Source organism: Zosterops lateralis (genome assembly GCF_965231275.1).
Source record: "Zosterops lateralis genome assembly, chromosome: 2".
NCBI classification, from domain to species: Eukaryota; Metazoa; Chordata; class Aves; order Passeriformes; family Zosteropidae; genus Zosterops; species Zosterops lateralis.
In genome coordinates this window covers 112804504-112948682 of record NC_139763.1, presented here as the reverse complement: position 1 = coordinate 112948682, position 144179 = coordinate 112804504, and the positions used below count along the sequence as shown (strand labels likewise).

General features: G+C 40.2%; 1 protein-coding gene across 7 annotated transcripts; it reads left to right on the top strand.

Moving 5' to 3' along the window:
- Nucleotides 1-26926: 26926 nt before the first annotated feature.
- NRIP1 (nuclear receptor interacting protein 1) lies at nt 26927-122740 on the top strand. 7 transcript variants are annotated; one of them, XM_083854784.1, is made up of 5 exons: nt 26927-27132; nt 27283-27405; nt 55484-55567; nt 99894-99942; nt 114373-122740. In XM_083854784.1, the coding sequence occupies exon 5, from the start codon at nt 114731-114733 to the stop codon at nt 118208-118210; it is 3480 nt and encodes a 1159-aa protein (XP_083710910.1). In that variant the 5' UTR covers nt 26927-27132; nt 27283-27405; nt 55484-55567; nt 99894-99942; nt 114373-114730; the 3' UTR covers nt 118211-122740. The 7 variants fall into 7 exon arrangements, with proteins under 7 accessions (XP_083710910.1, XP_083710913.1, XP_083710911.1 ...); XM_083854787.1 differs by having other exon boundaries at nt 27280-27405; XM_083854785.1 differs by having other exon boundaries at nt 26927-27405.
- The last annotated feature ends 21439 nt before the right edge of the window (nt 122741-144179 follow it).

Sequence of the window (144179 nt, the reverse complement as noted above, 5' to 3'; positions counted from 1 at the left end):
GGAAGCTTCTACAGGAAGTTTCTTAAAAGAGCTCAGGAGAAATCTACTCAGTATTCGGGTTCTGAGAACACTGGAAAAAAACCCACACGAAAATGAATTGAACTTTAGTGTCTTCTGGCCTTAAACTCTAGAGGACTTTCTTTTACACTTTTATCTTTCAACTGTGGACAGATGAGAGCAGACAGCTAATTAGCAATGGTGCATATCTGCTGACTAGACATCATGGGACAAAGCTACACCTGGTTTAAAATGGAATAATTCCACTGCCTGCCCTGGGTTTTCCTCTGCTCTGGACAGGGATCTTGCCTAGTTAGTGCATGCTGTAAGTGTGGGCATAATTACACGTAGGTCTCCTGTAGGAAAAACAAGGCAACCTCAGGAGTGGAAACCTCACTGCCTGTAGACAGCAATTCTGTAAGAGTTGGGAATCTTTGCCAGAGCTGTTGTGAAATAACATTGGGGATGATGGTATAGCTGAATGTTATTTCTTTCTTGTTGTGTGAGAGGCATTCCAGCTGAGCCTTCTCTTCCCTATATACTCTGCAAGGCAACTGTCTCAAAAGAGCAGCTTATAAATTTGGAAAGAAGGTAAATCTGTGAAGTAAGTCCCACTGGATGTTTCAACTGTTCCAATTTATTTGTTTATTTATTAACTCTTCATGCACACAGGTGAGGACCACAGAACGATTTATCTAATTTTTGCACAACGAGCTCCATCCCCATTTCAATGCAAGCATCAGATGATTTTAGCCATAAATTTCCCCTGAAATCAGTATATTTAAACAAAACTATGAAAATAGTGAAATAATATAATTGACTAGCAGATGTTTAAAGGCTTCTGCTTTCCAGCATTTCTCTGTTGATCAATAAGTCAAAATAACAAAGGGAATTGCTTGAGTGGAAGACTAATTACAATCATGCACTTAATTTACATCTTACTGCATTGTTGTTGTTTTTCCTGTTCAAGTAAACTACTTCTTAGAATGCACCTGTATAATGAATTTCCATGGGAATAGGCTTGTATGAATTTTTCCTTGCTATGTTTAGGGGGCCTTCCAGAGATCAGGTTAAGATTTAAACAAATGTTGTCTTGAACACCAGGAATGAAGTGAAATTTTAACATAGAATTAGGAGTTTAGGTGTCAGGCTTCCCTTTTTATAGGTGTATCTGTCACCCTCCTTCTTCTACCTGTAACTGGGAGCTGCAGCAGCAACATACAGGCTTTGCCATGGTCTTAGGACTGGGCCAAATATTGCCTGCAGCTCTTGATCCACCAGTAAAACACATGCCAGCCATAGCATACCACACCTAAAATCTCCCAACCTGACTGGTCTCTGCTAAGTTTGTGAAGTTCTAGGAGAAAATAGGTGAATTTATTTTAAGTATATGAACGGTGATGACCTTTTTGACTAACACTGGCTGCGGGTCTAATTGACCTTGGCAGCATGAAAGGATCATTTCTTGACATGGCTGAACTGTTCTAGAACAATTTATCCAGTGTGCTGGGTACAAAGAGTCCTTTCTTCAGTATCAGGCATGCATGTCTTATCTTTCTACCTATTCTTTTTTTTAAAGAATCTTAGCTATTGTGAAGCAGGCAAGGAAAAATGTGTTCTCTATTTATTTTGTTTGTTCTCCTCAGCCTCTACTATTCTATCTTGGACAATAACATTTCATGAATACCTAGTTTTGCACTTTTTTCTTTTTTCTGGATGACTTTAAAGGAGCCTCTTTTTCATCTCCAGCACTGCAGGACAGGGTCTCAGGGCCTCTTTTTGTGATGCTGACATTTGTGGACCCTTTCAAGTTGATTGACTGGTTTTAATCAGCAGCTAATATTGTCTCGTGAATATAAGGAAAGAAAAAAATCTCAACTTGGTTGTCTTAAAACAGCAGTTCTTGAAATACAGTGCAAACATGTGATAACACCTAGTAAGAACGTTCACTTCTGCTTCATTTTTCAAGGAAAATTTCACCTTAATACTGGGAAGAGAACAGATTTTTGGATGTCCAGAATGAAGAATCTAGCTCAGCTCTGCTTTCTCTCTGTGTGGGGGTCTGCAATTACCATGGTGGGTTGTTTGAGTTGGGATTTGAGGAGGGTTGTGTTGGGGTTTCTTCCAATAGGAGGGACAAAAAGTCATGTCAGGCTTTGGTTCAAGATGAAAATCAGTGTTTTCTTCTCTGTGGATTATCAGTGATAGCCTCTAGAACAGGTTTACTGAATTAGCTGTGTCCTGGTGAAGGCAGTGACAAATGCAGGTGGGTTTACATGCACGACTTTCTTTTTTCAAAGGAAATGTTGTGAAGCCACTGCACATGAAGAATATGTCTGGGGAAGGAAAACATCGTTACGAATTTGAAGGGAGAGAATTAAATTCATATCCTTTCTCTCCCAGCCATTCTCCATTGCTCTTGCAATTCTGTTATTGTTTGTTTGGGTTTTGTTTTCCCTCCCATTTTACTGTTTCACTGATGGTTTGGGGTAACTCAGAAGCATATATTTATTTTTTTATTTTATTTCATTTAGCAACAATCAAACATTACAGTACAAGAGCTTTTAGATCTGTATTGCTTCTTGTTTTCCTAAGAAATATTTTTGTCCTTGTCATTAGTTTAAAGTCTTGCATTATCCTCTGTGTTTCCCTTAGATAAACAGAAGATGTAAGTGTTGTAGACAACATTTTAACCATGACATTTTAGGCCCCAATCTAAGGCCGTGTAGTGCTAATTTTAATAACAGTTTTGGTGGAGGACATCTAATTCCAGTGTAGATCATGAATTTTAGAAGAAATATACCTGTTTAGTCCTATTAGGATGTCCTTGTTTGAAAATCTGGAAAGTAAAGCATAATGCAATTGAAATCAGTTATGTTATGAATAATGTAGACTACCCATTATCCTCTGTAAAAAGCTGCACGTGCTTCTCAAACCTACCTGGACACATCCCTGTTATGTGACCCCCATAGCAATGAGAGCCATGGGATACCAAGGAGACCACAGAGGATTATGTTTTCCTGGAGTGTTAAGCCAAAAGTGCACCTAAATTACACCAGTGTGCTTCTGTGTCCTCACAGTGAGGAGCTTCTCCATGGACTGTAGCTCTTCCCTCTGCAGGTAGAGGGGCACAGGGCTCATCTCTGTCTCTGCCTCACTTCCCAGGGCTGGGTGTTTGGACCCTATACCACCAAAGAGGAATCAACCTGTTTCTGAGGACAGGGTTTGGCTCACAGAGTTACCACAAGCCTGCATCCCTTTATTGTTTCCCAATAAAACAGCATCTTTGGCTGAGGTCCTGCAAAGATTTATGCACAGGCTTGGTTCTCTGCTCTGAGGCTGATCTCACTGGTTTCAGAGGGACCACAGGCAGTGTGTACATGTAAATTATTATGACACTCACTTCTGAAAATCAGTATGAGTAGAAAATACATTTAAATGTGCATCTGGTTATTCAGCCTTCTTATTTAAGGGGAGAAGGGACACGAAACATTTTCTCTTGATGACAGAGCTTGAAAATCCTGCAGTCAGGCATTATTGCAAAACTAGTATTGGAGGCTGGTTTTAAACAAATTTTGCTCAAAATAAAGTTGATCATAAAAGGTTTGTAGGTCTTATCTTCTCAGTGACTAGTGGTAGACACTCAACAAGAAATTTATTTTGGTTTACTTTCTCACTGAGCCTGTTCTAATTTTACTGTGCCCTTGTATCTTATCATGTAAGATTAGATCTTCAGATTCTTGAGAGAAAGTCATCTTTCCAATAATCAAAGATCCAAGAGGGTAATGAGGGATTAGGGGAAATATGGCATGGCACTTCTTTCTGCAGTATGTGCTTTCTTGACTAGGATACTTTCTCATGGTGGTCTCTGCAGATTGGGATGCTGTCTAAACACTTCGGCCACTTAAAAAGATACATTGACTTTTTTTTTTTAAAATTTATTTTGTGTTAATATTTTAATTCTTTGCACAAGAAAAATTTTTCCCTCCCTTGACTAAGGTTCTGTATCTTGCAAAGAGCTAGAGACTGAATTTTATCAAAGAGCAGACACATCAGGCTTCAGCAGGTCAGCCAACCTTTGTGAGAGCCTCCTTGTAGGGAAAGAGAATGATCTCAGGAGGGGAAAGACAAACTGACCCAAGCAGCCTGTGTCTGGGAGGCTACACAGGAGTTTGGACTACACCTGAGGATGCTGGGATCAGGCTTCAGTGGGGACATAAATGTGGTTGTTTTCTAATTATTTGGGGAGAGGAGGCAAATGGGGATCTTCATGGTGCTAGTGGGGTGGGTAATAAAACTAGGATAAGGAGAACTAAAAACCAAACGCCCCATGTTCCTCTGGACTGCATCCCTGCTTTTCTCAGCATCACTTCACAGTTTGTCTTTAAATCCTCTTATTCAGGACTAGCAGAGAAGAAGATAAAGGGAGGGAGTTAACTAGTAGAGGAAAGAGGGGCGTTGACCTCAGTGTTGGGTACTGAAGGGCTTCTGCTGCTGTGTGTAATCCTGTGCTAGAATGAGCCAAACTCTGTTACTTAATTGGGCAAAGCTCCTGTTGACTTGTACTTGATTAGCAATCTTGGGATCTGGCTCTGTGCAGTTGTGATGAGAGATGCCTCAGCATTTTAACTCAGCCCTCTAGTGCTCATCCCCCCAGCTGCTGCTTCCCAGGACTCCCCAGCTACTGTTGGTGTGCACTGTTTGAGGAGAGAAGCTTCTCTTTGAGCAGCTGCAAAACCTTGCAGTATGCATGCTGAAAGGCAAAGCCATCAGCTGGCAAGAGAGAATGAGGGAATGAGGGTTAGGCAAATGGCAGAGCAGAAATCTCTCACCTTTTTTTTCCTTTCCAGCCCATCTGCAGTGCCAATGCCAAGAAAGTTTTGGAGTTGGCTTCTTTCTTTCCTTTTGCAGTTGCCTTTGGGGTTGGGATTTGTGCAGTGCAAAGGCCATTGGTATTTGGCATTAATTAAGACCTTCTATGGGTCTATCTTGATGGTACCAGAAGATACTGAGTGTTAGGGGGTTGTTTGTTTGTTTGAATGGAACCAGCAGACCTGATGGCAAGCAGCTTTTAGCACCTTGAGAAGTTGGAGACCACCCATGGTGCCTCTAACAGGTTTGTGGTAAAGTCTCTTCTAAGTAACAGCAGGATTAGAAAAAGCACTGGGATGACTGCACACATATGGGGCTGCCTAAAACTTCCTTCTTCAGACAGATTGTGAGGTTTCACTGGATGCTTGTCGTCTGTGGCTTTCTAATGAGCGCACTCAGTATGAAAATCTGCATGTCAGGCGTGTGCAGCCATACTGTACTGCTGCAGTGCTGCTACCATGTGCTTTTACCATGTGCAGGAGACACTTTATGTAGAAAATAGTCTGGTCAGGACTGTCTTTTAAAACCAAATATTTGGCTTTACTTGTCTCAGGAGCACTGGTCATGTTTTATTGTACATGAACCCAAAGAATGCCATTCATCCCCTAAAAAAAATAGACAGTCAAGCTGTATAGACTGGAAAAATTAGATTGTGCACAGGGCTGTTATTAAAGCACCTCAGATGCCCCACCAGTCTCTGAATTAAAAACAAACAAATAGGAGGCCTGCAGGCTACCTGGTGTTTAACAAAAGAGGGGCAATTAATGAATTAGGTGTGAAGCTGCATTGTGGTTTTTATGAAAGATTTGGGAACGGGTGTTAAACGGATGAAATCCATAACATTTGGCACAGGGTTTACTGATTTTAATTTCACATTCTTTGTACATTCTTAACTGTCTCATGGACATCTAATGAACAGAAGAAACTTTCTGTGTAGCATTTTCACAGTATCTTCACTTTATTGTATAAATATGAAATGGTTAAGCACAGAAATGTTAACTATATATATAATTTGGTTTCTATTACAGAATTATTAATGATATAGCAGATGTAGTGTTTGCATATTCTACTTTGTCATTAAAACCTTGCTGTGTATCTCCTTGATGGTAACTCCTTTTAAGCTGAGCAGTAACGTGGCTTGAATGAGGACTTTAGGGTTTAGGAAATGAGGAATACACAGGCTTGGGATTCAGAGGAGCTGATGCTCTGTCAGCTCTTCTGTGTTGATGGTGACGTGCTCCTGTCATGTTCACTCTCTGTGCTTGAGAATTGCCTTTTGAGAAGCAACAGCATCACGCTGGCTGAAATTGCTCTGGGGTCAATATCTTTATCCTTCTTCAGGGAAGGAACATGGATCCTGCCATCCTCTCTACGGACCACAATATATTTCCATTCCTTTTGTTTTAAGACTGTAATCCCTATTGTTTGTTCAGATCCTTTCCAGTCCAGAAAGTGGTAATGATATGCCATGAAATGAGCTGTATAAAAAGCTGGACACTAATTCATTGGACAGAAGCAGGTATAAACAACTGGATTTCTAAGTGCACTTAACTAGTTGGTTTTCTTGGTTGAGGGGGGGAAATATCTCCAGGGAAATAATGCTGATATGTTTTGTTATGAAAAAAAAAAAAAAAAAAAAAAAAAAAAAAAAAAAAAAAAAAAACAACCAAAAAAACAAAAACCTGATATTGTGGCCTAATTATCTGAATTTCTGGAGCTGTATACCATCTGAAGAGTGATTTATAAGAAAATAAAACTTCTCCTTTGTTTTAAATTGTGTCCCTATATATGCAGCTGTTGTACACACAGAGCCAAGAAAAACAGATGTGGCTAGAAGAAATTGGAGAACATAAGAGCATACAATAAAATAGATTATCCCATTCCCAGAAACCCACATTTCTCCTATATATGATGGATATATAGCTTGCACCAATGTATAAAGACAGTATAAAGAGAAAGGGAGGGACAAGTGAATTACAGCAGTGCAGTCCCTGATACTCTGTAGCTTTTATTGGGCTGCTATGCCTGGCTGCAGAGGGAGTTTTACAGCATCCACCTCGTGCTCCCCTTTCCTGCTGAATTTTCAGGAGGGTTACTTTGTTATTGATGTTGTAGGTGAGTTGTGGTTTTAATTGTTGGAGACCATACCTGGGGGAAAGAGCTTCTGGTGCATCTTTGTGTCATTGTCACAGCTCTTTCTCGGTGCCTTTCTGCAGTAAATCTACCCTCACACTTCTGAAAGTGCAGCTGTAGCAACCCAGCTGATTGATTACATGTAGGTTCACACCAGTCTTTCAGAAAGCAAATCCATTTACATTTCTCAGGGAATGCAGTTTTTAATTTATTTTTAAGAAAAAACCTTTACCAGTCGCTGAAATGACTCTAAGCTTTAATGATATTAATACTATTTTACACATTATATCTAGTCTTTGATAAACAGGACACCTCTAACAACTAATGGATTCAAGATCTGTCCCTATGTAATTAATTCCTCTCTATATGTTTTTAGGCTGGTGGAATAATGGAAAAGCATTTAATTAAAGGTATATTTGTGAATCTTCCCTGAGGATGATTCATGCATAAAACTTAGAAATGATGTGCTGCTCAGCTGGTAACTTTTCAACAGGATCCCTTCCTTTCAGCAAAGAGACCTCTTGTTTTGAGGCAGTAATTGTCTCTTCCAGATATTTGGCCAAATCAATGCTGGTGCAGATCAGCCCTGCTTTGTTGCCTGTAGCAGATTAATGCCCATTCCCAAAGCCTTAGGCTTAAATTGACTGTTTGCATAAAAGAAACCTTGTCACAAATTACCAGGAAAGTTCTACTTGATTTTGTGTGACTGGCACTGGTTTGTTGTTTGGTTGGTTGTTTTCCAGAATTTAAACCAGTTGACAAAATGTTAAAATGGGCGTGGCACTGTTTTTTGTTGGGTGTGGGGTTTTCTTACATTAAATTCTATTAAATCTTGTTGATATCTGTGTTGGGAGACTTATTACAGTGGCATGCTGGAAGAGAGGTAAACTCAAAACTCTATGTCATTTCCAAAACTTAAAATAAAATAATGGCTTTACCTGATTTACCCTGTTGGTACATGTGGCTTTGCTTAAGAGAAAAAACCTAACCCAAACAAGAAAAACATACAAACACACACCAAGCCCCCAAAGCAGAGTACAGGGAAAATATTATAACTCAGTGGGAGGCAAAATACAAATTTACTTCATGTAGTAATGCCTTTGATTTCTCTCTCTTTCATGTGTGGTGCTATCATTTAAAATGCTGGATTTTGTTTGCACGTCTCTAACTATGGTGTTTACTCCCAGGAATTGTTTTGTGATGGCTGATTGTCCCAAATAAAGGATGGTTAGATAACCTCATCGTTAGCTAAAAGAGCTTGGGTTTTCTTCAACAGAAAAAATACAATTATTGTTAGAATACAAAAATCAAATACAGTTCTTCATCCAGTAACCTGCAAAAGGAATAAAAAGAAATGCTACTTTCTGTAATAATTTGTAGCCCAATATTCACAATTTTGTTGAGAATTGTGATTTTTTTTTTTTTAATTGAACTGCAAACTAAAAATACATATACTTCTGCTTGGTTTTTCCTGCTTGCAATATATTCAGAGTCCCAGTAAAACAGTGTTATTTAGAAGCTAAAGACCTAACGAAAGATATGGTTTCCATTTTACACACCAAAATCTTCACTCAGAATAAAAATTTGGACAGGATTAAGGAAACATGTTGGTAAGTGAAAAGTGACACCTGCCAGAGATGTGATTACTGTCATCATTTTGATGTATATTCCACAATCATTCCCTCTGATATCCTATATGTACAGCAAAGATTGTTCTAAGCCAAATCCTTGATAAAAACATAGCAACAATTGGAGGAAAAAAACAAGTGGAGATTTTGTTGTTGGACCCTTCTCTAATTTCATCAGTGTTTTCCCTGCAGATTTGTTAAATTACTGTGTCACCCCAGTTACTTTAATATTCCAAAGCTGGTATTGTATATAAAAAATCACTGCTGATACAATGCCTGAGATTCTGTAATCTTTTGGGATCTCACAACTGTAGGAAAAAGAGTAGTGCCATAATGAGCAGAAGTTATAAAATCTGATTTCCTGTAGCCTTGTGCTAAGTGTGTGACTCTCTTCTTGTATCCAATAGATTAACATAGTAAATTTCCCTCTGTAGGAACATTATCTTTCCTCTGCCCTACCAGAACTTGACCAGATAGTATTTTTATAGCTGCTGCCATTCTGTCAAAACCTCATCAAAATTGCCCTGGAAAACCGTAAGTTATTTTGAAAGGTAGAAAAACGGGTAGAATCACCTCTGCAAGCAGTTGTATAGAGTGACTTCCCTCGGGAAGGTGGACTGATAATAAAAACTGACTTGCTTAATTCCAGCTGCTCTGACTATGCTGGAGCAGATAACCTGTGCCTCCGTTTGTCACGGAGGGAGGAAGTGAGAGCAGCCCCTTTATCACCAGATTTGATTTGCTGCAGCTCAGAAGTGTTGTTCTGCTTCCAGGAGATCTCTGAATGGATTTCATTCTGCAGTGGTATCAGCTGGAGGGTGATTGATTTGGTTGTGCTCTTTTTCTTCCCTATTGTGCAAGAGTTGTGGAGATTTCAAAAAAATGTTTCTTTTGCAGCATTAGTTGAAAGGCCAGTGGAAAAAAATAAAAAATCAACACCATGTCCCCTCTCAATCCTTTTCATCCACCCACAGGTAAAATCCAGGGGAGCTGATTTGCTGTGCTTCGATTTTGACAATGTATTTTTTTTTCAAATTGCTAAGTGTTGTTGATACTGCTTTAGAAATAGGAAATGTAGTGTTACATTTTGAAACCTCAAAATATACATACAGTGGGAAATTTGTGAATTTAAAAATATTCCATAGCTTCAAGGATGGTCAAAATGCTACCTTCCAGGGTAGATGTGTTGTTCCTTTGGATCCATATTTTCTGATGTCTGGTAAGGTTCTATATCTCATCAGGTCAGAGCCTGGTGCTAATAATGCCAAAGTCATGAATCTGATCCCTGTATGGGCCATTCACTTAAGAGTTGGGTTTGATGATCATTTTGGGTCACTTCCAGTCAGAATATTCTGTAATCCTAATTATAACTAAATGCATATATATAAATGCTTGGCTGTTCCAGTGTTCAGGCTTGGCCAGCCCCTCTGAGGAGGATCTGTTGGGAAGTCTAGAGAAAAGTGTGTATCAGGATGGATTTCCCTTCCTCTCCTTTTCCCCTCTTTGTTTTCATTCCTCCTCCTGTAAGGGAAGATCTGAGTCTCACAGGTCTGGGGATATTTGAATAAATGAGAGAGGCTGACATCACTATCTTTTATATTGACTACCTACCCAAACCTAAACTTCTAGAGTACTTAATGATCAGAAACCTAAACAGATTGCCCAAGGTAGCTGTAGGTTGTTTGAAACAGCTTTTTATCCAACATTTATACACTTGAGCAAATATTTTAAGTGGAGTTGGCACTGCAAAAGTCAGTTTAAATTAAAAACAAACAACAAGTAACAAAACATCAGCCTCACAGTAAATAATTTCATCCCCTATATGTACAATGTGTATTTCTTCTCCCTACATATCACCCTGGGTACAAAGAGGAGTGCCAGGAGGGTAAAGTTTCAAAACCTTGGCACTTGATGACATTGCCCAAGTGGGATCTTCTGAGATGAAAAGCATTTGTGTGTGAGATCTGATCTATTTGCTCTGGCTGGTTATTCAGCATTTAGACTTAGGGAAGGTGTGCACAGTCTAAAAGAAGCTGTTGACAAAAAAAAAAAAAAAAAAAAAAAAAAAAGAAAGAGAGAGTTATCCTTGGTCTTTCCTCTGGGGCTAGAGCTCTGCGTGTGTCCTACAGGACTCCTAAAGCTGAGATTTCCATGGCAATAAACAAGTGCTGATGGGCCCCTTCAGAGCCAGCCTGGGTATTCCCACTGCCACCACCCCTTTTCCCCTCCACTGCTGTGGAGGAGGGAGATGCCCACCCAGCAGTCTCTTCATCTCTCTTTAATGCTATCCTGCTGGTTTGGTCAGCTGACTTGTCTCCCTGCTTGAATTAATTTCTGCTATAAAACTGAAAACTGGTCATGAAATCTTTTAGGGTTTAACTTTTGTCTTTCCTGTTTAGAGCAGCCTCTCAGGTAGCTCTTTCTCCTGGTGGTTCTGACTCATGGCACCTCTAGGTCTGCCCCTGTCTCTACTCCACAGGGGAACAGCCAACAACAACCCTTCAGAGACAGACAAGGACTCTCTGAGTCTTCTCATGATGAATAATCTGTGTCTGATGCCTGTGATGGCCTCAGGCAACTCTGGTTGCTTCTGGGTCTTAGAGCTGCTTAAAGATCTTTGCTGAAGTCTCTGGGCCCTGCATTAGACAACAGCTGATCCCCTAAGAAGTTGCCATTTATTCAGACCTGTGGATCTATGATGGACTTAGGCAGACCTGTCTTGCTCTTGGCTATGGAGATTGGTGTTGTCTGACCAGCACACACCTTGCATGAATGCAACTTTTTACTAGAGCAACTTTTTGGGAATCGTTCATTGACAGTGGCAACTGCCTCTGACTAATTGCACCATTGAGTGAAAAGTGCTGGTGTGGTAGAAGAGCATTCCTATGTCAGTGAGGGACTCTACTGGAACTGTTTCAGACTCTGTAGATGGCTTGCTGGAAGGAGTTGGGTGAGGAGCAGTTGTCCCAAGCTGACTGTGACAGCCATAGCTGTCCTGATGGATGCTTTGTGCAGCACTGCATCCATGGGGCTGAGCCTGGTCACCTCCTCTGCCTGCCATGTGCAGGGCCAGGAGGACACCACCACGCCACCAGAGATTTTAGAGATTTAAGCAGCATCAGTAAGCTCTGGAGGAGGAAGTACCATCAAGGTTCTTATCTGGTTGGTTTTGTTTACTTCTAATTATCAAGTACTAGAGAATCACCAGGAACTACCCGGTGATCTCCTATAATAACTTTTTTACTGGATCTAAACCTTGCAAAAATTTTCCACTTCATTCCTGTGTTGTCTTCAGTCCTGTAAGAGCTTTATGCTTCATCCAATTAAAACCTTTCTGAGTCTCATGTGTGGTAAGAGTCCTCAACCAAAAACACGCTTGAGACTCACAGGCTGTAAGTACTTGTGTGTCACCTTCAGCCACACGTGTGCCTTTCCCTTTAGGTCATCCCAGGCAGCTGGGGAAGGTTCCCTAAAATGGGATCTTGATGATAAAAGGATTTTAAAATAACCAACCAAACAAAACCAAACCAAACCAACAAACAAAAACAAGGAAAAAAACCCAGAAAATTTGCATGAAGAGTACAGTACTCCAGCTGTCCTAGTTAATGACCTCTCTGAGAAGCTTATCAAGCAAACACTGAAGAGTCTTTGAACTTGCTCTTAACACAGGCATTGATATTGGGCTCATCAGTGTTGCAGAATTACAGTATACTTCAGGGAATTGTTTATCAGTGCAATCCTCAAAAACAGGATGACTGGAATGGTTAGAGGCAAACACCAGCCATTTTGTCCTGGCATGGGCTGGGCTTTCAGGCACTTGAGATGATGAAAGCTGTACTCTGTCTTGCGTTATGGATGTTATCCTTCCTGCTATCACCTTTAAGAATCTGGGAAAGCATTGCATTTAGATGGACTAAGTTGGGATTTCCAAATAAAATAAAAAGGATTTCCTTGCATTTTTTTCTGAATTTTAAAATTTTTTATTTCCTCTCAGAATTTGTGGTTGCACATGTGAAGTACATCCAAACTGATGCACCTTATATCTTGGTTTCTACTACCTTAGGGCCTCTTTGGCTCTAGGCTTTTGTGATTCCTTTAATGAAGTGATCATTTCAATAGACAATGCACTGAACTTTGGGTTGGGCTTGGCTTATTAGAACTTAACATCACTCTATTTTCCTCTGTAACTGAAATATAGTAGGAAGAATGCTTATAAACTGCCCTTATAAATTGCTTTTGTTTTCAGAACTTTCTGAAATTAATTCACTGATCACTGGTCCTGCCACATCCGAAATGCAGCACTGATGACAATGTTTTTAAAGCAAAACACTGTCACACTTGATGTCCACGCTTAGGTGCATGAGATGTTGTTACTGTAAACACTGTGGCTGTTCTATTACAACATGGACCTGGAAAGACAAAGAGAAACTCATTACAAGAGGTGACATCAAGAGGAGCAGTACCCTCCTCTATGAAAATGGAGAATTTTATGATCTCCCTCCTCCTGTGTGATTAGTCATTGGGAGAGCAGCTGTTCACCACGTACTGGGCAGCTTTCCAGCAGTGTGACATTAGTGACATGCCCCAATCATCACCCATTTCTGCCTACACTTCTGGCTTACATGTTTGAAATGTTCCTTTCATCAGCTTTTGGGTGGACAGGAGGCTTGAGCCTGTGTGAAAGTGAGATGAGGGTACCTCTACAACAAACAAGGCTCTTCGTTTCACGCGTCCTTACTGCAGTTCTCTTCTTTCACTGGGATTACACTTGAGTTAGTAAAGCCAACTAGGGGCTCCCTCAGTCTGGGGATCAAGTTGCCATGTAAAAGTTTTTCAGTTCAGCAATTCTGGGTTAAATAATCTTCAGCAATTAAAATAAAACTCATATTTATTTTTTTTTTCAAGAAGGTGGGTTTCTAAGTGCTTGGATGCTGCTGAGTGACCGAAGGAGGGATTCCACAGATAATCTTAACCTTTGTGAATGGTCTCCTGGAATTATATGTCACCCCTTCCCCCTCCAAGGGGGACATCATTTCATCTTGGTGGAAGGGTTTTTGGAAGGGTTATAAAAATATGTCTTACATTCACTGAAATGTGACTGACTTGCTTGGAAATAAAACCTATGCTAGGGAGCCATAAGAAACAGATGAACTATGGCTGTCCCAGATTTTGGATATGCTCTTTGGTCTCTCTTTGCACTTCAAAAACATTATGTAATTTTCAGAATTAATCAATGAGTTACACTTATATGGAGAAAACTAAAACAGAAAGGTTAGTTGCATGGGAGCAAAACCAAAAAAAAAAAAAAAAAAAAAAAAAAAAAAAAAAAAAAAAAGAAGCAATAATCCTTTTCCTTTTTGTCCCACAGCAGTGATAGTTTGTGGCTTGTTCTCTTCCTTCTTATTCCAAAGGAGGAGGATGTCTCTTCATCCCTGGTGCTGCACTCCCACAGACATGAGTGGGGCTGGCTCTCTTTGAGCAGGGTAGCTGTAGTCAGAGCCTGAATGACCCCCAGGGGCCTTGAACCCTTGGCAGGGGAGGAGCAGCTTATGGCCTTGCGGGGTAAAAATGGTGATAAACATTATACTCCAGCCACTGCTTGTTCTTCCATTGCTGCCTCGAAAAACAAAGATTAATAAAACAGCAGCAGAGTGGCATATTTAGGGTTTGGGTTACCTTGTTTTTCAGCATCCCGGCAGCTCAGCAGCTGCTCCTGGGAGCTCTGGTATCGACTGGACAATCAGTGTTCAGGGAAAGGAGCTTTATGTTTCCTTCAGTGTTAAAGGACAAGAACTACCTGCCTCGCTGGCGAATGTGATTAATTGTCACTTGTCTGGAGGAGTTATGGCCTGCTGGCTTCTCAGACTGCCTTGTCTGCCTTGCCTCTCCTACAAGGCCACGGAAAGGAGCGGAGGGGAGGATACTGTAGAATTTGTCACTGTGATGCTGATATACAGTGAAGCGCATGAGTATAAATATACTTCTCCTCTTTGAACTGATCTGCATCCACAAATAAGCAGATTACAATAAAGCATGGGGTAAATCTCTTAATTTTTTTTCCACAGAGAAGAGCAGTCATGAAAAGCAGATCAGCTTCCAAAACTGCTCCTTTGCCAAATGCAGCATTTCTATATATACACCAGTGTGGTCCAGCACTGACATCCTAATAGCAACAGAATAAAATTGTCTTTTATTGCCCGTGCTTATTTCTTGTTCCCTCAAGACATGACTCTTCTGATAAGCATTCATAAGGTTTTGTCTAGAAGAATTGTTTTCTATTTTGTCCCTGCAAGAGAGTCTGGGGAGAGAGGTTCTCAAATGGTAGGGCTTCCATTTTACTGAACATCTCAACTTTTTCCTTTTTTTTTTTTTTTTTTTTTTTTTAATACATTTTGTTTAAAACTCCTGTAAAATTGCTGTATTTAACAAAAGAAAAGAAAGTAGTGAGGTTTTGTTACTTATTTGAAAAATGGAAAGAAGACCTGTTGAAAGATTCTCATCCTCCTCAACCTTTGAAATTCTTATTTTTGCTGCTTATTTCAGCACAGAAAAGTCACAATTTTGTAATTAGTAGTATCTGGAGTATGCCCCAAGAAGTCAAAACTATAGTCCTAGCTGTTATAAGCCTATGTCCAGATAATGATGATGATCATAGCCACGTTTTAGTTTGGGGGGTTGTGGAAGACAGGACTGTAGTGAGGCATTGTAAAACCAGAGTTGGGTTTCCTATCAGGTCTTCCCCACCCCAAACTTTTCTCCTGGTCTTCATCTTTACATTATGATTGTTTTCCTTTTCTGTGTGTCCTTCTTAGCCTGCTCTCCTGACAGCCCAGCTGGTACTGTTCATAATTGGCAGGCCATTCAGGGCTTAGACAAAAATAGCTGTAAATTAAAACACGATTGACTGACCACTCTCTCCCCTGCCTTGCACCTTCTGTAGATACTTCTATGTGTGGAAAATGAGTGGGAAATTATATCACTTTGTTCTAGGAAGATTTTATGCATGCTTTGTAGGGATGTAAAGCAGTACAGACTGGTATTGTATAGACACAGAGCCAATAATTAACATTAAGGCTTGTATGCTAGTTCTCCTTTGGTTCACACTTTCCTCTTTCCATGCATTTCATTAATTTTAATTATTTATAATATTAATAATAAATCAGTCTTCCTTCTACTCTGTCTCAGGGGAACCCTATCATGAAAGTTAAAAATTAGCTATGTTATTACTGTATCTGCTAAGCATTAGGAGCCAGATAATTCTAGATAGTGATATCTGGAGAGTATGCTCATAATTTTAGATAGTCATTCACCTAGATAGTGAATTGAAATTGAAAGAGGGGTGGAGGGTGTCAAGCTATTACAAAATCTGTAACAGCACCTCTGGAAACCTCAATGGTGATTTAATAATGAAAAAAAGACTCTAAAAGCATTTTAAAAAAATAAAAATCGAGAGCTTACAATGGTCCGTACCTGTGACAAGACAGATTAATAAAATACTTTTGAAATGCTGATTATTAAGATGAAAGACTAATAATTAGTCTGTGTAATTATTAACCAATGTTCAGAACTGACCTGGCAGCTGTTTCCTGTGTTTTGGAAAGGATGATGGGCAGAGGGAGAAGGCCTGCACAGTGACCCACCCATCCTTACTGACAAACACATCCAGGGACGTGCAAAGCCCACAGCTGGTCCTCCAGCTCAGCTAGAAGGGAAGGCAGGCAGGTGACTGGGTTCATGGAGAGTGAATGGGAGACATGCTTAGGTTTGACTTAATCTAAATCACCTCCTCCTCTGAAAAACCCAAAAGCTCTGGTAAGTTTTTGGCATGGTTTTGGCATCTGTTTCATTGGCTGCATAGGGTTTAGAGTCTGTACCTTGCTCAAGAGGCAATTCTTCTTGTAGCAGGTTTACAAAGGAGTCCATGCCTAATGTTTTGGTCTAGCATCCTTAAATGGGGTCACAGCTCTCCTAAGTCTGCAGGTTGGTAGAACTTTTGCAGTAATGGCTTTCCTTAGAGCAGGCATCCAATTTCTTTTAAGTCCTTTTAGGTCCAGTTGACCCAGGAGAAGAAATTCTTAGCGGGAGTTTTCTGTTCCTCCCCCATCCAGTCATTGTACAAACAAGAACTCAGCCTCCATGAGTAAATTACTGTTTGATTTAAATGTCTTCAGATTTCAGCAAGTTCAAGATGTGCAGCCAGACTTGTTTTAATTCTCCCTTCACCTCTCCCACAAACTTTTGCTCAGAGAAGAGTTTCTGGGATGAGTTTTGACTAGCTTTTGACTTTGCATATACTTTTTTTCCTACGTGCTTTCTGGCATATTCGTAATTGCTGTTCTGTACCACATGGAGACCTTGATCTGCCACTGAAGCAAATATAGTTCCTGTGTTGAAGGCAGAAGCTTCCTTTTGAAAGTTGTCACAAAGCTCCAACTCTTGCAGAAGATAATAGGTTTCAAAGGCATCAGGAAAGCTGTCGGAGGGATCAGGCTGAGTATTGCCTTAAGGCACATGAATATCTGTTTAATTTTTTTCCTTTTTTAATTAATTAATACAGAGCTTCTCAGGACTTGGAACGTTAGGAGTATCTTCGAAGTGGATTTGTTGGCAGCGGCTGGAATGCAGGATCAAAGATGCATAATAGATTCTTTACTGCATGCCCCAGCCTCAAAGAACTGGGTCTCATCTCACAAGTGTGGAAGTCAATGGTGAGATTTTTTTTTTTTTTTGTGTAATCTATTGTGAACACCTGCCAGAGCTCTGCTGTGACTGGTTTCATTGAACAGTGTTCAATGCCTAGTTGACTGACTTATCCTAATGTTAAAGGTATATATGCTATGTTTGATTTATTTTGAGCCAAAAGCCCATTTTAGGATGTAGTTAGCTTCACACACTTTCCTTGTTGCAGAAGAGGATAGAATTTGAAAATGTGTGCATTTTAAATGGAAAAAGAGTGTTAATGTGTTGGAAAGTAACTGTTTTCATGTTGAGAGTGCATGAGAGTGCAGAATATGAGTGTGTTGTGGGGCCAAAACAAAGGGTAGAGAAGGAATTAGTGTTTTGCAGGGTGCTGTAGTAAAGCTGATGGCTGACTTACTTTGCAGCTTTTCTTCCTTTCACAGTTTCTGATCCTGAGGAACCCAACCTAGGCTCTCCATAGGGTAAACTTGAACAGAACCTGAAGAGCTGTCCCAGAGAAATGGGGGGAGGGATGTGTGAAAACGGATGGGCAGAGGAACTGGAGGAAAATTACTCCTATGAGTTCCTCATTACCACTCTTCTGACTTCTATATGTATTTTAATGGGTTGCTCTTAGTCCTGGTGAGCCTATGTTGGCTCCTGTGGTTTTGCCTTTCCCTGCATAGTAGGATGCTTGCTGAAACAAGGATGAGAAATAGGGAAAATATGTTCATGTCGTTTGGTAGTGGGTGAATACCTGAAGTGATTCCAGGTGAACCACCTTCTAGACTGCTGCCACACCTGAACTAATTATCTTCACAGAGATATTTTTTTTTTACTGTGAGGAAGTCCCCAGAATTTGTGCTGTTTGTGTAGGAAGAAGAGTTTAAATCGTTCCTGTAACTCCTTTCTCACACTCATTTTCTGTTAAAATTTTTGTTGTCTGTATTTGACGGGTAGTATTGAGAATAAACTGATAGTTGTAGCTTTGGTAAGCTGTTGGTACAATCACTTTTTTCTAGGTTAAATGATTTATGATGCTTTACCACAGCCTTACAAACAGGAAAAGCCAGCCTGAAGACAGAAGAGAGATACTAATTAGAGAACGATAGAAATACAAATTTAAAGCAGCCACAGTAAGGCAGAGAATTTAAACAAAAGAGCGTCCCTTGTATTACAACCTAAGCCTTAATTACATATCCTAAGTCCTCTATTATATCCTAAGTTTAATTGCAGAAAACAGGGGATGGGAAAACTAAGCCTTCACAGCCATATTTGGCAGGAGCTCCAGAATAAGATTTGCCATTAGAGGTGAAAGTAGGAAGTGAGCCCTCATGAGGAGCACCTGAGATGCTCTAACCTGGATAAGAGGAGATGAGGAGAACCTGAAGATTCTGCCACCACAGAATGGGACAGAAGTAAGTTGGTGAGTGCAGGCTGGATGCCCCCTGAAGTACTTAAGGGAGAAGGTGATGATCAAATATGACCTGGTGATGTACTTCACTGTTCTGTAATTTTTTTAAAAAAATGTTTAACTCTACATTGGTGGTATGAATTTGTCACAGGATGGCTTAACAGGCTCCCAAATTGTTTATCAGCCACCACGAATGGTGTTTTCTCAAGCAAATGTTCAAAGAATTGTTATTTTGGGGGATTGATGGTGTCAGATGTTGATCTTGCAGAAAGAAAGTATTTAGTAAATCATGGAAGTATTCAGAATGCAGCTCCTTTACCTCTCAGTATTTAATGACAGCAAGGTTTCTCTACTATGTGTGTGGACCCTCTCCTTGCTTTGTTTCATTTCTTCCCATCCTCCTCAAAGTGGTCACTGAGGAGAGACATGTCCTGCTGCAGTTGGTGTACAGGGCTTTGATCAGCCCTGCAAGCTGGTCAGGGAATCCAGGACTTCATATGTTTTCATAGTTTAGTTTTCTTTGTTTCTAAATATACTGAATTGTCTAGCTAGTCTAAATTGAGTGTGTTCATTAAGTCTGAATAATGAAATCATCCCTTTTTTCCTCTCGGCTTACTACAGACAATACAAAGAAAGCCATAACCTAGATAATCATGGAGGCTTAACCCCCTCCCCCCCCCACCCCCCCACCCCCCCCCCCAGTTTATTTACTAAGAGTAGATTCCTCAAAGTTTCAAGAGTTAGGATGGGGTTTTTTTTGTTTGAGTTCTTGTTTGCATGTGTGGCCTCTGAGACAGAGTTGCCTTTTAATTAAAAATAGCTAGAATTTTTTCCTAACAAAGAAAAATGTGCTTATTTAGACACCTTTGGTTTATATTTTGAAGTCCTGCTTCAAATAATGGGAGTCTTATAGAATTTCATAATAAAATATTAAGTATTTTGCATAAGAGTATTTTCTAATTACATTCTGTACCCTGAAGTAAACACCCAGAAAGATTATAGATACTAGTGGACAGTCTATATTAAAGACTTAATATGTGTCCAGAGTATCTTAATATTTCAGAGCTTAGTGTTATCTACCTATATTATCTCTATAGGCAGAAAATTGTCATCTGTTTTCCCTTTTCCACAGATGAAGTGACACACAGACACAATTAGATATCTCTCTTCCCACTTGTTTTTAAAAACATCGTGGCCCAAGTTCATGCAAAAATAATGTGGCAGTGTCAGGAGCTAAACTTCATTTTGAGTCTTAGATCACATTCTTCTTCCCTCAGCTGAAGCACCTCTAAAGGGGATTTTGAAAGCTTGATACCATGAGCACAGCCTCCTGTGGATGTTTTCCCTCTGTTGCTTCCAATGTAATTTTGGTGTTTATGGTCTCCTTTAGTAGCAGCTTATGTGAAGCATGGAATTCCTCAGGGAATGAACAGCTAGTGAGAGACTCACAAAAACAGTGTGTGTGGAAATGGAAGAATGTCTCTACCTCCATTTTAAGTTCTGTGGGTTGTCCTGGGCTCCATTCCCAACTGACAGAGGCACTAGATAAGTCTCCATGCAACTCCATTCCCAATTTAATTTGTGATCTTTTTTCCCAGCATCTGACCAGGAAAACAGTTGGTTTCCATTGCTGGTATCTATTCATGGACATTTAGAGGGTACAACTGGATTTTTTACCCACACAGAACTAGTTAGGACTTGGGATTATTGTAGACAAAGAAAATGTATTCTTCTGTGCTTGTACACTTTTCACATCTGCAGTGTAAAATACATTGGCAGCTGTGACACTGCAAAACTGGGGCTGTTTTCTTCTTCTGCCTTTTTATTTTTTTAATGCATAGTTTTGCCCTCACTATGGGATTTCTTTGTCAAAAACACTGGGGTGAAGACCCATGCAGCCTTCACCTTGTAAAAGAGCTTTAGAGTAAGCTGCTGCCTTGTTCTCTTGGCTGGGGGACACAAAGCTCTCTGGCTGACACCTTTGAGAAACGAGAGTGGGTCTCCACATCTCTATCTCCTTTGCATAATCTGTGATATCTGAATTAAGTTTCATGACATATTAACACTGAAGCTGAGTTAATATACTGTGTTGTATATAATACATTATGTATGACTTGGGCATCAGTTGTGCTGGAGCATCAGCAGCCACAGACTTGAAAATGTCTCATTCTGTGACAGAAATCCTAAATAATACTGAAGCCAAGTTTTGTTGGCATGATTTTATTTTGTATTCCTTGTCCCATTACAGGGTCTCTTGCTTGCAAAACCACTCATGTTCAGGCCATCCAGCTTCCTCTTCTCTCCTCCATGTACTTGTCACAAAGTCCCCGTTCCACATCTTTCATATTACAAATATTCCCATGGTGTTGCATGGTTAATTTTAATTTGTAACATCAGAAGTGCTAGGATTATGTTAGCTTTGCTGAGCCTGGGCACTGTGATGTGAAGAAGAACAATGATAAGCATTAACATTTATAATAACGATGTGTTGCAAGGAAGAGTAAGAAACAGAAAGATGACAAACCTCACTGTGTTTTTTTTTCTTCTTGCATATTTGCATATCATGCTCCCAAATTGAGCTGAGATAGAGCTTGTTTTGTAGAAGCTATCTTTTGAACTATACATTGGTCTGACATTGGATACAGTGTGTGTATATATATATATATAGGCAAATATGCAGTCACAGGTTTATTGTTCTTAATATAACTCATCTTAAGCCTGATTATTTTTGTTTCAAAATTAGACTCTTAGAACATATTAATTATGGACCTATCCCCAGACAACATGACTGTCCTTGGGGAATTTCTGCCCTTAACTCTGATTAGTGTTAATAGGAGCTACCATGTAAACTCCTAGAGGACCAGAAGAGAAATAATGTTCAGCTAGCTGTGGTTTTTTGTTTACGGTATAGAACAATGCTAAAATGTTCCAGGAGGGAATTGGTAGAGTGCCTGATAGTGCCAGTCTGAAACCTTTCCTCTCTTTACATAAATACTCTAAATATTCTTATATTTAGGGATGTAGGGACAGAGCCAGGGGGAATGGGTTCAAATTGAAAGAGAGCAGGTTTAGAATGGACTACATATTAGGAAAAAAGTCTTTACTGTGAAGGTGCTGAGGCACTGGAACAGATTTCCCAGAGAAGGTCGGGATTCCCCATCCCTGGAAGTGTTCAAGATTAGGCTGGATGGAGCTCTGAGCAAATCTGATCCCGTGGGAAGCATCCCTGTCCATGGCAGGGGGGCTGGAATGAGATAATTTTTAAGGACTCTTCCAATACAGGTCGTTCTGTGTTTCTCTATGGTCAATTCTGGAACTGATAAAAGCACATCACGATACTATATATGATATTGTGTGTTTTAAAGTTTATAAATTACGTGATAGTCCTTTTTTTGTTTGGTTGGGGTTTTGTTGTTGTTGTTTTGGTTTTCTAACCTGAATTAGACATTAGGGAATACCTTTAATTTTTTCCCTGGAAGCACTGGACTGAAGAATGTTACTATTATATAAATAATGTCTACGTGACCTGACATTGTATGCCCTAATTATCCACTTGTCATAATTCTCCCACCTGGGATTTCTTGGGGAAAAAATAATCTCATTGGAATTAGCAACAGGAACAATTTTCAGACAGAGGGGGTGGCTTGTGCTAGATGTTAGATAAACTTAGAGATTGTTGGGCCTGTGTTGTCTGAGACTTCTGGGCTCTAATGGAAACTAAGCATATAATAATTAAAATAGCTTCTTAATGATGAAGAATTTACTACATCTTTTGACAATTCATCTCACTATCTAATTATACTTAAAACGTGCTTTTTATCTTCAGATTGAACTTGCAAATATTTGTTTCTGTTGTGTGTTTGCCCACTAATTTAGAGTCTTATGAAATATCTTCTTCTTGTCTAGTCCCTTAAAGATTATAATCTTTTCTTTGAAGCAAAATAAATTTAGTTCAGTGTCTCACTGGAAGAAGTTTGTTTGTTTTTTTTTTTTTTCTTCCGAAACAAAATCATTTTTATTGCTCTTCTCAGCTCTCTTTCCAGGCTTATTTATTTTTATTTATTTATTTAGATTAAAGGTAAGTCGTTTCCCAGAGGCTTTCCAGCTTTGTTGCCAGAGACATTATGGCTTCCTGTGCATGTCTGCAGCTGTCCCCAACTAAGCAAATGGCACAGACCTCGGTCCCTGCCTGCCCTCGTGGAGACAGCTCTGACACCCCTGAGCTGATGGAAAGAGCAGGCAGGTGCCATCCAGAATCCAGCCTAAAGGGTTATGTTGTCTAATGCCATTCAGGAGATGCACCCAGGAATAAAGCAGGATCTCTTCCAAACGATGGTGCCTATTCTTAGCAGCAGCTAAACCTCCCAATCACGATGGGGGCCCGTGTGACTGCAGGGCCATGTTCCAGGGTGGAGGTGATGAGGAATTCATAATTCCTGCCTGGTCATGGGAGGGCTACTTGAGGAGGAGAAAGTCACTGCCTGCTGGATGTACAGAGGGAAACCATCAGGTGTAACACAGTTATGGCTGTGCCAGCTGCTCTGCAGGTCGTGGCAAGGGCAAAAGTGCTCTTACCCAAAAGTTAGTAACAGAGGAAAGGTGATTGTGTCGTTTTGTGTCAGCCCCGCTCTATGCAAAGAGTCAAATTCTGGGATTAGATGGATGATGGTACTGACAAAGTAGTGCCCTGAAGGTGTATGTGGGGGGGTAAACAAATACATCCAGATGAGAAAAGTCACGGGCTTCTCTTAAGGAACAGTGGGAGCTGACCATCCTCATCTGATCACTTGAGCCCAGCTAGCCCAGCCTCATGCAAGGGAGTGCTTTGATATTGCTTAACTTGGTTTGTTCTTTACCCACCTGACCTGCTAGACTAGTTGGAAATTTCCTTTTTTGTCTCATACTGTTAATGAAAATGAAGGAAATCTGGGTCAGGTGTGTGTAAGGGTGTCTCCCCCACCACATGGAAGAGAAACAAAAAAGGGAGAGAAAAAAATCTCACCAGAGAGGCATGGAAGGAAATTCATGTTGAAAAGATGGTAGTGGTGAAAAATAGGAAGAGTGTGACTGTAATCCCTCTGTCTGTGGATAATTTATGCCTAACAGGCTGTAAAAAATATTATACTTCCAAGTATTTGTTCTATTCTAGTTGTAGATGGAAAATTGTTCAGTACACCTCTACTTTCTTAAGCTTCTTTTGCTGCTCCATATTTTTGTGACAACACAGGTATAATGGAGCATTATCAGGATCTTCCAGTACTTTTCTGTCACTTGGTTTTGTTACAGTAAATGCATTCAGGCATCTTGAGCTTTTGCTGTTGATACAGAAATTATTAAAGCATCTTAGGTGGCCTCTTTCTTGAGATTTTTATTTGATGTTTAGGTAGGTTTCTGTTCCTGATCAAAGATTTATTTTAGTGGAGAACAGGGCATAAATGTCTTCCCTCCCAGTTTGCTGGGCTGTGTGTGTTAGCATATTTTATGATGAAATACACAGAAGCCAAGCACTGACACTGCTCCAAAGGAAAACTGGTAGCAAAAAGCTGTGCAACTATAAAACTCATGACACTGTCATAAAGTATGCCTTTTTCATGTGGATGGGCTGACACTTTTCTACTATTTCATCTTTTTAGCTGATTTATGAAGTAAGGTTGAATGTTGCTCTGGGCTGAATTACTCTAGGTATCATCTTGAAAAGTGGTCTCTGCAAAGACAGGCCTCAGAACATTGCCTGATTTCTGTATTTTTCTCTGGTTATTAGAACCGATCACTCAGAAGAGAGCACATAGCAAATATCCAAGCAGCAAGTATTCAGAAGGTGCGTAAAGTCTTAAAATTGATTTTTTTTTTCCTTTTTGTACTCTTTAACATTTAATGTAATCCTATCAAGCTGAGTGGTGAGTTTTATTTTCTGGGCATAGGAAGGTGGGGAAAAAACCCTCTCACCACGCTTTAAACCCTCATTAACAAAGAACTTTACTCAAGGAGGAGACGTTAATAAGTAATGAAACAAAGGCTCTTTTATGGAGATTAAATGTCCATGTGTCGAAGTACAAAGTTCATGTTGCAAAGTGCAGCTGTTCCCCTGCTCACAGCCCCAAAGCCTGGGTTCAGAGTCTGCCAGTTTTCCTGTCACGGAGCTGACCGGGGCAAGGTCCTGCCAAGGTTCAGAGGTCAGTGGCTGAAGCCTTGCTGGCCCCATGGCCCTGCTGTCTGGCATGCTCGGGATGAACAACTTAAGATTATAAGTACAACCAACAAAAACTTCCCGTTCCCTCCTCTGATGTGTCAGGTTTCATTAAAGAGGGGAACGTTTTGGAAGGAGTCACTGAAGTGTTTAAAAATAATGTGCTGCATAATGGAGTGACCTCACCAAACCCCTCTGAGGGAGCAGAGTAGGAAAATGATGCATGTGGGAAGTAGTGCCTGTGTGTGTTTTCCTTCCTCCTGAGATGTATTTAAATGAGGAAAAATGAACAGCTAATTCCATATATCCAAAGAGATGAAACAACTCCTTTAAAAAAGGAAGCAAGAAAGAAAAAAAAAAAAAGCAAGCCAGTCCCTCTGTTCCACACCATGGGGGTGAAGAGAACTTAGTAAGTCTGGATATCCTGCTTTCAAATCCTCCTTTTTCACCTCCTTCAGAGGTTTTTTCCAAGCTAACCCCAACTTTCTTATTCATAAGGGCTGAAAACCCCACCTGTGCAGCTTTTTTGATTAGCTGTGGTCATATCAAAGGCTACTGTACCCAAGCACAGACCCTGAGTGAGAATGGAGACTGACAGCTGAGAGCAAAGGCTGGTACAAAAACCCTTGAAGGAATTTATATTTCAGGCAATGCTGTAGCTGTGTTACAGATAGAGAAAAGTTTCCTATCTGTTGCCACATCCTTTATCACGGAAAGAATGATAAACCATGGGTGGTAAACCAAGTCATCAGTGCTCAGTGCCCACAGCATGCTGCAGGTCTGAGCAGACTGCTGTCATCTCACCTCACCCAAAGGAACATGCATGTTCAGAAAACTTTCTCAGACAGCAGAAGTCTGCCCCCATTGCATCATGGCTGCTATGTGTCTGGGTTCAATACATTTAATTATTGAGAGCCACAATTAAAACCAGGATGCACAGAAGGACTGTAGTAGCCAAAACCATGAGGTCTGGACTAAAAGGTTTGTGTATTTAGAAATTATGATTTTTTTCTTTCCTGCAAATTTTTATGAGTCCACCAAACACCAGAGGAGCCTTCCTCTAATGAGTTAGTCCTGTGCTTTTGTTATTACTTCAGATCTGACCTTCCCCTTCTAAGCAATATATTTAAGAAACTGACAAAGACCTTACAGTGAACACTCCAAATCACAGCTTGTGAGGACTTGGAAGAGAGCATGAGCTACTCAGTGCTTAAAAAGAAATGGGGGGAAGAAAACAGTCTGCCAAGGTCCACAGATCCAAAATAATAAGTTATAATGGCTGAGTCCTTCCTGAGGGAATGCTGAGAAACAGAAATAACAGGAACTGCACCTGTGATGTTTCATTCCTGTCCTGGACTGTTGGAAACTCAGGAATATTAGGGAAGTTTTTCTCTGCTACTCTTTGCTGTCTGCGCGCATCTTCTGCAGTGAACAGACCAAGTCATTGAGACATTGTTGGAAATAGTGGCTGTGGCAGAGCATATCTGTAATCAGTTCATTTGGTCTGCACTGATGCAAATCCCTGGCATAGCAGCAGTGGTAACATTTTATGTTGCTTCCACTGCTGAAGTTCCACCCCAGTCTCTGGCCTCTCTTTGCTAGGCTGATTATACCTGGCCTTGGAATCTTTGTTTCCTAAGAAACTCTGTCTGTCACTACCCTCCCCAGCACTTCTAGCAACTGAAAATACACAAAAGGTGGGGAGAGGATGATAAAGTTAACAGCTATAAAATATGTACATTGCTTGCAGCACTGATAAAAGTCCTTCAGGTGATAGAGCTCTTCTGGGTGGTGACTACAGATCCGAGCCTTGGCTTGCCTCATCTGAAAAGATGAACCCTGCCAGGCCATTGCAATTGTATGGAGTGGGATTCCTTCATTCTTTTCAGTTGGCATTGACCACATATTAATAACAATATATTTGCAGGGGAAGGAAGGAAGGGAAGGAAGGAGAGTGCCTATAGCCCCCTGGTTAGTGAGGCTTCATGGGCCAGGGTAGTAGGCTGAAGTTCAGGTACATAGTCCAAATCAAGCAAAACAGGAACTGGGATTGGGTTTGCAAGGTAGCAACTATGCTGGTTATTGGCTCCACTGAAGTAGATAGGCAAATGTTTGCATCTCCCTCTTCCCTTCCCCTCACCCCATTTTTATCATAGCCTTGTGTGCCTGTGTCACCTGGCTTTAGTTAGAAATACAAGAATAAACAGGAAAACTACTTGCAGGTCAATTTTTGATTTTAGTTTTCTGCTTCTTTACTTTTTCTCTCTCTCTCTCTTTTTTTTTTTTTCCCTCTCCCCTTTTTGTTTAATTTTAAATTTTTGGCCTAGATGTACCTGCTTTTGTTTAAAGCTGCCTATATTATGTCTCAGCAGATAGTTTGAGAGCCATTCCACCTGTTGCCTGCCTGAACGAAGAACCAGACCCTAGAGAAGGACTGTGCCATACTAGTTGGTTGCAGATCTACTGGGATCCTAATATTGAGAGAGATCTAACAGGTAAGTCAAAGTTGAAATTTATTCAAGATGCTGAGACTCTTAAAAGAGAAAACTGTTGTTGCTCCTTCTGAAAAAAAAAGCATCCAGAAAACAGTGTATGCATGCAAATATGACTTTTTTTAATAGGATAAAAAAGGATATTTTTAGGATATTTTTTAATCTGGGCACTAGTATCTTTCCACTAAGAATCTGTGCCTGTGAAACGTTTTATTCTCAGTTTACACACTCCCTAGTCCCTGTGTCACACCCCTCCAGGTAAGGCTATCAGAAAAGCCCTTCCATCTAGCTTCCTCCTTCTCATGCAAATACAGGTGTCAGTGTCCTAAGAAAATGCAGGGGGATTTCCTGTGGCAGGAATACTGAGAAAAGGATAGCCCCAAAGGAATTTTATATTTGTTTCTCATTATTGTTTTGGTTTTGCTCTCCTCTTCAGAACTTTTTTTTCTGCGTGTCTTCTTCATTCAGTCTTGACCACACTGGCTAGGTAAAGTAAGAGGCCTGTCTGCAGCTACAGTTTTACAGCTTTATTCTCCTGGGGTATTTAAAGCAAACTTTCCATTACCATTGCTTCTTCCTAATGTAGGTTGTGTTATATCAGCAAAAAGGTGCTTGTAGAGATACTTAGAGTGCTCTCCAAAGCAAATTTACATTGATGATTTGGTGTCATATTCAGTAAAACTATTTGCACACTAAGACTTGGCCAATTTTTTTAAAAAAATCATATTTCAAAAAAAGTGCAAAGTACCCTGGGTAAATGTTAAAATTAAGAGGATCCTGAGTAGCGCACTACTTTATATGTTGATAATAATGAAAATGTTAGATGAGTTGCACACATTGTTACAAAATGAGAAGGAAAGAGCGGACAAAAATGAAGTTATTTTTATAGGTCTACATATATTTATTATATAAGGACTTTGACAAACTCCTTCAAAAGAGTTGTTCAAACAATAATGTTTGTTTCCTCATATTCAGATTTAAGTCTTTCCCTGGCAAGAAGCTCAGGTTTTTGCACTTCAGTCACAGAGCATGGCCTGCACTGTCTAAAATATTGATTGAAAATAAACTTTTCAAAGAAAAGAAAAAAGAGTAAAATAACCAAATTTGTTTACAACATGTGAATTACGATGGACGTTATATAAGATATGGGATACGAGAAAGGTTTGAGTCTTTATTATGGAAAGACTTTGTTGTTTCTGGTCTTCCTGTCTGACATGAGATTTTATATGAAAATCCAGATTTGTTTTCTTCTTTGTTAAGTGGAGGGTTCTGCCTGATCTCTCTGTTTTGTGTCTGGCTGCTGGTTTGCCATAGTTAAGGGTGACGATCGGTGGTTTATTGTGAAGATGCTAGTTTTAAATTCAGAGTTGAGATTGTGATGGAAGCTTTTGGTTTACTGAACTCTCAGTTCTCAAAAACAAATCTCAATAAGCTGCCACCTATGGTGGAAGTGATTTAAATATTTAATAATATTTTGACTGGAAAATTAATGAATGTAGAAGGATCTTCTAGAGTTAGCATTGAATTAATTTCTCACCAGTGTTACTTTGAGCTTGTTCTCCCTTTCTCTAAGTCACTCTCCACTCTGGGAGTGATCCTTTGTTCCTGCTCTTGTTCCCCAAAGTGCTCCTTGCCTGACTATCAGCACGGATACGTCGTTTTCATCTGTGGAGACTCTTCTAACTTTTTAGCCATAACTGAGAATTTATGTGCTCAGTTGAGCCTGATGAATTGCATGACAGATCTGCAGTGAGGCAGACGCCATCGGGGAGACAGAGAGGCTGCCTGTCTGCCTTGCCAAGTATCTCAGCAATCCTGGGACAGCAGCAGCTCCCTAATGCGACAATGAGCCGTGTTGACTTTTTGATATATTCGGGTACAAAGTTCCCAGTGAAGATTTTGCTTCCCCCAGCCATATTCTGACGCAGGCGGATATCTCCACCGTGCTCCCATATCTGCTGGGGAGGGACAGGGAGAGGGAGAGGAAAACATCAGGGCATTGCAGTGCCTTATGATCAGCCTCCAGTGCTGGTGGGTGCTGTGGGGACCAAAAGAGGAGCAAGTGTGCTCCTCACAGACTTCAAGGTGTGTGCCTGCATGTGTACGTGTTTTCCAGAATGCAGCAGAAATGCTCACTAATTAGCTTTTGGTTGTTTACATTAATTGAACTTATACACATAGGCTGTTTTGAGATATTTATTTTTTATTTCAAAACTCTGTGCTGTTTTTTATGATGGGTATGTAGCATCACCATGCATTTATTTTCCGTGCTGACAAGCAGCCTTGTTTCCTTATGAGCAGATGAATTGTTTACTTTTCAGACAAAACATGAACACACTCTTTGGAATTATATTATAGCATGAACTGGTCTGTCTGAGAGACTGGTAGGTGCACATTACACAAACAACAGGTGTTCAAATTTATTGCTACAGCTAAAATAGCATTTGCTGAAATATATATTAAAAATTCTGAGAATGCATGAAGGACTTGAAAATGTGTCCACTTTTTTTATTCACATCCAATTCTAATAGCTCAGATACTTAGATTTTTAAGTAACAGTGAAATTATTTGGACTTACTTGGTTTCAAAAGAAGTGGAGACAAGATAAAATAATTGGTTATCTTCAGTTAGGTGTTAAGATGTACTTTTTTCTTTTTCTGTGAAAGATCCTTGAATTAAAAACAAGCAAGCTGATTTTCTATGGATTTCATCTGAGCTTTAGGTCAATGAGACTTTTATTTCTTTTTCAAAATACCAAATCAATTTATGTGAGGGGTAGAATTTAAGTTTTCATTTCAGTCTCAAATTTTCTACTTTTAATGTGTTCTCAGAAGGGACTCCTGTAGTCTGGAATATTGGTGATGCAGGGCTTGCTTACCTTGACTAGGACTAATAGTCAGTCACTGCTTGTGCATGTAATGAAATGAAGCCATGGAAGAGAGGAAAAAGGTTGGAACAACAGCTTATGAAATTGGTCACCCAACTTCCTTGTAATATAATGGTGATGGCAGAGAGAGTCTTGAATCTTACAATGCTTCCCATCTCTGTGGCATTTAGCAGGTGCCCATGGATACAGTCATTAAACCTCTTTAAAGTGGTGTTGCTGTTTTCACAAAACTAAGCAGATATCAGCCCCTGAAACACTAACTGTGTGGAAAAGGGATAGATGGATTTAGTCTCATTCCTCCCCTTTGAACGTCCTAACAGAGATTTCACACATGGAGGATAAAACAGTGTTGCAGTTTAAGCAGCTTGTCTCCAATTGTTGGGGTTTACTTTTCTGCCCCCCTTTTTTTCCCTTCTTTGCCATTGACTTTTATGGCAAGGAGCTAATATAAAGATGGTTTTGATAAATTCATCCTGTATATCTTAAGCATCAGCTCAGTGAATCTTCCTTTGAGCAGCAAATCCATTCCAATATTGAGGATTTTAGCCAGGGCCAAAGGGCAAAACTCTTATGTTGCACAAAAAATTATATATAAAAAAAGCCAAGGGACTTTTAATGATCCAGCAGAGATGATAGGACCTTGGCATATGAAAAACCTTGATGCAGTAAATCAAAGCAGGCTGTCTTGAGTGTAGTAATATTTCTATGCTAATAAATTAGTGTCATAAGTGATTTGTCAATAAGATGTAGAATAGGCTATGAGGGAAGTCAGACAATATTTTTCTTTTCCATAGAAAAATAGAGTGAGGTAATAGCAAAATCCTCAACATGATTTTTTCCTGAAAATTATGTGGTTGCTCTGACCCACTGCACAATATTTGCATATTTAAATTCTTATGTTCCTACGATATCTTTATATATATAAGCAAGGTAGATGAAAATGGGCTGAAAGAATTGTGGCCTCTGGAGAAGAGAGGACTCTAGGGAGACCATCAGTGCCTTTTAGCCCTAAAAGTTGGCTTAAAAGGAAGGTGATTTAGACTTTTTAGCAGGGCTTGTTGTGATAGGACAAGATTTTAAACTTTTAAACTTTTAAACTGAAAGAGGGTAGGTTGAAACTAGAGATAAGAGAGAGATTCTGTATTATGAAGGTGGTGAAACACTGTTACAGATTGCCCAAGGAGGTGGGAGATGCCCCATCTCTGGAAGCTGATCAAGGATGGAGCTTGGATGGAGCTCTGAGCAACCTGGTCAAGTTGAAGATGTCTCTGCTCACTGCAGCAGGTTGGACTAGATGACCTCCAACCCAAACCATTCTACTTGTCTTTTGATCTGATTTGTCACACCTGTCCCTGTTGCGTACAACCTTCCTCCACTGCTGCTACCTACACAATTACAGGTAGAAGTCCAGTCTGACCATTTGGCACCCCTTTCTCCAGTGATACCACAGAAAACCCTTAGGAAGGTCACAGGATTATCAAAACTCTAAGGAGCCATACTCTGATATCTCTGTTTTAATTCATTCCTGCTTTTAACAGATTTGGAAGTTGCATCTTAGTACAAAATTTACAAGTGTTAAGTGGATGTAATCCCTCTGGAACTTGCTGGGTTGGCTGCAGCAGAGCTGTAAGCCTTCTATGATCTACCAAAACAAGTGTGATACTGAGAAGAGTTTCCATCTTCCTCAACATCCAGAGAGTTTTGGAGGGTAGAAGGCTGGTTTATTTGCCATGCTTTTCAGGTAAAATTTGCTAATCTGTGATAGGACCTTCTTCTGTAGTAGTAAATCAGGGTCTCTGCAGTTTGGACCAAGGTACATATGCCATGGCTCCGGAGAAGGTCTCCAAGGTGGAACCCTGGCACATCTTCTCACACATCACAGTGTATGTTTTCAGAACCATCTCTGCACTGTGCCCAGTGGTTGCAGTTTCTTCTTGTGGGTTTCTGATTTCAGGTCGTGATTCCTGGGCAGATGCTTATTCCTATCTCTGGCTGCTGACCCTTGGTTTGACTTTCTAGTTCCTGGTTTTTGGCCACGGGTGTTTGGCTGATTTCCCAGTTCTGGACACAGGCCCTAACCTTTGGGCTGGATAGCCCATGCTCCAGTTTGCAATCCTAGACAGCCACCAGGTTATCTGTAGTAGAGAGTATTCTAATTTACTCAATAACAAATGAAATCTAGCAGGTAAATTTGGGTGTTTCGTTTGGTTTTTTTTTTGTTTGTTTTTTTTTTTTTTTTTTTTTTTTTTTAATATGACAACTGCAGCTATTTATTTGTAAACTGGTTTTCTATTGTATTTTGCTAGATTGTGAAATATGAGCTTCTACTTTCCATCAGTTATCATATTGTGCCTAATGGCCATTCTTTCTTAGGGAGAAAATTGTCATGTCTGAGCCAGTGGAGTGGGTGAACGGAACAGTTAGCATGTATAAACATTTCAAATTGTTGGCCACAAGTTCAATAAATTAGACTGGAAAAGGAAACAGTGTCAGAACTTCCATTTCAGTTCTATGTAACATGTTATAAACATTATTGATATACTGTATGTGTGGTCTGCCTTTTTTATGGGAGTTCATAATGTCATTCTAGCACACATGACATAAGGGTGTAAACACACTCAAAATGCGGTCACTCAGACCCATAAGAGTGTCGTGACTGAAACTTGATGAAAATATGAGTTACAAAGTTCACAAAGTATGAAGATAAATTTCCACAAAGAGGAAGAATTGAAACTTATAATGTGTGTTAATGTTCAGGTGGAAGAAGGGTCAGGTTGCTTTGGCAGGAGAATAAATGGATTAGGAGTACGAAGCTGAGTTGTAAAATGAACTGGAGTTGATACTTAACCAGTTGCAAGTCATATGGTATAGACAATAATGTGAATCTGAGTGAAAAGAAAACTGCTTTTATATATGTTATATTTTGCAACATATTTTACACTGGTTTTTACATTGTTTATACGCAAAATGGTGTCGCATAGGAATTTATATATATTATATATGTGTGTGTGTGTTCAACAGAAAATAAGTCACAAGATCTGGGTGAATTTTATTTAATTTTGCCCATCAAAAATTCAGGGATAAAAAGTTCCATGCTGATGCAATATTTTTGCTTTGTATTATTTTGATGGAATTAGGTATCTGAAATCAAAGTAATAAGTAATCCATCTGTCCTGTTTCTATGTAAAAATGTATGACAGTTGCAAATCAAGGAAAAATGTGCTGTTTTGCTTTAGCTTAAAGGTAAGTTATATTCTGCTGTTCATGGTTTTTTCATAGAAATGTGAACATGCCTTAATTTTAGAGCTTAAATCAAAACTCATCAATATGGAAACACTTAGATTAACTTTTTTATTAAATTATACAAACTTCCTTGCTAAACCCATTTCCTTCTGCCCTTTGACTAGAGGAACTGTCCTTTACTGGAGTAGTTTTCCAGTAGATGGGGTTTTTTTTACCCTGAAGGATAGCAAGATGTTCATAGGATTTAACTAAGAGTAAATTTAGACTCTTTTGCTTAGTAGAAGTGGAGAGGATGGTGGAAGCAGCAGGTTTAGTGCATTACTTTGGTGTGTTTCTTCCAAATTGAGCCCGTGCATTAATATGATTTTACATACTTTTGTTAAGCTGTCAGCTCAGAAAATGAAATAAAACAAATACCTCCTTCAATCTGTTGTTCAGTTAAAATCTGTTAGTATAAAAAGCTACAGCAGAATAGTAGCACATCCAAACTAACTAAACTTTTTACTTCGTTTAAAGCTCTTTAATGGAACTACCTGTGAACTTATATGATATTCACCATGTATAATGATTTTTTTTTTTTTTTTCTTTTCAATGAATTAAAAATGGAAAGTACTTCCAGTACTTCTTGGTAAGTACAAAGAAGTCAGATCCCTTGGTAGCACAGAGGTCCTTTCTTCATTAGAGGCAGGTGGTTTCCATTATTCATATTCGGTACCATTTCATTTAAAGTCCCACCCTAACTTAAAAAGCAAGATATTAATGAGAGATATTACCGGAGTGCTGCCTTTTAATTTGATATTGTTCAATCCAGCTGTTTTAAAATTTCTAAGAATAAAGCTTCCATTACCTTATATTAGAGAAGATTTTTATAGGCAAGAACATCTAATTCTTATGTGGTTTCCCTTGATAGCCAATTGCCTTTCTTAAATCTTCACCATTTGCTTCAAGGATAATCCTTTTGCTTTGTTTTAAATAATTTCTCTGATTCCTTGATATACATGCATTGCATTTAGTTATATATAGATATTTTTCATACCACCCCCATCCACTTAGCTGTAATACATACTTAGCACTTTAAATTTTACCTCATAAATCAATCATTGTAGCTCCAAAATCAGTTACATTTTTTCCAAAACCTTCATTCAATACAAAGAGTCCATTATGTGTGTCTGTGAATAATAGATTAATTGTGTGGTCTAAATTCATAAACAGTGTTACACAATTAACTTCATAAAATTGCTCACTTTCAAAATTGTGTAACTACAATTTCTATAACAGTAGCTAAAAGACAACAGCACTAAGCCAGGCATTGTGACTTTGAATTGCCACTGGTAAAGCAGAGGCCTCTTAAATGTGCAGTTATGACAGAGAGAAAGTGTATTCCTTGTTACAGATTCATTCCTTTAAGTTCTTCCTCAAAAGTTTTTATCTTGTTTTGTATTGCTGTGCAATAATGGTGCAAGACATGATTACTTCAGGCAATGACTTTATTAATATAAAGAAATATTACCAAAGATTTTTTAACTGGATTTTTAAAAGAAATATCTTTTTCATTATGTTTTATTCTCTATCAGGTTGTTAAAAAAAGATTTTGCTCTTTTGCCTTTGGCAAACACTTTTTTTCTTGGGACAGCATGAAGAGCAGAATCTACAAGAAAAAGTGGAGACAATCCAAAACCAAAAGGAGGAAGCATATTTGTATGTTGATAATTGTTTGTTCCAAGTCTGAAGACTAGACTGAGATTCAGATTCCATAAGCTAGACAGCAGTGAAGGTATTTCTGTTGTGTTATGGCATTTAGATAAAGTAGAGAAAGAGCTGAACAAGGCATGTCACATCTGGGAAATTGAGGTGGGGAAAGTGGTGAAGGAATCCGCCCCGTATTGCGGAATTCGGCAGGAGAACCAGGATTGTGATTGTGAGCTCCTGCTTTCCTTCTGAACTGATCTACAAGAGTGCATTTATTCTATAATCTGCTTTTATGCTCTTACCTATTTTATCTTCTCCTCACACCAATTTTTAGTAGGATGTCTCCACAGAGAGCCCCGGCGTAAGGAATGTTTTTGCCGATGAACCCTGAAATTTTATAGCAACACCGCATAATCATTACACGGGAGGTACCCGGCCTTAAAAGGCGCAAATTACCATTGGAAGTAACTGATTCCAGCGCCAGGAAGGAGAGTTTGCGGTCTTCTATTGCCGCCCTGCCATGGCTCAACGACGGCAGCAGCCGCTCCTTACATAATGTCACATATGTCACATATGTCCCGCCAGATTGCCTGGCCCTGCCGGGGGCAGGGGAGGCTCCGCGCACGGCAGCCCCTCGCCCCCCTGCTGCTCCCACGGGGAGGAAAACCCTGCCCAGTCCCGCTTGGGATTTTCCCATCGGGCTTTGGGGAACGGGAGCCTCGGGCCCTCTGTGCATCCCTGCCAAGCGCAAGGGAGGGAGAGATGCTGTCAACCCATCGCCCACCTCCTTCCCCACGCCTGGCTCCCGGAGCCGGGCACTGCTGGCTCTGCTCCTCTTTTTCACATCCTCTCCTGCCCATTTCTCCCCATCATTCCTCTCTGACTGATAGGGAAGTCAGCACTGCCCTTCCCACACCTGGATATTGGCACACAAGGGCTGCGTGCTCAAAATCACTGTCTCAGCCATTCTTAACCTCTGCTGCATAAAAATAAATTGTGGGGGAAGTTATCCCATGGCCTGTAGCTGTGTTAGGGAAATACACTCAAATGAAAGCCCAGGCTTGGAATGAAAAGATTTGGTACCCTACTATTCAAAGCAAAACACAGCTAGTAGCTCTTTAGCATGGGGTGCCAGTTACTGCAAAGGTTATTTATTTAAATTGAAGATTCCACCACTCCTGAACTGCACCATGCGTGAAACTCCAAATCTGCTACAGGTCCACATTTATAAAACAGTATTATGGGGAATATAGGCCTATTAATTTTACAGTCTAATTTCTGATTAGATTTTACAGCACCTCTGACGATCTGCATAGGTTTTACCCATTAAAAATGATGACAATCCAGTTCTGTCATTTTAAGTAGAATTAAAGCCAGTATTGCCAAGTATAATATCTTATAAAAAAATAACCAATTCTCTCTCTCCCACACACACACACACACACATATATAAATATAAATTAAAATAACCCAGAAGCATGTTATTTCTCTGTAGGAAAAGGGCCTTTGTCAAGACATTGGGACTGTTACCTGTGATCCTGTGAGTCTGACAGCTGACATCAACAGAAATTTTCCATCCAAGCTGAGCAGGTTAAGTAATGTTTCCTAGCACAGCTGTGTTATGTGTCTGTTGGTAATTTAAAGAGTCTGCTAGAGCTGGTTAAAGAAAAGCATAAAGTGAAGCATTTTCTATCAGAAAATAGTTTTTGTAAAGAATTAAAATTTGTACAATGCGTATGCCTCGTATTAGAGAAAACTTATTGTTTTTTTAAAGAGGAAAAAGAAATCCAACACTGAAACAGTCTGTTCTTGGCTTATTTTAGATGCAAACTTAAATAAACATCCCCAACACCAAAAATGGAAGTGTTGCAATATGAAAATAAAATTTCCCTCTTCTATAATGTAAATTTTAAATTTGAGGAAGGGACTTATTCTGATTTGACACACCGCCAGATTCTGAAACCAGACATAAAATGGCATTCTCACCTGGGACATGACTTTTCATTTGTATTTGTAGATGCAAGGTACATTTTTTTTAGCCCTGATTTTTTACACTAATCCTGTTGACTTCGCTTGAAAAGAATGGCACGTTTCCCACTAACTTTATTAGTGGCAGGATTGGGCCTTGATGCAATACCTCATGTCACAGCAACAAACTTGTTGCCAATAGTCTGTCTCAAGGGAGGAGATTTCCAGTAACTGCTCTCTGAGAACTATTCTAAAAATGCAGCTTTTTTTTCTGTCCAGCCATGAGGATAATGATGTACTCCATCCCTGAAGAGAGGGGCATTGATGGAGCTGCATTGATGGCACCAGAGGTCCCTGCTGGCTTGTTCACTAAACAGAACTGGCAACTGACTCTGAAGATAAAAGTTCTTGACGTTTTTCCAAGCTGGTGGAATGGAGCTGAGTGACACTTAGAAATAAATAGAGGAGGGAATAGCATGATCTTGAATGACAGGGGAGCTTTCATGAATGGTTTTCATGGGGGAAACGTGGGATGTAATGTTCCAGGCTTGAGTCTAGGGGATTTGTTGACAGTTGGATAATGTACGTGCTTGCTACCACTTGTATGGAATGTAGAGGGAAACAAATGGAAAAGTTCCAAATAAATTTTTTATTCCCACTCAAACAGTTAAACCCAAATACAGTATATATCTATTCCTTGCCAATAATTGACTCTACAAATTGCCAATCTCTTTGGAAATCTCTTAGAAGAACATTCTCTCTCCCAACAAGGAAAAGTACTTCATGCAAAACATTTGTCACTTGTCTGTTATCATAATTCATGATCTTATCCTTCATTCTCTTGCTTTCTTAAGCACACAGAAATAGTACTTTTAACCTGAGACTTCAAAGGTAAAAATATTGTGAAGAGGTCTCAATTTTTTTTTCTTCTCATCTCTGATCTCAGCCTTTGAACATCAAAGTGGCTCAAAGTTTGGGGTAAGTTCTTAAGGATCCAGTTACTAGAAAGAAATAAATTGATTTTCCATATTCATATTCATGATAGACCAGAATAAATAATAATGTTCAAGATGAGTTTAATTTAATAATTTGCAACAATTAAAACAAGTTGCTGCTTAATCTTTTTCTCAGTACAATGAAGCTCACTCATTCCATTGTATTGATATGAAAAATCCTCGACTTCTGTCAGTTAGAAGTTGCCAGAAAAAGAAATCATAAACTAGGAATTGCAAAACAATTAAGAACATAAAATAAATTCCCCAAACAAAGAATGGTGCCATTTTAATTGCTGCATCACACTGTCATGAAAAAGGTTAACAGTTAAAAAATGAGTCTTGTACCCTCAATCTATTACCTCTAAGCAATTCTCGTTTTCACATTAATTTTGGTAGGCTTCTATCTAAATTAAATACTTTTCAGCCCTGTTAGTTTATCTCTACATGTATTCTCATTACAGCAGACACTAGAGCCAAAATATTTTAATCTTCAGTGTAATCCCTATAGGTCCATATTCTTAGCTACAACTTTAGGGGTTCTCCAACTGATCTCCTCCTTTTAAATGGTGGTACTCCTGTGTGCAGAAATTCTTGCTCTTGTGAGGACTTCCTATAAAAATGTAAGTTCTGCAGTCTGTTGTGAAATTACCTTTGTTGTCTGTGCTAGAGAGTTATAAATCCTCTCACTCTCCACCACTCACTCTTGAAGTTCTCAGGAAAGGTTCTAATGACACTATCCTGATAGGTTTAATTTCTGGTCATCTAAAAGCCAAGTCCTGGGAACAAAACTCTTAACATTTTCTTTTTCACAGGAAAAACCAAAATAAAATTAAACAGCTTAGACATTAAACACTTATTAAGCATTGTGTGGCAGCTGACAGGCATAGTTGAAGCCAGAACCCCTCAGAAAACAATGCAAATTGTGAGCAGACTCAGATCACCACCAGGCAGAGCAGCTCAGACTGTCTCTGTCAGTCCTAGTGCTCTGATCAACCTGGCAGGAGGGTAATGACACATGAGAAGTCTTCCTTTAGAAGAAAATCAGACTTTGCAAAGAAACAGTGCCTATATATAGTTTTATTTCAATACTTAGGGTACTGCCATAGTGTACAAAGCACCAGGATCCAGAAGATGAAAAGTGCTACTGAATCTGCCAGTTGGGATACACCAACACTTTCTGAAATATATATGGGATACAAGCAGAAATCCACCACCCATGCAGTGCCCATGCAATAGCTTTATGATCATAAGTACATAATATGTGCGTTTATATCTCTTTTTATTTTTTGTCTGTGATAAAGAACCTTTATCACTGTGAAGTCAGTGATAAAGGTTCTGTTACCTTAACCTGGTAGAATCAGCCCCCTGATAAATATCTCTTAAAATAAGTCAAAGTTCATGAAAAAACTCAGTAGTACAATAGCAATAATAGCTTAAATAGATTTTGTGGTGTATTAGTAGCCACCATGAGAGAACAGCAGGTATGAAACATGCATTAGTCTGAACAAAACTTGCTCTGGAAACAGCACTTACTACACAAGATGAAATTTGATAATCGGCCTCCTCGGCAGATCAACAAGCTGGGCATTAAAATAACCTAGCCTGGGGAACACAAATGCATGAGTGAGCAAGAAGTAAAGTACATTTAGTTCAACTAATAAAAGGAAGCCTTAATCTTTTGACTGCAACACTGAAAGAAGGGTTTGCAATCATAAAACATACAGCATTTTTAGCCAATGAACCCACGCTGAATTTTAAAGCTGGGTTAGGAGTTCAAGTGGGTGTGGGTTGACGGCAAGAGCCAGCCATGAACAGCTCAGGGCTTTTCTCTGATTTTAACTGAAGAAAATTGATGCTTGTAGAGGCTTTTATGCTTACCAGGCTGTCAATATGGTAATAGCATCGTCTGAAATTGCTGGTTTGGTTGACAATATCTGTGTCTTGTCAGGATGGAAATGAAATCCAGAAGCATGCCAATGACCAGCACTGCTCACAGGCAGCTTCAGATTGCTGAATAAGAACAGGGCCAAAGTGGAACCCTACAGAGCACAAAAAATAAATGCTCTGGGAGAAGGACACAAATTACCCTTGAAATATAATGCAGGTTAATGTTGGATAAATATGATTTAAGCCAATTTAGAACTGTGCCAAACAGGAAGATAAAGCTCTTCAAGCATTCAAGAAGAACATTAAGATATAGCAAAATGAGAGTAGCTGGTGTATGAGAGCCTGTCTTTAGGAGAAGGTTACATCTCTACTGTCCTGCTGAAAATTTTAAGAAGGGGAAACCCCACCCAAAATATAGAACCCGTTTCCATACTCACTGAAGTCAAAAGCAAATCCTTGATGTCTTTTAGTGATGCTGGTTTCTGGGGGTGTAAAATAACACAGAAATTCTTGGAGGGATTTTATGCTTCGTGTTTGTGTATCAACTTATAACAAACAGAATTATTGCATGGTGTGGCACTTCTTGCTTTCTTCTGGATTCAAGGAACTGAATAATGCTTATTGCTACTCTTTTTTCATTTAAGCCCAGAAGGGACGATAAAAAGACAATTAAACCTAATAATGGGATGACAGGTTCTGCAAATCTTGATTTTTTAATCAATTTTCAAGAATTTAGGAAAAAAATGGTTGATTACTTTTTATTTTCTGGTTTATAGATTTTCTTTCTACCAGAAGCATTCTAGCAGGATCAGAAAATGTCAATGAAAATGTTCAGTGATATTTCAACTCTCAGAGAAGAGACAGGAGAAAGAAAGAATGAAAACTCAGAAGACAACAGCTGTGCAATCAGAGGAAAAATATTCTCATTTGGAGTGTCTGGGCCATACAATTTATTCCTCCCTCCAAAAAAAAAAAAAAAAGGTGGAATTTTTGGATATCAAGGTGGGAACTGGAAAAAAAGCTGATGAGTCATAGAAAACAAAATTACATGTCTTCATGCCATGATTTACACTGTGTTTTGCTCATAAATCCAAGTACAGCTTATTACTGGAATTGAAGTACATCTCTGATACTGGGAAGGAGATTTTCTATAGAGAATAGTGAGAATCATAACACAGCAAATTGTTTATACTTTTTCTTTTTTTAATAGAAAGGACATGAACAAAATCTATTTACAATTGAAGTAATAACTCTGGAAAGCACATGACACTTGTTTCAAAAATTCAAGAATGTATCTGATTTGTTGTGTCATTTGTTAGCTTTCTTTAAACATCCATACGAGCAACATTAATCAGACAGCATGAGTGGAAAATTACAAATAACTGGTACATAAAGCGGCTTGGAGAGGTGTAAAAATGTTTATGGTTTTAATTTTTTTTTGTTGTCTCAACCTGGCCAACTTAACTGCTTCATAATTATTTGTTAAATAATTGTGACTAGTGATCATCTTTTCAAGAGTTTAAATCTGCTCTAGGCAAGCCATACAGACAATTTTATTTTTTTTTAACACATTTTTTTCAAGCAACTCTTTTTGTGTGTTTCTGCTGGTATAGAAAAATGGCCAGGCCATTGAAATATTTAAGAGTTATCAGGGATGTAGAACATATTTTAGGAGCTGCCTGTAATGAGCAAAGTGAGTCCTTACCCTTACATTAAGAAAGTTAACAACACTATGATGTACCAAGGGTTTCAGTTTACATTAAAGAAGAGATTTTAGGAGAATGGAATAATTTTGAAGGGAGTTTTCCAGAAAAACATGGATCCATTTGCATTCTATGTAAGATGGCAGCATTCTGCTTAAATAAAATAACAAAACAAAGCAAAAAGTGGGCACAGCAGGTGTAGCAGTTTCACGTTCACCAATTTCTGTTTCCCAAAATTAGTGTAATGGTCTGAGTGCCCATTGGAATTGTTTACTCTTTTTCTGCTGTGAGATAGGATTAGGAGAAAAAGAAGAGCAGGGTCAAAACTTAAAAGGTATAAAAACAGGTTTATTAACAAAACTACAAGAAAGAAAAAAAATAGTAAGAATCAGAATGAAACCTTCAAAACACTTCCCCTCTCCCCTACAACTGTTCACTTTCCCACTAACAACATAAAGAGAAAAAATTCAGCATGTTAAACTTAAAATGTTATTTCCAAACCTAATAAACACGAAACAAAACTTTCAAATCATTAACAAAATGCAATTATTTTCTTTACTCAGGCTTTAACTTTAAAGTAGTTGTTTTGGCCACTGTAGTGCAGCAAAATGGATGTTGTTCAAATTAAGAATGTAACCCAGATATTCTCTGTGCTAAGTCATCAAAACCCAGAATGAATTTTCTTCTCCACAGAAAATACTTCCACACTTTTTTTTTTTTAAATCATATATCAAAAAGAAAAAAAGAGATGCAATCATTCCAAAATTAGAATTACATATATAGAAACAGGGCATGGTATCTGCTGTTTATATATGGCAGTATCCTCACGTTCCCAGTCCTTTTAAAGCAAGGGCAGTCTTGGCTAGGCAGCTCTCTAAAATATATGCAAAAAGTGGCAAGGGAAATTTCCCAGCTCTGCCAGGGGATGTAACTTATGTGAACATAAGTTTTGCTTTGTGGTTTATGGTGACTTGAGTCACCTCTATGCCTCTGACAGTTTTATGTCAGATGTAAACTGCTGGTGTGATGATCAACAGCATCAAAGCTGGATTTGTTATATACCTAACGTTTAGTGGAGCTAATGCCTCCTAATAAAACCTCAATATTTGTATGCTAATAAAAATATGCAAAGATATATAGTTGGATCAGTTATAAAAGCACAGCTAATATGATTCTGATAAACTCTTCATGTAAAATACCATCAAACAGAAACTTATCTAACTTTACAGGGTCCAGTGATTTGAGTTCTTTAAGTTTTTCAATACACGATTTAAATGGATTTTCTCATTAGGCATCTGTATGTAAACAGAAACGCTAATTAATCACTTGTGACTGAATTTGTGATGTTAGGTAGGCAAGCAACAAATTTTTTGAGAGTATTTCATCCTCAGAACAGGAACCACGTTTTCAAAAGAGTCTCCTTTTAGACACCTAGACAAAGAAGCCAGATTTCCTTCAGAATTTCTTAGTTGTACATAAGCTAATATGTGGGAAGGGAAATAGATTTAATAAAAATACATGAGATGCACAGTTTAGCTTAACACAGCAGTTTCCTGCACTTGAGTCAGAGCACTTAGTATCATTTGTACTAAAGAATATTATTGAAATTTTAATACGTAATTAAAGCATTCATGTATTTTAAAATATTTGTCCAGCACCTGTGTTATTTTGGAGGACAAACACAGGACACTTAAGCTTTGCTTTTTTAGGTACTTCCTAATGGTCCTCTCCAGAACTTTATTCATTTGCAGTATGGTATTGGCTGCCAGGTCGTGTGTATATAATTTGTACATACTGTTCATTTCATTTTAGAACATGCTGTTTCAACAACATGGCTTGTGTCATCATGAGAACCACGACAAAGGGTTACCCAGAGCTCGTGTTAGCCAGCCAGAAAAACGGGGCTGTGAAACAGAATTGTTACTGAGAGTAACTTCTGAAAGCAGACTGTGAGAGAGGGCATGATTCTTCAGTCCTCTTTCAATCTGTTACTGCTGACATGGGGAACCCCTTCATCAGAGAAAAGAGGCAAATGCAAATTCTGGAAGGAAAATTAATGTTCTGGACAGTTTCAGCTACATGCCTAAAACCTTCTCAAGCGTTATCTTTGCATGGCCATCAACCCACATGTAGGAGCAGTGCCTATATAGTGTAATACCTGCTCTACTGGTACTTTCTCATGCTACTTTATAAACAGGGACTCCAGCATGGTTTTCTGGATGTGCTTTCACACGTCACCAGGAACGTGACTCATCAGAACAATGTTCTCAGAAATATATTTTTTCGTGTTTGTGCAAGTGGGATGAAATTGCAGAAAATTCACAAGTACAGGATGCTCTCTTCTGGATAAAAATCCTGGTATTTTATTATGGTAAAATAAGTAATGTAAGGCAGTCATATCAATTTAGCACCAGCCTCTTTGACTCTTCTATTAAAGGGGTTACAGGGGCTGAAAGTAGTGTTTATTTCCTGCCAATGTACATAAGGCTTGAAGTGTTGATTCTCGTTTAGGGTCAAAAAACTGCACACCCCTAACCCAAAACCACACATGGTGAAGTAAGCCTCACCCTAGCTTGTGCCTCAGAACAGATACAGCGTGCTGAAGGCATGGCCAAAACTCACCAGATGCTGCAAGCATATGATTCCTCCATGAAAGTTTATATGGTACAGCTGTCTTTAAATGTTTCTGTAATTGAAAAGGCTCTAGCATCTGGTCCTTTGCTTATTACTTACTCTTAGAACAAATAGTCACGATCAGAAGACTACTTTTAAATAATGCAGGGGGAAAAAAAAAATTTGTGCTGATAAAGGTACATTCCTCTCAGATGACCTGCTTGGAAGTACTTGTAAAAATGGAAGTAGACGCCGTAATTAAAAAAAAAAAACCCAAGGAAAAGAAAGTGGGAAAGAGCTGCAGCAGGAAATGATATATGTATACATACAAATACCTTTATAATTTTAAATGTGGGTAGATGAAAAAGCAGTGGTGTTAAGTTTTTATAACTTTCAGCAATAGAATGCATTACTCCTCCTTTTACGTGTTACTGTGTAATTCAACTCCACCACCAACAGTTGCAGACTTGCGGTTGTCATGAGGAAAACAGGATATGCCCTACAGGATATTCCCCTACAGGAGCCCTTCCCTGGACCAGTTCTTCCTGGGGTAACACTTGTAGGGTTCCCACTGATCTCAGGTACTCCCAGATAGTACTCCTGAAGAACAGCAGACTTTTGTAGCTTACTACTTCACATTTATGGATTAACTCCGTTACTCCCTTATATGATGATCATTAATTTAAGCAAACCTCCTTTGATGTCCTTTATTGAATAAATAGGGTTCATAGTAAATTTTTTTTTTAATTTTTTTTTTTTTCTATTTCTTGGTCTGTGTGTTGTCTCCCTAAATTCTGGAACAACTACATGATTTAATCCTCTGTGAAGGCACCTTTGAAATGGTGGCTAATCTGACATATTATGTGAATTGAACTAGGCTGAGTCAAGGACAGAATTTCATTATTTGTCTATGTTAGGCTGACAAACTCTTTTAGAGGAAGATTTAGTCTGGAAATGCATTTCTGTAAAGCTAGCTTCTAGCTTCTCAACCACATCCTGAGCCTCTCATGTCATGATTGGATGCCATAAAGCAAGGCCTTAATTATTCTGATTGAAAAAGGTAGTTTCAGAGTGGCAAGCTTTTTGAGAGGCTGAGATAACCTTAAAGAAAAATCAAAATAAAAGCAACTGTAGTTCTCCCAAGCTCTCCAAATCACCTTATGTGATTTAAAAATAAGCTAGCATTAGTGTAAAAAAAGTTTGGGAATAATAACATAGCATTTGCATTTACTTTTTGATAATAATATGTGTCTTTTTACCATGTGGCACAGACCAATGTGTTTTGCTTCAGCAAGTTAAAGACAAAATTTGTTACTGAAGATGCAGCTTTGCTTATCATTTTTAAACGCAGTGTTGTAATCATCAAAATTACCGAAGAAAAGTTGTAGATATATCAACTATTTATTTAACCATTTTTAAATGGTCATACAGATTCATTTTATTCTTTAGGAATGTCAGATTCATAGTTATGCATTATTATATACTTTTTTAACTATAAAAAAGTAGTGATTTGCTGATATTAGTGGTTCACTGATTATATAATGTATGACACCAATAGCTCTCCACTAAGTACTTGCAATTCTGTAGTGCTAATATAAGCACTAAAAATATGATTTTCCCTTCCAAGACTGATGTAAAGGTAGTTTATGCTTCCCTGCCACAACTGGTCTTCCATTTAACAGCATCTTATAGTGATGAATTCCCTTTGAAAAAAAATATAACAAGTGTCCTGTTCTTTGATGTCTGTAAGAAAGTGAAGGTATAGACACCACCCACAGAGGGTAGATAGGTGCAGCCATGGATGCTCACCTTTTATGGTTGGGGTTGAGTGTATGTTTAGGTTTGGTTGAAGAATGCTCAGGAAGGACCAACAAATGCACATCAATACTTTCATACTTCCTGAGAGATAGATTTCACTGTGTGATGGAATTCTTCCTTTACTTGTACAGGGTATTTATTTAGTATATTGTTTGAATTCTCATAGTTTAGTGAACATGAACTAGTGGCACAACTCACTGTGATACAACTATTAAGTCATGGAAATAACCAACTAAATCTATATGCTTTATTATTTAACACAGTCTCAATTGATTGTATCTTCCTGAAACTTGTGTTCTCAAGCAACTATTTGTTACCTAACAACAATCATTTTAACAAATATTCCACATACAAGTTTTTTTTCTGTTGCTTGTCCAAGATTCCTCATTTTGTAGGTCTCTCATCTACGCAATACGTTCCCTAAGGTTAAGAATGAAAGACGTCTCTACTACAGACACTCTTGATTGAAATAGCAGATAAATTGCTGCAGTAATGAGAAAATTTCCTTTTCCCTAGATAACTCAGCTGCTTAGCATTGAAAAAAATTTGAGATGAAGATTCTTCGTGAAATAAAAAAAATGCAGGATAATTTCTTTACGATCAAAATTTGCTAATGAGCCTATTATGGAAATGAAGAGCAAACCCATTCTTTTAATGGAAGTACGATCAGGCTATATTACGAGACTCATGCTCTCAAGAAAAGAGACTTGTATAAACACTGTGACATGCAGTGGCTTTAGAAAATGCTGCTGCACGTCTGGAAGAAAGTGGTTAAAAACACATGATGAAGTTAACCTAAATCTTTCATTGGCTTAAAAAAATAGGTCAAGTAATACATTACTAGCTGCAGTCTAAGCCTGTACACAATCTGTACATTCCAAAGTGAAAGAGGTTTTGCTGAACATTCCTACATCTACTTTCATTCATGGTATCTCTTGGTTAAAATAGTTGGCTTTCCATAAATGTGACTCCCCCTCGCTTTCTTTAAAGTAGAATTTCCTGTACTCTTTAACCACGTTAGTCTCTGACTAAAAAGACCCTTGAACAGATCATTTATTTTACCTGCGTTTTAAAACTAAAACGCTGGCATGTGTAAATGCAGTAATTACCACGCCATTTATATGTGACTTGCAAACAAATTTGCTCCTCTTTCATCAGTCTTTGGGCTTGCAGAAGTAAAGTATCATGAAATATTCTGTAAAGCGTCAGGCAGACAGTGCGCGACACGCCGAGACGTTTGTTAAAGAGGCACACAGAAGGTGCGATGAAGGTCGCATGCACTTTGTAGATTCCTTTATACAGCCAAGTGCAGCCTGCGTACTCTCTTCTTTGGTGGCAGCAAAGTCTGAAGAACAACTTGACATTTAGTGCAATTTCTGACAGCAGAGGTTTGGGGGGATGTCGCCTGCCAAAATGGAGGGCTGACTCTTCTTGGGAAGCGCTGCCCAAATCCGGGTTGGTTTTTGTTTTTTGTTTTTGTTTTTTTTTTTTTTTTTTTTTTTCCTCCCAAACTGTATTTATTTGTCCCGTGGGCAGACAGTACGGCTTTGATCGGCTCTGCCCCCGATCATGGAAGAGCGCTTCTTTCCCCGCCTGCCCTCCTTCCCCCGCGGCACAGGGAGCGCCTGGCAGAGCCGGCAGGGATCTCCCCGCTCCCGGTGGCCTGGGACCGAGGATAAGGAGACGTGCCAGGAGCCGGCAGGGATGCTCCTCACTCCCGGTGGCCTGGGAGGCTGGGACCGAGGATAAGGAGCCGGCAGGGCCGCGGCCGGGGGCGGGCGGGGGCAGCGCCACCCGGGAGCAGCCGCAGGTGCCCGGGCCGCTGCCCTCCCGTGCCGCCGACCGCTGCTCGGAGCATCCCGGCTTTTCCTCCTCCAAAATAGCAGTGGTGATTAATAATAATAATAATAATAATAATGACGTAGTATTGAAGTTTCTAGCGCGTGTTTTTTTTGGTTTTTTTTTTTTTTTTTCCGGAGGAAAGGTTGAAAACATAAGCTCTAAACCGACAAGTACTGCTAACACTAGAAGTGCCCTTCCCCGCCAATTATTCCAAAGCAGCCGAAGGGGGAAAGGAAAAAGAAAAAAACACAAAAACAACAACAACAAAAAAGTGTTATTTTTAATCCACTGCCGTTTTCATTAGATACGGGTCCTCCGGTGCTGTCGCTCGTAAGTTTGTTTCCCGGGGGCTCTCCGACTTGAGTCAGACGAATTGGGGAGGGCAGGAGGCGATGGATGGATGGATCCGCCTGCCCTGCCCTCTCCACGCCGGGCGGGGCGGGGCGGGGCGCATCCCCGAACGCCCGCATCCCGCCCTGCCTCCTGCCGGGAGGCCACCAAAGGGTTAAGAAACTTGGCTGGAGAGATGAATGGCACGGCGCGGGGAGGGGCCGGGCTGTGCCGCGGCGGGCGAGGTGGAAGGCGGAGAGGGAGGATCGCGGCTGCGGGTTAGGCTTTGAAAGTCAGCCTCGCAGGCATTGCAGCAGAGCCCCGAGCCGCGGGGAGCAGCGCAGCGGAGCTCGGCTCGTCCTGTATGTGCCGCGGGGGATGCGCGGGGCGGGGGGGGCGCGCGGACTCGGGCGTGGCGGGAGGCGGCGCGTCCTGCCCTGTCCAGCCCCGTCCTGTCCTCCGCCCGCGGGGACCCCTCCGCTCGCCTCGGCTCCGGCAGCCGCCGCTTCCCCGGAGCTCGGCGTCGGGACCGGCCGCGGCACCGGGGCGGCCGGAGCGGCTCCGGGGGCCTCGGGCAGCCCGCCCGGGAAGAGCCGCGGCGGCTGCGGGGTGAGTGCGGCGCTGTTCCGCCGGGGAAATGGCCGAGCGGGGCGGGCCGGGGCCGCGCTGCCGGGCGGCGGCACCGGGGAACAATGCCGGGGGTGAGCTCGGCGAGTCGGCGATCTCCCCGCGGCTCCCCCGGCGCGGGCGGAAAGTTTGCCCGGCCGCGGTGGCTTCGGGGGAGCCGCCGGAACGGAAAAGTTACTAGTCCGTCCCCCCCAGGATCCGCGAGTGTTCCGCCGAGCGCCGGCCTCACGCCCGGGCCCCCCCCCTTTTCGCAGGGACCCCGCGCTGCCCCTCCCGGTGCGAGCGATCCCCGCGGCCGCTCTCTCGGTGCGCAGCGGCTGCGGCGGCGCCGGGGCCCGGCCTCGCTCCCGGGGCTGCGGGCAAGGCCACGCCGCCCCCGCCGCCTCCTCCCGGCCCTGGCGCTGCCCGCCCGCCGCCACCTGCGGGCCCTCGGCCAGCCCGGGGCTGCCGCCGCCGTCCCCGCTCGGCCGCGGCTCGGGCTCGGCTCCCTGCGCCCCCCAAAGATGCCTTCTCATCGCTTCGGGCTCCTCAGGGACGTCGCTGTTTCCCTTCTAGACTAAAGGTTACTTTTCCAGACGCGGTGTTTGGTTGTGGGTTTTTTCTTATGTGTGTGTCCGCGAAGCCCTCTAAAGGTGAATTTTAAAATTTTTTCTCTTCCCCCCCCAATTCCACCCTCCGTTTCTCCCTACGGAACACCTTGTTTGAGGCCCTTCTTTTTCAGTGTCAGCGGGTGATTAAGTTGGAAGGTTGTGAAACCTAAGGAAACGTAGTGCGGGCAAAACGGGGGGGGCAGCGTTGTAGCGAGCAGCTAGCCTTGTGTCTGTGCTGTAGCCTTCTTCTTCTGTCCTGTGTATCCCGGTGATTTACTGAGCTTTGAATTTAAAGAAGGATTCAGATAAAATGCTTGACACGTGTTGAAAGTGTCGGAAAAAAAACCCAGTGGGATTTCTGGCTTGGGATTATGTTGTTGTTAAGAAGGCTGAAGTGGAAGTTGTCCTTTTTTGCCTCATCTCTCTGGAATCTGGAGACTGTATTATTCCTTGTTTTATTTTGAGGGGACCTGCTGCGGTGTCAGACAGCTCACAGGCTGATTAGAATTTAACTGAGTCATGGCACTATAAATGTTCGGAGATATCGTAAAGCTTTATTTAACAAAGAGTGCGAATCCAGTCTGCAAAGAGCTGTGGGGGGGAAGCAGTCACTTGTGGAAAGGGGGATGGTGTATTCCTGAGTGGGTAGGAAACATTTTCTTTAATACACAAATGCAATTTACTGCTTCTAGGGCTGACTGAATACCTGAGAGAGTGACATATTAAGATGCCAGATGACAAAAGCACTCTGAGCTGAGGATATCTTGTGGTTGGGATCAGATTTAATGGCATCTGAGTAATTCTACTCTATGGGCATTAGTAGCTAACATCTTGGAAGGCAAAAGTTCTCGTCGAGAATAGTGTTGAGGCAGCTTTGGGGTTTTTGCTGTCTGAGGCAGCAACTGCTTTCCCAAACTTGTGGTCGAGAAGTTTGACTTGTTGTTCTGTCAGTGGTCTCCTGAGATAGAGTTGACGTGGACTCCAGAGGAAGAACAGCAAGTTAGTCATGAGTGAAATGCTTGTGTGAGGGTATTTGTGTTCTGTGAGTGCGATGGGAGAGGTAAGGAGCAGTGCCTGCACCTTTTGGGCAGGGGTGAAATCTGACCTGCTGCTAGACTGGCCTGTGGTTCTGGGTTATCTAATGAGTGAGAGCTGTCAGTGGCTTTCAGGTTTTTGTAGGCCGTGCATGCACAGAATACAACATGCAGTCAAATAATGCTGGATTGAGGTTTTTGGGGGTTTTTTTTCCTTTTAGTCTTTTGGCAGAAGATTGCAGATAAAAACATGTGCTTTTTCTCTGATCCCCATATTTGTTTCTTTTTCTGAAGTGAAAGATGTGCTAATCCAAATTTATTATAGTCATAAAAACTATGTTGATAAAGAAGTAAAAGTAAATAATGTTTTTATATTGTAAACTTTAAAGGGTGATCTAATCACTGGCTGTATCACCTGCAGTGTTTGATAGTTGTGTTTGGGGTAAATCTGTTCTGTAAAAGGCATCAAGAAAAATTTTAAGTGATTCAGTAAAGGTTGTAGAACTCAACCATGAATTAACTTTATGGTGCTCAGATTTGCCTGTAGTTTTGCTTATTGTGGAATTTGCTTAAAAGAATTGACAGTGTCTTGCTTGTTTAAAGCTTATTTTGTCTCTTCAGAGCTAACTTTATTTTTCAGGCTTTGAACATCAGCAAAAAGTTTATATAACGCCAGCTTTATTATCATTAGCAGTGAGAGCACTGTTAATTTTACCAGTGACAGTGCAGGACGTGACTATAATAAAAGATAAACCCTGTTTTGTGTTGTGCCAAGCACATGTGCAAACTTGCCCAAGGCAAAGCCAGGGAATTGCATTTCCCCCAGTCAGCCGTCCTGCTCTAGGGCTGTGCTGGACACCTCCTGGCAAGAGCTATCAGAGAACACAGTAAGACCATAAAGTTTTTGTGAATTATCATTTTAGAATAGCTCTTCAGAGCTTGCCTGTGTCTCAAACCCCAAAAGTCTTGTGGTTCTGTTTCTTTTTTCTGTATGTGAATGTGCAGGGAGTGGAGGGGATCCAGAAGAGAGTGTGGGGTTTCCAGCTGGGTCACTGGTTTGGGGGCACAACCCCCTTTTCCAGGGAGGGCTTTGGTGGCCGCCCCCCCGTGCATGGGGTCCGCAGGCCGGGCAGGGCTCATCTCCCAAGTGCTGAGTGATGGGTTGGGTGATGAGCAGGAGGCAGGGTTAATAGGATAGCTGTCCTATGGATTAAAAAGGATAAATACCCTTTTGGGACAAGAAGTGGAAATTTTGGAGTATAAACCATTGCTGCTCAGGGAGGCAGGCAGAGACAAACAAGCAGAAAGGTATGTAGGTAGGGAATGAGGCCTGAACAAGGGGGAAAGGTGTGAATATGCATAAATGTACAAAAAAAATAGAAAGCATAAATTTGACAGTCTGTCTAAACACTCTTGAACTAAATACAGAAAGGTTAATGGTAACAGCATTTGTGGTTTGCTCTTTCTTCCTGCCACCAGGCCAAAACGATAAGAACAGTAACTGAGAGCTGTGCTGGCCTGCCTGCAGCAAAGAGGGGGAGAGCTGGGGGAAAGTGTTTAACAGGGCTGTGGCATTGCTTTTGGACTTTTTGGTGTTAGGGATTCACTAGTTGCCTTGGAAAACACTGAATTAGAAAACAGCATAGCAGGGTTGGCAGCCAGTACTTCTAGGTGAACGTCTGAAGACTCGCATGTTTCCCAGTGGGAAGATACTCCTTGGGAAAAGTGGGCAGAGGGACTCTTGGTGAAGATGAATGCCTGCGCTTTAGGGTTTCTGGATTATTTATTTCAAATACTTCGAAATGCTAGCAAGACCTATTTAGCACTTGAAAGAATTAATTTGATAATTTATTTGGCTGTCTGTTGCAGGTCACTTGGCTTGATGGTTGAAGAAGGAGAATAGAAACTAAAACTCATGTAAATAAGTATTCATGTGTAGAAAGGGGAAGAAGCAGTTGCTAGACATATTAGCTTGGGTCAAAACCCTCCTGGCATAGTCTTCTCATACTTAAATTGTTATTGGAGCTCATTGCTCTTGTTTAATTGCCTGTCTTGAGTGAAATTTTGTTTTCATACCACTTATTTCTAAATACCATTGCCTTCAGCAGAGGAAAACCAATTTTGCTTGTAGACAAAAGCAGAAGCTACAGATCTTCTGTTTTAGTCACTGGTTTCTAAGACCAGGAAAGATACTTGATGTTGGGAAAGACTTCTGCGGGGATGATCCTCCTCTTCCACAAAAAAGGAAATTGTGAGGCTGTTGTTGTGAAGAGATCAGGTGCTAGATGTAAAATGTTTCATCCAGTCTTGGATGAAACTATTACTTGAAAACAAATAAAAGAGCATTTAATTTGCCCCAAAAATTAGTCCATGAAGTTCTGTGTTGAAATGTATCCAAGCAGTAAGTCTTGCTCACAGGTGAACAGTGGTTTTTTTTGTTCTCAGTCATCCTAAAGTTGGTATTGTTGTTTTGGTTTTTTTTCATAGCAAACTTAAAGATTCATAGCTATCTGCTTTCTGCTGCTTCTCTGTGCCCTGTACCACTGGGAAAAGAGAGAAGGAAGGAGAACTGAAAAGGCCTTTTCAGTGGTGTCAAAAGCAGGGCTTGCCTCAAATGTAGAGAGAAATGGTGGTTCTTGTCCCAGGAGATGGCCTTGGTGGTGGTGTATGTGTTACCACCTTTCCTGCATTTGGTAGTCCATAAAGGAACACAAATCAACATTCCAAAAAACTATAAGATGTGTAAAGCAAGTGGTTCAGATGCGAAGTGCTGGGGAATAAAATACTATTCTAGAAAAGTTACTATTTTTCTACCTCATTTTTTAAAACATATTGAAGGAATATGGAATTTTTTCCAGAAATAACAAATTATGTTGGTGTCTTTTCAGTGAACTCTCATAAACCTTTTGTAGTCACTTGGAACAATACAGAAAAGATTGTTGAATGCTGGCCTAAAGGAAATGCCATCTGTACATTGAACCTTGATGGCAATACTGTATGGAGTGGGGTTTTGTGTCTTGTTTTGTGTTTTTCCCTACTATGTAGCAGTCTCTCTTCTCTTGGAAGTAGGAATGACTACATTCACCCACTTGTCAGTGGTGAAAAACATTTTGTCTATATCTGTAGTATAGAGCAGTAATACTGGAATTAACTGTTTTTCTCAAATGCAGGTGGCTTGAAAAGATTATTTTTTTTTTAATAGCGCTGCCTACTGCTGTTTGGGACTTCTTGTCCTGTTTTTCATTGTCCACAAAAGATTCTGCATTCAGCTTGTTTACCTTTTCAGTAAAATGGAGTTGAAAAGGCTTTGAACTATGTTTATTAGAACCTTTGTCACTGTACCAGTCATTTCTCTGTTAATTTTTATTGTGATGGTAGATCTTTTTTTTTTTCCCCAAATTGAATACAAATTTTGAGGATTGCACCCCTTCTGTGGTACAATGTAGCTTTCCATTTTGTGATGCACATGAAGAAGGATTTAAAATAGCTTCTGCATGTAGTATTCCAGGGTATTTACTTATTTTTCAGCTTAATTAGCTCTATTGTTGGGCATCTTTTGTTGGGTCTTGGTGCTGGCAGTAGTCCAGTGTGCTGCTGCTATTTCATGTACCTGAAAGCTTTGAATAGGTGTTTTTTTGGATGATGACCCATTGATCAACACCTGTATCTTTTTTTCCCAGTTAGCAAGCACATTGCAGGGGTCAGAGTTAGATGTTTTATCTAATCTGGTTTGGACCCAAGTGGTTTCGTGGAGGGAGAAATGCTCAGGTGTGCCCCCAGCACACACACTTCCCACTCTTCCCCCTCCATCCTCTACCCACCTGTGGGGTCCTCAGTGCTAGAGGAATTCTGTTTTTAAAAAGCTTTTGTATGGATGTGTTGTTTTTTTTTTTTTTTTTTTTTTTTTTTTTTTTTTTTTTTTTTTTTTTTTTGTTGTGAGAACAGAGGCCAAAGGTGTTGAAATAAGGAGAGGAACTCTCTCATTGCCAAGCAGAAGGAGGGAGGGGAAAGTTCAGCTAAGTGGTGGAGCAAGTATATTCCTTTTCATTTTTAAAGTGTATTTTATTGTATTTAAAATTGACTCTGAAGCTTGGTGCTTGAGTGGTAGGTAACTTGAAGACCTTAAATAATGAGGCTTGTCACAGCCGCAAGGCTGAAATAGTAGAAATAAGAATGATCTGGGCTAGCTGTAATTAGCAAAATCCCACTTAAGAATAATAGACAAATGCTGAGAAGTTTCAACGTTGTGATTGTAAAATAGATAATATTTTCTAACTAAAGTAAAATAGTGTTATATACTATCCTTAAATCTCTCAAAAGCAAATATTACAATTTCTATTGGTTTATTTTTTATCAAACTAATTTTCTTGTGTTTAGTGTTACACTTTTCTGTTATACTCCTGTCTTTTCCTTATGCATATGGAAATTAATAGAGGCTCTTAAAAAACTGATTTTGATGTTCATGGGTGCAAGTTTGAGTTATTAAGCAGTAACCACTACATAGGAAGGAGGGCTTTCATGTCACAGCTGTTCTTAGAATGAAAGGAGGGAAAAGAAGACTCTGGCTTTGACTTGAATGTGGATTTTGTTCTTGCAGAATGTCCCTTAGTACAAGTTTAGACAACATGAGTTGTTTCTGCTCGTTCTACTCATGGTTCTGTCTGGAAGGTTTTTGATTTTTGAAGTTTGGAACTACATTTTTCTTCTGATATAAAAATGTTTCTTGCAGTTTGTACTAACCAAAATAAAGCAAAGCTTTCTGTTACACCAACAGTAAGAAAGTAGATCAAGGCATATTAGGTAGGAAAGAATGATATGCAGAATTTCATAGGGGGATTTCTGCTGTTCTTTTCAGATCAAGCATGAAATTTTGAGGAAGAAAATTAATGCATCCTTGGACTCCTGAAGGAAGAGCTTTCCTAATGGAACCACATTCAAGGTAAATAATTTGTTTGGGTTGTTTACCTTGTCTCTTTGGTTTGGGGTTTGTTCTTTGTCTTGCCAAAGCTGTCAGACAACTGTGTGCCATGTATAGTTTTAGGATTATAATACGTTTTGAAGTGATAAATATTCAAGCTAATCCTCTTTTTTTACTGTGAGAGTTGGGGTATTTTTACTATGTGTGCTGATTAAAGAAAAATAAGTGTTTTTGTTACTTCTGTACTTTTTGTGCGTAATTTGCTTTTAAGTTCTGAAGATTTAGTCCACTTGTTTGGGAGGTAGCTAAATAGTGAAGAACTTGATTTATGTGTAATTTCAGAGTGAAAGAGGAGATTAAATAACACTTTCTATGTTACCATCTCACTTATTTTTTAAAATAAAACAGATCCAAATTGAGCTTGTGTGGCAAGGGACCGTCACAGTAAAATCATTATTAGATATTACCTTGCAATGGCTTGTAGACATTTAGCATTGCTGTCGTTTTGTTCGGATCTGCTCCCTTGGTTCCCATTTCCTAAATCCTATTTTTCTGTGATACCAGGGAATAATTCCCCAAGTGTTGTCCAGTGATTGTTTGTGTACATGCTCTTTGGTTTGTGAGTCATTTTATTCACTTGAGTAGCCCCGCTGTCCTCGGTGGGCCTGTGTGCATGCCTAAGAACTTGAGAATGCTGATTAGCATAAAGAATACAATTTGGGCATGTAATGGTCGACAAGCAGTTGTTGTTTTGTTTCTGGTTTCTCTTAGGACTCATTTGCATTGCCTCCAGTGGCAACTTCTGTGAGCATTAGTAGAGAAGGTCTAGAAGCTGGAGGCAGTCATACCAAATCCCAGCCTGCAGAACTTCTCATATCCATTGTAATGGCACAGATTGCAGATGCAAGGCTACATTTTTCTCTTTTTTATTTTAAATAAATCCATGCATTGCTTGACTTTACTCAAATACAACATTGGTCTGTGTAGTGCTATTTGAGCATCTCCAACACAATAGAATATCGCCAAGTGAAATCATTAGAAGATATATGCACTTTTTAAATTGTAGGGATTTGGATTTAACCAGAATCAGTGCTTTGGAAATAACCAAATTGATACTAGAGATCCATTTTTTCCCCAAAATGTTTTTTCTATTTGACTTTTCAAAAAAAGGAGGTGAATGTTGCTGTAGTGCATCTTATAGTTGGCTGAGCAGTTGTATTTACAGAAAAGTTAATGGTATTACTTGCTGGTCTCAAAATCAGTAAGACAAGCACTTTGGAATTAAAGCATAATTAATTAGCAATTTAAAACTGGAGAATTGTTGTGATCAGCAGCAGATGGTCTCTTATACAGCTTTAATAGAACTTAGTAGACAGTGGCTTTTGTGGCAACAAGCCTTTTGAAATCTTTCACATCCTCAAAAACAGTTAAAGCAATTCAAAGCTTTGGTTCAAGATTTTTTCCTCTTCTTTTAAAAGGAGTTCTATTTAGTCAGAGTTACAGAAGCATAAGCTGTAAAGAAGGATATTGTACCAAGTTCAGCTAGTCAGGTGGTTAAGCTAAAGGTTTGAGAACATGTTTATTGGTATACATGGCTGGTAACCCCCACACAGTTTATATTCTGGTTTTTTTTTTTTTTTTTTGTTTCTAACCTGTATTCTAAAGCAGTTATGGGCAGTCATCCTTGTTTTTTTAGAGTGGGGGTCAGGCTTGTTTACTAGTTATGAGCACTAATTGTGGAATACCTCTGTTGGTATACCAAGCCTGCTTGCATACATAAATAGCTTTATTGTGGAGAGCGGTAGTGTCTTGATCAGGGGCTTGTTATTGTCACTGGAGTTGGAGTTCTTGTTCAAGTCAGAGTTCTGGACCCTTAAGGGAGACTTCCCCCAACAGAGTACTGTTTTAGGAACATATCTGCTGGTCTTGCTGGTGCTGTGTAACCTTTGTAAATTAAGGGATGGAGGAGCAGAAGGCAGCCATGCTTTAGTTGAGCTTGCATGAAAGGAAAAGTATGTAGCTAGAATGAATAAATTATGTCTTTGTTTGAGTCTGTGTGGGTCTGAGAAACTTCAAAGGATGCAACTCACCTGGAGATGCACATGAGAATTACAGGCTAATAGTAAGTGTAACTATCTTTTCAAAAGAACAAGATGGTGACTCAGTGTGAAGAGGGTTGGCAGAGGCAGCCTTTAATTGAGGAGAAATTGGTCACTGTAAACCAGTTATGTCTTATTTTTAATGATGGGTTTCGGAGAACAGCAAATGAGTGCAGTATGATCTTGGCTGATAGCATGTGCTTTTCTTGTTGGATAAAAACCCAAAAGCCTGAGGATATGAAGTTACTAGCAGAAGTTTCACTTTTTTTTTTTTTCCTCACTCTCCTCTTTCCTCTGAAGAGGAAAAAGTAGGCTATGCCACTGGAAGAAACTCCACTTTTTTTTTTTGTTGCTAAACTGATTAGTGTTTGGGCATATTTTGTCTTTGGGGACTAACACAGGGGTTGGTAACTTGCAGGGTAGAGAAGCATCCCTCACTCTTTCTGTAGCTTGGCATTTAATATTAAAAGCAAACTTTTAGGTTTAACATATCTGAACTTGTACTAGATAGGGTTAATAGGCTAGAACAAAAGGTCAAAGCATAAGGCATTAGGCTTAATTAAGGGAGAGCAAGAGTGGCGGGAGTATGTGACAGTTAAATGGGTTTCCCACAGACTAATGTCTGTTACAGTGCAACCATGCCTCAACTTAAGTGGGTTATTTTGTGCAAAGGGCAGACGTGATTAGCAGTTTGACATGCCAAACGTTTCTGGCCAATCCCATCTGTTTTGGAGGTTAAAAAGCATACCTTTATGAGCTGATAGATTGATTTGTGTGCCCGTCTGGTAAAGATTAGGAGTCCAAGGCCGATGCTGTAAATGCCAGTTATAGAATATTGTGCTTTCTTAGCTGCTCTTTGTTTAAATTGTGGTGCAACGGGGCCAGCAGCCCTAGAAGTGACTGCACGGCAGGGCTGCAATGGTGAGTGTTGGGAACCCAGAAGCACTCTGGGGGGAACATTTCCTCCTTCCTCAAGGGGTTTGTTTTGAATGTGAGCCTGTAGGCTTTGGGCATTCTGCAGGGCTTTGCTTGGAAGGGGGATCTGGCTTAGCTCACGCCTCTTCCTGACTGCAGCCGCTGCTCGTGTGCTGTCCACAGGTTACCTGTCCCAGCATGAGCACTTCTCCACTTCCAGGCACAGTTGGCTGCAGGACAGTTTTGAGACTTGAAAGGTTTCAGCATCTGTCTGAACTCATTATGCTGTCTGTATCTTTTCTGCTCTGCTGTTGAACTGGGATGATGCATGCGTATTCTGTTGTTTTTCCTTTGTAGCTCTTACTTTCAGGATAGTTTTTCTGATTGTGTCATGAGGTTGCCTTAGAAGCCTAAAATAAAATAGGTAGCACAATAAGTCTTGACTGTGTTTCTCGTCATCTTTATGACTTTGTAAAGTCAAAGTTACATTACTATTAATATAAGACTATTAATAAATCATTGATGCAATAAAACTGTTTTTGATAATGTTCAAGGTTCATACACAGTTGAAGGTGATTATCCTATTTTAAAATCAAGTAGAGGTCAGACTGTATTGTAAGATATTTGACTGTGGCCCAAATGGTATGTGATAGCTTCAAGTCAAATGACAGTCTCCCTCACTTTAAATATGTATATGATTTAGAAATAAATTGTTAACTTAAATTGCATTTTGTGTAACATGCTGATTAACTTCTGGTGCATTTTGTGAAAAGCAGGGAGATACATGCATTCACCTAAAAGTCATGCATAAAGCTCTCATTTTTTTAGGCACTGTTTAAGTTTCTGCTGTTCTGTCTCTTTTCCATTCAAGCAGTGACACTTGTAGCTAAATATAACTGAGACATATTAGAGACAAATTAGCATTTGGCACCTTGCATTTAGCATTTCTACATTAACTTTTAGAATTAGTCACCTGCCTAAAGTTTCATGGTTTTCTCCTTGCAAACGTGATTATCTTTCCCTTCTCCATTTAAAAGAAAATGAAATTGGATGATAGCAATGATTTGCTCTTCATACTGTAAAGATTCTGTGTACCTGAGCTGTATTTTTTCTGTGGCAGCTGTGACCTACTACTGAAGAGATTTCTTAATTTGCCAGTAACTTGTCTTCACTTCAGGAAGCTCTGTAAAAGCCACCCTAGTTTTCTTTTCTTCTTGTGAAAGTCTCTCCTTTTACCTGTGTTTGAAATGCCTAGAAATATTTTCAGTGTCCTTTAGGATGAGCAAGGCAACATCATTATCTTGCAGTTTATTTAGTAACATGCAGCTGAAATGGGCATATGCAACATCATGTTCTCTATGGAATAATATCTATTTAAATGATTTGGATCTAATACATATTTACATGAAAAAATGTCTTGCCCTTCTCTGTGGGGAGAGAAGGTGAACAAGCATAAATTTTATAATACTCATTGCTTCTCTTGCACTAAATCATACTTAAATTGCAGAAGGTTGTTGGCTTGCGAGTTGTATAAAAAGTGCTTGGCTAGTAAAGTAGGGTGCAGGGAGATTTATCTAATTTAATACTAAGAAAATGTTGTCAGCTGCAGTGTATTGATATGGGACTGCCTAAATCCAAAAGCTGTACTTCAGATGTTTGTATATGTATATTTGTAATAATTTCATGGTTATAATACACAAAATGTAATCCTGAGATGATCCATCAGTGCAGTGTGCATGTGTGCTCCATTTTGGCTAATTTGATTGCTATTGATCACAGCTGAGCCATTATCTAATATCTTGGGAATGGATGGACTGTGTCCACTTTTCTGCTGTTTCAGGGCATGTCATACTTTATGAAGTCTCTTGCAACAGTCATTGTTAAAAGTTTCTTGTAATTGCTGTTGGAGCATTATTAGCATTTCCCGCTCTAAGTGTAGCATTCTAAAAGTTGTAAATTTGTCAGTTTAGCATTCCCAAGTATAAAGGCACTATACCAAATATTTGTTAGTTCTTAGTGGTATGGATGTATTTTTTTAAAAGTATATTTCATGTTGTGGCTGTCATTTGGAATATTATAAAACATTTGCTTAAGGTATTCATACAGTTTGGTTGCCCATTAGGCATTAAAAACAATTCTAAAGTGTCCTTTCAACTTTGAATATTAAGAAAAAAAAAACCACAAAAAAACCCCCCCAAAAAAACCCCACAAAAACGAGGGATGGACTTGGTCTTTGGTGTTTTAGAGGATTTGCTTTTTTAATCTAATTGATGAAAAGTTGAGTACTTGGTTGGGATCTGTGACCCTTTGCAAACTGGCTTAGAAAGGATGCTGCACAATCCTTATGAACTGGCCGACTATGGATTTCTCCTTATTTTAGATTTCCATACTCTTTGACCTTGTAGTTGTTGACTTTGGTCTGGAACAATTTCAAAGTCATGTAAATGAATGTAATTAAGGTATTGCTTATCATCTCAGAGAGTTCACAATGATGCTTATTGGCTAGAAAGGTTTGTTTACTTAATATGGAAGGTTAATAGAAGGTTAAATTTTACTGTGTAAAATGGCTTCATAATGTTTTTATTTAGCAGCTGAAGAAAATAGTGTTTGAAAAGGCAAATAATAGTTTTATTTGACCTCCATGTGTTTCCTGTAGCTTGCATTATTGGGAAAATTTATCTTCATTGCATAGTCTTATTACAGTTTTCCTTTCTCCTTGTTTTACAAAGGGAACCTCTCAGAACTATTTGGAGTCCTTTGTGTACAAAAAGAGCTACATTAAGGAAGGAAGTGCAAAAATGTTTGACAATAATTGCTATAAGTAGTCCATCCACTTCCACTCTGTCCTTTGTTCCCCCTCCCTGTTTTTGCCAGAATGAGATTCAGGCTTTGTTCTTTGATGCTTCTTTTGTCTTCATTCCCACTGCTACAGAAATACAGTAAGAAAGCAGCATGAAACAGCAGGGAAGAACATTAAGACACTGGTTTCTGCCTTCATTTCTCAGGCAATAAAAAGAACTGGGCCTAGGCCTCTATTTTCTTTCCAGTAGCCTTCAACTTTGTTTGACTGTAGTTGTTTTGCTTATCATTTGTGGAAAAAATCGCTTGCCCGAGTGGGTTGTTTTGTGTTTTTTTCCCTTCCACGCAGGAGTTTTTTGGCAAAGAGATGAGTACGTGACAAGTGTCATGCTTAACAGAACAAAAAGACCACCCCCCCCCCCACCCCCCCCCCCCCAAAGAACTTTTTCTACAACTCTTTGGTGTTTTTCTAGAATTGCAGCTTCCAGATGGAGAAGCAGACATCCCTGCTGGGTTGGGGGATCCAAACAAGGGTGCTCTGCCAGTCCTATACTGGACTGAGTTTGATGGGGAAGGATGAAGTTATGTAAAATGTGAACACAACTTTCTGCACAGATTTCTGGATCCATTTGGGCTGGCTGTGTTTTACCTTATTTTGCAGAATACTTGGTTTTTCCAATAGCTCTCATCTAACAAGAGAAGCATGTGGACTCCTCACTGTTGAGGTAGCTAACCTTCTTCTGGTTGCTTGAATTTTATGTGCTAAAGTAATTGCAAAACAATGAGAATATCTTTCAAACGCTCATTAATTCAATACGTAGTCTTATTTGACTGTTTCTAGATTGTGGAGTTACTCTGTAACTCAAACCTAAGAATTCTCCTTGCCCTCCCGTTTTTGCTAGAGCTGAAGGTTTCAGGTTCTATTCTCTTCTTCCTAAGTGTTGAACATAGGACAATAGCTTGTTTTTTCTTGAATTTAGAATAACAACCATAACTTGAAACGATCTAAAGGTGCTTTCACATGGTGGATGGCAAAATCTCTTTGGGTGAGATGTGAGAAGGATAAGAAGCTGAAGTTCAAAACCAGAATATAATAGTCCAAAAAGATTGGGGAAGTTGGGGAAGGTGGAACACCACAGATAAGTCTGAAATCCTTCACTTTGGAAATCAGGAGTGGTGCTGTTGAGTTCAAGATCATATGTTAACATCCTAGAAGTCCCAGTAATGGATCTCTAGAGGTGTCTGGCTATGGGGAGGAAAGGCAAAGCCAGCAGAAAAATCCCCATAATCTGTTACTTCGGGTCCTGCTTATAGAAAATAAGGGAAGAATCTATGCACCTTTGCCATTCACTTTCGCTTAGCTAACATACTACAGTTTTGCAAAACTGCTCCAGTCTGGTAAATGTTGGCCAGATCAGAGTGCAGAATTTATTGAAGAAAAATTTCCTCTTGCCTCTGGAGGTCCAAAGGATTTTTCCAGAATCCATCCTAGTCCTCTGACTTACCAATGTGTAAGTCTCTGCCACCTTAAATTTTATCCTCCTACAAAATAAATGCAAAAAGACCATTTAATAAACTGTGCTGATAGTATTTTGTAACCTCTTTGCACTCCCTCACATAGGTTTAACTGTTAAGATGAAAAGATAACAAGGTTGTGCAGAATCACATTTACTGTTTACTGAACTCTGGCTCATCTTCAGGTTACAATATCAAACATGAAAGTTTCAGCAGGTCTTGTGGATATAGCTTTTGAGCACAGCTGTCTGGAGTGCTTGCTCACAAGTTGTTTTTTTTTTAAGCTTGTTTGTCCTATGCCCACAGCTATCTGAGCATGCGTATGACCCAACTGGTTTTTGATCTGAAATGCAGAAAAGGTCACTTTGCTGAACTTTATCTTCTGGACCTCAAGTTTTACCATTAGTGATATTCTGCTGTGAAATTCCTAAGTGGAAAAAAGGATCTGTTCAGTGTGCCCTTCAGGCTTTCCAAGCAATTTCGCTTTTGCCTTACCCTGCTCTAGTTTTGTTTTCAAAGTATTCTAACACTTGATATTGAGGAAGTGAACAGTATTTGGGCACTATTTTTCAGGTAAAGCTGAGTATTTTGGGTTGCAGTGCTGTATGGTTCCTCTGGCTCTGTCTTGTTCAGGCAAAAGTCAGCTGTATTCTGTCTCTGCAAAACTGAACTTGAGCATTAAAGCAGGTTTTAAAAAAAACCTCTTTGTGCTGATGATCATACTGCTTCTGTGTCTTCTACCTTATGACTTTGTTGTTACTTTTTGAGAAAAATTGTGCATGCTTCACAAGAAACCAGGAGCACAAAACCAATCAAATTTCCTCTGTTCTGGCCTTCTGGGGATATCATAGGCCACTGCTGTTCTGCTTCTTAAGTAGATTTGGAGCCTCTGATACCAGTTACTCTTTTGGATAATGGATTGTAGGAATTTCCCATATAAGCATGCTTCCCTCCTTTTCCTGTCCTCCCTAAAGGTCACTGTACAGGAGGGAAAGTTGAGTCATGGGCTATAAACACTTGGAGATCTGCTATCTGATATCATTTTTGTTAGCTTATTGCTCGCTGCTGTGGCAGGTGGACTTTGTCAGGTTTATCCGTGGCGGTGCTGCTGACCCTGGTGACCTGCTCCATTCCTGTGCAGAAGGTCCCATCCCTGCAGGGAGATGGCATAAGTCAGGATGTGTTGTCTCCTCACTCGCTGCTCTACCTTGCTGAGCAAAGAGAGTTTGCTGTCATACATGTGGGGTTTTTTTGGTGTGGTTGTTTTGGGGGGTTTTTTTGGTTGTGGTGTTTGTTTTTGGTGTGGGTGTTTTTTTTTTTTTTTTTTTTTTTTTTTTTTTTTTTTTTTTTTGTAAATCTGAACCTTTCCCATCTTCAGGATTCAGAAAACTCTGGCAGGATGTCCTGCATTGTAGAAATAGCAGTTGTTTAAATAATTTAGGAAAGTCACTTAAGATACTGCAATATTTCTGAGTGTTGCAGATGCCACGTTGACAAGAGATAGACTATGTGAAAGGGCATGTAAGAACAGGTGTAGTAGAGCTGATGATACTGGGAACAGGAAATACTTTTGAGAGGGAAGTAATGGAAGGGAACCATTTTTACAGTTCCTGAACCCCTTCCATCTGTCTGAGATGAAGCATCTACTGTGATCAGCCTTTTTAGATGTTGTCAGTTTTGGGGTTGTGTTTTCTTGGTTGGTTTTCAATCCCAGTTTAGATTCTGTAGTTAAGATATCAATCAAGTGACCTCATACATTCTTGTTTGGAAGAATTTGGGCAAAAAGTCACTTTATGATATAATTAAACTTGTAGTGATGAGATTTACTAGTAGAAATTTTAGGAGGAAAAATGTATTGATAGAAGTTTGGGAAAGGAATTGTGTTTATTTTGTGTGCTTTTGAATCTTTCTGGTAAGTGAGATCTTTATTCTTTCTGGGTAAAACAGGTCTTGCTTGGATGGATGAGATGTGAAATTTTTAAGTATAATTTCTGCAAAAATCGTTTGGAGGCTTCTTACAATTTCAAGAGTTCAAATGATGCCATGCTCTTCAGTAATACATAAAAATGAGATGGAGAAATAAACACATGCTTACCTTTCAGCCTGCATAAACAGCCTTGCTAATTAAGATAAGGGCAAATATCTGTAGTATTTTCCTTTTTGATTTAATCATTAGACTATATTAAAAATGTGTAAACAAAATTTGTAAACTCACTTTCCTGAGTTCTGACACCATGTATGTGTGCTGGTGTGTTCCAGCACTATGTTCCTGTATTTGTTATTTACAAATGAGTCTCTTAAGGTATGTAGAAATAACTGCTAATTACTAAAATGACATCACAGAAGAGAAGAAAAAGGTGTAATATCTGTGCTTTTATTAGCTCTCCTTGGTTACCTCGTGTGTGCTCTTTAGTCTTTGCAGATTGCTCATGTGTAATGTAGAGGACATGTGTTTGTCTGGAAATGCAAAAGTGGTTTATTTGGGGAGTTCAGTGGCCATGGTATGGCTGAGAGAGTTGTCTCCTTCTGGATTTGATCAGCACTGGATATTTCGATAGGCTGTGGTCTGTGGGCACAGCTTCCTCTCAGTTTACAAGTGCTGCTTAACACTCCTTGGGACTACACAAATAAATAACACAAGTCTGAACTAATGTCTGACTAAATTTTAGTCCACAGAAATTGCTCATTGGGCATTATATGTAAAGCAGCTGGTTAAATCCCTCTCCCCCTACCTACTGCTTTTAATCACCATTACATTGTTTTTCCCAGCTGTTTGTAAGTGGAATGGGAAGAACTGGCTTAGTCTAAAGCAACTTACTGCTCCTTAAATAGTTCACACTGACATCAGTGGTTGTCTGAAAACTGTTTCCTTTCAAAAGATTTGTGGTGCATACAGACTTTCAGGTACAAGACCCTTCTAAATAAAAGCATATAAGCAGGCTTGGGTTAAAACTGTCATATCTGTGAGCTAACATAGCTAAAGCTGTAGAATTTTATCTGATAAAGAGAACTGCCAGAAGGTTTAGTTATGCATTTCTCCTGTAAAGTCTATGGTGGGGTTATTTTCTTAGAGAGATACTGTCAAGCCTCAGTCTGGGCTGGTTACTTTATGGACGAAGGCAGGTGTGCTTGTTTATATTTTTTTCTTTGAAAGTTGGGGAACAGCTGGGGTTTTTTTCCTTCTTTTTAAGCCTTGCAGCATTTAATGAAATGGCTTTAAGTCATCATCTACTGTGACAAAAAGTACATGTAATAGCATGTCTGCTGTAGGAAGTTATGGCTCTTGCCCTAAGTGCTGTGCCCTATTTCTTTCTACAGGCTCTCTTGTCCCTGAGTTGTTTTTTTTTTCTGCTTTTAGTGGAAAAGGGTGGGATGCAAACCTGTGGCAGGCTGACTTCCATGTCCTTGCAGCCTTCAGCAGAGGAACAGACTCAACAGGGATATCTGGGTAGAGAGAGGGTGAAAAGTGTCCAGACTCAAGTTTAAAAATTAATCTAGGAAGGACATTCTAAAAATAGATTAGAGCATGTGAACGTATAGCTGTGACAAAGGGAACATAAAATACTTTGGTCCTAAAAGAGGCTTTTTAAAGGGATAGCTCTTTGCATCTCTTTCAGCATGCCAAATTGCATGTTTCTGATGCTTAAAATATTTCCATTTTTAAGGGAAGCCTGTCCTGGTTTGCTTTCAGTGCTTCCTGCTCTCATAAGCTTTGATACTGAGTGTGAGAGAACATCAGGCTTAAATGGAACCACACCTATATTTAGGGGAAATAGCTCTGTTGCCTGTGCAAAGTGAGGTCTTTTTAGTGGTAAAGGTTGAGTTTGTGACCAGTTAACACTGCTTCAAATACATGAACATTTGTTTTAATTGTTCCTTTTAATGGCTTCGTTGCAGTAAATGTGCCTTTTCCAGGGAGGAGTCAGTCCCTTAACCCCATACCAGGTACTGATTTCAGGGGAAGCTTAGTGTGAAAATTTCTATGAGTCGGTTTGGGTATTGTTGTTTCCTTTTGCTGGAAGGACCTAGGGAACAAGTGATTCCCCAAGTCTGATGGTGGTTTTCATTTCCTATGCTAATGATACTGTTTTGTAACACAGGAGCACAGAAATGGTGCCTGGAAATAGCACTGCACTGTGTTTTGGAGCAGAAAACCACATGCACACACTAAAACAGTGTAAGAATGGGACTGTTAAAATCTGACAGGTTAAAATATGTGGGGTATTAAGTTGACCAGAGCATCCAGAAGGGACGTCTGTAGCAAGAGAGCCATCCCAGGGTCTCACAGGCCAATGCCAGCATTACTTCAGTTTAGCCCTGACAAACACCTGGTTGTAGTTACATGGAGGCATTATTTAACAATAGAATATTGGAAAAAGATGCTTGCATGGAACTAGCAGGAAGGTCAACATCTTCCTGGCAGTGCATTGCATGAGATTAACCTGTGGAGGAGACAGGACAAAACTAAGGCCAGGTATGACAACAGGCAAGCCTCTCACCGGACAGTCTATATTCTGAAACAAATAGAGCAAATATCCCTTACTTTAGTTTTTGTGTTTGTCTCTTCTTGCTAGACTTGGAGATTAGAAGGCACCTGTGCTTTAGTCTAAGAAACCAAAGTACCTCTCTTACTTGAGCTCATCATACGGAGGCAGAAGCTCTGCTGCCTGTGTGAGTGAATGATGCAGCCAGGATTGAGTGTTACCAGTGGCAGTTGTCTAGCCTCGACTCAGGAATTTTTGTTTTAAACTGCTGTCAGATAATGAGAGATTTGCTTGCACAAAGGCTGGCATTGCTCGTGTGAGGGAAAGCTTGGGCATATTCACTTAATTAGCTAGGGAAATACAAGAGAATAGCACTTACACGTAAAGACAAAGTACACAGACTGATATTACAGCTCAGTTTCAGTCCTGCCACTTCACTGGTACAGGCATGGCCTGTGGTATTGCCCTCTCGGGAGCAGTTTTAAAGAGATGCGGTTATTTGTCATATTAAAAGCATAAATGTTTGTGCCATCTTCATTTCCTGGGCCTGCTGCAGGATGAGAAAATAGTGGTGTTACTGATCAGAGTTGAGAGAGCTGGAGGATGTCTAAGGGAAGCTTTACATGAGAGCACAAGTGGAAGTAAAGGAAAGCAAGAGACTGGAAGTGATGATGTTTATATATTTTATTGCTGCCTTCCTCCTCAGTTGGCTCACCTGAGCCTCCTTGCAGGTATCAAGAACAGCAGCAAGAGTTGGGTTCAATGAAAGTTAATAAATAAAATGAGTAACATGTTAGATGATTCTCTGAACAAAAAGGTGACTTTACTTTTGAGAAACTGTATCAGTGTTGGAAGGTTTCTGGGAGTTCCCTCCCCACTTTTATTTTGTCTTCATTTTCCAGTTTTATTTATTTTTAGCACTTCTAAGTGCTAAATGTGAAGAAAACACACAATCAGGTGTTTAAGTAGAGGATGTTTCTGAATCAGGTTTATGAGATACTCTGCTTCAGTTTTCCTAAGGGAAGTTTTCTTGAAACACAAGCCCTGATTCATCTGTTTTACATTCTTTCATTGTAAAATACAACTCTGCCATGGTTAATAAGTGACTATTCTAGCCTAGTATTGGACGAGAAGGCAAATATTGCTACAGTAACTTCTGAATGCATTTGGTAATCAAAACTAATTTAAACAAACAAAACCAACTCACAGAACCAAAGAAAGGGGAATTTATGAAGTCTTTAATCTGTGCAGCTGATCAGCTGTCTGCATTAGGAATTTCTGTAGATAACCTCTGTTCAATAAATGGTGTTCAAGAGCTTTTCTCTGAAGACTACAGGAGACTTATCACAAAGTATTGACGTCCTTCTGTGAATGAAGGAGTAGAAAAAGCATGACTGGATATTTCCAAATAAAAAAAAAAAAAGCCTTTTGAAAAGTCTTAATAGGTTATCAACATTTTGATTACTAGAGATATGTGTCTCGAGTTATAGAGCACCTTGATTTGGAAGGGGTCCATATAGCTCATAGAGTCAGTCCATGCTCCTTGCAGGGCTACCTAACACTAAACCACATGACTGAGAGTGTCATCCAGAGGCTCCTTGAACTCTGGCAGGCTTGGTGCCATGACCACTTCCCTGGGGAGCCTGTTCCACTGACTGGGTGTCCTTTCAGTGAACAACCTTTTCCTGATGTCCAGATGGGCATGAGAGGGATGTGCTCTGGTCCATAATTGCTGGGAGAGTCACCAGGCTTTCTCCAAGCAGACTGTGGCGCTTCCTGTTTGCATACATGGAGAACTGCTACACATTTCTTCCTACAAGTACTTTCAGGGCTAGTTTTGATTGTCATAATATTTGAACGTTTTATGCCCTACCTGGATCTGATCTGTAAGGTAGAAAAACCACCCAACTTCTTAAGTAAATACATTTTAGATTATGTTGTTGTTGTTGTTTATTTGATTTTGATCATTTATTTTTAAATGGCACTGGCTATGTTTTTAGAAAATTATCCTTGACACAGCTTTGTACTTGGCCTCAGACTGTTATTTGTAAAATTTGGACGAAGTGCTAGTTATTTTTTACTAGCTAAAGAGCTTGTACATGGGGAACAGAAAGCATTTTTGTGTTGTCATTGGAGTAAATGAGCTGTCAATGGTCCATGGTACTGCACATGCTGTAACTGTTGAATAGTTCAACTGACAAGTTACTTGTTCCGAATATTGTTCCTGGTTTGAGGATTTGACACCTGTATTTTTAAACTTTTGAATAAAATAAAACAAATATTGTTGAACTGGCTGTAGCCTTTAGGTTTTCCATCTGTGTTTGGATCTATATGAGGTTATCAGGTTATATGCTAAGTATCAGCTTGGAGTCTGCTGCTTGAGTATTGTATTACAGTACTGTAAAGAAGTTTCATAACAATACAAATGGGCACTTAACCCATATTGGCTTTGCAGAGAACTTCAAAAACTACACTTAGATTTTAATCACATATAGTTATCTATATTAAAATTATTATTTCTGGCACTTGGACATCTAAAAAAAATTAAGATTCAGCAGTTCTTAAATGCAAAAGAAAATATTGATTACAATTTGGAAACTTATGATGAGTTATGGAGTACAGCTATATATTTTCATCTTTTGCTCTTTAAAAATTAATTTGTTCCTTTTATGCCTGTTGTATAAAAGGCTGCATTGTTCAAGGTGTGTGGATAAGTAAGATGAGCCCATAGTTGCTTTCTGTCTCAGCTGTAGCTGTATTAATTGAAAGGGCTCATGGAGTTGCATCTTTTTGTCATGAAGTCGTTATGTACCTGAAAATTGTCTTCATCTACTGTAAGACATTTTTGAAAATAATTGGAAAAATATGTGGAAGGACATACCTTTCACATGGTAGCAGTTGTTCCGGAATCTGACCTCCTTGGCATTGGATTTTCTGGGTAATTGTGAGTCACCTGGTCTTGTGCTCTGGTCAATCAAAAGATGACTTGCTTTTCTAGGTAATCTTTCCTTTCCAGTTGGACATGGCACATGCTTTACTTTCAGAGTATGTAGAGATAAAAGAAGCAGCAAACAGAGATAAAGCAGTAAAGGCAGGTGCTACTGTAGTTTACCAGCCTCTAGGGCATTTCACCTGTCCTTTTATCTAAGTGTTTTGTAATTTGCTGGTTTTCTGAGGTAGGTACAGCCAGCAGGCCCCCAGCCTTCTGCATGAGGACGCAGAGAAATGCACTCAGGAGGTGGCCTGTCCCAGGGGCTGTCTGTGATTCTGTGACCTCGTGTGAGGCCATGGAACCCTTGGTCCGTGCACCCAGCCTCGGTCGGCAGGGAGGGCAGGAGCGGTAAGAACATGTTCGGGCAGTTCTTCAACACCTGCTTGGATTCCTTTTGGCTCCTGGATACAATTCAAGGCTTTGGCCTCGGTTACTTTTAAGCCTAATGTGACTTGAGCTCCAGCTGAGAGGTTGCCTGCTCTTCTTTTTTTTTTTTTTTTTTTTTTTTTTTTTTTTTTTTTTTTTTTTTTCTTGATCCAACGTAGCAATTAATGTCAACTGGGATACTTGACCTAGATCATCCTAGTTTTTAATGTCAAGTAGCCATTGGCAGGAAGTTCTTCGAGAAGTACTTCTGCCTGTGGAATGTGCTCCCAACCTGGTCTGGTGGAGTCGGCTCTCTGGGCGGGCTCTGTGCCAGGCATATCTTATTTCTTTGCCTATGGAGATGAGGAATGGCTCAGTGCTTCTCCAGTTCTCCTTTGCCCCTGAAGAAAGGCAGGTTAATGTGAGTTTATAATCACTGCACCAAGATTTTCCCACTTGAGCCATGTGGGAAGTGAAATATATGTGAAATAAAAAATAGCATACATGCCTTACTATTGAAGGGGCTTTTTTCCTGAGAGAATTTAATTGAATGTTTTGCATGAAATGAAAGCAAAAGACGTTTCCTCACACAGACCAGTTTAAAAATATGGCAAGTTAAATTTAGGTAAGTGCTGTTTTCTTTCAGCTTTGTGAAAGACTCTACAGCCAGGCATGGCAAGTTTCCTTCCTGCTGGGAGAGATTTGTCAGACCATTAAAACCATCACCAAGTGCTTTAAGCTTAAAGCACCATCTCCAGGTTTCACAGCTGAACAGGCTGTAATAGGGCCCACTTTACTCCAGGGGAAGGTGTTTGGCGCTTTTTTTTTTTTTTTTCTTAGCTGTGCCATTTGTTGATCAGTTGTTGAAGCAAAATGTTCGAGATCAAAAGTAGTTTTGAAGAGGAGGGATTTTGTCTGGAGTGCTACATGGCAGCTGCATGCCAAAGCTGGAGCGACGAGCTGTTGGAATATAAATACAGCCATAACTTGGGCCTGGAAAAGCTCTGTTCTACAACTGCTGAGAGATGTCTGAAGGTTTGTTGGCAAATGCCCAACAGCCAACCAAGATGATTCTGGTTATAGAAGGATAAGAGGAAGGGAGAGGGGAGATAAATTTCACCTCAAGCAACTAAGACTTGTTGGAACCAGTTTCTAACAGTACATCATTATCATGTCTCTTTTTGCTCATGTCAGACACTTCCTGGCCCTACAGGATGAGGGAGTTCAGCTTGCCATGTCTGCTTTGGACAGGATAGAAAAAATGTTACCTACCTCCTTTTCCTGAACACATTTTAACCCTTTTCCTGTCAGTCTGGATTCTGGAGAGCTTTGGGAATATGGTTTAGGAGAAGAAAGAAGAGGAACTAGAGGTTAGAAGTAAGGAAAAAAAAAAAACATTACTTCTTTCTGGGAAAGATAAGGAAATGAATCAGAAGTAGAATTAGGTAACTTGAGAATATTCATTGCTTTAGTTCTTGTCTATCTAATAAAAATGAGGACTCTACAAGCAAAAATAAGAGGTAATAGAGATGATAAACCTGTGCAGGTGGCTTATTTCAAAGCTAAAGATTCACAGCTTTCAGCAGATACTGGATAATATTTTTAAGTGTAGAACAAAAGAAAAAAAGTTTTAGGAAATGGAGAACTTAAGGAAATAAGGTAGAAGTAAATATATAGGTCACACCTAAAGAGAGGTGTTTCTCATCTTTCTTGATGAGAAACTTTTGTTAAGTCTTTTTTTTGAAGACTGGCAACAAAAAGAGGAAATTTCTGTGCTAATGAGTTACTACCCAGTCAGGCAGTTCTTGTGACATCTGAGAGGAGAAGTACTGAAGGAGTAAGTGCAAGCTGACAAATAATGTCGAGGTAAACACACTAATTGGAATCATGTAACTAAAAGCAGTTATGTGAAGGACTGGTGTTACCTGGGAGCAAACACCCCTTGTATTGAGAGGGAAATGCTGGGAACTTGAACAATCAATGCTTTGCTGTTACTCATTTGCAAACTGGGAGGATTAAGCTGATGTTAGGATGGGTTTTGTAAGGTTGGGTTTTGTCTCACCTGTGTTATTAAGGTCTAACTCTAAGGTCTTGAGTGGAAGTGAAGGGAAAACCGTAAATGTATCCAGCAAAGAGAAACAGGAATCCTTGAGAAATTTTGTCAGGCAGGGAGCAGAAGCAGGCACTTGCAGGATGTGATTCATTTGACCTCCTTTTGACACGTTCTGTAGGAGGAGTTCAGTCAAAGAGCCTAGTTCTTCCCATGGGCTGTAAAGGTAGGACCAACATGACCTGTTCAGATACAGACACCTACACTGTAAACACCTTCATTTGGTCAAGTGAATCCTGGCTTGGCATTCACATCTAAGAATGGGAAGAGAAGCTTGCTCTGTTATTATGGCTTGTGGTTAAGTGTCAGATGCCCTCCATCCTACTTGAGTAAAGACTTTAACACCTTTCCGAAATGGAAGTTGGCATTCCAGGGCCTCCAGAGGTCTGCCCAGGTCGGACCAGCGATTCATGCTGAGGCATTGCAAGGGCATTGCCCTTGTGCCATCTCTGCACAGGAGCCAACCCTTGCTCCTGAGGTGTCAGTGCCCATGGACACCATGGATAGATCCCAGCCACAAGGCACAGTCCTGGCGGGATGTGAGTGCACATGGGCAGTTCCTCCAGCTCTGGAGCAGGGGAACCTTCCAAGAGCTGGAAGCAGTGGCTTATTGACTGTCCCCCTGCAGCAGTGATTGATTTACAGGTGAGTGTGTGTGGATGTGACATGGTGAGCTCCATGGGGACACTGTCACTGAGAGCAGGGGCTCTGTGTGTGTGACAGCCCTGGTGCTTACCTGTAAATCACCTGGTGCGTGCTTGGTGGGCCATGAGCGGCAAATGATTTATTGAACCTGGTTCCTGGGTGAAGTTGGAGTGTTGCCCTGTGTTGTTAAATAGGGTCACATAAAGCACAAGAACTCAGATTTTGTTGTTCCTAAGTCAGTAGTTTTGGACTGTCAGTAATATGCAGATGTTACCATTGTGTTGTTTCTGTTACATCCATACAGATGTGTTTTTCTTGCTTCATGGCTTTGGGATTTTTGTTTATGCTGCAAAACTCCCAAATAAATACATGTGTATCTGTATTTCATTTGAAAATTCTATTTTTTTTCTTGAATTTTCTGGTGGTTTATTTGGAGTACCAGCATATTAAATGGTGACTGCAGTATTCTTTTCCTGGGTGTGCAGTATACTTGATGTCTCTGGAACAGATCTTTCTTTTTTATTACTATGGTTTTAAGAAGAAAACAGAACGGCTTTAATATTCCATCATTGTGAAATGTGTTCAAGGTAAAATTTTTGTGGAAGCTTTTGAGAGAGAATTTAAGAAAACTCATGTTTAAATTGATTTTTAAGTTGTATTAAAATTTAAGGCACTGGAGTAATACTTTTTTAAGAAAAGGAGGAGTATCACATTTAGTGTTATGACCATTATGAATTATTTTAGTCGAGTATATTTTATATTCTTGTTGAGAATGTCTTCATTTTTATTGCAGAAAAATGTAAACATATCATTCTCATTATTACACCTATTTTCTTAAAGTGCTCATTGTCTCCGTGCAGGCTCATTTTATAATGTATGCATCTGGTAATGAAAATAATAATTAAATTCTTTCACAATGAAACAGTGATTGGGGGAGGGTGGGGGCAGAGAAAGCTCAGGCAATAGAAGCAGCTGAATTCATACCCAGTAAAGCTATAGCTAATTGACTAGTAAGGCTGATTCTTCACCTTTAATGTATTTTAAAGCCTAAAGTTACATTTTTAAAGAGATGGTTCTCACTTCCCCCCCAACTGGCACTTAATATTTGGAAATACCACTTTCTTTTTTACCTTCCTTTTATTCTTCTGGAATTTTTTCCGGTGTTTCCTGCTCCCCAGCCCTCCACAAGTCTTCTCCCTGTCCTCGTGAGTGTTTTCTGACCTTCAGCCACTGAGGAATTGCCCCTGTGCTGGGGCTGTGAGTGACCCAGGCACTGCCTTTGAAGGGTTTGAAGAAGATGCTGCTGGGGAGGTTGGAGAGGTCTGAGAGAAGGTGCCTCTGTTGATCTAAAAAGTGCACAGGGTGATGAGCCAGGCTGTATAACCAAACCCTTAGCAAAGTCTCTCAGTTCTGGGAAGGACAAGGATGTCATCTGGAGCTGAGTAGCAAAACCAAGCTGATGTGGATTAAGATACAGCTGTTTGGGTGAGTGTGTGTATGGTGATTGAAATGTAGGAAGTAATGGAACATGGCTGACCAAAAGTATCTGGCTTAAATCTGATATACGTTTTTAGTTCTTAATCTCTTTCCTATTCATTTTATTGTTACTTCTTTCATTTGTTTGGGATGATGTGCTCTCTTAATATTTTTTGTCTGGGTTGTTTTTTTGTGGGTTTTTTTTTTTTTCTGAATCCTTGCCTTTTTTCCTTTTAAATCTGTTGGGTTTTTTGTTTCTTTTCAATTTTTTTTTCTTTATTTATGCCTTATCCCTAAGCAGTGTTTACTTTGCTGTATGTCCTCTGTATCCCTTTCATGGCATATTCAAAGAGATTTACTATTCAGTCAGGTCTTGAAAATGATAGAAGAAACATCAAATGTTTTGAGAGTTTAGGGCAAACTTCTGACAGTGCCCAAGCTCAGCATAGCCCTAGATGTCTGTGTTCATCTTGTCTTGCAGGCACAGATTAATGCTGAAATAGCCTCACAGCCTTGAACTGTGTAATGATTCCTCATGTGTAACAGAGGGAGGGAAAATGAGGTGGGAAAGATGTCAGACTTGGCTGGTATGTGGGATTCAGCTTGGGGGGAGCTGTAGTACCAGGGCTCATTCTTTTCAGAACTCCTTTCACTCATATCTGAGGTCTGAGGTGGCCTGAATCCATATAAAGTACAGTTTTTGAGAAGGCAGGTCTGATCCATGTATGAGTGCTGCACGTTTGGTATGGTGTCAGTGTTTCCTACTTGAGATTAATCACTGTTACATCTTAATGAAATGGATGTACAACCTACTTTATTAAAAAAGGCAAATGGTGTACAATATTAAAGACCTAGAAGGCGCACTAAAATGATGGCGTGTAATAATAAGATTTACCTTGTGCGAACAAAAAGCAAAGTGACTGTATTTGAAGCTGCTGATCCATCATTAACTTGTAAACTAATTTTGGTTTTTCTTGAACTTGTATGAACATTCTGTTTCAGTCACCACCTGCAGTAATTCATTCTGCCACCTTTAGCATTTGGTACTTCTGCAGGACTGATCTATTTAATGTTTTGAATCAGTGCTTTGAAAATCTGTTATTTTAGAATGTCTTCTTTCTTGATGAGAAATCAATTTTGATCCTTTAACCTCTTCATTACTATCACCTTTTTTGTGTTTGTGGGGTTTTTTTGGGTTTTGTGTTTTGTTTTTTTTTTAAATTTTTATCTTTTTTTTAATTTCATCCTTCTTTAGAGTATAAAGGAGAACAAATAATTTTTCCTCGTTGCCCTCAAAAGCTGTGGCAATCTCCTTTTTTTTTTTTTAATTTAATGTGGATTATTTAAAATATTACCCTTATTACCTTTTCCTAGAGCAAGTTTTTTTCCATAAATTTGTGGGGGAAAAAAAGGAAGAAACATTTAGTGATGAAAAGCCAAGCTTGGCATGGCAAAAGTCTTCAGTTTCTTTGGAGGTTTTGCAACTACGTATGCCTATTGCAAAAGTTGTGTTATGTGAGACAGAACTTGATGGAGAGCTGTAGCTGCAGTTTGGTTTCTGATGTTCTCTTTGGCTGTTAGGAGAGAAAGCAGTAGCCCAGGTTCTCAGCTGTGCTAGTGGCTGCTCTGGAGGAGGGACCAGCAGATCCCAGGGCTCACCTCTTACCTGCCAGCCTCCATGGGAAGCAGCTTCATCATCTGGCATAGTTTCCCTCTCAAGGGAACAAGTGCCAGGAACACTTTCTTTCTTAAATGAATCCTCTTTTCAGAGTAGAAGACTCAGTGTTTTTGTTTACATCCACAGAACTAGAGTTAAGATGTCTTACATCTGACTGAAGGGATAAAATCTTTTACAGGGACATTGAGTTCAGCAAGTTGTAATCACTGCTTGTTAAACATCTTAAATTTTTTTAAAAGATATTGTGGGGATGTTTTGTGCTCTGCATTTTTTGGGAATAAACAGGGCATGGGGAGAGAAGAAACAAGGTTTTTTATCATGAAAAACTAGCAAATTCTGTTTTCATGTGGATTGGTAAATTTTTATGAATAGTTGGTCAAGTTAATTCAAGTATGCATTTCAACTCTGATGGTTTTGTTTGTTTTCTTTATTTTCCACACCACTAATTCTCAGGATTTTTTGGGACAAGTCATGTTTTTGCAGGACATTTCATACAATTCATCTTCAAAATGAAACCATATTGGCAAAGAGTTTCACTACTTTAAAATAATATATTCTAGTCCAGTGCCTTTGTTCCAAAAAGCACATATCAATGAGCCTGCATTGCTGTTGAAATGTTGCATTCCTTGATTTCACTGTGTACCTACGGAATAGGAAGACCTTTGTATTTCTGAGGATGGTTGGTTGGTGTCTCTGAGGTCTACTTATTCTTCTGTCAGCCATGGCCATTGATCTGCCGTTGAATTTGTGGACTCAATTTTGCAGGTTTTGTGTTTGTCCCATCACCCATCTGTCATCCTTGCTGCCCATGACTGACTAGTGTTGAGGCTGGTAGGTTGATTCATGTAATTAACCTGCTCTTTCTGTATTTTCAGTGTTTAAACTTCCTGCTGATAAATGGAAAAACTGGCTAGAGGTTTAGTGGATCTTTATTTGAGATTTCCAGCCCTTACAATCCAGAAAAGTTTGTTATTAAGGCAGAAATAACTTGGTGCTTGTACTTGTATGTGGTGACAAAGAAACATCTGCTTGAAGAGCTTGCAGTGACCCAGTTTATATGGTCCGAACAGTACTAAAACCAGTTCTACAGTATCTGGACTTTTTTTTTTCTTTCTCATTTTGAAAGAATCAAAGATAAATGTCTTGCACATTAAGGAGATGAGCTGTAATAAAGCATATATGGATGATATGGCAGCAGTCCAAGAGCATTAGTATGAATGTCGTTGTGGTGGCAGCTAGCAGTCATTCTCAACTTTGAGCTAAATATTACTCAGGGAGCATGGAGAGCCTTCCTCCATGAACTGCACCTGTTTTGGAAGAAACTCATCCCAGTTCAAGACATTTCTTGCCTGGATAGTCTCGGGGTTTAATCTGGTTGTTTCCTCACCCGAGATTCCAAAGCTGGCTGGTGGTTCATGTGGGCACGAAGGGAGTGATTTTCCCTCTTGATCTCCGAAGGATTAAGAGTCTGCTGTCTGACTCTGTGTCTCTGTGTTCTGTGCTGAGCTCGGTGCTCGGTGTTCAGCGCGAGAATGAAGGGAGTCTCAAGGTCTTGGTTTTCTTGGTTCTCGCGTTGTTTATTAGTTCTTATCTTACAATTCACTGTGTCCAGCCAAGGTGTTCACAGCAGCCTGGACACGATGTGACTCCCCTTCCCCTGTGTCCAGCCATGATGTTCACTGCAGCTCGGACACGAGGCGACTCCCCCTGTGATGGGAGGTTGCTACCTCTTATACAGATAACTACGTACCCATTGTTTACAATTCTATGCCAATGTCTATCACCTATACTAACAGGGTCATGTCTACTTTGATCCAATCCACTGAAACTACTTTGTGCCCACGTCACTACAGAAGATGGATGCCAAGGGAGAAAAAGAAGAACCCAGGGCACCGCCCTAAAATCACCATCTTGTCCCTTTGCATCTACATTCTAAAAATCCAAAACTACAAAATCTTCTGCACAGTGATAACTACACTACTCTCAGTAACACCTTTGTGACTTGCAATTCTTCTCTGTGTTAGATGTTTTTCTCATGGACCAAAATCAAAGCCTGTGTCTTCCTGGGCTCTGTGCCAGGCAAACCCCCCTGCACAGACCCCAGACCCTCTTTTTCGGGTCCCAGGCCTCTCTACCGAGGTCTGTGACTTCCCAGGGCGCCCAGAGGGATGCCCTGGACTCCAACAGGATAGGTGTAAAACCTGTTGGCTTAGAGAAGTAGTGTGAAGCTTTCCCAGGGCACTGCATTGGTGGCAGAGGACCTGGACTGCAGGTGACAGTGTGCACAGAGCTGTGGATAACTGGGGTAGGGTGTGTACAACGTGTGTTGTAACAGAAACGTGTGGGCAACACACAATTGTGCTGACATGGGATAAAATTCACATTTATTAACAGGCATATGGAGTTACAGGAGCACCGTGACTACATGAGGTAATTTCCGCCCTGTTTTTTTGGTAGAGCAGAGGCTGCAGGCCCTCATGAAACATAGCAGTGGGAAATCAGATGTGAGGGTAATTCCCTGAGCCCTTGCCTCCTTCCTTCCTATATCTAATTACCTGTTGGGGAGGACAGCAAGGAGTGGGCAGCTGGCCAGATGAATGGTTGCAGTGGATTGGATCTGGTCAGCAGGCTCCAGCTCGGGCATTCTGGTTTGCATCACAGAAAAAAAAAAAGGTTTATATGATTTTATATGAGTCGAGCTTGCCTTGGAGTGTATATTAGATGTTGATGATTGTTATGTTGAAAGGCCAGGTTCCTTCTGTGTTCTTAAGTAGCAGGCTTTTGGAGGATCTTAGTAGTTTCTTTTCCATGATTATCTATTTATTCCTTTTGCTTAGGGCAGGAGTAATCTTAACTGCTTCTCTGCATTATTACATGCTTCTTGCAAGTGTTCAGGCTTTTACTTTATTATCCTTTGGAGACTCTTTCACAGAGAAATGAACATTGATGTCAGGTGGTAGTGAGCATGAATATTCCACAGCCAAATTGTTCCTGCCATGGACTTCATACATAAGAGAATTAAGAGAAGGAATTTTTCCATGGGGTTCTTTAGATGCCAGTTGTCAGTGTGACAGATGAGGGGAGAAGGCTGCCTCATGAGCGTGAGAGATCCTTTGGGTGATGTGGACATACACAACATAGAGCCATCTGTGTAGGTGAACTCTATGTACAATTGTTTTTGTTGGTCATCTTATGCTTTTGGGGAGTACTGTAATGTTTATTTTGGTCTTGTGAGCAAATAAGCTGGATCTTTTTATTTTTTCTGTGGACAGTACTTTGTTGTTGACGCTTTGTTTGATGTTTGTTAGTACCAACACATAAACATAGCAAGGAGGAAAGGTTTAGAGTTTGGTCAATTCACTCCATTTTATGGCTGATCCATTAACCACAGAAAGTTAAGACAGCCTGTAGGAGGACATCTGATACTTATCAATACAAATATTTTATAAATTATGTGAGTTCTTTTTAGAGTAGTAATGTTCCAACTTCATATTTTTCAAATTAATACTCAGTTTGCTTTCTCTCAGTGCTGTGTCCCATGCTTATCCATGGTTTTTCAACAGTGGTTCATTTGTACAGCAGGAAAGATGAAACAATGGAATAATGCTGGTTTTAATGCTTATGTACATATTATGTTTCTAATAACTCAAACCATTTTTGTGATGCTCATGAAAGTTTGGAAAGGTCACAAATAAAGTTGCTTTTTGTTTTTGTTTGAGGTAAATAGTTGTTCTCCCAGTATTTTAATTTGGCAAATCTGTGTTTTTATGTAGATTCATGCCTCTTAAAGAGTGTGTTTTATGTCTGTGTTTGGCGCAGACATACTGTTAGTCATCTGTAAATGAAAATAATTGAAAAGTGACAGGGATTTTGTAAACGTTTTGAAATCTTCTAGTGCATTGAAAAAAGTTGTGAAAGCTTCATATTTGCGATTCTTAAATCAGCCAGCCTGGGGGTGGTGGTGGTAACAATTGTACTCTTGGCAAAATACTAAGAATTAGACAAACTTGAATGAACCATTGCACACCTTGAGAAGAAACTAGACTTAAATTCTGTGGTATGCACTAAATAGAAACCTAATGTGTCTTCTGAAAAAGCAGAATGATTTTAGCACGCTCTCTATTCTCCTAAACCAGGAGTTTGGCAAGACCTGCTGTAGTTAGAGAAATTGCTGAGAGTATGAAGCTGTTGTTTCATAGAGCTGGTTGTTTCATGTGGAGCTCATTTCATAGAGAGTTGTGTTTGGGCTGAGGGGTTGTGTTTGCTACAAGACAGATCAGAGGCTTTCTTTCTAAAAGGATCCATCTAGTGTTTCTGAGAGAGGAAGGAGAGCAGTTCAGGATAATTGCCTTGGAACTTTCATTCCATTACTTTTTGTTATTTCTGTTGTTACTTACTTTAAAGCTATTGGTTCTCAACTAAATGAGGAATTGGTCCTTGCTTAAGCTTATGGCTTGACTAGAAACAGAATAAACAGAATAAATCTCACTTTCCTCTACTTAAGTTTCTATTAACTTTAATGTGAGATTTCATACCACTTTTGAGTTCTATGCTAAGAAGTAGTGAAAAGGTCTGAAACTTAAAAAGGTATTAGAGATTCATAACCATTTGGATTTCTAAGGCTAAGCAAAAGGAGAGCCTAATACATTGCAAATTTAGATGCATGCAGTAAAGTGGCAATCTCTGGTTTGAGTATAATACAAAACACCTATAATTCTAAATTGAGACTGTTGTAAGGTGAAATAACAAAATAACAAGAGAACACTTGTGGTAGGTGGGTTTCTGGCACCCTTGCTGGGTGCAGAGCCAGGGAGTCTGAGCCACTGCACATCTAGGAATTAACGAAGCCTGTTTTGGAGAAAGAGGTGCTGTTGGCAACTGAGTAGGCAAATAGACTTAACCAGGAATCACTGCTGACTGCTCTTGGCTTCAGCTATTTTGCTGGACACATGAAAACAGTATTACAGTTTGATCCTTGCTGGAACCCTACAAGTGTAATTCACTCTCCTGTTGGGCTTATCTCGTTGTCAGCTTCTTACTCTGTTCTCAGTGGACTGGGGTACCATAATGAAGTGTACATGTCTAAGGTAGATGCTCACACGTGGAAGTGCACTGTATACAAAACATGCCTGCCTGCCAGACACTTCCATCTTTTCAATTTTCATGGCTAGCTCTATTTTCTGTAATCAGTATGCTGTTTCTTGCTTTGTACTGAGATTTGCACAGACAAAACAAAGAGTATTTAAACAAGAGTATTTGAAGGTGAACATTGGCAATGTAGCATTTCAGTGGTGATGCAGAGACTGATATATTTGTTTATATTAAAAAAACCCAAAAAGCTCCCAAAACATAGTGTTGTCTTCATTTCCTAGGCTTGTGATGTTTCTTTATCAGTCAGGTGCTGATAAAAATACTAATAATATTTAATACAACACAATCAGAAGTGTAAATAAAATAAGTGCTTCCTTGTATTACCCCCTTCAATCTCACATCCTTAATTATATGAAGGAGGAAGTGATACAGAAGCTTAAGGAAGTTAGCTGGGGTAATGAAAGAAGATGACTGAGGAATAGGGAATTGTGTTTAACTTTATAAAACATAATATAAACAAACTTCTGGATTTTTTTTTTTAATATTGCAAATTATTGTTGAATGTAGGTAGCTCTCCACCCTACCCCTGCCCTTTTAAGTGCAAATTTAGAAAATGTTGTGTCTGGCAGAACAGGGGAAGGAGCTCAAGGACCCAATTGTGTACTGGATGCCTTCAAAGGCTAAGAGTGGGAGGTCTAGCTTAGACGTTGAGATTGCAGGAGTTGAAACTGATTTTATATCATGTTTATACCTTCCAGATATGGGTGGGTGCAGAGATGGTGATGAAATTAGAGCCTATGGTATTAAAGGTAGCCAAGTAGAATTAACAGGCAACTCTAAAGGGTGTTTCTCACTATTTAAAGATGTTTCCAGACATCATTTTGCTCTGAAATCCACTTATAAAAAAATTCAGTGCTCTGCAGACAGCCAAAAAACTGTGCTTGTGAATGTTAAAAATGACCTTGAGCAGAAGAACTCAAAGGTTGTTGTTGGCTTTGTACTGAATAAAATAAACTGGCACAGCAATGAGAAAAACCTGCATTAAGGTTCAGGGTCCTGATTCAGCAAAATACAGTCTTAAACACTGATACAGTCCTTATTCTTTGCAAATGCTCATGTAATTCACAATCAGGACACAAGTTAAATATTAGAATAAAACGTATTTGTGAGTGTATGTTGTATGAAATGTTCATTATGTCCTTAATTAGTATCTGAGGTAATTGAAGCAGGAAACAAACCCCCCAAAAATGAATGCTGCGATCTGGGTGGGTGATCAGCCTTGTCTTTTTGAGATCCAGTTTTTGAAGAGATGTGGCAGGTTTGGGAGTTACTGTTTTTGACAAAACATCTGCAGAGGATTGCTGTGGTGAGAATTTGAGAGTCAGTGGGACCTAAATTAAACATTGAGCTTTACCAGCAAGTTGTGGAAGATATCTGGGTGTTAGTTGAGATCTCAGCAGAATAAGGGTATTTCATTTGTCCCATAGGATCATAGAATGGCCTGGGCTGGAAGGGACCCCAAATATAATCTCATTCCAACCCCTTGCCATGAACCAGGGACATTCCACTAGACAAGGTTGCTCAGAGCTCCATCCAACCTGGCCTTGAAAAATCTAGGGATGTGATACCTGCAGCTTCTCAGGTGTTCCATTGTCTCACCACCCTCAACAGCAAAGAATTTCTTCCTAATACTGTGTCTAAATGTATTTTATGACAGTTTAAAGCCGTTCCCCCTTGTCCTATGACTCCAGGTGCTTGTAAATAGTCTCTCTCCATCTTTCCTGTGAGTTCCCTTTAGGAACTGGAAGGCCACAATTAGGTCACCCCAAAACCTTCTCCAATCCAGTCAGAACAATCCCAATTCTCTCAGCCTTTCCTCACAACAGAGCTGCTCCATCCCTCTGATCACCTTGGTGGCCTCTTCTGGACTGGCTCCAACAGGTCCATGTCCTTCTTGTGCTGGGAGCCTAGAGCTGGATGCAGCTCCGTATGTGCCTAAAAGTGTTGTCCAAAAGCTTCTTGAGCTCTGTCAGGGTTGGTGCTGTGACCACTTCCCTGGGGAGCCTGTTCCAGTGCCCAGCCACTCTCTGGGTGAGGAACATTTTCCTGATATCCAGCCGAAACCTCCCCTGACACAGTCACAATTCTGTGCCATCCCCTCAGGTCCTGTCACTGGTCACCAGAGAGAAGAGATCAGTGTCTGCCTCTCCACTTCCCCTCATGAGGATATTGAAGACCAAAATGAGGTCTCCCCTCAGTCTCTTCTTCTCCAAGCTGCACAGACCAAGTGCCCTCAGCCAGTCCCCATATGGCTTCTCCTCCAGACCCCTCACCATCCTTCTCCATATGGAGAATATGGAAAGGATCACAGTATTTGATCACTTTAATATGTATCATTCAATACTTCTTGCCCTTATCTGTTAGGCAGGTAGTAATTACAATATTAATTTATTTTCTACTAGTATAAGTCAGTTATTACATACTAGTATAAGAAGGCCAGCTATATCAAGCATACTTAAAGCTAATACACTACTGATAAAGCTTCTTACAAAGTAGATATACCTAATGTTTTGTATTAGTATTAATTTTCATTTTTCTGATGGACCAAGGGCTTATTTGGGTGCTGCTGGGAAGTTAAGCCAGAAATGTTGGGAGACATGGTCAGTCACAACATGATTTTTCAACTGCTTCTGCAAATGTCGATGGGATATACAGTTCCAAGAGAATGGTTTTGTCAGTAGCATCCTGAAAAGGTATTTTTTTATTTAATAATGGCGTCCAAGTGGAAAGAGGATATATTAACTTCTGCCATCTTTATCTTTTCTTTTTTTCTGTTACACTGAGGTACACTGTGTACAAAATAAGTCTTAGGTTTAAAGAATATGGATGTTGCGTGTTCAGAATCAACAGTTAGAAAATGGCAGAATTAAGATTGAGCGGGCAGCCCGTATTTGGGTCTGTAAAATGCTCGTCCTGTCCTTTACAGATAGAGCTTGTTTGTACTGCTGTGAGTATCCCTGTGGTAGAACAGACAGGGAGAACAGCCTTACTCTCTGCAGCTTGCCATCCATGAGAAACTGTAGCCACAAAGACCACTTCCATCAGATGGGTAGAAATGAGTGCCTGTCCAGCTCCACAGATGTGACATTGTCACAATGGCTGTGGTGTGAGTGTGCTGGCAGCTGCTTGGAGTGCTTCTGTCTGAACCTCCTAGGGAAGGCCTGATTTGGAAAGTTTTTACTGAACTGTTGTGGCCCTGGAAGAAAGCTGCTAATTTGTATTTTTGGCTTTTGGCTTCTAGTTTTGGCAGGGCCACACAACGTGTCCCATACTTGGCAGCAACGACTGTGTGGCTTGAAAGCTTTTGTTGCGTCTTTGAGTCACCCTGCTCAGCTGGAACATTGCAATAGGAGTTCTTTGTTTTTATTTTGGTGGTTTTCACAACACTTGGTGTTGTGGAAAAGCCATGATATTTTTTTGTCTTGTTACACGTTGGAAAAACTTAAGAAATCGTGGATGTTGCATGGCCATATCATGAAGATTTGTTTTAGTGCTTTCTGCTAGGCTGACATGTAACATGGAAGCTACTTCTGCTGGTCTCCTCTAATCCCTCTTCCTGGTAATTGGGGTAAACTGGGAAGTTTTCTAGGAAGCACAGCACAGGATATGCAGTACTGCAGTAATTGTGTAATAGATTAAGTGGCTAAACTTTTTTGTTTAAACCCCTCACAGTTTGCGGTCTGTTTGGCATCCTGTTGCTGAAAGGCTGCAAAGAGAACACCTTTGTGCAGGAAGATCGGTGAATTCCCATATGTGGGTCTGGTCAGTCTCCATTTGCCAGGGTCTGTGATGTGTTGGAGAAGGCAGCGTGCCACCCCCAGCCTCCTGCTTCCCTGGGGCTGCAGAGCAGGGACGTGGGGCCTCTGGGGCAGAACAGTCCCCAAGACTGCTCTGAGTAATCACAGGGGTTCTTCTGACAGCCAGGTGTGGGAACACTGTGGCCTTCTGTTCAGGTGTAACAAATGCCTTGGAAATCTTAGGCCTGTGGAAAAGCATCTGTATGGCACAAGTTCCTCCTCTGCTGATGCAGAAGGCACCGTCACTGATGTTACTGAAAACTGATGCTTAAAACTGTTAAAGCCTTCTAACAAGGAGGGTGTTTTGTGAGAAGAGCTGTGGTTCTTGGGAGTGAGGGAGTGAATCTATTTTAGTGGTAGGTGAAGGGTGGTGTTATAGCAGTTGTGACATAACTGCCAAAGCTGTGTCCTCCTTCAGTAAACTTAAATGTGTTTTGTTACCGTGTAACAGACTACAGTGCCTAGAAAATGACTGTACAAAACCAGACTAAACGAAGCCTTCCGTGTTCAAGCAGAGAAGAATCACAACACCCTCTGCTGGTACGAGTGACTCCTTTTTTTTCTCCTCAAGGATTTGCCTGGTGGATATCCTAGAAACAGTCAAAGATAGTTCTGAAGTGTGATGCTTTGATTAAGTTGAGGTTATTTTAACCCGTTTGTGTTTATTTTTTTTTCCCTTGTGGAAATTGACTGTTTAGTCTGACCAATAACATACCACCACTCAAACAGACGGGGAGAATGAGGTGATGCCTTTTCCTCCACATTCAAATGTGGCAATCCACGTTGCTTTCTAACCAAGCATTCTCCTACTTGGCAAAAATTTACTGGAGGTAGAGTTGGCGATTCTGTGTGCAAATACACTTCCGAAGGAAGCGCCCATCCATCCCTTCGATATGCCCAGAGCTGTATTTGAATAAAGCTGATAAATCCATTGGGCAAACTTGGAGATTCATGGAGCAACCATGCGTTCTTAGGGCCTTTCCTAGAGGTTATCTCTGTGTCACTCGTGGGGTGATGAGCAGTCACTGGCAGCCTGGGCAGATGGTTTGTTTGGTTTTGTTTCCCCTGTGTGTACAGTCATGCTCTCCAGCTCTTGGTAGGCCCATCACATGTTAATACCCCCCCCCGCTCTGCTTCCTGCTTGGCTCGGCATGACCGAGAAAGAAATCACAGGTTCGGATGAGAATCGGTCACTTCTTAGTTTCTTCTCATTAAACGTGTCTGATGATGCAACCCTCTGCATCTGTCTGACCCTCCTCCACCTCCTCACCCGCCCGGCCCTAATATACACAACGTGCCGTGATGGGTGCGACTGCTTCCACCTGGAAAAAGCATCTTCACTCGGGATATCTGTGGGGGGCGAGCAGAGGCACCGGGCACCTCTCTGCCCCCGGCGAGCTGGGTCTGTCGCCTCAAAGCGCTGGAAAAATGGCATTTCCAGCAGCGGAGGAGGCGAGGGACAGGCTGGCGGTGCGGGAGAGAGAGCCCCGCTCCGAGTAAGTGGTGCCTTACATAATTTGGTTACGAAAGAATTGCTGCGGGTCGAGCCCCTCTCGGTGCGTTCCGGAGCCTCTCTCCGGCACCGCCCGCGCGGAAAGGGTTAAGAGGAGACAACATCCTGTCAGAGACCTTGTTTTTAATTTTGCCTCTCACTGGCACAGATCCGGCTAAGAGCAGCCCAGATTAGTTCGGGAAAACCTTTGAAGAGATTTAAGATGTCCTTCAGCCAGTTTGAAGGTTTTTGTCTTGCAAATCCAGTACAAGGGCGCCTGCAGGCATCTCGACCCTTGCTGTGCTGCTGATGCAGCTCAAGGTCACACTAACCCGCCCTGTGACATTCAGCAACACACACACACACAGAAAGTATGCGGTGAAACTGTTTCAGAATTCAGCCAACCAACAATTTCCTCAGTTCCTCACTAAAGGAAGAAGTATATAATTTTTTACTCTTTTTTTTTTTTTTTTTTTTTTTTTTTTTTTTTTTTTTTTGCTTCGTAGATTTTTGCTGCAGGAAATAATCCAGGATTTCTGGTGTGTGTGATGACAAGGTCATTTCTTAATTAGAACACATGTAAAGAACAAAGCTAAATGGCTTCAAAACAGCTTTGTAGTTGATGGAGAGGATTTAAATTATTTAAAGAGATAGTCACCCAAGTATGATGGAAACTGAATTCTAAACACTTTAACTCTTTCAGTACTCTACGGTTTCCATATGGTACTCAAAAGGAAATGTCAAATTTGATGAGCATTATTGCAACTGCTGTTAAATGAGCATTTTTTACATCTATTTATAGTTACTGTTTTATTATCCTATCTCTTATCAGAGTTTCAACAGCAAGATTTCTTTTTATTAAACAGTAGAATACTCACTGGCTAGAGATCAAGAGAGAGCTATAGGAAACTGCTTGTTGGAGATCAGTGGCTTAATTTCTGCTCCGTCTCATATTTTGATGAATGTATTAGCATAAATATATGTATGCATGTGTGAGTATGTGTATGTAATATAGTGCAAGTATACAGGTATTATTCAGAGCTGCCTCTGGGAGGAATCTGGGCTCTCCTGCCTTCAGTGCTCAGCATGGTTGCAAGGCATAAAAACATGCTAAAAGTGGATTTAGGATTAGAGAATGAGAAATGAAAGGAGAGAATTGATGAGAAATGGCAATTTCACTTAGTTTGAAATGACTGTGAGCTGGCTGGGAAGAGGGGATGGCATCTTGGAATTTGAATTTTGTTCTTCAAATTTGCTTGTCACTTTGAGTCAAAGCACCTAAATACAAAAGTGTTGGTACCGCTGTCTCAGCCATGGTTTGATGTGGCTGTACGTTGATTATTCGTACTTTTAATCCTCTCCACCTATTTTTCTTTTCCTTACTCTGTTTTCTAAGCTTCTTATTCTGGAAGTGTCAGGGGCTGGTAAGGTGACCATCCTTCTGTGGTTTCCTTGGGCATGCAGAGCCCCAGGTATCCATGGGTAGGACTCTCTTGTTAAAAAGATTGACCTGATGCATCAGAGGAGAAGCTGGATTTACTGCGGTCCGTAGGACCTGCCTTTTGTTGCCAGCACACAGTAACTTTCTACCTTGTCTGCTTAATGAAATAGTGAGGACAGAAAAACACTTGTGAGTTGTTCACCAAGGGGAAAAAGGCAAAAAAAATCATGGAGTAGAAACTTTGCCCAAAGTTTGGGCTCTGTATATGCTCAGAGATGCCACTGTATGATTTGTCTGAGAAAACTGAAATGTGGAGAAATTAGTCTTCTGCTATCATGGAAAGTCTAGCACTTTACTCAGATTTAAGTGTTTCAGTAGTAACTGACATAAAATTTACCAGAGGATTCATTTTTTCTGGTTGTTTTTATTCTTGGGAGGGAGGGAGGTTTTTTTTTGGTGTGTGTGGTGTTTTTTTTTTTTTTTTTTGTTTTGTTTTGTTTTGTTTTGTTTTGTTTTGTTTTGTTTCCTGGGGTAAGCCTTGTTCAGCTGGAGCTTGCAGTGCAGTAAATGTCAGATGGAGTGTGCTTACTAGAAAGAGATTGTGCTGGCTCTGAGGACCTCCTGAGAAAGGAGGAAACTGCATTTGCCAGGATAAAGAGGGAAGATCGGGTTCTACAACTTCTTTCTTCTTTGGGTTGCTTTTTTTTTTTTCCTTTCCCTGCACCATCCGGCTCAGGCGAGGCTTGTGAGAAGGAAACGACACAAGGAAACAGGCTCCATACAAGGAAGGCACGGATAAGACAAAACTGATGTGCTCTGTGAAATCTGTATATTCCTGCCCTTGCCTGGGGTGTGCTGTGCCCTTAATATTATGGGAGACCTAAGCTCACCTGCTAGTAATTTCTAATTTACTGTCCTAATTCATCGATTTGTTATCACTAATTGTACTTCATTTACTTCTGTGTAGTTTCCAGTACCTAAAGGGTTGAAAGGTTGCTGTAATTGGCACCCGCAGCTGCTCTTTCTTTTGACAAGGGATAATTTTGCAGCCTATGCTTTGTGTGACAGCTGCCTAATTGGGCATTCTCCCCTTGTAGCAAGCTGCCTCCTCCAGCCTCCCTGCTGACAAATGGTGGTGGATTATAGATGAGGACACGCTGACCCGTTCGACCTTGCTGAGGCAGCGGGGAGGGGCCTCCTGCTACTTGAGGGAAGCTTTGGGTCATTTAAAGGACAAGGTCATGAGCCAGGTGGGGAAATGACATGATATCACATGACAATAGCCCGATGACACGGTCAGTATGTCAAGGACAAACTCATCAGTATTGATTAATGCTGCTTTTTTTTGCTGGTGTGTCTCTGCAAAGCCACTGATATTTCAAAAATATTTTGCTAATTTGTCCTAGGTAAAGTGCCAGGCATTATTTTGGGGGTTGTTTTGGGGAGCGTTTGTGCAGTGTTTTCTTCTCAATTCAGATAATGTACAAAAGCAGTGTTGTTAAAACCCTGCCGATGATAATTTGTAGGGTACATCTTGATGTTTTTGGTAAAATGTACATCTGGTTATACTGGAAGGAAAGTGCCAGGACACTGCATGACAGGGCAGAACTTAGGGAGAAGGGGAAAAAAAAAATCCCTGCCTTGAAATTTCAGTGTTTCATTTTTAACTCCTTGAAAGGCACATATATGAACCTCTGTGAAAACACATGTATTCACATATGTACAGCTGACTGGAAAAAGTGCTTCATATGAAGAGAACTAAAGAGAAAAGTTAAATATAAATTGGATGTTTAAAGGAAAAGTCTTATTTGTGTCAGCTCAAGGGCGATACGGTTAAGATAATGCCCTGCCTATTTTAAGAACTAAAACAGTATCCGACTATGCCAGGCAATAAAAACCTGCTAAGTGTGTTTTCAAAAATGTTGTGAATACAAGTGACAATGTTTTGAGAGCATCTTCATGTTGCATTTCTATGCTAATAAACTTCAAGGTAAATGAACAGCTTGTTTGACATTTGCTATGTTAGACAATAATAAAATGCTTTCTTCTGGAGTAATTAGACTTGATAGATTGATTATGTTAAGAGGTAAAGATAAATATAATCAGAAAGAGAACTCTCTCCAAGGGAGTTGGTGCCTGTTTTTGAACTTTGCCACTGTGGTTCTGGTTTAGCCAATGCCTGGCAGCGTGTGTCTCACACGTGTGTGCAGACACCTGCACAGACACACAGACACTTGCACAGACATACGGACAGCGTGGTGTGCACAGAGTTTCTGAGGAGCTGGGAGAGGAGTGTTCACCTCTGAGCCCGGTTCCCTTCTCCCAGAGATCTGATTTGTTGTGGGAAACTGTTGTGTCTGAACCTCGTCAGTTCACCGGGATGTAATTTTACTCCCCTGAGGTAAAAAGCCGTCACTGGTAAAGTGTGATAAATTAGTTCACTCAAGTAGATGCGCGTGCGTGTGAGTGTGTGTTTAATTCTGACCTTGCTGTGCATGTGTTGAGCTGCTCTCCGTGCCTGAGTCAAGCCCGGTGGAGGTTTAATCCTGTGCCCTTGTACACGTATAGTTGATTAGTAGTTGTGGTTATCTCAGCAGAAGACATTCTGCCGTACTCCTTGTATTGGTCAGGACCCAGGCATTGGGGAGTCAAGTCGAAGGAGAAAGAAAAGAGATTTTGCATTAGTATTCTGTGAAAGCCTTACTGTCTGCAGAACAAATTGATTGCTACAGTGTACCTGTGCTTGGCACCACTGCTGTGAAAGAAAGGTATGGTTGTAATCTGTTTTATTGTATTACACATTGTGACGCTCCAGGAATGTTTAACATTTCGGCTCTTCTATGGCACATGCTAGAAGTCTAAGGAAAGAAAAATATGTGAATGAATGAAAAGTGTGTGAGGCTGTCGTGTATTGGCAGCTTTGTTTACTACAGCAAACTAAGTAGCCCCTGCTAATGAGACAAATTTATGTGCCAATGGCAACGTAAGGAGATGATTAACTGAATTCTCTGTATTGTATTCAGTTACTCACATCAGTGTCTGAAGTTGCTGCGTACCTACACAGATAAAATTCTAATTAATGTTTTAAGGGAGTTTGGGTGTAGCTTTTTGCAAGATGATTAATGTGAAATATACTCGAACATGGATGTGCTTGTCTCTTTAAATGAAAATGAGTTGTTTTTTTCCTGGTTATTAATCTCCTGTGATGGTCCTATGTGTGTGTGTGAGGAGGGGTATGTGAAGGGGTTAGGGGAGGTGCAAAAAGCTGCAAATCTTAGATATGCTGCTATGATAAACAGCACAAGAACAAAGCTGAGGAAACGTCTTAAAGGATTTGGCTCTTCATATCTCACACACACAACACTCACCACTCCCCCTTTAGTAATGTGTAAATATGCACCTCTATTTTAATGGGAAATCTAGGGCTTTTCGTTTCCTTAACCCAGTTGTAGACTTTATATAGTTAATTCTCTGGTTTTACAGATGCTCAGCTGATGGCAGTTGTGTGGGAAGTACTAAGCACTCCATTAATAAAATTCAGGCTGTTTCACAGAGGGCTGTGCTTAGTGCTTCGTTCTTGGCGTCACTGAGATTGTGTTGCTGATTATTTGGATGTTTGCTTGTGGTCACTTCAAAATATCTGAAGTATCTGCTCCTGTCATGCAGACATTCCTGACTAATTAAGTTTAGGACAGGTGGCAGACTCCTCCTGGGCATTTAAATCTGTGTGTAAACCTAATCTAATAACTTGATGAGAAAATGAAAATCCATCCTTCCCGGTGTGTTATCACCACGCACAAGCCACAGAGGTATTTGTGTAATCCTCTCTCTACTCTATGTCCTGGCAGGTGACAAGTAAATGAGTTGCTTTAAGGAAATGAGGGACTTGGAAAATGGTGTGTTGTGAGCAGCAGTCATGCACTGTAATAGTTACTTTTGTCATATGGCCTTGCTGACTTAAGATTAACACTTTATGGATGTGGGGTATATTTGTATTGAGTGTACCCTTGAGCTTCCATTTTACACCTCGCAAAGAGTGTGAATACAGCCTTACACATGCAAGTTGTTGATCTTCAAGATTCCCTGACAGCTAAGAAAATTTTTGAAGAACCCCAGTTTGGGAGGCTCTATGATGTGACTCTTTGGACTCAAATATGATGACTTCAGTTGCTAGTTAGTTTGCTAGTTTTGACTAGTTAGTCAAAACTTAAATATTCAAACCAAATATTTTTGTAAATAAGCTATTCTTCCCCAAATTACATTTTTTAACACAAACACATGTTGTAACAAAAACAGAAGTTGGTAAAAATAGTTGCACAATTTACACAGCAGATGGGAGGATCCAACGACTTCACCATATTTAACCAGGTTTTGGAAGAGAATTTCAGTAATGTTATAGAAATGGTTAATTCTTGTCTCAAATTCTGCATTCATTTTTTGTAGATTTAAACCAGTTAGCGAGAGGAGGTGGAGTTCTGAAGGTGTTAGATAAATACAGGGAAATACTGCATTTCAATGCAATTAACTTTTGTTCATAAATAATTCAACCTATGACTTTAAATAAATAATCAGAGGAAAAGAAAATGACATGTGATTAAATCCAAGTCCTTGAAAACATTTTACCAGTAAAGATTGCTGTGGCTACTTTGGGACTTCTTATAATCCCTCTGTTGGGAAGAGACAGTTCTAAGAGTTGTGGGGGTTTTGTTTAGTTTTGGGTTTTTTTGTCAATTCTTAGTGTATCATTAGAGATACAAGTTGGACTCTTCAGATCATACCTAAAAGGGGACTGATGATGGGCTATTTTTCATTTTGTCTTGATTTTCTTAGTGCTGTGGAATATATCAGCTTGGGTAGCCTGTGATTTTCTGAGGTGTTTTTTTGGTTTGGATTTTTGGTTTTGTTTTAAATGGAAAGTAGAAGGATGTTTGTCAAATTAGAACTTCTATTGCTAACTTTACTGACTGAGCATGACTGATGACATTAGAATTTTGATGAGAATTTTGAAATAGTTTGGCCTGGTGTAGACTGCTGTGTTGTAGGGGAGGAGGGTGATGGAGAAGATGCCAAATGAGTAAGAAAACCTGAAATCAAACCCAACCCAAAAATCAGATTTTGAAAACAATTCTTGCTTATATTGAAAGTATGCAGTTGATTCCAGCATTGGCTACCACTATTACACAGCTTTTCCTCTGGAAGTGCTTAATCTAAGTTTTAAGTAAGAGTTGGTGCTTGAGTGTCCTTACCAATTTGGGCAGATTTTAGAGGTGAATTCCAGATTAGATCGGTTTTTGAAAAGGTGGCTGTGTGCTGCCGGAGATTGCGAAATGCTTCTTCCCCATCTCCATCCCTTTTCTTTCTCTTACTGTGCTCTACCATAATAAAGAAGAGAGGAAGTGGAGGTGTTGCATAACTTCAAGTAAATAGATTTTCAGTGCAGATGTTGAAGGCAGCCTTAACTCAACTAGTGCTGTCATTACCAGAATCCTGCTAATGCTAAAGGCAGTTGTGTAATTAATGGCCTTGTGTACTGAACTGAGACCGCTGCAAAACCTCTGGAAGGAATTATTCTGTCTGTTGTGTTGGTTAACTTTCCCCAAAAATATAGTCTGTTGCTGATAGTTTGTTGGGGTGATGGGGGAGGATTTTGTAAGGCCTGATGAAATACTCTCTGGCATCTTTTTCCTGACCACTGGACAAAGCATCTGCAGCAACAGAGCCAGGTTGAAATGGAGCTGTTTATAAAAACAAGATGAATTTTACTTGAGGAAACAAGTGTGGTAAGATACGAAAATAGAGAGCTTCACTTCAAGCTTTCAGTATGTATTTATGATATTTTTGTTGTAAAACGTTGCAAAATCATATAAAGTATTTGGACCCAGTTTTGATACTAGCACTTTACCTAGTGGTAAGTGCACTAGAATAGATGAAAAGCAACAGTGGTAAGTGATCTAGAATAGATGAAAATTATTAGTCATTATTAGTCTAATATGTTCTCCAGAAGCCATTTATAAAACCTTGTTAAAAGTTCCAAACACCTTTTTATTTTCCTTTGTTTGGATCTTTGTTTCTGCGGCATCAACCATAGGTGGCACTGATTATTAGCAATTAGAACGTTTGGGATGCCTCCCCTCCTCCCAGACTTAAATGTTGAAGCCACTGGCATGATCCGTTTTCTCTCACTGGCAAAGAGAACAGAGTGTGGCAGGTATCTCTGAGTTCTACAAATGAATAGGTATGGGAGCCAAGTTATTGACTGAGTTTGGTCAGTTTGGAAACTTCCAGCATTTGAAGCTAGAATTTGAGTTTGTACAAATTCATTGGGAAAAATGCTAATATTGATTACTGAGGGGGAGCAAATTAGTTTCTGCAGGCTTAGTTCTAGTTACTCAGGAGATTAGGAGAGGAGGCTCAGTTGGGGCTTGGAGTAATTCGGGATTCCAGGGGCTGGGCAGCACTGAGCAGTTCAGCACAGGCAAAAAAAAGCTGTCTATGTGGATTCACTTGCTGTTGCAGCATCAGTTCCTTCACTGCCCTGCTGCTGGCACGGGCTGCTGCAGTTCTGCTGTTTCACTGGTGGAACCAGGGATGAATGCATACCCTCGTGTTCTGGTCTTTCTGAGCTGTGAGTGTACTGCAGCTGAATTAGACTGGGAAAAGCCAGGCTTTAACAACTTTCGAAAGCAAGGAATTAAAAATGGGCTTCTTTGGGCAGGAAATACTTAGATATGTGTACAGACATCCTTGGCTATGAGAGACCCTTGCTTCAGGATAGAAAGGACTTTATTGTATTTGGTTAGGAAAAGAGACTGGAAGTGGTCAGTGGATCAGAAGAGCTTCTGCTGTGCAGTGGTCTTTGCAGCTTCAGTCCATGTAATGGTTCTTGCACAGCTCATTAGGACTGCATCATCATGTTTCCCTGAGAAATAGGGAAAGCTGGTGGAGTTATATCTTTGATCATAATGCCGTCGTTGGTCTTTAGTTCAGTGCTGATACTTTAGTTCAGTACTGACATGGTGTTTATTTTGAGAACATTGTTTCAGCAGGTATAGTGGAATATGCATATTTACTGCATTTGACTGACACACATCCCCACCTGAGGGTGATGGGAGTGCCAGTAATTTGTCTTACTTTGGAAGAGAAAGGCATTTACTGTAGCGTGCAATTCCTACTCCTTTAGTAGTAAGCACTGTTGTTTCCTCAAGTTTAAGGTACCCAATTGTTTTTTGGTTTCACTAGTAAGGGAAAAACCTAAACAACCAAAACACCCACAAACTGTAAGGAGACTATTTTGTAATTCAACTGAAATTCAGAAAATCTTTCTTGATTTGCTATGGATATGGAGTTAACGTCTTACTGAGCAAGGTGCCTTATCTTTTCCTGTCCTCTCTGTTCCTCATGCGTAGAGTAGCAATATTCCAAAGCACTGCTGTAATGTGTTTATGGATGTTCCTAAGATGTTCTGTTTTGTTCTAAGATGGAATCTCTTTTTTCTTGGAATTTTGACAGTACCCAGTAGTCTCCAACATGGTTTAGACCCACAGAGTGCATGTAACGAGAGGTCCTGGTGAACAGTGGAGGAATGAAATTACTATGATTAGTCTGTAAATAATAGCAGCAGCAGTCTAACATCAGATGTTTAGATGTCAGATTGAAACAGGTCTTTGGTAACTGAAATGCCTCTTACTTGTTTGCTTGTGAGTGCGTTTTTTTAATGACCTCAGTTTATGTATAAGCAATATGTAATTCTGTAGTTCACACAAATCCAAAATCATTTGGGATTTTATTTCCAGATTCAGGAATTGGATGGATAAGTCTATGGAAGTCCTTTCTGTACTTAGGATGTTGCTTTATACTCTATAGCTTGGAAGTGGAGTACATCACGATTATTTTTTTATTGGTATTATTATTAAATTTTTAAATTATGGTTGCATGTTTCATCAGAAAAGCCCCTGATGCTTGGTCAACTTCAAACATTTTCTTCTTCTCAGCTTTTCTACCTGTGGCTGTCATTTTACCAGAGAAAATATTTCATGGAAGGGTAGTTCAGATGCATGTTTTGTGTAATTTGCAAGTGTGGACACTTGCACATAGTTCCAGCTGACAGAGTACGGTCAGCAGTAGAAGAAGTATCTTACCAACAGTTCCCTGCTCTGGCAAGAATTTCTTCTGCTCTCCAAGATTTATGAGGTCACGATGTCAAAGGTTTTTGTAGCATTCAGCTAGTCATGATGGAGTGCAAGCCGGTTTGAAATTAAAAATGGCTGGATGAGCTTTACTATGCAAAAATTAGGCTTATAATCAAATTTGCCAATTATACAAAAAGAAATGTTAAACAAGACAGGATTTAGTACCTGAAGTGGTAAAGATTGTGCATACATATCCCTATCAAGTAGTCTTGGTTTTCTGGATGTGCATTAGAAAGACTTCATAGATACTGTTAGCTTTTTTGTGATTATTATTGGTGAGAAACATGGATTATGCTTGCTCTTGAAGCATATGCACTTGCTTTAAGTAACGGAAGTGAAATGCAAGAATTTGTGGAAAACACAAGAAAGACGTTTTCAGATATATTATTAGCAGCAAGGAGCTTGTTGTTCCTCTGTGTTCTTGAATCATTCATGTCTTACCAAGCAGCTGGCAAAAATAAGTTGCATTCAGTGCATGCTTTATATCTTGCATGTGAAAGTGAATTGCAAGAATGGTTTAAAGTCTGTTTTCCATTTTGGAATCCTACCCCCCAATGCCCCCATGTAAGTGAAGCTTTTGGTCTTGAGTGGTGATGGATACGCAGTAATTTACCAGGTTTTCTCCTTTCCCTCCCACCTGGTTTTCAGCTACAGATTAGAATCAAGATGCTTTAGGGCTTCCAATCCTTCCTCTTGTTCTTTTGGTCAAAATCACAGTAAAAATAGCGTAAACCCCTGAAAATTTGAGGCTTTCCATCCATCTGTGTTGTGACAAAATGTACTACAGTTCAGTAGAAATGCTTCCTACAACATGGTAGGGAAATACAGCTGGTGTTTAGGGACCATGCTACCTAGAATTTCACCTCTGGCTTTATATTTTAGTGAAGCGAATTGATTATAATGGTTTACAATGTGCAGTATCCTACGTTGTCCTGTTAATGCACAACAGTTTTTACAGTTCAGGACTCCATGCTGGTCAGGCAGCTTGAACAGTCTAACAATCTTTCCTGGTATTGATGCTTACTTCCTCTTTATACCTACTTTTTTCCTTTCTGCTTCGCTATCTCTGCATCTCTTCTCAGTTTGTAAGCACTTTGAATTTACTTTCTGAATTTACAGGAATATAAAACATTTTACAATAGTAATTATGCCAAATGTCAAGCACAGACAGACTTGCTCTCATAAACCTGGCAGCATATAAAGAAGGCAAGAGGAATTTGCATCCTGGTAGGTTATTCTTGGTTAGCCAAACTGTTCACCTTCTAAAGTGCTTTCCAAAACCAGTGCAAGCTCTGGTTTACATGATAAAGTAGAGAGATACCAAGGTGACTTTGGAAGCAAGGGTTACGTTTTATTTGCAGTAAAACAGAATTCAGACGTAGACCCAGTAAATCAAACCACTCCGGTTTCAGGTGGAGAAATTAAGTTCAGAAAAATGTAAACTTGCGCTATGAAGTCTGCTGTTTGGGCTCAGGAGGTTATTTCATTAAGGCAGTTGGAACACAGAAAGCTTCCTTTGTTTTATTGGAGGAGGTCTGGGTTTATGGTCAGCCAGACCCTGGGACAGGTGCTCTCTCAGCCTGCACCTTGCTTCTCAAAAGTTTCCTCATCCATGTCATTGCTTGTTGTCATGATTAAAAATAAGTAAGTAGTTATGGTCTCTCTGAAAAGAAGTATCTCTCTTCTTTCCCAGGAGCAGTATTTTTTTGCTCTCTGGGCTTTCTTGCCTCTGTGCCCTCTGAAGTGAAAGCAGATTGCATCAGGGTAGGGATATTGTCATTGTACCAGCTGGAGAAGTGAAAGGGCTTTCACCAGACTTTTAAAAGTAGCAGCTCAAGCGAAGGGAAGCCCTCTGATGCTATATTTTAGCCCTTCTATGTTATATTTTAGGCCTTTTGTACCCTTTTCTTCCTATCATTAGTCTTTGTGTTCTGTTGATCTTTTAGGATGTATCATTCTTTCTTTCCCTTCCAATCATACATAGTAAAAGAAAGGTATTGGCTGAAAACTGTTATTATAGCAGCACATATTGTTGTACTGCAAAACCAATAAATGCATTTTTTCTTCTGTAAGAGGAAGAGAAAACATGCTTATTTTGGAGGCCAGTGTTGCTCTAGGGCTTCATTTAATTGCTGTCCAGCTGAACTTGTCAGCATCTCACAGGTGCAGATGTATTTATTTTAAACTTCATATAGACTATGAGGGAGAGGGAACAGACAAGTCTGTGAGGAAAGGCAAGCAATATATATCATTAGTGTTTTGGCTTGTGGCCTTGCAGGAGGTATTTTGGTGGATTTGGATTAATTTTTGCTCTGGTAATTTACTGCTGGAGGAGAGGAATAAAGAGCCTCCAGAGTGTAGATGATCTTCACCTGGGGAGCAGTGCAGAAGCATAATGGAATTTCCTGTGTGAGAGGTGGCTGAGTATTACAGCAAAAACAAGTGTTTGTGGAAAAAAAAGGGTAAGGAAAAAGAACACAATAAGTGGTTAGGTTATGTGGATAGAAATGAAAGCTATTAATTTCCATAGAAGTCAGATGAGAAATTCCCAACTTAATCTAGAGGAAGAGAAAAACAATTGAAAAGTTGAAGTAAAGGGTTATATGAACAGAGTGTCTTCAGGGGAAAGATTACGATAACATCTGTGTTTTGTGTAGTGTGGAATAGTCTTTGTATTTTGTTAGTGCTACACGAGTGTGGGTTGTGGAAGTGGGGAGCTGAGGGAAGATTGAATGAGAGTAAAGATGATAATAGCAGGAGAAAATGAGTAACATTTTAAAGAAGCAGAATGCAGTGCCATGGGTGTGTTGTTTGTTCTTTGCTTTTTTTAGTCATGGTGGGTAAATGGGTAGTGTGAGTGTTAGAGTAAAGATAATCTCCTGATGACAGCTTTTTTTCACAAAGGGTAGTATTAACCAGGCACAGAGAGCTATCCCCTCTCTCCTGGCAGGTTACTTTTACCAGCTTGCAGCTTGCTCAGCTCAGTTTCATCTGTCAGTTTCTGATTCTCTCACAAATCAACCACAAGTATAACCAGCACTGGGGGAAAACTTTATATTAATCTGTTGATACCTTGTTCCGGAGTAAGACAAGTCTTCCTTTTGTGAGAATTAACAGAATAACTTACCTGTTACTGTAGAAATATATTTTCCACCGTAAGTTTCTGCATCCTGATTGTAATGTATTTATTTTTGGCAGGGAGGAGTGACAACCAGATTCACAAAGACCCTGCATTGACATTTGAAAGGTATGAGTTTCTGCCCTGAACTTGAAAAGTTTATGAACCTGTATTTTTTCTCGCCCTGGACATGGAGTAGTAACTTTCTCAGTCACACTGCCTTTGGTCCTTATCCCTCTTAGGAATTCCCAGTCAGAACACGGTTTATTTCACATCCCTTTGTAGTCCTGATCTCATTCTCCTGAGATTGCTAACTAGAGTGCCAAGGTATCAATCTGCTCAATTTCCTGAGAAGCTGAAGACATGCTCACCTGCCCACCAGAACTTCTGGCTTTTTTCTCAACAAATGGATTTAAAATTGTATGCTTTTAAGATCTGGAAGTCCCTTTGAGAAGTTGTTTTGGGTTGTGGGTTTTTTATGGGCTTTTTTTCCTTCTGCTATTTCTTCGTTGCCCTCTTGGGCTTATACCTTCCTTTCCAATATGAATTGCTTCAGCATTTATTTGGTATTTGGGAATTGTTTGTGATTCTGTAAGATTCTGCAGGTACTCACAAGTCTAAACTGCTGTTGAATGAAATCATATTAATGTGTTCATTTGAGTTCTTTAGGTCTCACTCACTGAAGAATGAGAATTTGAAAAAAACCATCCTTTAACAAGATTATATATAGACTAAAAAAGAGAAGAAACCAAAAATAGTGGTTTGGTAATAACGCAGGCAGTGAAACTTACTGTTATTGACAAAGCCTTACTATATATTGATTTAGAAAACACTGGAGTTACTTATTGATGTTACATTGAGCGAGGAAATGACTCTTCAAGTTAGATCAAGACAAGATGGCTCAATATAACATAAAGAACATGGGTTGTGACCCATCAGCCATGTCCAAATCTCTGTTATGGCGCAGGGTACACTGGAAATAGTGCATAGCCCGATCAGCTGAATCGGTAGAGTTGAGGTTATTGATAATGACTATCAGATAATGATTTTATATTACATCATACATGGCTTGAGCTACTTTGGTGCAGTTTTACCAGTTTATTTGCTAGATTCTTTGCTTTTAGGTCTTTTGTTATGACGATTTCCCCCCTTTCACCATATTGTTTCACTAGTCATTAAGTGAATAGATTAAAACTGTAATTCTAGATCTTTCCCCCAAAGCTGAGACAAAATTTGCAGAGAGGAATTCACTACCTACCTCCCACTGCCTTTCAGTGCTACCAATTCTATTGGATGGTGAATCAATACCAGACTTCCAGCATGTAGGAAACCAAATCACCTGCAATGGTTACTGTGTCTTGAACAACTTGAGGAATGGGAACACTGGAATAACTGATGTTGCACATCTTGGAAATCCTATGCTGCCTGATAGGAATCCAATCCTGTCCTGAATGAGAGAAGAATGTTGAGACTGTAAATATAAACTAGTTTGCTTCTAATAGTCATGATGCTTAAGCTGGTGATGTTACTGGGTTTTAGCATGGTAGATACCCCTCTGTCCTATGCGTATATCTGTAAATTTAATATGTATTTCATCATTTAGATTCCTCTCTCATACACAGATCTGCATGTGTGCTTAACCTTGCCATTATTTTATTGTCCCATTAAAATTCATAGGTGTACTTACGTCAGGGGAAATAAGTAGAAAGGGAGTACAAAGTTCAAGAACTTACTACTACACTCATCAATATGGTATTTTAAGCAACTTATTTTGACATTCCACACATGTAAATATAACCATGAAAAATATTTTTTCTAAAAAATAAGTAAAAATTGTACCTTTACAGAATTGGGCATTAATAGTCATCCAGTCCTTCAACATACCCTGTTGTTGTGAACTGTTGTTGACTACTAAATTGACCAGAAGTACTTTGTGCTAGCTGTCATATTTGTTGTCACTGCTGTATTGTCTTGTTGTTTACTCCTGTTTGTCATTACCCCCTTTTAAAAGACAGCACCCTTGAAGTGCTTTACATTTGGATCACTGTGTGGAAAGATGCCTGTTCCAGCACTCCAAGGAGGAATGGATAAGAACTGGATTTCAGATATTTTCTACATGGTGTCCCAGCCAAAACCACCCCTGGCTGCTGATAGAAGCCTGCACATTCCTGCTGCTCGAAAAGTGAGGGATTTGATCCAAAGTTCAAAACAAGCAGAAGCCTCTTGCTTCTGCAGGTTGTGTGTAAAAGAGTGTGAGCTTGTATTTAACAGAGAAGAACCCCAAACCCACAGTGGCTGCTGACTTGTTTTATCAAAGGTTTGGTTGTGAAGATTAAAGAGGGTTTTTATAGTATAAGCTTGAGAGGAGACTTGCCATGACACTGAATGAACTGTATTACTTACTGAATGAACTGTATTACTGTAATATAGCTCAGTTAAAGCAAAAGCTTTTTCAGGCATTTGAGTTTTCATGCTTTTGTAAACTAAAGAAGCTCTATGATTCCAAATATACTTGCTTTAGGGTTTCACGTGTCGGGCAGCTGTACTGCTAATAAGTTGATACGTTTCCTAGAATGTTTTTAGTTGTGAAATGTCCTATATACACATTTTTAAGTGTGCTTGGTTCTCAGAGTAAGCTCCTGATTTGTGGATGTGGAAGGAACTTCTGCTGATTTGTTGTAATCATTGCCTGATTTACTTTTTTTTATTATTTTTCCCATTCTAACTCTTCAATGTGATGTGAAACTTTATCAGCTTTTCACAAAGTAGGAAGGATAGAAATTCTACCTGGAAAAAAAAAATTGACCAACCTCCTCTTTTCTCCCATTTTGCTGAAAGGGCTTACAAAAGGGGGACTGAGGAAGAGCAGAATTGTATTACCCTGAGGTCTACAACTTAAATCAATTTGATCTCAAACCAATGACTGTTTTAAGATGTGATGAATCACTATCAGAGTTAAGAGCACCTATGCCACAGTGCTGAGAAGTTGGCATCCCAGGCTCCAGGGAGTGATTTGTATCTGGCCCTAGTAGCTCAGGCAACACTATAGCTTAAAAGGGTGACAACCTAATTCTTGTGAAGGATATTTTCAAAAAGGAGACAAGTTTTTAAACCTTTTTTTCCCATCATTTTTTTTAGTAGGTGAGACAACCCAGTCATACAGGTAGAGAGCTGCAAATAATACTGCCTCTACAAAAACAGAGGAGAATCAGTAAACAAATGAAAAATAGCTGAAACAAGGTGCAGGAGCATATGTGATACAGCATGAAGGTTTACTGGCAATGTCTAAAATGCCCACAAACTAGTGAGATGTGCAGGTCGTCCCAAATAAATTCCAGTAAAAGCTTTAATACTAACACAAGCAGTCCTATTTATAGACACATCTCTCTGTTTAAATGTAGATTGCTCCCAGTCACGTCTAGACTAACATCAGAGCAGTGCTGGTGTTGAAAGTGGGTGTTCAAAATTAAGAGTAAAAGCCACACTATTCTTTAGGTTACTACCTGTTACCATGAGCGTCTAAAGTTTGTGGCAGCAGTGCAGCTTTACATGCCCTTGTGTCACCCAAGACACCTTTTCCTCATGTTTAGGCAACAGTAGGGTACATGAGGTAGATGTGACCTGTAAGCCAAGTGCTGTCCTGCATGTGTTTAAAGCTTTGAGAATGTATCAGTGCCTGGATGGATGGATAGATCACTACATGACTTTCATCGCTGACTATTTTCAGCAGCTGGGTTTTAATGAGTCTTCCAACTGTTGCTACTGTGTTTAATCTGCTCACTTACTCAGTGTTCAGCATTAGAGAAGCTTTCTAGGAGGTGAATGTTGTCCTGATTACAGAAGAGGTTAGTTTGATTGTGTTCTGCACAGACCTTGAGTTTTTTTTTTTTTTGTTAATTGAGAACTATATGCTGTGCACACAGATAATTAGGATAAATAAGGAAGTGTTGTGCTTGGAAGTGCTATACAATTGTTATATTAAGATAAATGTCTTGGGCTGATCCAAGTTAAAATCTGTGGTCCTGACTCTTTAGCATTGGTCTTGCTATGTGTTTAAGTGGGTTTTCCGTTTAGATTTGTAATTTAATGTATATTCGCAATGGCTGAATAGAGTGAAAAGGATGGCAAAAAGTGTCTTTCACTTCTTTTTCATTTAACATAAGAGCTTTTCTTTAGTTTATCTGTTATGCTACCTAATAGCTCTTCTCAAAAAAAAATAAGGACAGAGCAGCTAGTCTTAAATATAGAGAATACTTACAACATGTAATGTACCAGTGTGAAGAAAATGAAGTGTGGTGGTGTTTCTGGTAAGTGTACTAAAAAAAAAGATACATCCAGGAGCTTTGATCAAATGCCAGCTCTTACATCAGTCCTCTTTGTAATCTTTCTTGCTGATCTGTGACCTTGACCTTGTGTTTCTGTTTGTATGTCAAATCTATTTTAAGAGTGGACAAAATAAGTTCAGTTTAATAGGATTTATACTCCAGCTTCACAGGATACCTTAGTAAAATATAAAAATTAAAATATTTGGGCCAGTTAAATTTTCAGTCATATTTTAAGATTTTAGTGGGTTTGAAGACATTGACTTGGTTGTTGTTCTTTTAGTTCTGTTTAGGAGATGGTTCTTACAAAGACATCTTTAGCTGACCAGTAAAGTCTTCTAAAGTCAGCATGGGCCTTCTGCCTGGAGGTGGGGTTTTCTCTTCAAGCATCTCACCAGTGGCTGTGCTTTTTTTTGGCATTGAGTGAGGTTAAGCAGTGAAAGTAGTCCCTGCTCTTTGTCCTTCCTCATGCCACTTGTAGTCCCCTGTTCCCACAGGGAGAACTGCACACCAGATGCTTGGCAGGATCTTTGGGGTTTCTTTGGACTGTGACGAGGTCCTTAGTCTGCCTTGCCTTGTAGGAGCCTTGTGCCACTGTACTCAGCAGGTTCTTGAGCACAGCCCTGGTTTTAAACAAGTGTAAACAGGGCAGCAGAGTTGGTTGGTGTAACACTGGCACTTGGGGCATATGGGCTCACAAAGCCTTAATGAGGTTGTTGGTTTCACAGGCATTGTGAAATAGGGTCCCAAATTGGCTAATACTTATATGCAAGTATAGAGTAATAGATTTCTTTTTAACAGGTCTTTTATTTCTGGGGTAATGTTGTTTTATGTAGAAAATCACATGCTTTCTTCAAAAATCAGTCACACATCTATGTTGCTTTGTTTCATACTTTTTAATTTGGAATAAGCACCTGTTTTTACTCTCTTGACAGTAATGGAACAAGCAATAATAACAACTAGCTTTGTTTTTTTGCTATTGCAGTTGTTTTCTCCATGAAGAACTCATTAAAAACAGATATAAAATGTTTCCTTTCCACAAATTTGTGATGGCATATTATCTTCTAAAAATGCATGACACCATTATCAGCATAGATTTTGAGAAATTATTTCAAAAATATTTATTTTGAATTACAGTGAAGGATACTTCAGCACTTCCCTTTACCAGCTATCCATTGTTTTTGCTCTGCCTTTGTGGCAGTAAATACTCTTTTCACTGGTATTGAGTTAAGTTGGTATTTTAATTGCTCTGAATTTGACTCATGGCTAGGGGTGAGGTGCAGTCCTGTTCTTTATGTGTGAGGGTCAGATGATCATCTCTGTATATATCTATATGACTTTGAATCCTTTCACTGTTTTACTTAGGGATTTATGTTGTGAATGTTTTTAGATTAAGTCTGGCATAGTGATAAGGACTTTTTGTCCTTTTGTCTTACAGGATGTTATGAGCCTCTTCTCCCAAGGTTTCACTAAAGCTGGTTCTTATGTTTTATCCTGAATTTCACTTGGCTTTATTGCTATTTTGGAGAAAAAAAATCATAATTTTTAATTTGAATTGAGCATCTTGCTGTTCTAGATTTTTCCTTCCCCACTTAAATGTAAATATATGAGCCTTTTGTCTGACCACAACAACCTTTGTAAACATCACACAATGAAATTTCCTATTACAACAGAAGCTGTAGTGTCCCCTCCACTCAAAAACCCCAAACCACAAATCATCTGGGTCTCTAACATGGGTTTATGTGAGTTTTACATGTAGTTGAATGCTATGTGGCTGTGATCCTATATTTAACCTTGTCTGGAATTCCTATGTATTTGTGTTCAGTTAGCTGAAACCTATTCTATTGAAAAGTCTAAAAAGTGGCTTTTATTCATAACCATGAGATGCTTGGTCCCAAGTGAAACATAGCTATTATGTCAATAAAATACTGTGCATTACTTTTTAGTTCTTTGTTGCACTTTGACATCTAAAACCAATTCTTGGTTAAAATAACATAAAGTGACTTAACATATGCCAAACCATCTAACACAATTTTTCCAAGAAATACACCATTTTTAGTGCACTGCTATCAATAAATGCCTCTATCTTGAGATCCCTCCAACAAGCAGAAGGTCAGAGTTGTGTGGAAATGCATTATCTGCATGCATTGATCATAACTCAGAAGCATGATTGCCCAGGAGAGGACATTGATTTCTCCACTGTATATTAATCACATTTCATTCTTGAGGAGTTGATGTAGAGTTAAATGCATAATCAGTGATTTGGTTTTGTAGGTGTCAGAGGGAATGGAAATCTGGTTGAGTTTCCTTTTAATTGCTTATTTATAGGCAAGTTGTTTACCAAATATTGGAAAGGTGCATCCTCTGTCCATTCTGTTGTATATTGTCCTCCTCTGTTCTGATAACAAGTCTTTATATAGATTTTTGTGTGTTTTTTGCTCTTGGTCTCTTGAATAAGATGAATTGACCAAAAGCCTTTCTGCTCACTGCATTTCTGAGCTTGGATCACCCTTTCCCACATTAGTTGAGATTCAGTGATACAAGTTATTTCTGGATCCTTGTCCTTAATGGATGTGCAGTGGGGGTGCCATTTCTCTGCATTATCTTTTAATTTCTGCCCTTTTGGTCTTCACCACTGAGCAGTGACTGATGGGACAGGCTTAGGTGTCAAATACTTGCTTCCTTCCCAGGTGGTGTTTGTAAGTTGAATGTCTGTTCTTCCTCATTCCTTATGATTAGCAAAGACTTGGCAGGGGATGTGTTTCTAAGTTCATGCCTGGAGTGTTAGCAGACCATAATCACCAAGTGAACTCGAAGATGTCCTTTGCAGTACCATTAGAGAACAAAATATAAATATTTCTCCAACAGTATTTGTAAGAACAAATTTATGTGCATGAGTCTGGGTAGGGAATTGACTGAAATGTCTGGGAAACACCAGGTGAATTGTAAGTTACACAAACGGCATGGAGGTATTCTGCAGCTAGGAATGATTATTTCTGTGGTGCTGTGTTCTTGTACTTGTTAGAATAAGAAATACTTAAGGTAGGCTGAGCTATTGTTTGAAGAGTGTCACAGCATGAAAAATGGCCGCACGTGTTTCGTCTCTGAACTTTGCAGAACTTTCCAGCAAGAGGTTTAGATGTGGAGGCCAGATTTGGATTAAGCTGTGTATGGTGCTTAAGTGTACTTGTAAACCTTGGAGAGCTGCTACTAAGGCTTTCACAAACTCAGCTTTCATGGTAATTGTCTGCTCCCCATTTCCTCCTTCCCATGTACTTCATCTCTTTCAGAGGTTTTATTGGGTTTGGGGTGATGTTGGGTGAGGGAATTTTTTTTAGTTTTTCAGGCGGAGTTTTGGTTGGTTGGTTTGGCTTTTTGTTAGGGCTGCTTTTTTTTTTTTTTTTTTCTTATTTCCAATTTCTTTCCCACTCCTTAGTGGTAGCTTTATGAAGTAACATACAAAAATACAAGTCACATGTAACTTAAGGAGAAATGTCTGCCTGTGGCCTTTTGCAAGCTGTGCACCACGATCTGGAAGATGTGGCTGGGATGGGTTGAGTGCCAGCATCGGATGAGTCTCAGTGTGGCCAACACCAAGTAGTGCTCTCAACACTTGGGTAGTGCTCATAATTTGGGTTTTCCACACGGCAATGCTTTGCCACAGAGTTTGAGACGTTCCGACTTGCGTGTCTCTCCTGACAGGGGTCCCCAGGCAGCCCTCTGCATGGGTATGGAAATCTCCCTGACATTTCTGCTCCTCCTTTCAGCGCAGGCTGGACGTGTTGTGCTCCCTCTTGATTTAAGTTACATACCATCCCAAAGCTCCTCGTTGTGTTCATGGGGTGGGATTCCGTGGTCTGAGTGAGTCACAGATTCCGGGAGTGGAGAATCCCATGTGAAATCTGAGGAGTGGAGGGACACTTGAGATGAGGTGGCCGAATCCCCCTTTCCACACCCCAAATGGAATGTTGTAGGAATAGCCTCCCGTTTCTTATGTGCCTCTGGCGCCACTATTAACAACAGCAGTAATCAGCATTTACATTTTAGTGCTCTCTTAAAAGCTGAAGTAAATCTAAATAGTCTCTACCAGGAGAGCAGCTGGGTTTTTTTCTTCCCCACTCAGTTGCTGGTTCACTAACATTTCAGTCCAGTGGTCTGTCAGGTCGTATTCTCAGAGGAAAAACTGTGTCTTGTGGCTGCTGTGCTCTTGGTTCTGTTGCTATCGATTTTGTGTGACTTAAAGCCTTCTCAGTTGCTCAGGGTTTGTGTGCTTTTGTAAAACGGTAGATTTTGCATCATTTTGAGCTGTTTCATCATCTGTGATGGAATAGGTTTGCTCTAGTATTTTTCAAAATCCTATTATTGGAACTGCTAAAATGATCAGGTTTTGATCAGGCTGCTTGGGGTCTGATCATTTCTACACACCCCCTCCCGCTCCATCCCCATAGTAAAGAAAATACCTCTTTCTGTTGTCTAAATCTTAAAGTCATATTGGGGCTGGGTTTCGCAGCACACAGCTTAACAAAACACAGGGGAAAAGGCTTTTCCATTCCTGTGCTTGTGCAGAATTTGGCCGTGAACCCGTGGCTGTTGCTAATCCTGCATTATCCAAGGGGGTGTTTGACAGAGGGAGCGATGCTGCCGTGTGCTCCGTGCCAGCCAGGAAGGGAACAGCCCCAACTCGGGATGGGGAATGCCAGCTCTGGTGGGGTCAGAGTCTCGGGAGCCTCTTCAGAATTCCTGGCAGGCAGCAGGAGCTCCTGCTGCTGCTGCAGCAACACGATTCCTCATGTGCCCTCTCCTGACTGAGCTGTCTGAGAGGGATAGGCTATCCTTCCCGTGTTTAAAATGTCTTTTGGAGTCAGTCAGCAGGCCTAGGAGGAGTGAATAATGTGCCAGGCTCCTGGGAAGAAGCTTATTTTTGCTTTCTCAAACTGATACCCTACAGTTGTATGAGAGGAGCCTGATTTATTTTATTTAAATGAATTAGTTGTAAGGAAAGACTTCTGGATTCGCAAGTTCTTTTGAGTGCAGCTGTGGGAGAATTCACTCAGTTATTGCTGAGTTTTGCTCCCCCATCTGATAATTTTTTTTTTTTTTTTTTTTTTTTTTTTTCTGTTTCCTAATTATATTTGCAAAGGGAACCTTCAAAACTTCTTGGATGCGTGAATCAAAACTGTGAAGAGGTCTCAGCTGCTCCATTCATCTGAGCAGATTCCTGACACAAATGCGGCGTGGATTTTGGAAAGCAAAGCACTTAAATACTTGATTCTCTTAAAGCATGTGCTTAAGTACCATTGAAGTACCTGCTGGTTTGTGCAGCTCTGTGCATTTGGTGCCGGGGTTCTCGTTCGGGGCCGTTTCCCTGCTCAGAACCTTTGCAATGAGAGCCAACTAAAAGACTGAAAGTGCTTTTACCAGCACTCTGAAAACATCCTTCCTGCTGAAATCAAAGGTGTGCAAGTTGAGCTTAATAACAAAATAATTCTGGGACTGCAGGTCTCATGTCTCGTTTCCTCCACTCATTCTTAGTTCACTGCAAGATTCTGCTGCAATTCCCAGTGCATCTAGGATTTTTTTTTTTTTTTTTGAGATCCTAATTTGATCCTAATGGTGCTCTTCAACATTTCACTGCAGGCAGCCATAAGGATGGGGAATCACTTAAGATCCTGTGATTTAGGTACTCAGTACTGGTACTGGAGCTGCTGAGTAACATACAGCCTTTAATGTATTTATTCACAATTATCTTTCTGAAGTTTCCATCTATTATTACTCCATCTAGGAAAACAGAGTACAGAGAAGTAAAACCAGAAGTCAGACAGCCTGTCTGCAGCACAGTGAGTAATTGGACTCCTGGTTCCCAAGCTGCCACTGTAATCACTGTACTGCATTCCTCAAATCTGTAATAATTAAAATGACAGTCGGAGCCATTGGCTGATGTGGTGGGCTGGAGCCTTTACACTTGGGAATATGAGAATAGGAAGTCAGTGAAGCTAGTAAGAGACTTTTTCTGGCTCTTCCAGTAGTAGCTAAGCATTAGAACACTAAATTGATTAAATAACCGAAGATTTTTATTTCACACACTGATTTTATTTTTGCTGTACAAATGCATGCTTTGAGTCATCTCAACTTAAAAATGGAACATAAAATTGCTACAGGAGTTTAATTGTCATGAGAGAACTCTGAAATGTAGTTAATAAAAATGTTTTATCTGTGTGAACATATACTAGTCTCAACCTCTATTAATCATTCTAACAATGTGCATGAGTTTGGGTAATGTGTCTTCTAATAAATGTTCATGTGGGCAATCTGCTAGCCATTGCCAGTTTCCTAAATGAATACCTTAATGATTTCTGTAAGATTTTTTTTTCCTGTGATCTTGAATTGAGACTGCAGAAGACACCTTGATAATACCAATTTTTTGGTATTATCCAATAGATTATGTAACCCTCATACACAAATAATGCTAGCCTAGTGTTGTTAATTTACTGTGGCACTTTGTTCCATTTAGCAAAATGATTCAACTGAAAGTGCTAGTCTGGGCTGTTGGAAAAATGTCTTAGGAATGTGATTTTGCCAGTTCAATTATGAACTCTCTATAATTTCTTAAATAGCAGTTAGCTGCATGTTGGAGTGATACTGGGTGAACTAAAAGTCCGCTGTTTATTTAGAGTCCCCACTTAGGTTTTGCAGTTGAGGTTTTCATTCATGCAAAGAATTCCTTAAAAATCAAAAACAAATATTCAGGAGCCAAAAACAATTGGTTCTGTTGCACTTTTCAAAGCTGTGTTCTCAGATTTCCTTATCTTTTGCAGCAGTAATATTTTATGATAAGCAAAGGATCTCAAAGTTTGTTGTTATTATTCCTTTAAAATCTTTTTGGTGGATAAATATATGTGTAGTTTGCAAACAAAGAAAAACTTCAACAACCTCAAAAGGGGAGTTCATATTTTGGACGTATACAGTTTAGTGAACATTTTAATAGTCCCGTATTTTCCCTATACTGCCTAAAGTTTCTCCTTAGGCACCATTTAAAAGGCTGTAGAGCTGATCTCTTGTGGTATGCTTCACTTGGAGAGTGTCTCACCAGGCTACAGCATTTGTGCTGTGGATTCTGCTGCTGCTTTAGTTTTGTCTAGGTAAACATGGCTTCATGAGCTGTAATCACTGGGTACTCCTGCAGGTTCTGCGCAACAATTGGGTTGTTTATTTCTCATGGTACAGAAGTCTGGGAGAAGATAGTAGAAGTGACCAAAAAAAAAAAAAAAAAAAAAAAGAGTGCATTTAGAGTAGTTGTGGTCAGGAAAGCACATTAACTTGGCAATTTATTTTATCATAGTAATTAAATATGCCATTTAGGTCTAGAGATTTGTAGATCTTAGCAGTTGCTTCAGCCCTTACTGGGAAATAAGAAATCTGTTGCTGTATGACTTCTCCTTTCTCTTTCTTCTGCCTTTTGTTTTAACTTTCTCGTTTTTTTTTTTTTTCCTTACCACTACTCTGGTAGTTTCCTAAATATTTAATTTCAAGAAAAAATATTAACATTTCAGTGGGTCCTGGGAAGTTATTTGTACAGTCTGTGTGTATTTAGAAGGTAGCTGAATGGTTGCCTTAGTGTCCTACTGAGCATTAATTTCCAAAGCTGGTTTGGATTTGGCATGGCTACACCTCAGATGGACATTGCCACGTGAGATTTTAACACTGTAATACCTGTCACAGCACTAGATCAAAAAAGGCTTTTTAAAAGGATTGCTGATGTCCTGTTTTAATGTGTTAAGTGCTTTCCAGATTTCATTCTCTTTAAAGAAGCTTCTTTGCAGCAATCCAATTTCGTTAAATTTATTTATTTTAGTATTTCCCTAGCAGTGGGTAAATTAAAATAAAATAAAAAATGAGAAAGGTGGCAAAACACTTCTTAGAATATTTGTACATAAACTGAACTGGCTACAAGTGTCCTCTCCTGCAAGAGGCTTTTGGAGTTACCTGAGGGATTTGCATAAATGCATTGTCTTTTTTGAATTGACCAGCGGTGTAGTGAGCAAAGTTGTACTGAATATTGGTTTAAGGGTGCATTTGTTTGAAACACTACCTTAAAGGTGACCTGCAAGCCTTACCTTTACCAGCTAGTCAGAAATCCTGACAGAATTTGAATTTTATTGCCTTAAATACAATACAGAGGGTATCAGTGCTATTGTTCCATTTTAAAAACAGCACACTGTCAGTTTTGTTACCATTTGAAACGTGAAAATTTGGTTGCAGATAAACAACTTTACTTTTGGAAGCTGGAGAAATACATTCTCTAGATCAAGTGTGTTTCCAAATGTTTGAGGAAATTAGTCTAATTGTATTGCTGTTACTGTTGCTGGATATTTGATATTTTCATTGGAAATCTTGTTTTGGTTTTTTGTTAGGGATTTGTTATGTATGATTTTCATTTTGTTTTTGGTTTGAAACTGCAAAAGCCCACCCAGAGGTACAGAGGTTTTTGAAGGAACAGTAAGATGATCGGTAATTTTCAGTTAGCTGAATCCACATTTAAGTTGTTTCAGGTTGGAAGGAACACTGTGTCTTCTATGGGTAATTATGTGAATGCTGGTTCATGTGTTCATGTATTTCTGAGAGAAGTACCCAGACCTCAATAATACCTAACAACTTTGCATTTGATATTTAAAACCTTGGATATACACATTTACAGTACAATGCATTGGTGGTTAGATTTTTTGTTTGGGTTTGTTTTGGGTGTGTTGTTTTTTGGTGTGTTTTTTTTTTTTTTTTTTTTTTTTTTTTTAAGATAGCTCTATTTTTAGAGATTTTCTAGATGACTTAAAACCAAATAAGGGAATATTTGCCCTGGGATATTAAGGACAGTTAACATTACAGCTATTTTAATAGTTTTTATTCTTTACATTTTCAATATCTGATTATTTCCTGACTTCTAGTTGCCTATAGGTTTTGAATTAAAAACTTGCCTCTGGGAAATCAATCATAAAATATTCATTCACTTTAAGGAGGCAAGGATTTCATCTGTGTACATCCCTTTTAAACTTGTAAATACAAGTTTTCTGTGGATTTCTAGCCTATGAAAGCAAATTGCAGAGTTCCGTATGCAGGAGGACACTTACCTTTGCTCATATTGAATATTTATGCCAGTTCAGTACTGAATGAGTAAAGGAGGGTGCATGTGTGGTGTAAGGATCTCATTGAGCTGTGGGGACTGAAATGCTTGTGCTGCCATTAACCAGCCCCACAAGTGAAGCTGAAGACATGCATCCAGCACAAGTGCCATGGCTGTGCATTTTAAAGCAGCTTTTTATTCCACACTGCTCCATCCATGGAAGTATTTAGTAGAGATATTACACACTCTTGAAGACTAACAAGACTTCACGGAAGAACTGGTTTGGTTTTGCCATCATTGGTTTCATGTACAGAAAGAATGTAAAAGTGAAAATCCTCCAGGGAAGGGAGGGTTTGATGCCAGGATTTATGTTACGTCAGGAGCATAAGCAACCTTTCCCCCACTCTTACCACATGATTGTTCTAATAACTTGTGGTTTTTGGGTGTTGCAAGAACAACAGATTTCACTGCTGTTGTGTTACCATACTGGATTTTGCATTGGTACATAGTCCTGGGCAGCACTAACAACTTTGTTTCTACTTTCAGTGATACCATCCACCTGCCAAGCAAAAATATATATATGATGCTGTCTATTCTGTTATTTGAAAACATGTGCAACATGAAACTAAACATTGACTTTAGGCCTGCCTTTTCTTATTGGATCAGTTTAAGGTTGATGAGCTGCATGTCCTGTGTATTTACGTTTACAGAAGAAAAGTTGGTGCAATAGTAAAGTAAAATTCAATGAATTTTTTTTTTTTTTAACTGTTTAGCATGATTCAAGATTTTCCTTTCAGGTTTGCTGTTATTTATTTTTAGCTGCAGAATAGTGAAAATCAGTGAAGGCTTGTGCTCATGATAAGTAAGCTTAACTTCTATATAAAATTTCATCTCAGAATTGTTTTCATGAAGTTCTTTAAATTGGATACCATGTATTTTGTCCTTTACTTGATTTTTAGTTTCTTTTAAAATGTTTGTGTTGTTTATGTATCCTGTATCTCTGACTAAGGCAATGCATGGAGGGGTTGGGTTTGGATTTTTTTCTTTTTAAAGGAAAAAATGTCTTATGCAATTATATCTTAATCCTAAATATTTTCTTTCTTTTTTGTGTTTCTGACTTAGGAATTTTATGTGCTTGGTGAAAATGGAAAAGGAAGAAAAGCAAGCTGGCCACCTGAAGAAAGAAGGCAGCAAATACTTCATGGAACTTTTTTCCTGTGAAACAATGTTTTGAGTAATCCTCCTAGACATTGTCTATCAATATCCTCGATATCAGCTGATTGCTATGATTGGAAACCTGGCTCATCAAACAGTGTACACTGGGAGAAGCCTGCCTAGGATAATACATTTTCTATTATTTCTGAAAGTCTCTAAGAAAACATTGTAGACATCTACCTGTTATTAACTCTGCATCTTGATTGAGCAAAACTAGTCTTTGAAGTGAACAGAAACAAAGCCTTTTTGGAAACTTTTATTGAACATGACTCATGGAGAAGAGCTTGGCTCTGAGATGCACCAGGATTCTGTTGTTCTAACTTACCTAGAGGGATTACTAATGCATCAAGCAGCAGGAGGCTCAGGTACTGCAGCAGACAAAAAGTCCACTGGGCATAGTGGGGAGGATCAAAACTTTAAGATTTCAGGAAATATATTTCCCAGCTCTCAGAGTAATGGTCCGGCTCTTAACACAGGTACATATCGGGGATCTGGCATGCTGCACCTCAAAAAAGCAAGACTGTTGCAGTCTTCAGAAGACTGGAATGCAGCAAAGAGAAGGCGGTTGTCTGATTCCATTGTGGATTTAGATGGAAAAAAGGAAGCTTTGTTGGCTGGCATGGTTGAAAATGTGCCTAAAGGCAAACAGGATAGCACATTACTTGCCTCTTTGCTTCAGTCATTCAGCTCTAGGCTGCAGAGTGTTGCTCTGTCACAGCAGATTAGACAGAGTCTTAAGGAGCAGGGGTATTCTCTTAGCCATGATTCTTTACAAGTGGAGAAAGATTTAAGGTGCTATGGTGTTGCATCCAGCCACCTGAAGACTCTGCTGAAGAAGAGCAAGGCGAAAGATCAGAAGCTGGACAACAGCCTGCCTGACATCACTAAGAACCTGCCCAAGGAGAGGTTTATAGAATCCCCTCATGCTGTGCAGAGCGGCCCTAAGGTGATGAACGAGCCCCTGTCGTGTGCTGCAAGGTTACAAGCTGTTGCAAGCATGGTAGAGAAACGATCCAGCCCCGCTGCTTCGCCCAAGCCCAGCATAGCGTGCAGCCAGCTGGCTTTGCTTCTGTCCAGTGAAGCCCACTTGCAGCAGTACTCCAGGGAACATGCTTTAAAAGCACAAAATGCCAATCAGATTGCAAGTGAGAGACTTGCAGCCATGGCCAGGTTACAAGAAAGTGCCCAGAAGGACATAGGCCAGTTCGGGTTGGCCAAAGGAATAACAAGCCATCTCAACGGTCAGGCGGGATCGTCCCCCAAAACAGTCGCCAGCAAAAGCAATATGGCACCATTTCAGAGTTCAGTGGGAATCATGCACTCATCTCCCAAAACTGTGGGATACAAAAGTACTGTGGAAAGGAGTAACCTGAAGACCTCTCCCAGCAACAGTTTGCTGTTACATCTGCTGAAGAGCCAGAATACCACCAAGCACATGAAAGGGCATGAGCAGAGTGAGAGAGCCAGCATTTTTGAAGACAGCAGCACACCAACAACTGTTGATGAGTATTCAGACAACAATCCCAGTTTTACAGAAGACAGCAGTGATGATGAAAGCTCCCATTCTAACTGTCTTCCTATAGATCTGTCCTTTAAACAGAGAACAGATAAACCAGATGCAGGCCCGCCTGCATCACTGGATAACCTGACTCAGTCCTTGCTTCGTAACTGGGATCCAAAAGTTTCCTGTCCAGACGTCAAGGAAGAGAAAGACACTCCAAAAGATTCTAAGCTGAATCCCCACCAGAAAGTAACACTACTTCAGCTGTTACTTGGGCATAAGAGTGAAGAGCAGGTAGACAAGAGTAATGATCCTCAGGGACCACACAGTACAGCTGATGTGGCAAAATTCACTGTACAGACTGGGAAAAGGACTCCTGTTACTGACAGTCCCAGTGCCAACCGAATGGCTCCGTTAAGCACTCCACCCTTGCTGGCAAAAGCAGACTCTCCTATAAATCTGTCACACCAGTCCTTGGCTGTCAGGCGGAGCTCACCACCCTACCCCTGCAGCATTCAGCCAGACAGACTGATGAATTCCGCATCTAAACACTTGATAGACCTGTCTAAAAGCAAAGAAATTCAAGGAGCTAAGCTGGGCAGGACTGATAGTCCCCAGAACTCCTCGGCATTCAGTGCCAGCAAGCTGCTGCAGAACCTGGCTCAGTGCGGCATGCAGAGTTCCATGTCGAGTGAGGAACAAAGAGCTGGCAAACAGCTGCTGGCAGGGAACATGGATAAACCTGTGGGCTTGATTGATAGATTGAACAGCCCTCTGCTTACGAATAAATTGAGTATGCATGAAGAAAATAACAAAATATTCAGTTGTCAGCCCACACCTGCTGAACAAGGACTTCCAGGCTCAGAAATAGAAAATCTCCTTGAAAGGCGCACTGTCCTTCAGCTGCTTCTGGGAACTCCCAATAAAGGTAGAAGTGAAAAGAAAGAGAGGATGCTTTTAAGAGATGAAAGTTCTCAAGAACAGACAGACAAGGCTTTGAATGAGCAAATATTGACGGTGAAAATAAAAACTGAACCATCTGACGAAACAAATGCTCCTTACAATTCAAATGCACAAGTAAGAGAATGCAAGGGTAACAGATTCCAAGGGTTTGTTCATTCGCTGCAGAGAAACACAGCTGCTTCTCCAGCATCCGAGGAGGTGAAATCTGAGCCTCTTTCACCTCAAGATTTCTCTTTTTCCAAAAATGGGCTGCTAAGTAGGTTGCTGAGACAGAATCAAGACAATTACCCTGTGGATGAGCTGGACAGGAGTCACCGAAACAACGAGCTGACACACCTTGAATCTAAGAGTCTTTGCACAGTACCAAAGAAGAGGAAGCTTCATGCTGAGCCTTTAGAAAGCCCATTAAAAAAGATGAAAAGTAATGTGTCTGATGCTGGAAACAATCACGCTTCTCCTACCGAGGCACTGTATGGGCCTTTGCTTAACCAGCAAGAACTGAAATTCAGCAGAAGTGATGCTGAATATAAATATGGTGTAAGTCACGGTTCAAATAGTGAAACTGAAAATAGGAGTTGGTCTAGAGATAGTAAAGGCTTTAATGTGTTGAAACAGCTGCTTCTCTCAGAAAACTGTGAGAGAGATCTGTCACAACATAGGAATAACATACTAACAGAGGGCAAGAAAAAAGGAAACAAAACCAGTGCAACAGTCAATAAACCTGAATTCACCATTTCTTCAGTAAGATCGTTGGTGGAAAGCCCTGTGCAACAGAACAATTGTGTAGATCACAGAACATTTCAGTATCCTGTAGCAGTAAAAAGTCCCGCCACCTCCCCCTTCCCTGAACATTTGGGGAGTACAGTGTCCAGACTGGAGTCTGACCAGTTTAGCATGTGTTCCGTGCCCAGTGAGAAGGGGCCCATCAGATGGGTGATCACAGGCATGGACAAGAATGATTACGAAAAAGACTCTCCGAGACTGACCAAAACCAATCCAATACTGTACTACATGTTACAGAAAGGCGGCAGCTCCATCAGCAGCCAAGAAGCACACGACAAGGAAATTTGGAATGAACCTTTTTTTTCTGAGAGTTCGACCCGTGTTACAATCAAAGAGGAGTTGACATCTGACACAGAGCTTAAAACTCCTTTTAGTAACTTAAGAAGCCCTTACAACAGCCATATGGGGAGTAACACCTCTCATCAGCATGGTGGTGTGAATGGAGAAGTGCACGGACTTTTGGAAAAAGTGAGAACAATCAAAAAAGAGCCAGAATAAACTGCAGCCTCCTCAGTGAGTTTACAATCAGCTGTTTTGAATCTTTGTTTTAAAATAAAAAAAAAAAAAAAAAAAAAAAAATAAAAAATTAAAAAAAAAAGAGAAGAAAAAAGAAAAATGAGTCTGAACTTGACTACTGTATAAATTGAGCATGATTTAAAAAAAAAAGCATGGTCTAATTGAAACATGTTTTCATTTGACAAACTTTTTATTTTTCTGGTGATGTTATTTAAAATACATGTAGATAAAATTTGCTTTACAGTAGCTTGTCACAAGGAAAGTAGAAAGGGTTGTAATTTGTACAAGACATTTCTGTATGTATCAGATTAAGTTATGAGTACTCTTTGATCAGAGTCTTATTTGGATCTGCAAGCTTTTGGTATAACATAAAGTGTAAGCGTACAGCCTAGGTGGTGGTAATGCTGCGTTTCCTTCCTCCCTGTAAAATAATCCTTATTTTTTTGAAGCCTGAGCATAGAGACAGTGTATTTTTCTTTTTTTTCTTTTTTTTTTTTTTGAATGTTTTAATATGTTTTGTGAAATTTTAAGAATAACTTTTAAGAAATGGAGCAGTCCATCCAAGGTATTAGCTTGTCATATTGGAAAACCTGCGTCAGTGTTAATAATTGAAGTGCACCGAAATGTATTTTTTAGTGCTTCCAAAATTTGTATTGTTATTTTTAAATCTTGTTTGTGGTCCTGCCAGAATAGTGGTGTTAAATCTATTTTTCTTCCTTGCCCTGCTCTCAACAAATGCCTTCCTCAGAATTCTTAGCCATAGCTATGAGTTACTAGTTGGAAAGAAGGGTTTTTTCTAGTTTTTTTTTAAAAAGGCAGATTTTCATAGACTGTGCAAGTACTGCATGAGTCCTTTTGTCAGCACATTCCTGTCACTTCCCTGCCTAAGAGGGGAAAGCCAAAATGCCTCTTGGAGCAGTGTGATTGAGAAGACTTAGTACATATATTCAGTGAGGAAAATGCTGGAAAGCTTGTGAAGGGAATTGTGAAAGCTTGTGAAGTGGAATTGTCTGTTCAGCACCCTCCTGCTTCCCTGTGGAAGAATACCAACTGCACTAAAGCACCACATCAGACTTTCACTCAAAGATGGAATATGATTTTAATGAAAAATGTGTTGGCCTCTTCCTATAACCAGGGAAAAGAACCTATGATCTGCCAATATTTATTACTCTCTGAACAGCTGATCCATGGTTTAATGCACTACCCTTTGACTGCAGAAATTCTGGCTTTAAAATAATTTTCCAGGTAGCACTGGAGATAAAACTGTGGTTTTGTCATGTTCTCTAATGGATAGTGGGATATATCTGAGAAATCCTTCCCTGCCCTTTTCCTCAATCCCCACCTGTGCTGTGATTTGTAACATCTGGCAGTATCAGCCTGAGATGGGAGGAACTGAAAATTGCAGTCAGAGCTGAGACACCTTAAAAGAATTGCTGGCTGGGGGAGAGTCGTGTGGTTCTGCTTTCCCATTAGCACTGTCAGTATTAACTCCATTTGCAGTCTTATTTCTCTGGGAGGAGGAGGAAGGGGGCAAAATCCAGTTCCTCTAAATTATATGAATTATTGGCAAGCAGAAGTTTTGCTGAACTTTTTACTCCCCTAAAAAAAAAAAAAATCCTCTCTGGCTTCTTGACTTCACTGGTAATCCTCTTTGCCATCAGCAAGCAGCTAAGGAGTTGGCTTGCACAGTTAATGAAGGCTGCACTCTGGTTTAATTTTGTCTGTTTTCACCATTGCAAGCTGATGACATGACAAAACTGCTGTTTCTGTCCATCTCGTGTCTGCATAGCAGACATGAGTGACGGGGCGCTTCGCCCTTTTCTGTCTAGTTTGGTTTCAGAGTTCCTTTTCCCAGACTCCTGGCTTGCTGAGACAGAGCAGGCTGTTGTCCCCCTCTTGTCCCTGTCCTCAGCCCAAGATCAGTTCTCTTTCCAGTGCAGTTGCTAGTGAAAGGGACTTCTCCTGTCTGACAGCTGGAAAATGCACCGCTATTCTATTTTGCCCCCCCTCCGGGGGATACCTTCTTTTAGGGAACACAAATATTTGACAGTATCTGGTACAAAACATTCCCCCTGGTTTTTATGAGAAATAACAGAGCAATTTAAAGATATATTTTTATGTTATTTCAGTGAAGCATAATATATTAATGGGCTGTACAAAGAAGATTTATATTTTAAAACCTTCACGCAAATCTAATATCATTTTAAATGTCATTGTCTGAAGTATAATATTAAAATAAAATTTTGTTTGTCTTTAATATTGCATTTATAAGTGGCCCAATGACAATTCAGATGTCTCATAGAATAATCATTAATGAGATAAAGTATATTTTGGATTGACAGTGGAACTGAATTCTTTTTATATGAGTCAACCCAGCAGAAATATTAAAAAGATGGTATTTGTTCCATCCATTAAATGTCTTTTAAAGTCTTAATTGATTATTTTTCTTGAAACAATGTGTATATAGATAGGAAATATATACAATATAGAAAAATAGATGGTCCCTAGTCTAAATACAGGGCTATAATTTGCTTGAAGAGCTCCACAGAAAAATGCAGCGTGAGAGGATGTGGAATTACCTGGTTGAAGAAACTTCACCAAAATTAAGTTGAGATGAAGAGTGGGGAAGAAATTCTGACCCTAACAAAGGATAATATTGGAATCAAGCTGATCTTTGTATTTACTCTAGGGTAGTCTTTTGTTATAATATGTACTTTTGAACATTTAGTTTTGAAAGTTTTATAAAACAGTTAAATTAAAAGGTTAACAGTTTGACCAGTTAAGGATCTAGCTTTCTTTTTAGTTGATGTCAATGAAAGGGTATTTGCCATTCTCACAGATGTCAGTAAACTCTAATCTACAAGAATTTAAGTTTGGGACATGATGTTCATGGAAGAATCTTATCTCCTGTAGACATTGCAATCTCAAACAGCAGGTAACTAGGCTGAGGCCCTTGAGAGAGGGCAGGACATAACAAGGGAATGGTCAGTCAGCTGATAAGAGGGCAGCTGTCTCCTCCTATGTGGAATTCTTCTGTATCACTTGTGTTACCCCCTCCCTAGGGAAGAGAGGTCTTTGAATCTACCCCATCCACATTTACGCATTGACACCTTAGAACCAAAGGCTCTTTAATTATTTTTTATCTTGTAGCATGGGTGAGTAAAAAGGAGTTGCTATGGTTTTTTTCCTTGGGGACTTTCCCATCAGAAAAGAGGAATGTGGGAGCTGGGTTTGTTGCCCCAGGAGAGAGTGGTAGGCCTGGCCATGTTTTTCCAAGCCGCTCTTAAATCCCTGATTTCCACCAGTCCCCGTAGATGGATTGCAAACCAGGGTCACTTCTTGAGTAGCACTTGGTACTCTCAGCAGCTCCTGTCTCCTGTAGGCCTTCAGACCACAGATTGGAAGCAGAATGGAGTCTTGGCAGATCTCTGCAGCAGCAACTGTACAGGCAGAGCGGTGCAGGACCAGTGGGTGCTGGTGTGTGATCTCAGAGGAGCAGGGAGGGAGGGGAGAGCACATCCCAGTTACAGCCAGCTGAGACTGCTGGGGGAAAGCTGCCTCTAGCTCTCAGAGCAGTGAGGAAGTGAGTTAGGGAATTGTCTCTATGCCATGCTTAGAGCTTGGAACTTAAACCTGAACTAACTTTGGCCGCCCTTAGCTGGGAAGGGCTGGGGCTGCAGCACTGGGGTTGTGGAGTGCCTGGTGGAACCCCCAGACCTGCTGGATTTGGGGATTGACTTGGAATTGCCATGCATATATGCCTTTTCTTTCCAGAGGGATATGTCTGGGCCTCAGATATCCAGGTTTCTAGTGTCTCCTCTTCCAGAGCTTGAGAAAATGATGGTGGGTAATGCATGACTGCAGAATCGAGGATGGAGAGCTGGAGGGCTTCTCTACTGATGCCACACAGCTGGGCAGCTCAGTTTGAGAAAAAGGGAATTCAGCCATAACTTTTACTTTTCGTAGCCATTTACTCTTAGTGATGTTTTTAAATTTTTAATTTACAAATGATTTTAAAAGAAAGAAATGAGTGGTTTAAATTTTCCCTGTTAAATGTTGATGAAAGTATTACAGCTCTCATTGACGTCAGTGACATGATATTACCAGTTTGTTCTCTGCCACATCTCACAGAGGAGTAAACTGGTAAGTATATATTATATATATATTTATATATAATGTAAATATGTTGACTTGTTATGCCTATAATATGTTGAAATTGGTTTTTAAAAGGTGATGTAAATAGTGGTTTCCTTAATGAAAAATACCTATTTTGTATTGTTCTAATGCAAAGGAAAAAAACCTTTTAATCTTTTTTGTTATGTATATTCCATGTATAAGTGTAAATATGATGACATAGGTTTAAAAACTTTTGCATGTATGTATACAGTTGCAAGTCTGGAAGAATGTATAGAAAAATTCTTTTATTTAAAGATGTGATTACCTGCTGCATGAAAAGTGCATGGGGGACCCTGTGCATCTGTGCGTTGGCAAAAAAAAAAAAAAATTAAAAATGTCTTAACAAGTCAGGTCAGTTCAAAACACAACAGTATTCCACTTCTGGACATGACTTCTGTGGTATTTTAGCTTTGTGAAAGAATGTGCTTCAATTCAAAAGGGTCTGGAAAAAAAAATGCAAACCTACTTTTAAAACGTGAAGTTCTCATGTAACTATAATAAGTCATGTAAGTTCAGGACTCCATTTTGCATAATTGAAATATTGTACCAGGACTATTCCATCCCTGTAAAACAAAGGAGTACTGATTCTCATTGCCATACATAAGAATTCGGGATTTAACCACAACCAGTTTTATTGTGATGTGTCTTCAATAATTTAACTGGTCTCATTTTTTAATTAGAAATTAATTTCCTCATGTGATGTCACAAAACTGTACATACTGCAGTGTGAAGTTTTTTTAAATCTTTCAGTGTTTACTTCCTGCAGAAGATTTGAATAAATGAGAAAAATGCATTGTCTTGATGTTTTTTAAATCTGCTTAATTTCATCTGTACTTTGTGTTATTGGAGTGTTAGTGGGCTCTTTGCATCAACGCTGTCGATACAAAATTTCTGACAACAAAAGTACCTCGAGGAACTTGGGCATGCACAGCCTTCAGCAAGGCTACTGACTGGAAGCTGGGAGTTGTAGAGCTGGAAATAAAACAATCTAAATCAGATTAGCAGCTTTACTTCACCAAGCTCTGTATTATGCTTTATTTAAATACCCTTCTGCTTATTAGCTTGAAATCAGTGACTAACTGTAAACTGGAAACCTCTAAATGGGAATTCTCATGTGAACATAATTTTGACTGTTAAAGCATTGTTCGGGTCCCTTGTGCAGGGCAGAAAGATCTGTTTTCCCACTAAAATCTGCTTTGGTTCATATCACCAAGAAATCTTCTCAGTTTATTCTATTTATGTTCTTAAGCAAATTTGTAGAATAAGTGAACACAGTTTGCCCATGAAGCCCACACAAAGGTTTAACAGTGCACTTCCATAATATTTTGGAGTTTTTAAGTCAGCTTATGCCATTAGTGCAAATCATGGATTGCAGCATTAGTGCAAGTGCTGTTTCTCCAGAAAATTTTTGTTCTAGGGTGTCCAGCTGTACAGTTGCAAGCAAGCATGTAGGATAGGTCGTGACTGTCTTGGGTAACACTAACAGCTATTTTCATGAATCATCCTATGCTTCCTGGTCTCAGCAATTAATTGTGTGCCTGAGGTTCTTTGGAAGCATTCTGGAAAGCAGAAAATATCATACATAAACTAAAATTTAAGTTATTTTAAAACAGTAATTCCGAGTCCGTAGATCTCAGCTAGGGCATCCTGAACTGTATAACAGCATTTTAACTGTTGGGCATCCAGAATGGAACAGGAGGGGGATGCTGTCTCATTTGGGATACATCACCTTGCACTATGGATGTAATGTCACCACTGATGCTCAACTGTGCTTCAGAGGGAAAGGATCCTTACCCAGCTTCTGCACAGACTCTTCTCTCTGAAAGTAGGTATGTGAGGGATCAATGGCTGAGCCAAAATGCAGCCACCTGAAAAAGCAATATCCCTAAGGAGCCAGTCTAATCTTCTAATGGCAGTGTGGCTTGGAAATAATTTCTTGGAAAACTCTGACTCCATTTATTCAGTGGTGATGCCCTAGGACAGTTCCATGGAGCACCTGAATGTCCCTTTTCTGTTATTACTTGGTGGGGGTTCAGGCTCTTATAAATTCACTGTACTTATTCAGTTGTGCTGTTGCACCAAGTAAAACTTGCACAGTGAGCAAGCAGGGCTGCGGAGTTGAGCATGTAGTGTGCTGAACAGCCTGTGGGGTGACAAGGATGTGGAATGGGTGTGATATCCCAGGAAACATTCCCCTCTGCATGTTAACAGCATTTGCTTGGTGATTCAGAATGAACTCACTCAAAAGTGCTTCACACTGCCAGTGAACTCTTCACAGACAGACCTCTGCTCACATGGAATCTTTTTGGTCCCCAGCTTGTTCCTCATGGAATGAAAATTGCATGTGATGGTAATTTCCCCCCTCACACACACATAACAGCTGTTGGATGAAGGAATTTTCATTTCTGCTTCAGAGATTTACAAAAAGGGGATGATAACAATTGTGTCCGTGGACTTGGCACCCCAGTCCTCTCTGCTCCTGAGTGAAATGAGCTGTAGTATTGTGGGTGTCAGGGACAGGTGTGGACTCTGATAGATCATTTGCAGGGATGTGCATTGTGGAAGCCTTTATAAGAGTGAAGAAACTTACTGCAGTACTACAAGCATGTCTTTAAGTAAGGGAAGTAAAGCAAATTATTCTTCACTGGCTGTAAACTTGACAAGAAAAATGTGGGTTTTGGAACTAAAAAATACAATTACAGTGTTTTGCTGTATGGCACAGCTTGGCACGTTAGGGCTGTGGAATACACCCAGGGGAATGTCTGCAGGGACTTGATATGAGCCTATAGCAGAGGCTAGGATGTGCAGGCAATAATTGCTGATAATATTTTTTATTCCCTTTTGATTGTCAGAGTGACTCAAAGGGAGCATGGCACAAACTTTGGGCATAAAACTCCTCTCTGCTGGTAGCTATCAATGCTGCTAATGAAGGAACATATGCTGATCCAAGCTCACAGCAGCCCACTTTGATTTGGCTTTCTACGGAATCCTTGCTCTTAATGAATAAAGAAATTTGTCACTATTTCCAGATTACTTTTCTGCTTAAATTACTCAGAACTTAGCTGAATGCAAAACAAACATAATTGACTTGTGAATATGCCAGTGAGATGAACCTGATGCCTGCTTCCACAGTTACAGTCAGTGCGTGCCTTCAGTGCCTTGTGGTGTGTTGAGGAGAGATGGAGAAATAACTGTCTCTTATCCAGTCTAGTTTAGGAAGGTAGTGAAAATGTCTCACTAAACAGGAGCCAGAGCAGGCTACTCTTTAAGTTAGTGGGGGCTCTTTACTGAAGCTGCTGCTGACTTTTAGAGTCCACCCTTTTGCATGCTCAAATTCCTTTGAACACTTCAGTGCAGGGCTCTCAGGTTACTTCTGCAGGTGAGCTGTGGTTAGCCATTGAGACACATACATTGAATCTGTTGTTACCTCTCTACATTTGCCTATCTACACCTCTGTAACTCGGGCAGAATGTTACAGTTTTTCAAGTTCCTCCTGACTTAGATTCCATGCCCATATCTCAGGTACTGAGAGAGAATAAGTGATGAAATTCAAGGATGAAATTTGGAGTTGGATGCTCTGGTGCCCAGTCTCTTGTATGCTGTGACTTGGGAAATGCTTTACTAGAATTTCTGTGGAAGATGGAAGTTCCTCCAGTAGCTGATATAACTGCACATTACTAATTTTTTTTTTAATTTTTTTTTTCCCTGAATTCTTATTTTACTCTGAAAGAATCCTTTGGTTTGGTGTTGGCTTTTTTTTTCAAGAAGCCTCCTTGACTCTCACATGCCTCACAAATGGCTCAGTGGTTCACCTTTGGGCAGACAGAGAGCCCGTGTCTCTTTGGGTGATGCATGCTGTCCCCCCATGAGTGTATCTGCGTGCCTCTCCTCTGTGTGTGCCGTAGTGGACCAGTGACTTGGGAGGGGTCTTAGTTTTTGGGCCACAATTATTTTAAGTGGAAAAGGAAAGGAGAGTGGAGGGGAAGCTTAAGATAGCAAGCTGCAAGATGTTATTCTTAAGTGCCTTTTACATTCTAATCCTGCTTCATTTTCTGCTATTTAACATGGTTATAGTGAAAAAATCCTCACTAACATTTCCAGCAAGAATTAGATAAATGCAGGAAACAAAAATCCTGTGTAGCTATTCATGTCATAGGTACTAGATTCACAGAATGGCTTGGTTTGGGAAGGAGCTTAAAGATAATTTCATTCCAACCCCCCCGCCATGGTCACGGATACCTTCCACTTGACCAGGTTGTTCAGAGCACCATCCAACCTGTTCTTGAACACTTCCAGGGATGGGGCATCCACAGCTTCAATGGGCAACCTGTTCCAGTGCCTCAGTACCCTCACAACAAAAAAAAATCTCCCAAATTTCAAATCTAAATCTACATCTACCTTCCTACAGCTTAAAGCCATTCTCTCTGTCCTATCTCTGTATGACTTTGTAAAAAGTCCCTCTTCAGCTCTCTCATAGCCCCTTTAGGGCTGGCACTGGAAGGTCCTCTAAGGTCTTCCCATAGCCTTCTCTGGACTGAACAACCCCAACTTCCTCAGAGCAGAGCTGCTCCATCCACTCCTCTGATCCCCTTGGTGCCTCCTCTGGCCTGGCTCCAGCAGGTCCCTGTCCTTGCTGTGCTGGGAGCCCAGAGCTGGATGCAGCCCTGCAGGTGGGGTCTCAGCAGAGCGGGGCAGAGGGGCAGAATCCCCTCCTTGCCCTGCTGCCCATGGGCCTTTGGATGCAGCCCAGGACACATTTGGCTGAGTGTACGGAGATCAGTACCACCACTTAGATCATGGAGCATTACTGATGAAGGTTTGCTTGCTTCCTAGTCCATAGTCTAAAGAAGCTTTATGTTTCCTTATGGGCAAGTAGCAGGAGCTGGTTGGTCAGCATGTAAATGTGTTTAAAAATCTGAAAAGAACAGTTTAGGTAATCCTTGCATGGAGTGTGTCTTGTGTAAGGAGCTGTTAACTTTCATGCCATTTCCCCCTTTCCTCTTACCTATTATTTTGAGTCCTTTCATCTCATCTTTAAACTACACGGGAGCCCAGTCATCACCCATGAAGGGCAGAGGAGACAAAAGAAATATATATTTTTAGACAGCTCCTTTGAAATAAGTGTTTGCCTAAGGTCCTGCGTTATGCCTTGGCTGTATTGAATGCTGTGTCTTGGTCTCTCCTCTGAAAGTATTCACGCAAGGCATTGCATAGTGCCTGTACACTGAGAAGAGAGGTGATGACAACTAACAGCAAATACCCCCAGCACCCCCTTTATTTCAGAATGCTGCTTACTGTGGCAGAAAGAAGCCAAGTGTATGACACAAAGCCTTTTTCCCCCCCAAAAAAAAATTGCTTTTGAAAATGGCACAGAATGAAAACAGCAGGTTCAAGGTCAGAAGAGGAAAATGAGAGGGGAATTTTTAAATTTTTTTTAAGTCTCCTCAGCATGGTCTAGCTGGCAGCCTGGTGCCTGCTCCCATTCTGTCCCACCACCTGTTTCCCAGAGGGAAGGCACTATGGTGGTGCAGGCAGTAGTTGTTTCCCAGGGGGCCAAATTTTGCCATTTACATGAGATCTGACTCAGAGAGCTGCTGGCAGCTGCTCCCAGCGCAGACAAAACCGTGGCAGCTCCTGATAGAGGAAGAAAAGGCACTGAAATCCCCTGCTGAAAATGTTCACAGCACAAAGAATCGTCCTGTATTTCTGCATGGCATAGATTTGCAGTTACTAATTTAGAAGTGGAAGGAATAATTGTCTAGAAACTGACAGCAGCTATTGTATTGAATACATCTCACTCTTTAAAACTTAAAAGGTCTGGGGGTAAAGCTAGTTGCATAAAAAAAAGCCCAACTTTTTATGTATTCAGTGTTTTCAACAGATTTTTTCATTGTCTTCCAACATCTGCCTAGCACTTGAAAACTTAGTTCTCTTTAGTCAGAAAGGTACCATTCCAATTTTCTTGTCATCTTTCTCTTTTTTTTTACATAAACATTTTTGTTGCACTTCCACTAGAACAGTATAGCTTGCAATCACTTGTTTGATTTCAAATTATGCCTGTAGCACTGTACAATGCTGCTGCAAAAATTCTGACAGTCCCAGGAACCTCCTGCATGGAACAGAAGTCTCCTCTGACCCAGGCTGACTGGTGTGCCTTGCTCCTGGGGCGCCTGTAAATGGTAATGTTGGTCCTTTCTGAGCACTGTATGAATTTCTGTCTAGTTCAGTTTTTCTATCTCCCAGTTCGGATCAAGGGGATAAGGGAGGTTTTTGGCAGTAGATTATGGGCTGCAGAAGTAGCAGCTGGTTTCCAGTCATCCTCTATGTTGCTGTTAGCCTGCATTAATGGTGCAGCTGTGCCAGTGTCACCCTTTGAGCCTGTGCCCAGTTGGCCTAAAGTAAACACGGTTCCGCAGGAGCCGGGACAGTGCTGTCCCTTTTGATGTGGAGCGTGGCTGCCTGTGGCATGGAATGCTGTGCCTTGCAGGGAAGTAGAGGGTTCAGCGCAGGAGATCAAGTTCTTGACAACTGTGGAAACATCTGTAGAGCAGGGCACAGCTTCTTGCTTTTTGCAGTGTCACTCTGGGTGCTCAGAGTTCACTCTCCTCCTCTGCTCAATCCAAGTATTATTCCCCCCTTATTAAGCAGGAGGAGAAGGGTCAGATGGATGAGAACAGCATTTGTGGGGTGAAATTGAGTCCCTGGAGTGAGGACCAAATCAGAGGGTGATGAAGCACAGAAATCTCTGTTCAGAAATGCATTGAGGCCAAGACACAGCTGTAGCAGTATATTGGTTAAAGGAGTGCTTAGAGAGATCTCTTTCATATCTGATATTCAAATTCCTGAGACCTGACAGGGATTAGAAGAAGTACTATAAAAGGGGCAATGTAATGGAGCCCTGCTGGCCACAGGGGCTGCTCAGTGGGGTTGGGGGATGCACAGTGGCCAGCTGGGCAGATGGTCCATCCTGAGTCTGGAGGGAAGGATGGATGTGTTGGGTTTGCTGAGAGTCCAGCATGAGAGGGAGATATTGGAAAGGACCTCAGGAGGAGTGTTGGGGTACCAGGGTGCCTTACTTCAGCATCTGAGCAAAGTTTATAAAGCCAAAATGGTAAGACTCCTGTGAATGTAGGAATTCTGTTTGCTGTATTTTCTTTTTCCACAGCAGAAGTTACATCTGCTACCTCATGTCTGCTTACTTGGGCTCTGCAGAAATTGCTGCAGTTTTCCTGCCATGAGCAAGGGTGGCTCTTTCCACAGCATCTGTGTAAAACAGATCTGTATTGCTTTCAGGGGTTGGCTGTAACCTGTCGTGACTGGTCGTATTTCCTACCACAGTCCTCACAGAGAGGAGAATAGGCATGGTCCACAAATTATTACTGAGGACCCCCAGGTTTGCATTGCAGTTGACTGGAGTTTGATGAAATTTCAGGTGGGGCTTATGGTCATACTGTATGTCAGGATTTCTCTTCTAAATAGGTGAAAAAAGAGCTCTTGTTTTAGAGTGACTTCAGTGCTGGTGGAGTATCAGCTGCACATGTATGTGACATAGACAAGAGAGTGTAATTTGCAGTATCTCAAGTTTGTGTGTGTTAAAATCCATAGAATTGGGTTGGCCTTTGAATTTAGAGCACCTGAATGTGAGGGTTCCTATCAAGTGGCAACATCCCTGCTATGATGTGGTCAGAAGTATCTTGGCAAGTGGTAGATCACAGTCAGTGAACTCCACAATTCTGATGCAGCTTCCTGACTGCAGCAGTTATTTAAATCTCACTCCCTAAACCTACCCCTGTTGGGTTATCTCACCTGAGACCTTCGACAAAAACTAGGTTAAAATGTACTTGCAAGAGAAACATTTTGGAAATGTAACTCGCTCGCAGTGCATTAAATGAGCAAATTTAAAAGGTAGAGTGAGTGACGAAAATGAAAGAAAGGTTTCTGAAGCCAGTGAGTAACCAAAGCAGAAACAGACACTGGCTGTAATTTGTACCTGAAACCTGTGAAAGCTGACCCCAGGCTTGCAATTGTAGAGCAGGTCTAACCCCTAATAGGCTTGGACAAGTAAATAAGACCTTGCAGCAGTGAAAGTGCTTTATTATGACTGTGCTTGTGGGAGCCAGTGTTTTTCTCAGCCAGTCTCCACCTCACTGTGTTCTCCTCAACATAAAGCTCTTTCACTTAGGCTTAGTTCCAGTATTCAAGATTTCTGTGTATTTTTAGCATGTTGTTTGTTTATCATCTATGGTGTATTTCTTATAGCAATAGCAGAGCATGTTGAACATGGGGTCTCATGTCTAAAACAGTTTTTCTTGGAGAACTCAAACAGTGCTTTCATACTCTCTCTTTAGGGTTTTTTGGGGGAGGGAAGAGGAACTTTTATTAAAAAAAAACTGTAGAATAAAACGAAAGAATGAAAAAGTGGAAAATCTTTGAAGCTGACACTCTACAGCTAAATCAAACTGTTTAGATTTATGTGCAAGGTAAGGAATTTTGGTGCAGAGGGTTACTTTAGCATTTCTTTCTGTGGAGAGAAATGTCAATGAGCATGAATGTGTTCGTAAACACATAAAGAAATGGGTACAATGACTCATGCAGACAAAAAAAAAATTAAGAAAGCTGACAATGCAAGGGCTGGTATTTAAAGCAGGATGGGTGTGTAGTGCGCATTCTTGTAGAGTATCCATTATTTATTAAGTAGAGGCAGAGCAAGTTGAGCTATACAAAAATATAATGAGACATGCTTCAAGGAATTTGCAGTCTACTACAAACTCAGAAAAAACCACTGCAGGCACATAAAGTACATTAAGTGCTGGTACAAGTTAGCAGTAGTGAAGGAATCTGGCTGAGGTCATTGTTGAAAAGCGTTGTGAAAGGAATGAGTCTGGAGGAGGAGGAGGAGAGGGGAAAGTCATCTGAGGTGAAATTCTTTGGAAGACTTAGGTGGACCTGACACCAACTCCTGTGTGTGGGGTGAATTTTATCCCTGATGCTGGAGAAAGATGACTTCCCACTTGGAGAGGCTGTTGGGGGAAGGAGGAGAAAAGCACGGCAGATTGAACTGGAAGGAAAGGTTCCACGGTGGGAATTGAAGGAGCTTGTGAAGATCAAGGCGAGGGGAAGATAAGAAGGAAGGGGGAATTAATTTGGATGGATGGAACTACAAAATGACAACTGAGCTTCGTTTGGAGTTGGTCAAGGAACACTGGTTACAGATGGCACTGAGATGGTTTTTGAGAGCTGAGTCAATCCAGAGCATTTAATACCATAGGAAATGCAGAAAAATTGAAAATTAAACAAGAGTAGATGAAGAGAAATCTTTATTTAATTAATTCCTTACTGAGCATTGGTTATCCTTATTTCAGGAGTGTGTTGTTTCTTAATTTAAAACAAGAATGATTATCTATGGCCCGTGTCATGGAGCTGACCAGAAAACAGAAGGGGACCTATTGCTGTGGGCTTGTCCAGTGATACCTTAAAAAAATAAATCCATGAACCCAATAACTATGAAGGAAGAAAAGGGAATATCAAAGGTGGGGTGAAAAGGAAGTTGTTTATTAAATTGCCCAGAGTAAGAAAGTAAGAAAAAAAAAAGGAAAAAAGAAAAAGAAGGAAAAGAAAGTGTCATCTGGATCTGAAAAATGGGTAGTAGTGAGTGAGGTAAAAGCAGAAAAAGGTATGTGGAGGGAGCTGACTCCGAGTGCCCAGGTGCCTCCCTTTGTTTATACTTAGTTGTTTTTGTGCCTCCCTTTGTTTATACTTAGTTGTTTTTAACTAACAGAGAAGTATATCCTGGTGTGGAGGTGGTCCCCACACAGAACCCGAGGCTAGGTTTTGCTTAGTTAAAGGTTAGTGCTGACAATACCATCTTATCACAGCAAGCTGAAAAAAGAATGCAATGGGACTTCCCAGTAGTGAATTTTAGGGAATCTTCCTGGTTTCTAGTTGCAAGAGACAAGAAAATAACAAATGGTAGCTGGTATAGCATGTCTGGTGGGCAGGTTTCAAACCAGCCATGGTTTTAAACAAAGTCTAATGAAGTAGAAGACCTTACCCACTTTATAAGTTACAAAAGAACCTTCTTGCACCTTCTCTTTTTCCATATTATTACTGTGCACTGACTGGGGCTTCACACTCCCAGAGGAGCCAAGTCACAGGTAGCAGATGATCCTGGCTGCTCTCTAAGCAAACTAGGGAGAGAAGGGGCAGACCCATCTTCCTTCCAAGATCGTAAATTTCAGGGAGGAATTCTTCATCCTTTTAAAAAAATTAGGCAAGAACATCTTCTGACCCTGGACCTGTTAAGCTGGGGATGCCCAGCACTGTGGAAACAGAGCAGCCCTGTTGCTTTTGGGTGTGACCTTTGGCTCTCCTGTGGCATAAGTTGATGAATGTGGTGACACCGCACCTCTGCAGCCTGACCTTGCTTACCTTTTGTGAGGGGAACATTGAGGCTTGGGCTGAAGAACTGTGCATTTAGTTACAAATATGGATAAACCACGAGCTGCTTCCCAGATACCTGACTGTGCATTTGGGAGCAGGGGGGGAGAGTTTATTATCTTCACTTGCTGCATTCCCTAACTCCTCAACTCAGAGCAAGGGTTCTGGAATTTATAGCCTCCTACATTTATTTCATAACAGTGCAGATGCTTCTAAGTCAGTGAATTTAGCCATCCTGACAACATATTTGCTTTTTCCAGCTGTCTCTTTCAGGGATGCTCAGAGACCCTGTGGGCTTACTCAAAAAATATTTGTCGTTGAGAAAGAGTCTCTAAAGATTATTCGTGTACCATGAGCAAATCCTTGATGAAAGAAATATTTTGAACTATTTACTTGTATAGCAGATGACTTTTTACCTGTTTAGCCTGTTAGTTAGTGTGACTATACCTTCTGTGTGTCTCCTCAGCAAAATCTGGTTTAGAACATTCCACACAGATCTGGAAAGAGAAACCTGCAGTTTGGGGGAAAAGATGTATCTGTGGACTGCTGCCCCTGCCAGTTTTCAGGAGTTTATTACTCTTAGGGGAAAGCTTAATAGTCTGTTAATTGAGAAGACAGAGGATCTTTTACACTTGGCTGCACACTATTATTAGGAGCATAGCAATAAAGGGAACAAACCTTAGCCCACATATTCAAGTAAAAATTTGCAAAATAAGTTTAACAAGCTAGTGATGAATTATCCACGCTACAATGTGTAACAGAGCACAAAAAGGGCTAATAGCAGTAAAAGCATTGATTACTGACAGGGGTTCTGCTCATTTTTATTATTGCCATAGACAAGGTACTTGTTTCTGGTGCTTCTGGCTTAATCCACAGGTTACAGAATTGCAACTCCATAATGTCACGGCAAGGTGGAGTCCAGCCTAGCTTGAAGAAAATTACTAATTTTTCTAAAATCTCACCACTTTTTAAACTTTAGATCCAGACAACTAGATCAGAGTGAACCCTGAGCTCCTGGGAGGTACAGAACAGTTTGTTCTGAGGTTTTGCTTGCTTTGTATGCAGGCTAAACTGCTGCTTTTTAGAGGGTGGTCTGATGGTGCTGTGATTCACACGTCGTAGCAGTGGTACCATGACAACTTCAAACTCAGCCGTGCCTGTGAATTTCATCTCCAGTGCCAGCCCCATCTTTTGTAATTCCCATGCTGGCTTTCTTGGTGGTTTGTTTGGGGTTTTTTTAATGGTACAGTGTCACTCTGAACTGTTCCTCAGGTTTTAACGCAAGCTGTTATTGTCCCAGCTTAAACAAAGAAAAGAACACAACATTAAATTTGTGAGCACTCCTGGGGCTTACATTTTTATATCAAAGTAAATTATGGCTCTGTAAACAAGAAATGATTTGATAAACTTAGTTGTGATTGATCCTTATCTCCTTAAAAGAAGTCCGGGATGCATCCGTGAAATGTTGATCTCAGGCATTTTTTTGGTTAGCTCCTGGTTCTTGCATGTGGCTTTGCCAGGGCAGGGCCTGAGCCTGTGTCTCTGTGACAGGGAAACCAGAGGTCTCTTGCAAAAATATCCAAATCCATTGTGTTCCCTATCATCATTCACTCCATGAGAGAAGACCTTTTTTAAAGCCAAGTTAGGAGCACCTGCACTGGGGAAGATAGAGACCATGCAAGCTTTGCAAAGGAGGGGTAATATATCTTTTTCTGTTTTGTTTTAATCAGACCATCATCTGTTTTTGTAGACAAGCAATTGTTTCCAGGACAAAAGACAATGATCCACTGGAAGGCACAGCACCAAGGTCTGTCTTGAGAGCCTGTGGCTGTCCAGTCCCATGCCCCATGTAGCCCTTTTGGGAAACCAGGTGTCTGCAGGAGCAGTGAGCAAGAATTCATAGCATGAATATTTTTCAGACTTTATGGTTTGCTGAAGAAGCTTCTGTTTATGCTCCTATTAAGAAAAAAAAAAAAAAAAAAGGCTTCTGTGCAGCAAGGGTTTGCATCTGGCATGGTGCAACAGCTACATTGTAGGGGACAAGGATTTACCAGGAGGATTTTAAGTAAATTCATTGACTCCTACTGCCAGCACACAGGTCTAGCTTGAAGCAGAGGAGCAGGTTCTCTTGCTATTCCATAATTGTGTTAACCATCAGGTTATGGGCCAGGATGAGTCCTTGCTGGTGCTAAATTTCCAGTATTTTGTTCTGCGAAGTTGTTTGTTTAAAATACCTATAACCAGGGCTGTTGGGGTGTGTGGCAGGGCCCTGGCACCACGACAGGCTGTCACTTGTCTCTTGCCTCCCTCATGGCAGAGCTGGTGCTGCTCCCAAGCCACCTCTGCTCCCTGTGGAGATGACGGGACAGGACTGGACATGAGGCCCCAGTGTACCCTGCTGGAGTGACCCCATGCCATGATGGGAGGAGGAGAAATAAAGTCTGTTGTGCACTCAGATGAGGAAATTCAACTTGTTCAGGAGAAGCACAGGGTAGGGGCCCAGGCAGGGCATTTGATGATGGCACCTGAGAGCCATACGCATTCCAAACATCTGCAAAATATATGGAATTTGCATGTAAGATGTGCACCATCCACTGACATGCCTTTGTAAATCCAAAAATGTAAGGAGGTGGGGGGAACAACCCCAAGCTGAAGAAGAGGAACTTTTCAGACGTTTCAATTGCATTTTTAAAAAGCAGATCTACTGTGTCTCCTGACGATTTTTGACTAGCCTGAAGTCTCCTCATACAAATTGTGTCAGCTCTGCCAAGAGCTGAGATTATTTTGGGCCTGCCTGGATTGTGTCAAAGCCGTTTGCACCCTCTTCTCCTGGCACCAAGTGTCCCAATGTGCTGCCCTGGCTGGGTCACACCACTGCCCTGACCCGGTCAGGTATGATGCACACACTAAAACCAAACAGGTGCTGGGTGTGGGTACTTCCTCCTCTCCTGGGAAAACAGAAGAACTGTGCCATGTCACAGGAGAGGGCTCTGGGAGCCAGGATTCTCAGGGGCACTTGGGCATTGCTCAGAAAGGAGTAGATGGGGCGTGAGGAGAGCTCTTCTGCTGATGGCAGCTCTCCTTCGCCAATGACTCAATAAAATCTGGCAGCCAGCTGGATCACCACCAACACAGTGTCTTGAGGTGTTGCTAGGACAAAGTAAAAATACTGTGGCTGGTGTGGTATCTACACTGTGCCACACCTACCAGCTACTCAGAGTCAAGGTAGTCTAAGGAAATGTGAACCTGCTGGAGCTGTCATGGAGAAATTTGGAGTGAGACACTAGCACATACAGGAGACAGTGCATGAGCTGATGCTGGCTTCCACCAGCTAAAGTTTCCACAGCCCTTTCAGCAAGGTGTGTGCCATGTGTGGAGGAATGACAGCACAGCCAACCATCAATGCCACCCTCTGGGGGGGAATCTCAGCCACTCCACAAACCAAGCCTGTGACAGAGACTGAAACACACCCAGCAAAGGGAGCAGAAGTTTCTGAATGTCTGAAACTGCTGTTCTTTTTTTTCCATGTTGGTGAAACTGAAGTCTGCAGAGAAGCATGAACATTCCTGCTAGGAGAACTGGTGATAACAGTTGGTGTGTGTCACTGAGCAGAGACACCGCCAGACAGCTCCCAGGAAGGGAATGGGATGGGAGCATCACACAGGAATAGCAACATCTGCCCACCAGGAACCCAGATCTGGGGCCGTGTTTTCCAACAAATCACACCAACTGGCACGGTTTGGGCAGCTTCCTCTGTGAATGGGGAGCCTTCAAAGATGTTTATCTCTCTCCTGCAATTTGACAGCACGATCATGTGTGACTCCTGGTGCCTGATCTTTCCTCAAACACTTGGTTTCCATCCCTGCAAATGGACTTGGTGCTCTGATAGCCTGCCAGCTGTTCAGTTTTAAGGCAACAAACACATTGCAATAATTATTTTTTAACATGTGCTTGTTTTAATGTGTTCAGATGTGAAAGTACTTAACTGCATAATTCCCCAGATGTGTGAAGGCCTCTTGGGGATGAGAGCACGCACTGGTGATATTGTAGCCTGGAATAGAGTTTTTTGTGTGCATTAGGAATGACTATGATTAGCAATGAAAATTTAGGGCAGGAAGCCACCTACCCAGAGAAGAGATCAACTACAGACAGAGCAAGGCACAATAATTCTGAAAACTGAGCAATATTTGACATCCAGATAAAATGAAGATAAGTCTGAAACTCAGCCACTCCAAAAACAAGTTTAAGTAGGTCAGTGAGTTGAGACCCAGCACTGCAGTTTGAACAACTCACAGAAAGTATCTGCATATTTTTCAAAACATAGGCACTGCCTAAAGCCATTGCTTTGCAGCAGATCCAGAAGTCGACTGAACATCCACAAGCCTAATCCAAGACCTTCCAATGCTGCAATAACACTGAAAATGAGAATAAATCATCATTCTTTTTTAAGAAGTGTTCAGTCAGGGGAAAAAATTTAAAAGGGTTAAGCTTCAGCTGACACATGCCCTACTTCTCATGTGAGCTTACTAGGAGCAGCAACAGGAATACATCTCTGTGAGAGTAAGCCAAGCACAAAGCTTGGTTCTGGCCTTGGAGTTGTACTCTTATGGCCCATCTTGGGGCTTGTGTGGGGCCACAATACTTCTCCCAGCTCCGTCCTGCCCACCAGCACCAGCTGCTTCCTGCAAGGGCAGAGCCTGCCCACAGCCAGGGATACCACAAACCTGCCCTTTAACAAGGCTCACTCACTGTTGGAGTGTGGAGAAGAAAAGGCAGCAAGTGTTCAGCTTCCCCTGGGCAGTGTAGCTTAGCTCCAGGGTGATAAAGGCTCTCTCAGCAGGCCACCCAGAATTGCAGCAGGCTGGGGCAGTCCCATCAGAAACAACTGCCCTTGGTCACCTTTAGGAAAATGTGCAGCACGGTTCCTGCTTCCTCACCCAGGTCCAATGCTAGTGATAAAAAAATATTTAATGTTAATTTTTTACTGGGGAAGAGCAGCAGCATTGGGCAGTTACAGGACCTGGCACGTGGCTTCTCACTTTTTGTGTTGGTGTTTTCTCTCTCCTGAAAACACAGAAGCTTCTGGTTCTGCCATGCCATTTGCCTGCAGGTTTTCAACACATAATATGAGAGTTCATTAAAAATTTTTTTAAAAAATTACCCAAGCCAGAATAATGCGACACCAAGTAACTGGCTAGAATCCTTAATCTCTCTTGATAGCCCAGAAAAGCTTGTACAGACTTTCACAGTGAATGACTCAGATTGGTATTTAAATTTATTTGAGAAGAAATCACCCTAAAAATATAAGTGAAGACTGATGCAGTTTTCTAGGTTAGGTCTGCCTTATTTAGTGAGCCTCATTACATGTTCAATGACATAAAACCAGGTGGCAGTTGACACACTAAACCGGTCTAAACAGGTCACAGTCTGCTCCAATGTCAATCATTTGCCTGGGGTCAGGAAGTAAAAGTAGGCCATGACTTCATTTCTAAAAGCATCAAATTCGGTTTTGTTCCTTGTTAGTTTTGCTCAGCTCCTGTGTTGAAGTGAAGTGGTCATAATCTATCCCGGGGAAGGAGCTGCACCTGGGGCTGTGTCTTTGTAGGAATCCACTGCACAGGTTTGCTGCTGCTCCTCACTGGGCAGTGTGCACCCCTGCCTTTTCTGGCTGCTGACAGGGTGGTTCTTTGTTATCCCTCTTGCCTTGAGCAAAAATCATTACGAATTTCACAGAGCAGCTCTCTCAACAGCTCGTTTATGTGTGCCAAAGGTACACAGAGTCGTGAAACACAGTCACTGGGATAAAAGTCTTGGCTAATAGGCTGGCATCAGGATCTTTCCTTTGGTTCACATCAGCTGATTGATGCCTCTGGTGTCTCTTTGCAGTTCGCAGGGTAATTACAATAACATGTCTTTTCGCTAAAATTGAGTTTCTGAGCATACCTTGTGTACAGCAGCAAGGAAAAGCTGATGCTGTGGAAAACAAAACAGCTTTTGTAAAACTGCATTTTTTGTGGAAAAGAAGTTAGAAATAGATTTGTTGAAATAGACTTGTTTCAATGGGCAATAGCTAATAGTACAATCCTACCAGGTCATTCCTTGCTTTCCTATCTCCAAGTAGTAACTCCATAGGAAATTTTTTTTTTTTTTTTTTTAAGTACAAAAATCAAAATACGACATTTTACTTTCTTTTCACCTCCAATTCAGCTGTAAGGCCAGGAATTAGAGGGCAGGGTCTTCAGTGCCATGTTAAAGTGCAGAAAAAGCAGTGGTGGTAGGTCAGCAGAGAATCAGCCCCAGAGTCCTGCACTGGGAGCATGCCCCAGTCTGAGTTTCCTTTAGTATGCAGCACCACTCACACTGTGTGATATTTCATCATGCCAGTGGTGCTTTCACCAGGTGTTTTGGAGGCTTTAATAATAAAAATGTAGGCAACTGCTGAATCAAGTGAAAATTCATCACAATCCTTTTAGATAAGATGCTGTAGGACCCTTGACACAAGTCTTTCAGTGATAAATTTCTATTGTGTATTAAATAAAATTACTTAGAATCATATTCCAATTTTTAATTTCAGGCAGCTGCGTGGATCATCAACATTCCTAAAGGATCTGAGGTAAATTCAATTACTGAGAAATGTTTCACCTGATATAGAAAAGTTGAGTGGTGTGCATTACATTATTAGATGTTTGTTTATTGATTTCTGAGGGGTTATCCTATTATAGTTTTTTAATCCTTCTAAAGACTGCCTCGGGTTTTTGAGAAGCACTTTGCGTCTGAACAGCCATGCTAAAGGAGCGATTTATTTGGTCTTAGTAAGAGAGGAAAAAAATCAGCATTTTAAAATTTGTCGCCAGTTGGAAGCTGCGATTTAAATTTGAGAAGGGTCAAATCTGGATTAAGTATTTTAGATGCACTTCTCAATAGAAAAGTGTGAACAAGCAGAAAAATTCTGAGACAGGTCATGGATGGAAAAAAAAATACTGCTGTGCAAATATTAAGAGACAAATGTGCTGGAAACTAAGATGGAAACTTCCTGAACTCTGATACTTACTGAAGCATAAACTGAACTTCAGTGGTCTCTTCCATTAATTGTTGCCTGTATGATAATTCTGAGTAGACTAGTAATTTTGGTATAATATAATACCACTTGGCTTATCCACTCCTATGGTCTCTTGTGGCTGGTTCAAAGTACAACTTTACATACTACAGACCAGACAAAATGAATTTTCCAGTTCCATATGTCTGAAGACAGACTTGAGACTGAGTAATAAGCAGTTAAAAATAAAATCCAGGTCCTGAAATCTCAGAAAGAAACTTGTGCTTCAGAGATTCATAAATATAAAATAGTTTTTGCCAAGTAATACAGTACTAGTGTTTGTCATTAAGTGATAAAATAAATATATGGTCTGTTTTGTTTGGTTGTGGTTTGGTTATGATTTATTTGTTTGTTTGGGGTTTTTAAGAGTACTTTTTAGACTTGTTTGTGAACCTCCAAAGCAGGCTAGAGTTGGTTGTGGGAATTTTTGGTGGAGACTGCAGATTAAAATGAGAGAGTTTTCCCAGTGGAAATGTTGATTACTCATTTTTCTTGTTTTCCTTCCTAGGAACCCTCTCCAAGGTTATGTATTTTAGGATCAGAAGTGTAATTGTATCCTCAGAGCATATCAGTTCAGTTTATGGAGGGAGCATCATGGCATGTGTCATATGAATTCACTGGTCAAATGCTATCTAATGCTGGTCTGCTTTAGTTCAGATTATCAGTAGTTTGCAAGTATAAGACCATGATCTTTGTTGTCATTCTAAAAGTAAAGCTAAAGTAGAGATCACCAAACTTTTTTCTCAGTTGTCCTGCTGTGGATTGCATAGGCTCCTTAGTGACAGAAACAAAAAGTACTGCAATTTGTTGAGTTTGTTGTTTTGCAGAAATTAGTAGTGCTGTGTTTTAAGTTACAGACCAACTGGGAAATAACCAGTCTCATTCTATTTACAGAAGCACATTTTTCTAGGATAAAACTGAGAACTCAGCCTTGTAACCACAGCTTAGCCACTAACATTGAGAAATCGGGATAAGTTTTAATATGGTCTTTAATAAAATTCAAGGTGTATATTAACAGAATGTCACAGCTCCTGGAAGTACCACAGCTGTACATATTTTCAATGTAAAGTATTATTGGCTTAGAATAACATAATTGAAATATGAGGAGGAAAGATGTTCTACTGAAAAATCTATTTTTAGCTTCAAAGAAACTTAAAAGTAGAAACTTAAAACAGAAGAGGCAGAAGACATTAGGTCACTGATAGTGTTCTCCAGAGCCCTTAGAATTCAATGGGAATTTCTGGATTGAATGCAATCAACCACAGCAAATGTGAAAGCTTGGTATGAAAATGGCCCCAAAAGCAAAGAGATATGATGTCTGATGGTTGTGCATGCCAGAAAATTACTTTCTGTGAGAATTCCAAAAAACATTACTTTTTCCAAAAATAGATGTACAAAACATTACGTGCTATGTTTCGTATCTATTTTTCAGCGTCCAGGCTTTTAATTACAGCCAAGTGATTCAATTAAGAGTGAGAAATTCTAATGTGTTCACACATATCTCTAAAATCTGTTAGTTCTTCACATAACTTTAAAAACACCTAAGTTTAAATTACTTTTGTGTATTCAGGCAGCCTCCTGAAATGCATTGTCACTGTGGGCAAGTTCCTGTAACTCATAACTGTTATTGAACCAGATTGCTCTTTATTTCAGTTCACAGCGTGTTAGTATTTAATCTCCAGAACTGGTTCAAACCTACATATTTTCATGCATCTAGTAGTGAAATCTCCGTTAGCAAAGGGCCTGAAGCAACCAATATTTACATTGACAGAGGAATGCAGGAAAGTTTCCTTCTTGTAATACTTGGCCGTAGTGACTTTTATTAACCTTTTATTTCCCTGTTGTAGCCAGGTGATGCTGGTTATTTACTGCACAATCTAAATCAAAAGGCAGCTGGTTGGCTCCCACGTTATTCTGTAGAAGGGTTTCAAAACTCATCCTGTATCACTTTCCATATGCTTCACGCTGAATTTTAAGCAGAGGAATGTCTCTCAGCCTAGATGCTTCCAGTCACACCTTCCTGGTATAAAAAGTCCTGGTTAATTATTTAATCATGAGTCTACTTTTTCTAGATCTCCACAAGCATTGGAATTTGCTGTCGTTCTTCCCAATTCTTCAGACCAAACTAAAAACAAAAGGAGAAAAAAAGGAGAGGTTTGTGGGGAAAAAAATGTTTGGCTTTATTTAAAAAAAATCTGTCAGAATCAAGACCATAGCAGCAACATAAAATGTCTGGGTGTATACTAGGGGAACAAGCATTCTCTCTTTTTTTTTCTTAAAAATTGACATTTTTAGTGTTTACAGGTTACTCTCACCCTGATTAGCCATATATCTTAGTGAACCCATTAAACATACCCAGTAAGATCTCATTTATCAAGATTACAGGTGAAAGCTTAGAAAATGGAGGATTTTAATGAAGTCAAGCAGCAAAAGGTCAGAAGTGTCTCCATGCTCCCCAGGCAGTGGGATGCTGGGTCATGCTGTACAGGTGAGAGGGGCAAATACCTCTTCCCTGTTTGCTGTGCCGTATGAACACACTCAAACCTGCTCCTAAACTCACAGCTCCAGGCTTTTCTATTTAGGCAGAATATGTAGTTTAGCTGTGGCTGATATTTTCTCATGGTTTTTGTGGTCTTTTAAGGCTATTCAGCATGAGAGAAAGTAAATTATGAAGCTTTTCCTGGAAGGGTGTTCCTTTTTCCCAGGGTTACCTGTGTCAAGTCACAGATTAATTTGAAGAGGCAGTGGAACCATAGCAGCTAATTTTTACAATCATGAGTGAACACTTTGATTTCTTGTTTCTTGTTCTGTTGGAAAGGACTTTAAAGATCACCTGGTTCCAAGCTCCTGCCATGGGCAGGGACACCTTCCACCAGGTTGCTCAGAGCCCTATCCAACCTGGCCTTGAACACTTCCAGGGGTAGGGCAGCCTCAGATTCTCTGAGATACCTGTGCCAGGGCCTCACCATTCTTATAGGGAAGAATTTCTTCCTGAGAGTGAATCTAAACCTACTCTCTGTCAGTTTGAAGCCATTTCCCCCTGTGCTGTCACCACAAGTTTTGTAAAAAGCCTGTCTCCATCTCTCCTGTGGGCTCCCTTCAAGCCCACAGCACTGGAAGGTGCTCTGTGGTCTCCCCAAAGTCTTGTCTTGTCTTTGTCAGGCTGAACAACCTGGACTTCATCCTTTCTTCACAGGAGATAGGCTCCAGATGCTGAGGGGGCTGTGACTGTGCAGCCCAGCTGAAGAGAAGGTTCAGGAGGATCTTGTTAATGGATTTAAGTATCTGGAACAAGGTAAAAAGACAAACAGCATCAGGTTCTTTTCAGTGGTGCCTGGTGGCAGCCCAAGAGGCAGTGAGCACAAACTGAGGCACAGGAGGTTCCTCTTCAACAGAGTAGAAGCTTTTTTATTGTGAGGCTGACATGGCAAAGGCACAGGTTGAAATTGTGGAATCCCCATTTTTGGACATATTAAAAATTCTTCTGGGCACAGAGCTGAGGAGTCTGCTCTAGACAGACTTATTGTTTACAGCCCTTTTATTGTTAAATTTTGGAAGTTTGGGGTTGTTTTCCCACAACACGTCCCATAAAATAAAATAAAATAAATATAGCTTTTTCTTCTTTTTGCATTTCTAGAATGGACTTTTCTGATTTTAATTTTTCTTAGTTATTAAATTGAAACTATTATAGTTGATCTATCTCTCAGTCTATGAAATTTCAGAAATGAAGCTCATTCAGCTGCAGGTCTGTTACATCAGCAGAGACAATGGCAGCACAATACTATCTCCTCTCAGGCTTGAACATGATTCCTGAGCTTGATCTGTAGCTAGCTGAAGGTAAATGGAGGATGCCTACTGAGTTTATTCAGACCTGAATAGGAATCTGAATTAAATTCAATGCACAGAGAAAGATAACTCAACTTTTTTTTTTTTTTTTTTTTTTTTTTTTTTTTTTTTTTTTTTTTTTTTTTTAAATCTTCAGGACTTGAAATTCATCTAACAGCTTTGCCCACTGGGTAAAAGTCACTTCATTCAGCAGCTTTCAGATGCATAGCCTTTAAAAAAAAATGATTTATTTTATCATCACTGGTTAAACTACTAAGCTTATGATGCTTCTGAATGTGAATGTAGTCTAGTTGTTAACTTTCTCACAGTATTTAACAAAAATTTAACATGTATTCCGTGTGTGAGAGACACCTAGGCTGAAAGTTTGGGTTTTTTTAACCTGAGTAATTTGTAAGA

What these genes read in the sequence shown, in the direction of transcription:
- NRIP1 (XM_083854784.1), top strand. Translation starts at nt 114,731, where the DNA reads ATGACTCATGGAGAAGAGCTTGGCTCTGAGATGCACCAGGATTCTGTT.